General features: G+C 39.6%; 1 protein-coding gene across 13 annotated transcripts; it reads right to left on the bottom strand.

Annotated features, from left to right (window-relative positions):
* Positions 1–29,834: 29,834 nt before the first annotated feature.
* On the bottom strand, positions 29,835–114,064 carry mical2a (microtubule associated monooxygenase, calponin and LIM domain containing 2a). 13 transcript variants are annotated; one of them, XM_056265811.1, is made up of 30 exons: positions 113,918–114,064; positions 94,191–94,554; positions 83,847–84,054; positions 82,358–82,474; positions 76,436–76,537; positions 72,127–72,282; positions 71,576–71,676; positions 69,026–69,283; positions 68,800–68,915; positions 67,469–67,595; positions 66,058–66,148; positions 63,513–63,660; positions 62,104–62,303; positions 60,596–60,699; positions 59,527–59,595; positions 59,292–59,429; positions 58,332–58,445; positions 57,395–57,598; positions 54,957–55,064; positions 45,465–45,542; positions 45,177–45,269; positions 43,198–43,313; positions 43,009–43,078; positions 42,068–42,098; positions 40,342–40,400; positions 39,066–39,167; positions 37,107–37,287; positions 33,270–33,346; positions 33,105–33,183; positions 29,835–30,054 (listed from the first exon to the last, which is right to left on the bottom strand). In XM_056265811.1, exons 2-30 carry the CDS (start codon positions 94,449–94,451, stop codon positions 29,978–29,980), a joined length of 3,585 nt encoding a protein of 1,194 aa, XP_056121786.1. In that variant the 5' UTR covers positions 94,452–94,554; positions 113,918–114,064; the 3' UTR covers positions 29,835–29,977. The 13 variants fall into 13 exon arrangements, 12 of the variants coding, with proteins under 12 accessions (XP_056121786.1, XP_056121783.1, XP_056121784.1 ...); XM_056265808.1 differs by lacking the exon at positions 29,835–30,054 and having other exon boundaries at positions 32,777–33,183; XM_056265809.1 differs by lacking the exons at positions 29,835–30,054; positions 45,465–45,542 and having other exon boundaries at positions 32,777–33,183.
* Between the last annotated feature and the right edge of the window lie 568 nt (positions 114,065–114,632).

Raw genomic sequence — 114,632 nt, forward strand, 5'->3', positions numbered from 1 at the left:
TGAAGCTGGAGGTTCGGGAGCGGTATCCTGTTGAGCCTGGGAACTCGTAGCGGTGATAGGGAGCTGAGATGGAGCCTGGCTGATGAAGGAGTCGTCATCGGAAGGGTAGAGTTCGATCTCTGACATTGTGGCAAAAGGGCGGGACCAAATGCTGAAACTGTCAAGGAATGTTAGGTGAGTTGACAGTGGATATTTATATATGCTTCCTCTCGTGCTGATAGGGTAGACATGTAATAGTTTGGTGACGAGTTGATTGGAATGATTTATTTGAACGTGCTCCTCCCGAACCTTGTTTATAAAACATCATATAATGTTATCTTTTTTTGTGTGTTATGAAACTTTACATGAAGATTTGATGTAATTTCATTCCTGTAGAGGTTCTATCAGTCCTGTCTTTTCTATCTGTTTATTGTTTAATGCATTATAATAATAATAAAAAGCTATTAGCAGTAAATTTGATCAATTCTGTGATTCAAGTTATACTTAATAAAGCTAAAGATTTACCTATACAGATATACTTCCTTAAAATATCTAAATTACAGCTATTTAATTTATTTAAATATTTCTCTACCAGACTTATTCTTACTCTTATTCTGTTTGCTTCTGTGACATTTGTCGAAAAGATGTTTTCAGCAACTTGTCCAAGTTGCCTCCTCAAGACATCTAATAATTAATTTACACTTTATTCTGTTTATTTACATCTTTGCTGTCTCTGAAGTGCTACATGTGTTGTCATTTTGTGTTAGACCATGTTTCTTTATAAGTGTGGTTGTGTACCACCTTAGCGGAAGTAATCATTATGCTTTTCGCTCATCATTTAGCCATGACTGGCTACTTACTCCTCTAAAACTCATTTAGTACAATGAGAAGCTTGGCCTAACAAAGACCCCATTCAGTTTGTAAGCTTTTTCTCCCTCCCTCTGATACAATTATCTCCACAAAGCCATGTAAACAAGAAGCACAATAGACACAGCCTTGCCCTGGGCTGTCATTACAGCAGATTTTCCATGCAGTTATGCTCTAAAATCTTATGCACGGCCCTTTCGGAGACTGGGAGGAGCCCATGTTGGGTATAACTCTTTCATTGCAAAACAAGGCCACCGCTCTGCCTTGACACATGGCCTGACCTTTTTTCCTAGGACACAGCTTTTATCACAGAGACGAGATGAGTCACACACACAGACATGAATTTGAATGGATAATGAAGTCTAATATGAATGCACAATAAAATAATTGTGTAGATTTGTGTTATGTTTACCAATGATTTCTGGGGATGAGAGAATGTAACGTTCTTATTATTTTAATTAGGTTTTTCTGTGCCCGCCTTTGCAAAAATAAACTGTGGTGCAGCTTTAAAGATTAACTGATGTTAAATGGACCTATATGCTTTTTGTATTACAAAGGAAGTTATTCTCTTTATCAGTCTTAAGTTTTCTTCCAGGAATGCAAACGCCACAATATTCCTAAATAATTCCCGCCCAAGGCATACGTAAAATTAGTTAGTTGTGTGTTGAAATTTGCGGTTATGCTAGGGGAGTGACATTTCCCAAACATGCTTGAAAAGGTTGACCAATCACAACACACGGACCCAGCCGGCCAATCAGAGCCCATTGCGCTTTTTGGAAGGAGGGGCTTCATAGAGACAGGAACTAAACAGAGCGTTACTGACAGACTGGGAAGAGAGAGGAGCTGCAACAATGTCAAATATGTGGAAAAATAATGTGTTTTTTGAACATTCAAGCATGAAAACCTATTCTAGAAGAGACTAGAAAAATCAAGACTTTGAAAAAGGGCACAATAGGTCCTCTTTAAATTATGATTGTGTGTTTCTTTCTGCCCCAACTTGATGTCCGCCTCATCATACGATGCAATTTCAACTTCATTTCATTTTTTAAATGCAAATAGTTGTGCTGTGCATGTCGTATATATATTTTCACCTAGGACTATTCAAGTGAAAACATGAAAATCTCCCCGGATCCATCTTCAGATGTAATGTACTATACAAGAGAGGACAAAAGCAAGGAAACAACCAGGACTATTGACCTCTGGAGCAGCTTCTACTTACGCTACACAACAAGCTTCCCTCGCTATTTTCAGTGCGGCGAATGACAGCATGAGGTCAGACTGTGTGCTCTTGACACCTTCACTGTGAGGTCAATACTTCACTCTTCCACATGCCATTTTCTGCCACAGTGAAGAGGATGAAAGAGGCCGCATGGACCCTGTTTCATATATATACTCCATATGTCATGAGTCACACTTGTCTCTGGGGATATGATGAAGATATTGTTGCACAGACAAACTTGTGGAGGATGAAATAACTGTACATAGTGAATCCACACCTGGACAAACACAACACAGCTGTCAGGATTTTGTTTATAACCCTTCATTCTCATTGAACACTAATTCCATGCAAGCAGGTCTTAACGCTGCTTTATCCTCCAACTGGAGTTGGGATATCATGAAATAAGGCGAAGAGATGATACAGGAAACAAATGGCTGATTGGACAGACTCCTGTATTTTTAAAGTCGACATGTTGCAATAGTCGTGATAGTCTTTTCTATCTTCTCTATTGTGACATATATCTGGGTGAAATGGCTTCTTGAACAAGAAAAAAAGACTTGATTTTGTCCAATGGGAATTGATTGGATGGTTGTGGTTTGCTATTGGTCGATCTCGTGTGAGTGACAGGTTGCCCCGCCCTCACGCCAGTAAACACATCATCAGAGAAGAGAAAGGAGGGGAAGTTATTTTGATTAAAGATTATGAGGGCAAAAAAAAAAAAATTATTAAAAAATACTACAATATTTCATAAAAAAAAACAAGAATTGTTTGATCAGAAATTATTTTGATTTCACGGTGACTTTAATTCTTCTGTTTATGGAGTTGTCATTTTTGTTTATAGCTACACATATGGCTTCCTAACCAAAGGTGCTTTGAAGCAATATTTTGTGATGCCCTTTAATAATAAATAAGTAAGTTTGAGCTTCCACTAACCATTTTTGATGTGCTCTGTGTGTGCGTTGATCGATGTTTATATGTGAATAAAAGCCTAATTAAATATGTTCACCACCAGTTTACAAACATCAATTACAACGAACAATAAAATTTATTACACTTTTTATAATTTGTGTTTATTAATTAGAGCCTTTTTATTAACCTACTTTAACCTAGATTAATAAATGCTGTGAAGAAAAGACACGCTGCTGTGAGTAAGTAAGACATGCTGCTGCTGCTTTACAATATACATGAATTACCCGTAGCAGATCTAAACAGGTGGAGCTGGGGAAGGTGGAGGGTTTCTGAAAGTGATGGACACCCTGCTGCGTTGTCGTGGGAACATCCAAGGTGAAAATAATGAGGAAATTTTGTCTTTCGTTGCTCCCTTCAGCAAGTGCGTTCCAAACGGCTACATGATAATAATAATAATAATAAAAATGATTTAAAAATGAAATAAATAATCATTATTATTATTATTAAGTGTGTTCCAAACGGCTACATGATGGCACACAAGTGCCCTGCTCACTCCAAAGTCCCACTTCAAGGGTTCTGCCGTCTGCCCTTCGAAGGGAGTAGGACATAGGGATGCCCACGAGCAATAAGCATGTCCCAGCCGAGTTCGTCACTTATTGGGGTCACCTGGAAACGTTTCCGTTGTGGTCTGTGCTATTTGCCCCACCTCCACTCTCTCTCAATTTATCGATTTCAAACCGCGTTTTTGAGACTGCAGGAGAAAATAATCAGCAATGGTGTTGACTTATGAATTTGCACATGGTTTGTCTTAAAGCACATTAAACACCAAACACATTAAACACCACATAGACATAATATTATTTAAACAACATAAAAATGGATTGATTTTCACTAGAGGGGGACTTTAAATGTAAACTTTGAGAGAAGACTGTCAGAATGTTAAGAACATTAAAGCAGCACTGAGTAGGAATTCCGTTTTTGTCAAACAGCGACCCCTAGAGTCGCTGTGGAGTACTTGTACTGTCGTGAATAGCACTCACGCAGAGATGGCTCGCACTCACGGCCGGATCCCCTCCCCCTGTACACCGGTACCTGTTCAGTAGGATGGATGCTGTAACGAGTGGAAATAAGGTATGGCCCCTTTAAGAGCTGCGCGCGCCCTGTTTAACTGTCGGCAGTCTGTATTGTATGTGCGCCTCGAACACCACATGTATACGGCGCCGGGTTATTTCTGTTTGATGCTCATTTTATCAGAATTTTATCAGATCTGTTTTTTACCGTAAAGCTATTCGTTACCTCGCGAGACCTGATATCACACGATACTTCCTAACACTGAGGCCGGCGGCCCGCCCGCCCAAAGTTGCAAGGGTGGTTTTGCGGCTCACAGGCACCAGGGGGGTGCGAGACGAACACCATTCAACACGAAATCAGTAATATAAACATTACAATGACTCCAAAGCTGTTCGGTTAAGGTAAAAAAGTTACTTAGTTCACCTTTAATATCAAATGTCAGGTGGGTATGGAAGCTTTGCATGGACAAACACATAATCTTCAGAATAGTTAAAACCAACATGTTTGATCAAATGTTTTAGCATTATACATTTACATATAAATGTATTATTTGTAAGAATAACAGTTTTTCGCCAACACCTTTCGCACCTTTAAAGGAGGAGGTTAGCCCATTGAAGAGTCCAGTCTTTGAGAGTGCTGCAGGATATGATTGGTATGTTTGAAACACTGTATTTTTGGTCCTCCAGAGGCCTTTGTAGATGTGTTTGATCTGCTATTTTCTCCCTCCACTTCAGTGGGATCCTGCAGAGCCGCGCAGTCAGAGCAGCTCACCAGAGAGAGGAGGGTTAGTGCTTTCACTCACATCCCGGATTAGGGCTTCCGGCCGCCCATGAGCCTCTCACTGCATCCCCGCTGAGGTCACTCTGGCCCAGGTCAGGAACAGAAAAACACCTCCTGACACTACAGTCTCTCTCTCTCCCTTTCTGGGTCTGTGCCATCTACGCCTGCTGTGGAAAAGCAGTGTACGGACCTCAATATCAACTCCAGCGTTCCCAGACAAAGTCCCTGAACGCTGCGCTCTAGCTGAGCCAGTCTGAACTAACAGCATGTCCCTGTGTGGAGCATGAAATGAGAGTAAAGTGTTCCGATTTTTGACAACCTATTTTAAGAAAGAATTCACTCAAAAGGAACATTTCAGTCATCTTTTATAGATTCGCCATCAGGTCCTTCTGAACCCATTCTTCTGTGGAACACAATAGGAGATATTAGGCAGAATGTTCATGCTGCTTTTTTTTTTCATGCAATGAAAACGAAAGAGAATGAATAAATGCTGTTGAGTTCCAACGCTGCAGAAAAGTATAGTCGATAAATATAGACTCGTACACAAAACTTATTTCAAAATGTCTCATTTTCGTTTAGTTTATCTTGATTTACTAAAATAACTAAAACTGAAATAAAATGAATAAAAACTGTGGACTTGTTTAAAAACAAAACAAAAAAAGACTAAAATTAAAATGAAAACAGATTTTTGTCATTCTTAAAGTGATCCAGCATCCATACACATTTGCTTTCACTGTGCAGAAAAGACAGTGATAGACAGTATTTTCTATCAAAAAAAAGTATTGTGTTTCACTGAAGAAAGAACGTTTGAATCTGGATGTGAAGGACAGCTGTAAAACACACTCAAAAACACACACGCACATCATTCACAAATATCCACGCACAGTCATAAAAGTTCCCAGAGCTTGTATAATTGTATATCGTTGACCTTTTTTCTCTCCAGTCTCCAGGCATGTAACGCTGCACGACTCACACACCACTTACCCAAAGCAAAAGAGATCATCTGCCCAACATTATTGGGCTAAATGCTTTTCGACTGGATATCTATTTTCAGGAATTGCGTAAGCAAAGAGTGTTCTGTTTTAAATGCTTCTGTAACGTATGCCCTCGTATCGCATAATTGAATTGAACAGCACATGTTGGTGGAAGGACATGAAACCAATCCTCAGCGTACGCAATCTGCTGTAGAGAACTGAGCCCAGGCAAGATTACATAAGACATGGAGGCGTGGAAACTAGGTAAAGAAAGAAAGCATGAATTAGATGAGTAGATAAACAAAGAAGTGGAAGAGGGAAATAGTAAGAAAAGCTCAACCAAAACAACATTTCAGTTTTGACCTTTTGACATCTATATTATGTTGACATCAGTAGTGAGATGTTCATAACCTTTTGATTGTGTGGATGACATAAAGAGATAACCTTCTGCTTTGGAACGTCTGCTTCTTCTCCGTCTTATCTGCGGAGTTCAGAAAGGGCTGTAGATAAAGATTCAGGCCTTCACTTTTATTTGCTTCACTTTTCCGAAGGGATACTGGAACACACTTTGCTTGGAATATGGATAAATGCTTTACACTTTGATGTTCGGTTTGTACAAAAAAAGATTTCTAATTTACATCAATTCTTATTTGCAAAAATGTAACAGGTAATCTTGTGTGTGTGTGTGTGTGTGTGTGTGTGTGTGTGTGTGTGTGTGTGTGTGTGTGTGTGTGTGTGTGTGTGTGTGTGTGTGTGTGTGTGTGTGTGTGTGTGTGTGTGTGTGTGTGTGTGTGTGTGTGTGTGTGTGTGTGTGTGTGTGTGTTTGAAAAGGCTAATGCAGAAACCAGCCTCACAATAAAGATTGTAAAGATATCATGGCATAAAAAAGCTGAGCAGCAGCAACAAAAACAAACAAGTAAAGACCTGAAATACAGTTTAAATCAAGCAAGCAAACACAACAGGTTTATCTTTGACTTGCTAAACAGCCGTACACATTAATATCAGTCATATTTTGTGGTTTATGGTGGTCAAAATCGCCCTCTGGTGGTCAGAACTGTCTACAGACACTCTCGGTACACTGAGAAATGTTTATAAATGCTGAACGTCTTTTGACGTTTTTATCGAAATATCGAAATAATAAACAAACAAAAGCATTTGATTCAAATAAATAACATTTGTAAAATAAACAGAATTTGATTGAATAAAAGGGTACATATTACTACAGAAAATAGAGAAAAACACAATGTAACGTAATCAACTGTATCGACTCATCCACTGTATTAATTGGGTCTTTATACTTGAAATATATAACTGTCTTTTGCATTTTCGGATGAGGGTCCCTCGACCATGTTAAAGATTGAAAACCCCTGACCCAGATTACTGTAATTCATACTAGCTAAACATATTTAAGATTGACAGGACAATTAGCATTTGATTATTATTATAAATAATTATTATTTAAGCCATGTAGATTTACAAATACAGAATGTAGGCTACAAGAACAATGGCAGCAAGAAAAAATGGCAGTCCAAGTTTTAAGGCAATGTGATATGTGTGTACTGAAAATCTTCGGCTGCTAGCCTATTCTTTGCTGAAACAAGCAATAAACTATGAGCAATTAACTATAAACTATCTAATCTCCTATAGGCCAGAAAGCAATAGCATTTAGATCAAACCTGTTTGAGGACACAGTGCAATCATATACATAATGAACACAATACGATACGGTGATGCAGTTTGATATCACTTTCTAGGTCAAAACGTGGAAGCGAGTTAGTATTATAGCACTTCCCATCGTCCCGAAGTTAATGCGTTTTTTGAATGGTTTCGGTTAAATGTCTGAAACAAAAGTCTGTGGTGAACACAAGCTCAAGACACGTTCACGTTTTATTCTATGATATACAATTCATCAATATTACCACACTGTTACGTGTCTTGAAAAAGGCGGCCGCTAACAAGTAGCCTAGCTAAATGTGACAACAGACGCTGTCGAGGAGATTAAACATCATCACGCTGAACAGGTAAACTCAGTCCACTTTTACAGCATTATTATGCTTATAATCGTGCTTATACACTATTCTAACTCAAACTTGCAGGGAAAATGTTTTTAGATAAAAACAGAGATAGTTGTCGGAAGCTTAGTGATGGTGACCTGTGTTGGGGAAAGTTACTTCGAAAAGTAATGCATTACAATTAGTGCTGTCAAACGATTAAAATATTTAATCGCGATTAATCGCATTAATGTCATAGTTAACTCGCGATTAATCGCAATTAATCGCACATTTTTATCTATTCTAAATGTCTCTTGATTTCTTTTTGTCCCATTATTTTTTTCTCATTTTAATGCTCTTATCAACATGGAAAAGTGGATCGGCTTGCTTTGTGCAAATGTTTTTTATTGAAAACAACATTGGCATACTGTGTTCAATTTCACACTAACATTCTCACGTGGAGCAAATAATCTCTCACACAATGTAACACTGTCCATCAATAAAAGGGTGAAAGAAATACTGACGAGGTCCTGATATTTACGAGGGGGCGGAGAATTCGCATCAGCTGTGTGTATGCTTGACCATCAGTATTTCAGACTGGACGTGCTAGCCTGCGATGATGATAGCTCAGTTCACAAAGACAAAACACACAGATCACTTTGGTCTTGTCAATGGGACCATTTGGCAACTTTTTAAAAGTAAACTATCAATTCAGAATCGTCATCCACTCAAAACGTAACGTACCTACTATTGGCCGGCCGCAAGCCCAAACAAGTGTGTGCAGCGTGCCTGTTGTTTTGTTTCCGGTCTAGCTAGATCCGCTTGCGCTTTGGTCGACGAAGCAACAAAACGTCCTCGCGCAGCGCAAGCCATTGAAATGAATGGGTTTCATAGCGCAGCGCCTGCTGCAAAAGCATCAAACTACAAAGTTCGCTAGGCCAAAAAGACTGTTAATCACGCAATAAAAAAATTCATGCCGTTAAAATGGGTTTGCGTTAACGCCGTTTATAACGTGTTTAACTGACAGCCCTAATTACAATATTGCGTTACTCCCTTAAAAAGTAGCTAATTGCGTTACTTAGTTACTTTTTTTAGAAAAGGAATGCGCTGCGTTACTTTTGTGTTGTTATTTTTTTCCACCAGGGCTGGGCTTGTTTTTTAATAACAAAAAGTTATATTTTTGGGCAAATGTAAAGACCCATTCACACCAAAAGTGGAATAATAATAATCAAACTGAAGGAAATGCAGATTCACTCCTGCTGTTATTCTGGATAACAGAAGAAGAGGATGCAGGAGAGAAAAGTTTTACCACTTTACCAACAAAAAGAAAAAAATCTATAGCCATTTCTGCTTATGGTTTAACGGAATCATCGGTCAGAAGCAACATTAGTCAATGAAGTGAGAAAACACATATTTAGTTATTGGAGGTTTGCGTAGTATTCTGAGTCTGCATTTCACTGATTTTATTCATTTTGAGGAATATTGAATCTTTTTTTTTTTGTGCAAGTGAGATGAGTAAATGTGTGTGACAACAGATGCCCGACTCTGCACTTCCATTTGTCTCAACATTGGGGACAAGAGAGCTGTCAGTCAATAAATGGGAAAACAAAGTAACTTCCATTACTTATTTGAAAAAGTAACTCAGATATTTTGTTCTAAATGTTAAAAGTAATGTGTTACTTTACTAGTTACTTGAACAAGTAATCAGATTACGTAACTCGAGTTACTAATACCCCCAACACTGATGGTGACGCTGAAGTCACGTGACCGTGGTGTAGTTCGTTAATAGCCTACCTTTAGCTTTTTACTTCTGGCGACTGCATTAAGGCTTCCAAAATTCATAAAAGTTGTGTTCATCTGTGAAACATTATCTTTATGGACAAAACGTGTAAGTATCATAAACTTTTGTTGATCACAGAGCTTGTTTTTTTTGCGACTTGGAAAAATCCTATTGAGCTTTTATCGAAGGAACCAGTGAGGTGCTAACTGCTGATTGGCCTAAAAAGTGACATCATACCATACAATGGCATACAAACATGCACACAAACAAGACCAAGAAGAGAAGAAACACTGGGGATTAAATACACAAGGGCAGAACAGGTGTGAGTGATTGATTAGTTGCTAAGATAACAAATGAGGGTAACTATAGTAACTAACAAAGCAGGCAAAGGAAACAGGAACTAAACACAGGAAGTCAAACAACAGGAACAATAATACACTTCAAAATAGGAGTCCAAAACACAAGATAGGAATCATGAGAATATAAAAGGATGGGATGTTCAGGTGCTGGACTAAAGCAGTGATGTCTGAGATACCAAGTTCCAATTACCATCTATCACACCAAATTTGAAGACAGGTAGAGGTGGATGTCTCTATCAGTTTATCACACGCCACATGAGAGGATGCCAGGGTCGACCTAAGGGACTTTAAAGGGATACTCTACTGGTGTGATAGAGTGCGATGCTCTGAAGGGATAATACTGGTCTGACAGTTTCTTTTGACAGGGCTCCGGTCAAGGAGAAGGGCACGGAGAAATTATTCCAGCAAACTTTTTAATTATTGAAGTTTGAGTACAGGCATCAGTGTACAAACAGTAATATGTATTTGTGTGGTCTATAAAGAAACAAAGAATAAAATAATATTAATCATAATGTACAAAAGTATAAAATATGTACAAAATGTATACAGTGATATCCAATATAATAGTAAACATTGAATCAGAATACTAAAAGATATTAATTTGGTCAAATAAGTCGGAAAGAGCCACAAATAACTAATATACAAGCATACGAAGGGATTAATGGGCAAAGTATACACTCACCGGCCACTTTATTAGGTACCCCATGCTAGTAACGGGTTGGACCCCCTTTTGCCTTCAGAACTGCCTCAATTCTTCGTGGCATAGATTCAACAAGGTGCTGGAAGCATTCCTCAGGGAGTTTGGTCCATATTGACATGATGGCATCACACAGTTGCCGCAGATTTGTCGGCTGCACATCCATGATGCGAATCTCCCGTTCCACCACATCCCAAAGATGCTCTATTGGGTTGAGATCTGGTGACTGTGGAGGCCATTTTAGTACAGTGAACTCATTGTCATGTTCAAGAAACCAATTTGAAATGATTAGAGCTTTGTGACATGGTGGAAGTAGCCATCAGAGGATGGGTACATGGTGGCCATAAAGGGATGGACATGGTCAGAAACAATGCTCAGGTAGGCCGTGGCATTTAAACGATGCCCAATTGGCACTAAGGGGCCTAAAGTGTGCCAGGAAAACATCCCCCACACCATTACACCACCACCATCAGCCTGCACAGTGGTAACAAGGCATGATGGTTCCATGTTCTCATTCTGTTTACGCCAAATTCTGACTCTAACATCTGACTGTCTCAACAGAAATCGAGACTCATCAGACCAGGCAACATTTTTCCAGTCTTCAACTGTTCAATTTTGGTGAGCTCTTGCAAATTGTAGCCTCTTTTTCCTATTTGTAGTGGAGATGAGTGGTACCCGGTGGAGTCTTCTGCTGTTGTAGCCCATCCGCCTCAAGGTTGTGCGTGTTGTGGCTTCACAAATGCTTTGCTGCATACCTCGGTTGTAACGAGTGGTTATTTCAGTCACTGTTGCCCTTCTATCAGCTCGAACCAGTCTGGCCATTCTCCTCTGACCTCTGGCATCAACAAGGCATTTCCGCCCACAGAACTGCCGCTCACTGGATGTTTTTTCTTTTTCGGACCATTCTCTGTAAACCCTAGAGATGGTTGTGCGTGAAAATCCCAGTAGATTAGCAGTTTCTGAAATACTCAGACCAGCCCTTCTGGCACCAACAATCATGCCACGTTCAAAGTCACTCAAATCAACTTTCTTCCCCATACTGATGCTCGGTTTGAACTGCAGGAGATTGTCTTGACCATGTCTACATGCCTAAATGCACTGAGTTGCCGCCATGTGATTGGCTGCTTAGAAATTAAGTGTTAACGAGCAGTTGGACAGGTGTACCTAATAAAGTGGCCGGTGAGTGTATATTCTAAATGGATTTGGTGTTCTTTACTTCCCTCTAGTGGAAGCGAACGCAACTGCACCCCATGCGCTCAACACGTGAGGGGCTTATAGCGGGAGTGCCGAACTACACTCTAAGCGCGCCTAAAGACGACACAGAGGCTAAACACGATTTAACTGTAGGACTAAAGGACATAACTGAAATATAGCACTCGAGAATACAGCTAAAGCTGAAATAGTGTAAAGGAAACAATCTCCAGTCTAATATGTCTTATAACAGTCCCATAATACCTATTAACTAACAAAATACATACAAAAGTATGCATGTAAGAGACTTAACAGAAAAACAGATAAAAGTAAACAATATCTAAACAAGTCCGATGGCAATATTTGTATCTTATTACTGAATGAAACTTACTTTCGCTTAGATTACGCACACGAGGGCTACCATCCCACAGAATGCAGAGTCGGTAATAAGGAAATGACGCACTCAGAAAGGAAATGATATCACTACAGTTTCAAAATAAAACGACAGGAAATAAAAGACTTTCTGACATAGCCGCCCCCAAATTTAGCAATAAATTTGAATCCCCAAAGAAAGTCTACTTAGTTGGAGTCGTCTTCATCCTCCCAGGCTGGCAACCGCACAAGGCGCACAACTGGCCGTAGGTAAGTCTGTCCCTTGATCTTGATTTCAGCTGCCCTGACTCGTCCATCCATGCCGGAACGGGTATTCACCACTCTCCCGATGGGCCACTGGGCTCTGGGTAGCTGTGAATCCACCACCATCACCACCTGGCCAACAGTCAGATTATCTGTGTCCTTGTGCCACTTCGACCGCTTCTGAAGATCCGGGAGATGGCGACGGATGAAGTTGGACCAGAAGTGGTCTGCCAGGATCTGGCTGTGGCGCCATCTTCTTCTGCCGAGAAGGTCGCTAGATGCATAGACAGCCTGTGGGAGTGATGCATCACGGCGTCCCATCAACAGCAGATTTGGTGTAACGGGATTCGGGTCCGCAGCATCGGATGAGATATACCCTAGCGGTTTAGCGTTGAGCATTCCCTCCACTTCAATCAGGACAGTTTGCAGCACAGGTTCGGCAACGGTGTGGTCCTGAAGGATGACTTGGAGAGCTGACTTAATCGACTTGATCTCTCGTTCCCACGTTCCTCCAAAGTGTGGAGACCCAGGGGGATTGAAACGGAACTCGATTTGCTGCTTGGCCAGCTGCTCTTGGAGAGGACCTTCTAAAGCGGCGAAGCTAGCTTGCAGCTCCGCAGCTCCACCTCGGAAATTGGTTCCTCTGTCAGACAGGATCTCAAATGGCTTGCCTCGGCGGGCGATGAACCGGCGGAGAGCCATCAAGAAAGCATCAGTGTCTATGCTCTCCAGTAGGTCAAGATGTACACAACTTGTCGTCATACACTTGAAAATCAGACCCCACCGCTTCTCGGTACGCCGGCCTATCTTGACGTTGTAGGGCCCGAAACAATCGACCCCAGTCGACCAGAAAGGTGGCTTGTATAAGCGGAGCCTGGCAGGGGGTAGGTCTGCCATCTGAGGTACCAACGGAGTAGCACGCCATTTCTGACATTCAACACAGCTGTGTTGATGACGCTTAATAGACTCTCTTCCTCGGAGGATCCAATATCTTCTCCTCATCTCGGCGAAAACCCGCTCGGGACCAGGGTGTAGCAGTTCACAGTCATACTTCTTAATAAGCAGCTTTGTGACATGAGATTTGGGATCAAGGATGATAGGATGTATTGCATCTGGGTCAAGATCTTCTGCCCTGCGTAGTCTACCTCCCACCCTCACTAGGCCAACAGCTTCATCATACTCGGGAGCAAGCATGAGCAGGCGACTCAGTCTCGAGATGGGCTTACCAGCAGCCAGAGCTTCCACCTCTTCAGGGAAGGACTCACTCTGAGCTTGTCTGAGGACATGTAGTTCTACCGTTTGGACGTCAGCTGCTGTCATGGTAGGGCTACTCTGGTCATCAGCCGCCCGTGAAGGCTCTCATGGGTAGCCTTGAGAAGACTGTCCCAATTGTCTATATCAGACATAAGTGTCGTGGTCGGAGAGCAAGTGGTGACTCCACAGAACAATGTCTTCCGAAGTTCATCCTCGTCAGCTTCTTGGGCTTCTGTTACCTGAAGCACTGGCCAGGAGTCTGGATGTTGTCGGAGAAATGGTGGACCTTGGCTCCACCGGTTCGGCTGGCTGAGCTCGAGCAAGGGTTTACCACGAGTAAGGTCATCTGCTGGATTGTCAGTGGTGTTGACGTACCGCCAGGTCGAGTTTTCAGTGTGTTCCTGAATTTCTGCGACTCTAGTTCCTACAAAGACCTTGTAGCGACACGAGTCGGAATTGAGCCACGTCAAAACTGTCATCGCATCAGTCCAGAGAGTAACTTGCTGTGAAGGGAGTGACAGTTCTGTCATAATGACTTTAGCCAGCTGGGCTCCGGCTAAAGCAGCACACAGTTCAAGGCGTGGTATAGATAGTTGTTTGCGAGGGCTCACTCGTGACCGAGCCATCACAAAGGCAATGTGCACTTCACCTTGATTGTCTTGGGTGCGGAGGTAAGCGACGGCCCCGTAGGCTCTTTCAGAGGCATCGCAGAAGATGTGTGCCTCTCGTCTGGGTGACCCTATGCCTGCTACTGATGGGACATAACATCGAGGAATTTCCACTTGTGGAAGATGGACTAGTTCACTCTCCCATTTTGTCCAGATATCCAGCAGAGCCTCTGGTCTGATCGGTTCATCCCAACCAACTCCCACTCTCCACAGGTCTTGAATCAGGATCTTCGCTCTTGTGGTGAATGGAATCAAGTATCCTAGGGGATCATATTGTGTTGCCATCACCTTGTAGACGTTCCTCAGAGTGGGCTGTGAATAGTCTACTGGTCTGTGGCGGTACCCAAGACGATCGGTAAGGCAGTTCCAGCGAAGGCCTAAAGCTGGCTCTTCGGGATCCTGTCGAGGTTGAGATAGCCACAACTCAGTGCTAGCTGCTCTCGCTTCCAAGGGAAGATGCTCAACAACTGTGGGGATGTTACTGGCCCACTGCCTGATGTCAAAGCCTCCAGCTGAGAGCAGTTTACGCATCCGGTTAACAATGTTCTTGGCTTCATCAGCGTTAGTGACACTGGTCAAACAGTTGTCGACGTAAAAGGCAGTCTCCACAAGGTGTAAGATGTCCTCATAACCGCTGCTGTTATCCTTCACATGTCGCTGAAGGGCATACATGGCACAGCAGGGGCTGCATGTCGTCCCGAATGGCAAAACCTGCCACTCATATACCGTTGGTTCCTCCTCCCTCTTCATACCTCTCCAGAGAAAACGGAGAAGGGGCTTATCTTCTGGTAACAGTCGAACTTGATGAAACATCGCTTTGATGTCACCACTGATAGCCACACTGTGTTCTCGGAACCGGAGAAGTACACCGAGGAGAGTGGGACCTAAGGTCGGACCGGGCAACAGTTGACTATTGAGACTCTGGCCGTTGTGCTGATAGGACCAGTTGTAGACAATCCTAGCCTTGCCATTATGGTGGACAACGTGGTGTGGCAGATACCAGGACTCTGTGGAGCTGTCTACTGTGTCAGGAGGTAGAGGTTCGGCATAACCCAACTGTTCAAGCTTCTGTATTTCTTGACAGTAGGTGTTAGTTAAAGCAGTGTCTTTGGCTAGACGACGTTCTATGCTCCGTAGCTGTGGGAGCAATGTATGCTTTGGAGCCCAGAGTTTAGGTCTAGCTTTGCGCCTCAGCAGTGGAGCAGCATACCTTGTTACTCCATCCACTTCTACCTTGACGGTGCCCTGTTCTAGCAGTTCTAGGGCCTGCTGATCTTCTTTGGAGCGAATCACAGTCTTGGCGTTGGCATACGGGTTTATGTCAACTTCCCACAGTCGTTCAAGGTGCCGCTGCAGCTCTGAATTAGGAGACATGGTGAAGTAACAGTGTGAATGCTCACCAGTGAGGTTGAAGTTAGCGGGGCCTTGCAATGTCCAACCAAGAGCAGTACGCACAGCCACAGGGCTCCCAGGAGGACCTGCTCGGATCGGTTGTTTGGGAAGCAGCAGATGTGGGAAGTCAGAGCCTATCAGCAGAAGCGGTTGGACCTTGTCAACATTCGGCAGAGGAAGACCTTGCAGGTGGGAGTATCTACGCATGAGCGACTTGACAGGATAGCTGTGCTCAGACAAGCTCAGCTCACCAGCAGTGAAGGCATGAAAGATGTTGTACCTTTGTTTGGGAGAATGAGCTGGGGAGATGTCGAACGAGACAGCTGCTCCTTGTAGATGGATCACCTCATGGCGGACAGTACGCAAAGGCAAGCTCTCAGGCTCTTTGTCTAAATGGAGATGCCGGACTGCTGAGGGAAGGATGAGGGATCTCTCTGATCCGTCGTCCAGGATAGCAAAACCTTCCAGAGAGTGCTCGGCATTGTACAGACGCACCTTAACTAGCTTCAACATGACTTTATGCGGACGACTAGGACGGTCAACGAATATAGTGTTGGGAGCAGCACTGACCATTAACACTTTCTTAGCCTCTTGGGAACACACTTCGTGGAGCACGGTCAGGTGTTGCTGTTTGCACACTTGGCAAGGCTTCTTGAGAGTACATGCCTCAGGTTTATGGTTTCTGCCACACCTCCAACAGCCTCTATCTTTAATCCAGGTGGAAATCTCTGATGGAGTGAGCGTTTTAAATTTGGGGCATAAGCTGAGGTAATGCTCACGGGCGTCGCAGTACGGGCAGTAAGGCTTCATACTAGGTTTACCTTTGGGTGACTTTGTGCTACGAACAGGATCTGGAAGAGCTACCTTAGCTTGGCTCTCAGTGTTGTAAAACACATTCGATGAAGGACCCTGGGATTTCCTTTGGCCCTTAACTGACTTAGGCTGGTCTTGGAACATCAGAGCTGCTCGAGATGAAATGCGCTTGGCTTGTGACTTTAACTGAAGCCAAACAGAGAAGTCTTCAAGCGTATAGGTCTGATCAGTGCCAGTCCTCAGGATGCCGCGGTTTATGCTGTACTCCACAAACCCATCTCGATAGTTAGTAGGCAATTTGCTGAGCAGCCTGTCGACATGGGAGCCGCATCGTAGTTCATAGCCATTTTCACCCTCAAGGGAGCGGAGCATGCCAACGAGACCTTGTACTGATAGGGCAAAATTATCAAACGCCTCTGGATCTCCAGATCTTACGGGAGGTGAGTTTAAGATAGTACCAAGCTCACTCTGCACAAGCTGACGCGGTTGCCCATATTTGTCTTGGAGAGCCTGGAGGGCTGAGGTGTATGGCTTGGGATCGTGCATGTAGGCTTGGGCTAGCTTATGGGCGCTTGGCAATTTCAAATGGTCGAGGAGGACTTGATATTTGAACTGCTCTGTAAGGTGAGCATGTGTATTGAGCAGATTATCCAAAGCCATCTTGAGCAGGGCAAAGTCTGACTCTTTACCTGAGGTGAAGTAAGGTAGAGTAGGTCTAGGAAGGCCATAAGAGGTAGCAACTCGGAGCTCCATGAGGTCTGTGCCTGGTGCTGCCCTGTAGTTTAAAGGTGCTGTGCCCGGTCGTGCCAAAGGTGTAACATCAGGGTAAGGATAGGACAGCGTGTTGGCAACTGATAGCACTGGTTGTAAAGGTGTAACAGGTGGAGGCACATGTTGGGTCTGGGCTTGGTTATAGACCCTCTGTGGCTGGCGAAATAGACCCATACTCTGTTCTACTGACAGTGGCGGAGCACGTGAGGTAACAGCACTTACGGCTGGTCTAGGAGCCAACTGCGAAGCTGGATTGATGATTGCAGGAGGAGGAGGAAGCATGGTAATATACGTAGGCTGCGGCTGGGCGAGTATACTAGTAGTAGTATAAGCACTCACTTGTGGAGCGGGCTGGACTGATGGAGGACTGGTCGAGTCAGGTGGACTAATGACTGCACTGGAGACTGGTGTCAGAATATGAATAGACGGAGTAGAATGGAGTGGTCCATATGCACCTGATGAGTCGAGTAGGGGAAGCTGAGCTTCTGATGATGACCTTAGGTTGTACTCACATTCACTGAGGGGCCTGGAGGAACGGGAACTCTCACTTCCTTCTTCCTTCAGGAAAGACGTGATCAGAGCTGCTTGCGCCAATTCCATCTCTTTCTCTTTCAGTCGCCGTCGCAGCATCTGATGCCTGGTGATAGCCTCTCTATTCTTGTATGCCATCTCTGCTTTCTCCTCCAGTCGACGTCTATGCCGTTCTTGTTCTCTGAGAAGTTCCTCCTTCTCATCGATGGCATCTCTGGCTTCTTTGTCCAAAAGAGTACACTGCTCGTCCACTAGAGTCTGCTCCATAATCTGCCGCTGTGCTTCTGCTAATTCCATCCGCTTGACCTGTTCCTCCAGCATGGCACTCTGTAGCGCGGATAGCCCTTCTGCAACAGACCTCTTAGCTGATAAGGCCTCACTGACTTGAGATCTCGGTCTGCTACGATGAGAAGATACCAAGGATCGACATGACTCTGCTCTTACAAATGGCAGTGAAGGTGGATCAAGGATCGGGATGTTGTGAGCTGGGGCTGCTGCTCCGAGTTCCTCAGCTTCGGTGGAAGGAAGTACTCTGACTCTCGGTCTGTACCCAACTTCATAGTTTGCAAGGGATGCTGGTAACTGTATCTCCCGCTGGGGTCGAGAACGCACTGCTGGATCTGCAGATGGTTGTCCTGGCTCCATATTGTCTCCGGAAAGCTGTCAGATCCGGCTCGAAGGACCATGTGATAGAGTGTGATGCTCTGAAGGGATAATACTGGTCTGACAGTTTCTTTTGACAGGGCTCCGGTCAAGGAGAAGGGCACGGAGAAATTATTCCAGCAAACTTTTTAATTATTGAAGTTTGAGTACAGGCATCAGTGTACAAACAGTAATATATGTATTTGTGTGGTCTATAAAGAAACAAAGAATAAAATAATATTAATCATAATGTACAAAAGTATAAAATATGTACAAAATGTATACAGTGATATCCAATATAATAGTAAACATTGAATCAGAATACTAAAAGATATTAATTTGGTCAAATAAGTCGGAAAGAGCCATAAATAACTAATATACAAGCATACGAAGGGATTAATGGGCAAAGTATATATTCTAAATGGATTTGGTGTTCTTTACTTCCCTCTAGTGGAAGCGAACGCAACTGCACCCCATGCGCTCAACATGTGAGGGGCTTATAGCGGGAGTGCCGAACTACACTCTAAGCGCGCCTAAAGACGACACAGAGGCTAAACACGATTTAACTGTAGGACTAAAGGACATAACTGAAATATAGCACTCGAGAATACAGCTAAAGCTGAAATAGTGTAAAGGAAACAATCTCCAGTCTAATACGTCTTATAACAGTCCCATAATACCTATTAACTAACAAAATACATACAAAAGTATGCATGTTAGAGACTTAACAGGAAAACAGATAAAAGTAAACAATATCTAAACAAGTCCGATGGTAATATTTGTATCTTATTACTGAATGAAACTTACTTTCGCTTAGATTACGCACACGAGGGCTACCATCCCACAGAATGCAGAGTCGGTAATAAGGAAATGACGCACTCAGAAAGGAAATGATATCACTACAGTTTCAAAATAAAACGACAGGAAATAAAAGACTTTCTGACAACTGGTTTTTCATATTAAACTATGTTATTCCCTTAACGAAGACGAGTTGATACCTCTCTCGTCTCAGTGCGTGCACTACATCCGACTACATCGCTGTCTTGCGGCGAAACTTCGACTCGGCGCAGTAATACCATCACTCGTGAAAAGTCCTCTCCCCCCCTCTCCTCCTCCCTCTCATTTCAACGGGAGCGGACTTTTCACGAGAGATGATATTACTGCGCCGAGTCGAAGTGCTCCCAAGCACTTGCTATGGTATTCTGCCATACAATATAGTTATCCATTTTACACGCTTAGAAAAGCGCAACGTTTTATTTTGTGTCACCGTCCTAGGTCGAGTTACACTACTCGTGTAACTGTATTTAAATAGGGAAAACGCGGAGGTGTTTGGTCGCTTCTCTTCTGGGCACGTATTGAATGAACAGGGCTGAGATAAGATCTAACAAAGTTTCGCCGCAAGACAGCGATGTAGTGCACGCACTGAGACGAGAGAGGTATGTATCAACTCGTCTTAGTTAAGGGAATAACATAGTTTAATATGAAGAACCAGTAGAGTATCCCTTTAAGCACAAAGCTCTTCTATGCACACAGTCGGTTCAGCAATCAAGTTGGATGTATACATCGCATATTGATCACATCTACTCATTCCTATAGAGAAGGAAAATAATATAAAGAACAAAAAGAGAGCAAGCAACACAACATCCACACATCTAACTTTTCCAGGTCAGCATTACATTAGCACCAGAAGGCACATTCATTCTGCAACCTGTAAGAGAGTAGACTTTTTATGAAGCCATCCTGTAAAGAAAATGAGGTCATTAGTTACAAAGCAACATTTCATGTCATTTTAGCTTATTATCTTACCTTAGCAGTGAGTATTTTTGGAGTTAGTAGAGCAAGAAGGAAAAAGTGTAGTTTGTGTGAGATGCATCCATCGAGACAAGTCTGGCTCGATTTCAGCAGGTACTGAGGTTGAGGCTGTCAGTTGCGCTGAAGTCTATACCTTATGTTGCATTATGTGACAGATCTTTTGTGTTCTGAGGGCAGAGTCATGTACTAATCTAGCCTGGTTAAAACCAGACCATTCTCAGTTGTAACTGAGTTAGGGTCTGGCAAAGCTTCATAGACAAATCATTTCCAAAGGGGCGTCACCAACGGACGTAGCTCAAATGCATCTGGGCGCAATTGGATAGACCTACAACCAATCAGAGCGATGAAGAAGATGACGTATGCAGAGCGACGTTGGTTCGTCTGTTATAGAACAACTTGCTGACACTGATTAGCTACTTGCTCTACGTTTATTTAAAATGAACAGCAAGACAACTGGAAGTGAATGTGCTTTCCATTAAATAAATCACACACCGTAAACAAAACCTTAATAAAAAAAACTTTGCAATTTAGACGCGCAAACTGGTTGCCGGTGCTGTGAGACGTACGGCTCGGGCACATTCGGCTTGAAGTCGTTCATCCTCGGATGCTGCGCCGCGCGCGCTGTTACAAAAAACCTGTGCACACAGGCAAGCGAAATGGGGTCTTGCCGGTCTTGCGCATCGAACGCGTCATTTTTGCCCCGCGCACCTTCGCGCTCGTGCGGACGAGTCGAGTTAAACAAGGCTTTACTCCATGTCAGCGCGCGCTCTGACCGGTAAAGGGGGACAGACCTCTCCCGAATCATCTCCAGCAGTAGCAGTCTCCGATCGCACCACTAACTCCGCCTCCGTTTCCCTTGTAAGCCGATATTAGTATTTAAACATTCTCTATGATAAATGTTTGTGAAAAATATATTTTAATAACATGGTTTTGGCGGTTATAGAGTTCTAATGACGGTGTTCAACTATAACCGTCACACATAGTTTCGCGGCGGCATCCATCTTTGTAAATGTACAAAATCTGCTTCACCGTCGCTGTGCTATCGTCATCGTGTAAAGCCCGCCCCAACGTTTCTGATTGGTGCCGTGATTTCTGCGGACTGGAAATGGGTTTCAATGAGCTCTTTGCCAGACTAACTTTCAGAGCAAATCTAAATTTGCCGGAAGTTGTCTGGGTTTATCCCAAGGGGGTAATCCATCGACCGGAAGTTGAAGCCGGCCGGGTGCCGCCATGTTGTTGCAGAACTTCACTTGCGTTAGCATTTCCATTGACTCCCATTCATTTTGGCGTCACTTTGACAGCGAATAACTTTACATCTGAGGCGTTTAAAGACTCCATTTGTCCATTATTTATTTCTAAAGAAACACGACAATGTATAAAGGGCTCCATTACCGTCTATGTTACATTATGGCCCCGTAGAAACCGATTTAGTAAAAATAGGCTAACGATTGTGTCATAACCACTCGAATCTCTGTCGCGCTGTACAGAAATTACCGTACAGACAGGAGGAGAAGCTCGCAGGCAATCGGGGGGACGTCCCGTCAAGAGAGAAGCCCATAGATAATGAGTCCATAAAAGCAACGGAATACTTACTCCTGCTCACTCACGCCAAAGAACTCTTTGCTCAAGTTCCCCGTCTCTGCAAGATTAACGTTGGCAATTTTCACGCACAGCTACTAGAAGATTAACGTCTGTCAGACAGGTTGCTCACGTCATCAAGCTTAGGTTGAGTCGGTTTGAGTCTGCGCGTCAGGAACGGAAGTGCTCAAAAATCGCTAAAAATGGGCTTCAACTGTCTCAACTGAGTTCCAATGAGATGGCTCTATCCACTTCTTATACTGTCTATGGTTTTCCCAGGCTAGTACTAATCTAGGTGAAGGATTGAATTACTCATAAAGTGAGTCACTTGTCGCCACCTACTGGTCTAACGATGTAACATGTAGGAAGACTCACTAAAAACCCCACCACTGATGCAGACATTCACAGCATTAGTTGAGGGATTTTTTTTTTCCTTGAGAAAAACTGACGTACTGTTCCTTATTATATCTCAGCAAATGAATCAATATCGAATGCAAAGTTGTGAGTCCGAATCAAATCGTGACATTTGTGTGTGAATACCCAACAGACCTCCACGGTCAGCCACAAACTCTGGCTTTTGCGAAACACTCAGTAAAGCAACAAAAGAGTCGTTTGCATGCTGTTTTATTGTTGTTTTTGCACACCAGACCCTAATGCGCTGAACTGAGTTAGTGTATTGATTGTCATTTCATTCGCATTCGCCGGGTGCGTTGGTTGGTTGAATAGAAATTTACCAGAATAGTTAGGCGGGCATATTCACACACACACAGTGTAAACCTCTTAATGGTCAACCAATTTGCTTACAGCTATCAATAAACAATTCCAGACATCAGAATTTGGATCATTTGATTTCATTGTAGGGAAAGTTGTTATAGGCTATATTATGCATATTTCCTCACAGGCATCGCTTTGGAAACAATCGGTTGTCCTGTAGCCAATAGAACATCAAGATCCAATATTCATTTAGTCATCATGTTTGGCTGTCATATTTTCCTTTTAATAGACCTACTCGTTAATCATATTTATTCATGATATGTTTTTATAATTTTAGGCTGGCATAGGCTACTCGTGTATTTTCTTATCTAGGTCGTTTTTGGTCTAAAAAACTTTTTCCCAAATTTGTTTAAACTTTCTATATATATCAATGCATAATTAAAATGTAAGTACTCTGATAAAAAGAGTATAAAAATCGAGTGACTCTAGACCGTTTAATCTGCACTAAACACAGCTCATTATTTCCTTCCGGGACGAAACAATGGATTGGCTTAGGCGACTGTCACTCTCTCGCAACCATGGCGACACCCCCGCTGCTACATGCGCTGCCCACATGCGCGCACTCGTTTGACTCGAGGAGGGTAAGAGACTAGTAAGAGACACAATTACATGCAAAACACGGCGTATATGTTATGAATCTTACACGAAATTCACCTTCATCACAGTGTAACTGATTGTAATGGGAAAACGTGTATCAATGCAACCTGTTTTTAGCTTTGCTTTATGTTACTAGCTCGTTAACGAATCAAACTCAATATATTTTAAACTTTACCAGTATCGATATGCTAGCTTGATAGTGAGTACTAACAGCCATGTTAGTTGTTTATATTCATAATGATAAAGTTAGGTATTTTATTACATGTGAGTCTGACATGATGTCACTACCCAGCAAACATTTGGACGTGTAATGACCGTTGAAAAGACGTCCGTCCGACACGTCCCGTCATGGTTGAAAAATAGTTCCAAAATGAAAGTTGAACCGACGTCTTTGACGTCATCTGGCCGTGAATTCCACGTCTCTTCTGGCCGTGAATTCCACGTCTCTTCAGCGCGTCCCTGGACGTCTAAATGCGTCGTCATTTGTGTGTTTAAATGTGTTGCTGCATAATTAAGTGTATATAAGCCTGCATTTAAAATAATCACACACATATTGTGTAACATCGTGAAAGGCAATCAAGTCTTGAAGTTTACACATCTTGACAAAGGTTCTAAAAAGGTCCAAAATTGGTCTAGTCAGACCTGACCGTCAATAAAACGTTTTAATCACGTGTACATCACAAACAAGAACACATTATTTGTGGACATAAGAAAAAAAGAAGCATGTTCTGATTTAGCACATTTTATTGATCTTGAACAGTAAAAATGTCTCTTAATATTTTTTCAATGTTTAACATTTGTTAACCAAACTAAAATACCAATTACAAAATACTGAATTATTATATAAAGGGATAGTTCACCCAAAAATGAAAATTCAATGAAGAAAGGTATACAGGTTTGAAACATGAGGTTGAGTAAATGATGACAATTTTCATTTTTGGGGAAACTATCCGTTTAAAAACACATTGTTTGGCTCAGTTTTTGTATCCACCAGCTGTTCCTGGAGCGTGTTTCAGGTGTTCTGCCATTGCTGCATCAATTTCTGTAGTCTGTAGCATTTGGGCTCCACCTCTTCACAGCATCTAAGGGAAGAGAATATATATATATTTAAATAAATACAATTATTATTAAATTAAAATTTTAGGTAAATGAAATGCACTTATTTTCAAAATATTTTTATGGTCTACAGGTAAATTAAAAAAAAACATGGAACAACATGAATGAATCATGAATGACACATTAGAAAAAGGTAATCAACATGCATTACATTTTATTTTATTGTATAAAATATGTTCTGCTTTTATTTTTAAAGCAGTTACTGAAAACATACATGTTAAAATCCAGCTAAACATTTCATTCCATTTCAGATAATTTACTTTCTGAAAGAAACTCTCAAAAGGCTACATTAATAAGTTACAGTAATGACTGTATCATTAAACAATATACTTGGTATAACGTTACCGTTGTTGTATACGTTCAAAGTTACTTTTAGCCTACTGGCTAATTTTAGCCAAACTCAGTAAATTTCAGTTGACAATGTGGGCATAATTTCTTTCGGTTCATTCATGTCACACAAGTAAAACTCAAGCACGTTAATCTAATACAAAATGTAGGCCTACTTACCCAACAGTAGATTTTTAATAATATCGACACAACTCCCTCCTCTCCTCGTGTTTGTTCACAGTTCCAGAATCTATGGGGAGAACGCGTTAACATCTCGCGAGATAATCCCATCGCATGATTTTGTAATATCGCGAGATCTTTTGTTACTACATCTTGGCAGCACAGTTTACCCAGCAAACATTGGTCCGACGGCAACGTCGTGTCCATGGCCAAAAATAGTTGCGGCCAGGACGTCATAAATCGGTAAAAAATGTAACACAGAACATTTCCTAAAAACGCATTCAGATACATTTGTACATGTCTACAGTTGCATGTATAATTGTTATTTTAACTTTTAGCTCGTGTAGTTATGTTTAGTGTATCGGGTGAGAGGACGTCACCTGGCGACGTCTTTTACACGTGCATTTATAGTCCATCATGACCCTCTATGAAATCCTTGTTAAATATGCAAAAGCTGCGCTTAATCCTCGCATGGTTAATACTGCAATAATTAATGTAGTTGCCCATGAAGTTTTTAAGAGGTTGTGAAGAAGACGTCCACTGGCGTCCTTTACACGTCTAGTCAGGCTGTGAATAATAACGTCCACTGACGTCTTTTGCACGTCTAGTCTAGCAAGACAGAAAAAAATTATCAGGATTTATAATTCTTTATAAAATACACGATTTATATACAAATAAATATATATTTACTTTATCTTGTTTTTATAAATTATAATCACAAAATGCACAGTATAGTCAAGTGATTGCAAATGCAAAGCCACTGCATTTTAGTCATTATTTTAACCTGTTGTACTTGATGTATTCGTTGTTATTTTTTTATGGAATGTATATACATGTAAAACAGAAATATACCCGGTCACCATTTATGTCTGAGTTGGATGTAATTACCCAAACCCTCTGCCCAAACCATAAACTGTGCTGCTAAGATGTAGTAACAAAAGGTCTCGCGATATTACAAAATCATGCGATGGGATTATCTCGCGAGATGTTAACGCGTTCTCCCCATAGATTTTGGAACTTTGAACAAACACGAGGAGAGGACGGAGTTGTGTCGATATTATTATTAAAAATCTACTGTTGGGTAAGTACATTTTGTATTAGATTAACGTGCTTGAGTTTTACTTGTGTGACATGAATGAACCGAAAGAAATTATGCCCACATTGTCAACTGAAATTTACTGAGTTTGGCTAAAATTAGCCAGTAGGCTAAAAGTAACTTTGAACGTATACAACAACGGTAACGTTATACCAAGTATATTGTTTAATGATACAGTCATTACTGTAACTTATTAATGAAGCCTTTTGAGAGTTTCTTTCAGACAGTAAATTATCTGAAATGGAATGAAATGTTTAGCTGGATTTTAACATGTATGTTTTCAGTAACTGCTTTAAAAATAAAAGCAGAACATATTTTATACAATAAAATAAAATGTAATGCATGTTGATTACCTTTTTCTAATGTGTCATTCATGATTCATTCATCTTGTTCCATGTTTTTTTTTAATTTAGCTGTAGACCATAAAAATATTTTGAAAATAAGTGCATATCATTTACCTCAAATTTTAATTTAATAATAATTTTATTTATTTAAATATATATATCTATATTATCTTCCCTTAGATGCTGTGAAGAGGTGGAGCCCAAATGCTACAGACTCTGAAATTGATGCAGCAATGGCAGAACAGAACACCTGAAACAAGCTCCAGGAACAGCTGGTGGATACAAAAACTGAGCCAAACAATGTGTTTTTAAACGGATAGTTTCCCCAAAAATGAAAATTGTCATCATTTACTCAACCTCATGTTTCAAACCTGTATACCTTTCTTCATTGAATTTTCATTTTTGGGTGAACTATCCCTTTATATAATAATTCAGTATTTTGTAATTGGTATTTTAGTTTGGTTAACAAATGTTAAACATTGAAAAAATATTAAGATACATTTTGGCTGTTCAAGATCAATAAAATGTGCTAAATCAGAACATGCTTCTTTTTTTCTTATGTCCACAAATAATGTGTTCTTGTTTGTGATGTACACGTGATTAAAACGTTTTATTGACGGTCAGGTCTGACTAGACCAATTTTGGACCTTTTTAGAACCTTTGTCAAGATGTGTAAACTTCAAGACTTGATTGCCTTTCACGATGTTACACAATATGTGTGTGATTATTTTAAATGCAGGCTTATATACACTTAAATTATGCAGCAACACATTTAAACACACAAATGACGACGCATTTAGACGTCCAGGGACGCGCTGAAGAGACGTGGAATTCACGGCCAGAAGAGACGTGGAATTCACGGCCAGATGACGTCAAAGACGTCGGTTCAACTTTCATTTTGGAACTATTTTTCAACCATGACGGGACGTGTCGGACGGACGTCTTTTCAACGGTCATTACACGTCCAAATGTTTGCTGGGTATGGTTTGGGCAGAGGGTTTGGGTAATTACATCCAACTCAGACATAAATGGTGACCGGGTATATTTCTGTTTTACATGCACATACATTCCATAAAAAAATAACAACGAATACATCAGGTACAACAGGTTAAAATAATGATTAAAAGGCAGTGGCTTTGCAATCACTTGACTATACTGGGCATTGTGATTATAATTTATAAAAACAAGATAAAGTAAATATATATTCATTTGTATATAAATCGTGTATTTTATAAAGAATTATAAATCCTGATAATTTTTTTCTGTCTTGCTAGACTAGACGTGCAAAAGACGCCAGTGGACGTATAGTATTCACAGACTAGACGTGTAAAGGACGCCAGTGGACGTCTTCTTCACAACCTCTTAAAAACTTAATGGGCAACTACATTAATTATTGCAGTATTAACCATGCGAGGATTAAGCGTAGCTTTTGCATATTTAACAAGGATTTCATAGAGGGTCATGATGGACTATAAATGCACGTGGAAAAGACGTCGCCAGGTGACGTCCTCTCACCCGATACACTAAACATAACTACACGAGCTAAAAGTTAAAATAACAATTATACATGCAACTGTAGACATGTACAAATGTATCTGAATGCAATTTTAGGAAATGTTTTGTGTTACATTTTTTACCGATTTATGACGTCCTGGCCGCAACTATTTTTGGCCAGGGACACGACGTTGCCGTCGGACCAATGTTTGCTGGGTACATGCACTGCTCCTCTCCGCTGGGCGCTGGTAAGCGCGTCCTCCAGCTGTGAGCTGTCGGCATCGCGCGTTCATGTGTTTTGGGGGCGTGGTTTTGGAAGGAGCCCAGAATGGAGGGGGTGGAAGTGAATGGAGATAAGTAGCTGTGTTTATTACAGCCCTGAGAGGACTACAGACACTCGATTTTTATACTCTCTTTTCCAGAGTACTTATATTTTAATTATGCATTGATATATATAGAAAGTTTAAACAAATTTGGCAAAAAGTTTTTAAAAAAATTCCTACCTACAATACCTTTAAGGACGGGTGTTCCTCCTGTTCCCGGTTGTGTAACAGGTTGTCCTGCTCTTGTTAAACCACTCGAGGGCGTAAATGGACCATTATTTACTCTCTCCTGTTTTTGGCTGAAAGCTCTAAAACACTAAACACGAGGCTTCAGTGAATATGGTTTTTATTTATTAATTGTTTTTTATTAATAAATGTGTCATTCATTTATGTAATCAAATTGTTCAGCCATGGACATGACAATCAGCTAATAGGCTAACACATCCGGATAAATAAACAGAAAAATGTTTTAATTCTGAACTGAATGATCATGCAAGCATATTTTTTTTGTGTATGTTGATTTTACTGAAAAACTGGAATGTGCACTCTAGTGTTATTTGCAGTCATTACATTTAAAAACAGATTTTAACAACAAACACACAGTCACCAAAAATATGAAGTAGCCTATTTATGTTTTGTGTGATGATGGTGTTCATATGCACCACAAGACTGTAACTATGGAGTCAGATAATGCACTGATGAAGAGCACACATTAAGGCTTATTAAAGTGTGTGTGACGCAGCATGTCGGCCTTGACCTCACCCACAACACCCTTATCTGTGTAACGTCCAGCTAGACAGAAGGTCTCACTCTGAACACTTATCAGCTCTCACAGGTCAGGGTCTCGAAAGCTTTTTTCTCACCCACTTGAATCTAGTTATGGAAAGAATTTTAGAGTTCAATCTAGAGCAATCAGGAATATGTATGTTTTACCATACTAAGAAGAGTTCTGTGATTATGTAAAACAATGTGTGAATTTATTCATGATCATTAATCAGTAGCCTAGTAGAAAAAAGAAATATGGAAGCCAATGGGTGCCGTCAACTGTCTGGTTACCAACATTATTTAAAATATCTTCTTTTGTGTTCAACAGGAGAAAGAAACCCATGCAGGTTTGGAGCAACATGAGGGTGAGTAAATGATGACAGAATTTTCATTTTTAGGTGAACTAACCCTTTAAGGCAAAACCATTGGTTTTTCATTCACTGAGCTATTATGCTTCCATTACATGCTTCTTTTTATTACGCTTTGTAACGGATAAAAACATACATGAAAATTCCCCTCTGAAATCAACTCTATCTCTGAATAAATCAAGAACTTTGAACCTGGTTTTATCCCATGTTCAGATTTCTGTTCTGAGCATTTATTCAAATTACTGCATATTAATTATAATGCCTCCTTTGAATATTTTAACCTAACATTTTAGAAAACTTATAATACATACAAATTGTCTTATTATACTGTGATTCACACAAAAATTGCCATGTACTGTACCTGATATATCTTGCGAGTCCGAATCAAATGGTGAAATTTGTGTGAATACCCATGCAGCCCTAACCACTAATGAGAATATGTTTAGGATATCATATGCATGTATGTAACCACTAATGAGAATATGTTTAGGATATCATATGCATGTATGTAACAGATGGCTATGCAAAAATGACACAACCTTTTATCTTTTTTTATTGCAAGAGTGTGGCTTAAGATAAATAAGGCAACAAATGTTTCAAATGGAAAACATACAGCAAGAAACTCTTTAAACAGTTTTACAACATGTCCAATAAAGGTGCAACTTTAACTAAAGGCCATTTAGGGAACTAGTGACCTGCTTTCATTGGCACAAGGGCGCCCGGCCCGCGTGTGGGTTTCTGAAACGTAAGCCACCTCTGAAACAAAGAAATGAAGAAAAGACAGAGACAGCATAAGCAAATAATTAGCAGGCCTTGAAGAAAGACAGAAAAGAGAAACATGTCAGACGTGACGTGCAGATGAAAGAATCAGACGCAGGCGGTTAGTGTCATGCGTTTCCACAGCTGTGAAACACGTGGCTTTCCACAGCCATAACAGAAGCTGAAAGACACTACAAGTCAAGAAGAGACCTTGCATCAGTCCACAGACGCAGTGAAAAAGACTACAAGTGAATGAAACAAAGGAGAAATATACATGAGAAGTGAATCACAACGCAGCCTGTAAACAGTGTCCTGAAACAAGCGGCTAATGCACAAAAATGGATTCAACTTTAATATATCCATGCACGTCATTTGATGATCAATCTGCAATCGCCATCCATACCAATAAACATCACACTCTAACAATCACCTTCCAGTGTCAACAAAAAAAGTCTTTTTCAAATTATTAATACTCCTGACTGGGGAAAAACTGTAACTGTAGATGTGTTACTGTAAAATATAGAAGTACAGTATTACCCTGCACTCACACATTACATTATAGGTAGCAAATGACATCCAAAGAAACCACAGTAATAGTCCAGTGAATCAGATGAAGGGGTAAAAGTAGTGTTTCTGTGTTTTGCATGATTCATAATCTTTCATTTGAATATGGCTGGTTTTCCATAGTGTAAATTTGATCACTAACAAACATCCTGGTAAACAGAGGCACTTATACATGTGCATTTGGAACTGTTCAGTGGCTCTCCATGAGAACTATACAACTAAGCCTGAGAACAAAGTATAATGCATGCATATTTGCTCTTGTTGCATACAGGGATGCACAATACATCAGTGGTCATGTTGAAAATGTAAATGTGACTTTTTAATGTGATCTGTATCAGTCTACGTAAAATAAACAGATATATTTAAATGATAAATTTAGCCAAATGATATGGAGGCGTGGTTCCGCCACGGAATACAACAATTTAAAAGATCCTTTCTACTTTTTATCTCACTTTTCTTCTCAGATGTGTGAGATATAAAGTTGCAATTGCGTGTTATAAAGTCAGAATTGCGAAATTCTGACTTTATAACTCGCAACTGTGAGAAAAATAGTCCGAATTGTGAGATAAAAAGTAGCAATTATCTTTTTTATTTTATAAAATTATCATAGGACCCCTAATTAAAAATAAAATAATCAATATATATATATTTTTATTTCTTATTATTTTTAGGGCTGTCAAATGATTAATCATGATTAATCACATCCAAAATAAAAGTTTTTTTTACATAATATATGTGGGTGCACTGTGTATAATTATTTTGTATATATATAAATACACACACATGCATGTGTATTTAAGAAAAAAATATTATTTATATATAAAATATTTATATTTATATATAATATAAATTATATATAAATCTATATACAGTATATACATGAAAATATTTCTTAAATATATACAAGCATGTGTGTGTATTTATATATATAAAATAATTATACACAGTGCACCCACATATATTATGTAAAAAAAACTTTTATTTTGGGTGTGATTAATCACGATTAATCATTTGACAGCCCTAATTATTTTGTTATATATATATATATATATTGTATAATGTATTTATTCCAATGGATCATAGTAGGTCAATTTGTTAAAAGATTGTAAAAAAAAAAACAATAATCATTGTTTTGAAAAAAAAAAAGTGTTCTGTTGTTGCACTTGTTTTAAATCTGGATTTTTAAGGTGGCCATTTTTTTGTAATCAATCTCACAAAATGTAGTTTGATATGTAATATCAGCCAATATGTATATTTTGCTTCAAAATGTCCATATCGACGCATCCCTAGTTACATATACACAACACGTGTAAGAGCAAAGACAGTCTTTAAAGCTTAAAGTTAAACTTTAAGTTAATCTCTATGGGCAACATCTGTGAAATACTGTTTAACAGAGATAATAATTGCAAAAACCAAACAAATATTATATTTACAGTAATGCACTTTCAATGGAACTATATAGAACAAGATATTAAATTGTTTTGAATGTACAACCCATTATGTTAACTAGTGTGCTAAAACCGCATAAAATGTTTGATAGCTGGTTTGTTTTAAAGAATTACTATAAGCGGTTTGATAAAAACATACTGTATAAGTATGTACAGTATAAGTAATATCTTGTCCCCTAGACTTCCACTGTAATACAGATACTATTATCTGAAGGAAGAGTCGCAGTCATTTTCTGTGGTAATGGACATTTCACAGATGATGTCAATAGATTAGCTTGTGTTGAACCCGGCATTCCTTCACAGCTATGCAGTATGATTGATTTTCATAAGAAGTGTAAACATACGAGAAGAATGTGACTTCAACGTTTATGAATGGTTAACCGAGTGAACGAGACGGTGTTTGCAGCTTGATCAGTCAGGTTTTGTAAACTTGCAGTCAAGACAAAGAAAGTCCATTAATAATTAAAAGCAGAACGTCTCCTTTAATCGTGCTCATGAAGGCAGCTCACTCATTAAAGTGCTTAAAGTTCACTCCGTGTTTGACACTTTTTTCTCTTTTTACTCAATTTGCACACACTCCAAACCAAGCCGTTTAATTTCCACCCTCTGAATAAGTCGATGTGCCAACATCTCAAGTTCAGACCGTTTTGTTCATGAAAACGTCTCAAGGTTGTGTTTTTCAGTTCTGAACGAATGTCCACTTAAAGGGACGCGACGTTGCCTGATGACGTTTCTCTCACGCCGAGACCCAGTGGCCCACGTGTTCTTCCAGCCAGTGCTGTAGAGGCTGTAGATCGAGCGGTTCGGTCTCTGCGTACATCTGGACAAGCTGTTCGTGGAGAACGGCGAGCAGAGGCAGACTCACGCTGAGCAGCTCGTACAGAAAAGCGTAATCCCCAGCGTTATCCATCAGGTGAACACCTGCCGCCCACACTTTACCATGCAGCCAGTTAAACACACCACGGGGCACAGAACACACACACTGGCTCACGTGCAGCGGCCAACGCAGGCTTCTCCTCAGAGAGGACATGATACCTGGAGACTCGGCCTGAAGATGAGTCTCGCGTTCCTCTGGACTCCAGCTAGAGCGGTCGGGGGATCCGTTAGTACATGTCTGAGGGAGAAATATTAAGAGGGATGTACTGTAAGACAACTATTGAGGAATTACGAAACATATGACTGGCTGAAGTGTGTTTTTACCGTGTGGAGATTTTGTGATCTTCCATTCGTCACTAAGGATTTCCGTTGAGCAAAGTGGAGTTTGCAGTACAACTTTCCTATAGGAGGAGAAGAAACCGTTAGTGTAAACGTGTGGTCACATCCGACACTGCTCGGAGAAATTGTGCGGGTAAAATCGAGTCGGAATCTGCGTGTTCTGGAGTTTCGAAAAAGTTCAAATCCTAAAATAAATCTGTTCATCATATAAAGCGATCGAGTCTCTTCAGGAGATCTGGATTAAACCGCTCAATTAGGGCTGGACGATTAATCGAAAAATAATCGAAACCGAAATTCAGAGCCTATAACCGACGTAATTTTACCATGCCGGTTATTTCGTTTTTTTAATCCTATTAATATTTCCGCCCACTGTGTGTTAATGTACTTTCCCCTTAAAACATATTACCGCATCACGTAACTCCACCCCGTCCAGTCTCCGATATTGAAGCAACATGAGCCCCTTTCACACAGCGCGTTGATCCCCGGAAATTGCCAGAACAAAAACACCTTCAGTGTGAACGCAAACACGACCCGGGACTGATGCCAGGTTGGGGACATAGTAACATTGCCGTGTTCAGTCCCGGAACGCGCGCTGTGTGAACAAAAGCCGTAATCAATGCCGTGTCGTAATGATGGTGCTTAAGCCGGGATCGTTCGCCAGCATGAAACGGTACGTAATGCGCTAGTTTATGATCGAATCAGAGAAAAAAAAATGCACAAGCGTGGAGAGAGAGAGAAATCGCAGCTCACAAGCAAACTATAGACGCCGCTGAGATATGACACGTGTCTTTGCGGGTTGTGTGTGAACGCACTCTCTGATTCCGGAAAATCACTGGCAGTGTGAATGAACCAAAGTCAAATGAACCCGGGTCACTTTATCCGTGTATTTTCCGGAATCTCTGTGTGAAAGGGAACTCAAACACTGAGTCAACTCAGCAACAGGAGCCACTTGTACCAAAGAAACACGCGAAAAAAAGAGAGAGATTGACAAACACCCAGCAACAAGTGCCTCCACACTCCACAAAGCAGGTTTCGATAAGCATTTACAAATGCTACACATTATGAAAAGTAGGGATGGCCCGATACCGATACTGGCATCGGGGATCGGGTCGATACTGTCCTAATATACTCGTACTCGTACTCATAAAAATTCGCCGATACCACGCACCGATACCACATACATTTTGCAAAACGAAACTGGCCGCCGCGAGTGCTTTGTCGAGGTGAACTGAGGCATAGGAAAGTATAATGTCGGCGGTTTGGGCTCATTTCAAGATAAGGGGTGATGACAACAGCAAGGCAGACTGTGAGTTATGTTCAGCTAAGGTGTCGAGAGGAGGGAAAGAAAGTACATCGTTTAACACCAGCAATCTAATTAAACATCTGAAGACGCATCATCTGATGGCCGAGCGCGCGCGCGGGCGGTAATGCACTCACTCTGTGTGTGCGGTTTACGGGAGAATAAAACGATTCGCGGGACTCCCGCAAACTAGAAATATCTATGAATAAAACATAAAAACTAAAAGATTTTTATTCATCTCTTGCAGAAAAGCAACAACAAAATAGAAACGATTTACAGGACAGAGTTTCTATTCATAACATGGTTACAGCGTTGAGCGATGTAGCCAATCACAGACATATGTGTTGATTTCTTGAACGCAATGGCCAATCAGAAGCATTTAAGATAGACTACCCTCACCGCTCAAAACGGACTTTTTTGTTCAGTGCTGAATTCTGTATGCTGGCAAATCCTCTAATTATAACAAACAAAGTGTGGATATTATGAAAGATTGATTGTGCAGTCAGCTTCATTGATAATAACAGAGATGTGTGAGATCGCGAGGAACTGTCAGCTTTTAGGATTTATTAAGGGAGCGCACTTTGCGCGCATTCAGTCATGCCAGACCATGAACGCAGTAGCCTGCTTGCTTTTATGTTAAATTAACAGTGGTTTGTGTGTTAATACATTTATTATTTTACTCATTTTTATTTATTTTTAGACTTGTTAAAACAAGCAGAGAAGAAAAGAACCTTGTCTTCTAACCTGTGTTCTAAAATAGTCGTCTTCTTTTCTGGGAGCCTATTACTTTTGCGGTAGAAATATCGGTATCGGTCCTCGGTATCGGCAAGTACACAAATGTAAATACTCGTACTCGTATCGGTTTGAAAAAAAATGGTATCGGGCCATCCCTAATGAAAAGGATTGTTTTTTTGGTTTTATACAAGTTATATTTTACTTTTAAGTTGGCAATATTTACAATAATTTATTTTGTCTACAAAAAGAACTATTTTCTAAAAATTTTGGAAACTTTAAAGAAAAAAATATTAAAATAATCGTTCAATAATCGTAATCGAGGTAACTTGTTCGATTAATCGCGATTATGATTTTAGCCAAAATCGTCCAGCCCTACGCTCAATTCATATGGATTCGTTTTACGATTTTCCACTTTTTGAGGCGTCAAAGTGGTAGTTGCGTAGCTGTCAATGGAGGGACAGAAAACTCTCAGATTTCATCAAAAAGATTCCGAAGATGAACTTAAGTCTTACGGGAATGACATGAGAGTGAGTAATTAATGACAGAATTTTCCTTTTTACGTGAACTATCCCTTTAATAAACTTAGATGCCAACTAGCGTTTCTGATGTGGATCTCGTTGTGATTCTCCGTGTGATTATCACAAAGACCTGACCTATTTTTGCAACGTAAGAGACAAATGCTTGAATTTAAATGGATACAGTAAAGAGAGATTTTTTTTTTTTAATAATAAAAAATAAAATAAAGGGATACAGTAGTTCACCCCAAAATTAAATGGTTTTCACATCATCTGATGTCTGTTTGTTACACAAAGCTATCAAATGGTTTTAGAAGACTTGGAATATAGTACAGCTTCATGATTTTTTGTTTAAGAGAGAGATCACGACTCTCCCATGATTATGAATAGACTAAACAAAATAACATGTCTTACAAGAGGTTCTGACAAAATGTTAATTGTTGGAGTCTATTTAAAATATTTAACGAATATGAATTCCTTATTATTATCATTTTAACAATCGGTTTGAATGAATGATTCAATAGCCATGTTTCCATCCACTTGTCAATCGAATTATCTGAAGTTCGGTAAAAAACCTCATGTGAATAAAGCTGGTGAAAGTGTGTTTCCATCCAACGGCTTTAAAGCTTTAAAAACCTGTGCGTAATGACGTCACATGCTGTTTTGCGATCGAATTGGTATATCGAATTGATTTGAGACATGTTAAGGTGTTTCCATTCATTTTCTCACCGAATTTCACAACATTCAAGCCAACATTTGCGAACAAAGTTTTACTAGGCAAAATGGATCGCGCCATAATAACGTTTCCATCCGCGTTTATCGCATAAGCCGTATATCGATCAAGATAAAATCCGATGAGACCGATCGTATTTCATTTGAGTCGATATTCATGAAATTCAATCGAATTTTACTGTTTCCATAAGGCATTTTTCATTCGATATCACTTAATGCGGATAAAAACGTGTGGATGAAACATAGCTAATGACTCACTTATAAAGACTTCACTTGTTTCATCGCTGGATGAATCAGCATTTTTGAACAAATCTCTTGAACGAATGATACATTTGTAACAGTCACTTGACGCCACCTACTGGTGTAACTAATTGATAGTCTTTAATTGAAGCGTCAAGTCACTTTCAAAAGGTGATTTACTCGATTTTGATCACTACAGTAGACATCAGTGTTTATATCCGAACTATAAAGTTTCATCTCAGTACTCGGGTTTGAGCGACATGACAGTGAGTAAATGATGATTTCATGTTCATTCAGTACCTTCCACCGAATCGAAGGAATGTCCTCCCTGGCGCAGCGGAGCTCTGCATGTGTCGCAGCGGAAGCATTCCCTGTGGAAGTGGAATCCCTCAGCGCTGAGCCTCTCCACTACAAACACACGCTTCTTACACGCGTGACACACATCACCCAGACTCTGAGGAAATTCTCTTTTTAAGGAAGGCTAGGGGATACAAAAAAAAAAGACAAAATCTGGTCAAGATAGTGTGAATTAAAGTATGCTGAAAATAACCCTGAGACTAAACATCCAGACTGTGGAAGGGGTCATACTTAGGCTATGTTTACACGTAAACGATCTGAAGAGAAAACGCAAAAGTGGCGTTGCGTTATCACTTTTTATTCTGCGTTTATACGAGCGTTATGGGTGGGAAATCCGCGTGCATATGGTGACGCAAAAGTGTGTGAAATTCGATGTAGTATGCACTCCAGGCGGCTAGGTGGCAATGTGAAGCACTGCCACACAACACCACCACCGTGAGCAGATTTGCGTTTTTACCGTTTAGACGGGAACGCGACGGTGGAGCTTTTTTAAGATTTCCACTCTGGAGGGTGGCTTCACTTTTTTGCGTTTTTAAGCCACCAAAACGCAGTTGCCGTGTAAACGAAAGGCACATCCGATAAAATATTTTTACGTTTTCACCCGGAATCGTTCTTGTGTAAACGGGCCCTTAAAGTATATAAATAAATAAAAACATAATGTGATGAAAGCATTGACAAGTGCAGATTCATTCACAAAACATTGCCTTCTTTTATGACCAATCACTATGATAAATACCAGGAAAATAGTATGTTTTTTTTTGCAGCATACATTGTGCATCGAAGGATGAACAACTGCAATCGCCAACATTTAAATAACATTTATTTCTGAAATTATAATAGATGCTAAATGTACATGACATTTGATGTGGGGTTGCATTTCTTCACCATTACCATTTTCATAAAGTAGTAGGCAGTATACGGTATATACTGTGTAGTATGCAAATCTGTATGACATTTTTGGTTGCACTTTATTTGACATTTTGTGCACTTACAGCATCTTACCTAAGAAAATACTGGTAATATAAGGTAACTACATGGGTTAAGGTGAGGTTTAGGGGTAGATTCAGTACCTAGTTTAGCCTGGTTAAAACCAGATCATTCTCAGTTGTAACTGAGTTATGGTCTGGCAAAGCGTCATAGACAAATCATTTCCAGAGGGGCGTCACCAACGGACGTCGCGGATAGACCTAAACCCAATCAGAGCGATGAAGGAGATGACGTATGCAGAGCGGCGGAGAAACATCTCCGAGTGTTGTTCTTTACTCGGTTTTTAACAAAAAGGAAACGTTCAAATCGCTTAAAACAGACGCAATAGCTGATTGGAACGAGTGATGTTCGACGGCGGCATCCATCTTTGTAATGTAGGCTACAAAATCTGCTTCAAAATCCCAGCGCTGTCGTCATCGTGTAAAGCCCGCCCCAACGTTTCTGATTGGTGCCTCGATTACGACGGATTGGAAATGGGCTTGAATGAGCTCTTTGCCAGACTAACTTTCAGAGCAAATCTAAATTTGCCGGAAGTTGTCTGGGTTTTCCCAGGCTATACCTAGTTATTACCCAGTTATTGCAATAATATGTTCATGTGGAACAGGACTGTAAAAATAAAATGCTGCCAAATTTTACATCTAATTGCTCAATTTCGATGAGTAAACATTGTAACATTTTTGGAGCTTGATAGTACCAGTCCCCATTCACTTTCATTGCATAGAAAAAAGCAGCTTGGACATGTCTCCTAACATCTCCTGTGTTCCAGGAAAGTAAGAATATCATACAAATGAGGGTGAGTAAATGATGACAGAATTATTAACGTGAACTGAAATGCACGAGATGACCACATGATTTCATAAAAATCCCTTTTGTTCTGGTTTAAACAATTATCTGAACAGTTGATCTGAGGCTTACCGGAGTGCCTGAGCTGCTTGGCTGAGGCCTGTGATCATTCTCGCAGAGCGTAACCAGAGCGTCACCTCTAGCGCCCACTAGAGACACTCTGCCTACTGTGCGCTAACAGCCAATGGGACAGAAAGTGGAGGAAAGAGAATGAAACAGAAGGACAAAGCAATTATAAGGCGAAGCATGAGAAGACATGCTGGGGAAAATCTGAGAGAAAAGAATCCAGAACACCTCATTTTAGGCAAATTTGAACGCAGTATTTTTGCCTAATCTTATTGCATTGCTTGTCCATGGCAGTTTCAAAGTGACGTCCTATGACTGGCGTGTTAAACAGTTAAAAACATGACTTTTGCAACATTTTATGTTGTTTAATGCATGTATCACGCATTAAACTGTTAAAATTGCGTTTGAAACTTACTCCCCCTTTTACTAAACTCTACCATAATCCTAACTGATAATGTGAGCAAAAACAAATCAGATGAAAATGCATTTGCTGAAGCAACCATGCCATTTTAGCTTCCTTCTGCGAAGCTTTGAGCTCTTTTGTGGAGTGTCCAGACTTGTGTTGGACCCAAGCGGCCCGGATCACATGTGCAATGCTGTACCAGGTGAGCTACCGAGCAAGTTTACTGCGTCAGAAAAGCCATACATATGGAGCTGGTTATGTGATGCAAATGTCAAAATGTATTAGTTTACAAAGCATGCACTGTGGTAAGACATAACATTGGTGTTTTACTGCCTTTACTGTTCATTTCTGCTGGAAACTGCAGTAAAATATATGTATAGGTACGTTTTTGGAGTTCTGCAGCAATGTAGAGTCACATATTTTTCACTTACGCCTGGGTTGGGTTTATAGTATGTAGGTGCCTCCCCATGTTTTGGAACAGAACCCGTGTCTTTTAGCTCAAAATGAGGGTTGTCAGTCAATCTTGAGAAGCTAAAACTCCACAAACTCCTATGATCCAGTAACTCCGAACCGTTCAGTTAGAGTTTCAGGTCAAGCATCTGGCAATGGAAGAGAGGAATGCTCTCTCTCCCTGTGGTCAGCTGGAATGTGAGGATGCTTACAGCCAAGTGTGTGTGTGTTGTATTGGCACGTTCTCATTACAAAACCAACCATGTGAAGAGAGACAGTCCATCAAGGAGAGCTGGGGCACTGATCAGTGCTCTCCAGTCCTGCCTACAACATGCCAACAATCTCACGCAAGACTCTCGATCCAGCCAGAACGCATATCATGCAAGTCCTGGGAGATTGTGGATAAGCCTCATTCCACTGGTCATGTACCTGTTTGGGAGCATATGGGTCTCCATTTGATTGAAGAATGTCTGTTTGTTTTCTTACAGTAAAGCCTCGCTCACACTACAGGAGTTTTAAAATCCTAACCGATTTTGAAATCTGGTTGCAGCTCACACTTTAGGAGAATCTTTGCAGATTTTCTTACCTCAAATCTTAAACATGCTCACACTACAAGATTTGAAAATCGTGGCGCATCACACACTACACAATGTTATTAAGATTCGTGCCAGAGAAAGCGCCTCACGTGATCTCACGCAACAGATCGGAAGCGGAAAGGTGGATGTAAACAAAATATCTGTCCTTCATATCAATTCATATTCGTGAAAAGGTTGCCGTGTGACCAAGGAAAGCGAAATCTTAAAAAAAAAATCATCCTTTTAATAAGGATATTTCTAATGAATGGCGTCAGCTCTGTTCAATACAAGGAATCAATGCCATAGATCTCTATAAGGTAAAGCATCAGCAGCGTTGCTCAATGCCCATTGCTGCTCAGCTGAGCATTGTAAAGTGGAGCTCAAAGTTCAAATTAAAATAATTAACAGCTTGTTTCATTTAACCTATCTTTGAATGAATATAACTTTATAATGAATATAAATATTTTATAATGAAAATATTTTTGTGTAGGCCTAGGCCTAATTCTGTGAATTACACTGTGCAAACCAAAGTAATAGCCTACAGTAGATACTACCCACCGGATGAAGAAAGGGCTCTCAGTCTCCACAGAACATAAAATATTCATATTATTTTATTTTTCGTGTTGGCATTTGAGGAAAAAACAATGTTACGGACATGACCGCTCTAATCGACTTTAAAATATGCTTTAAAACTTTCACAAAGACATCAAACAGAAAGCACAAAACCTTTCTTTAAATCGAATTTCGTTTTGTATTAATTGTATCTTAATTTTAAACAATGTTTCATCAACCAATTGCCTGGATTTTTATAAATAAGAAGTAAATATAGCAGACGATAGATAATCACGAAACGGAGGCGTCGGCGATACTTCATAAATGAACCGAAACTCAGCGTATAAGATAGCCTACTTGCCTCACAGACATGTCTACTTTTAAACAGAACAATTCAAAACGAAAGAAAACAGACAACAGACTGCTCTCTGCTTATGTAATCCGTATGAAATGTGCATTTCTCTCTGGCGCGTTCACTACTGAAGATCGCGTGCATCCTGCGGAAGACGGAAGAGTTGCAGATGGTTCAGGGTCGATTTCGAAAAATCTATATTTTTTACAACACTAGATTGTAGGCTACTTAGTTTATTATTTCAGATGCCTTTATTATGCATTTAGTATTTTATTATTATTTATTATACTGTATTGTGCTTATTTATTTAGCAATAAATGGATAAATGGAGATAATGCGCGCATCGCGCTGATGAGTCACTCAAAATTACCTCAATGGAAATTCCTTCACCATGACAGCCCTACTACTTATTGGCTATTGTGACAGTACTGACGTAATCACAATCTTGCTCATCCCGATAAATATCAAACATGTTTGATATGATCGGGGCGAGCCCGATTTGTGTAAGAGCAGATCGGGAGGTGCAAGATTCGATCTGTGAATGCCTCACATTACCTGATAATCTGTGCCGAACATCGGAACCGATCGAGGTCCTCGACAAGATTTTTTCTCCGATTCTCGGGAGGGGAAAATCGGGCATAAATCGGCCTAAAACTCCTGTAGTGTGAGCCAGGCTTAAAGGATGTTGTGCTACTGCTGGTGTCAGACTGAAAATCATGTAGATTTGAGAGTTTATTGAAGCAAATGTTGTGATCCTCTTTGGCTAAGTTAAAGGAAAAGTTGACCCAAAAATGTAAATTATATCATAATTCACTCATCCTAATTCTGCTCCAAACTTGTGTGACTTTCTTTTTGCCAAGGATCCCAAAAGGAAAAAGTCAGCAGAATGCCCAAGCTGCTCTTTTCCAAGAAAGCATTCTTGTTTAATTTGGGCTTTCAAGCTCCAAAAATGATAATACCAAAAATACCTAAATTTGTGAATAAAACAAAGATAATTGGAGTATGTTAAATTCTACTTTAGTCTTTCTACTTCAAAATTGCCTTGGTAACACTTTTTAAACTCTAGTTTAGGGTCCAATTCTCACTATTAACTAGTTGCTTATTAGCATGCATATTACTAGGATATTGGCTGTTTATTAGTACTTATAAAGCACAAATGAATGCCTTATTCTGCAAGACCTTGCTCTCCATTTCTAATCCTACCCAATACCTAAACTTAACAACTACCTTATTAACTATTAATAAGCAGTAATTAGAAGTTTACTGAGGCAGAAGTCATAGTTAATAGTGAGAATTGGACTCTAAACTAAAGTGTGACTATTACGTGTAATGCAATGGGTTACTTGACGTTTCTTTGTTATTATTTGTGTTACCAGCGATTTCTGATGAAAATTGTAAAGTACACCAGATTTACTTCAGTGTATAAACTAAGGTCATTCTTCACTGAAAATCTCAAATCTCATTTGAACATCCACATATTAAACTAGACATGTGGCATTCAATTATTAAGACGTGAGATATTTCTTCTATGGAAGAAAGAAGTTACAAAGGTTTGAATCAACAATATGAGTAAATAATGATAGCATTTTCATTTTTGGGTGAATGACAAACACTCACCATTTGTGAGATATTCTTTGCTTCTCCTTGCATGTTTATGCCATAAATAATTTCTGGTTTTGATTTACAGCTTTAAAAGGCACATGGGAAGAGTGAAACGAAATAGTACGTTAAAAAGAAACGACTCTGAAAGGCATAAGAACCATTGAGGACATAGGAAGTATGTTGAAGGTGAAATCACGTCTTTACCTTAATGAGAAAGCAGAGGAGAAGGTAAAGGAAAGATGGAGAGGAGCAGAGCATTCTGGGATGGGGTGAAATATTATGGAGTTAGAACGATGAGGATTGACAGCGGAAGAACTGGTCTGTTAAGAGCAGAGATAGAGAGATCAGACAAGAGCTGATGCCTTTGATGGTGTGTTATACAGAACAGCATTAAACTGCATTTTAAAGCTGGGGATTTTTCAAAGCGCTCTAAAATTATTAAAGGATCAATAAGTAATTTTTGCTCACTGGGCTTGGACTTTATACTGACACTTACTGACACTTGGTGGATGCAGTCATTGATGCCATTGTAAATTAATTTCCTATTCACAGGCACATTTTTGTTACTAACGGCATTACTTTTTCCAGTAACGAGTAATCTAATTGATTACTCTTCTCATCTTAATAACGCCGTTACCGTTACTGCCAAAAAATGCGGCGCGTTACTATAACTGATGAAGCTGGGGTTTTTTTATCAGACCAACTAGATTTGCGAGAGGCAAATACTTGTTTTACTGTTCTTCCTTGGTTAGTGGGCAGAGCACGAGACAAGTGTATAAATGCGGACGATTGGCTAAGGTAGAGTAAAATGTCATTGTAAGCCAATCAGAGGTAGAGTTGGGCGGGTGTTCGAAAGCACGCATAGTAGTGATGGGCATTCGGCTCTTTTGACTCAGCTCACTGAGCCGGCTCTTTTGGCTCACAAACGGCTCTTTAAATGACTTTGACTATAATATTTCAATTTTTATTACATAATTATTTAATTTCTATAGGCTAAATTTGTAAAAATAGAGTCGGCTTTTCAGATATGCGAGCCAGCTCCCAGCGTTCACCTAAAAGAGCCGGCTCTTAGAGTCGTCTCATTCGCGAACGACCCATCAAAAGCTCATTCGCGAACGAGTCGATCCATCATCACTAACGGCTAACGCTCATGAATTGCGAACGACCCATCATAACGCATAGTCGGACAGGGTAGAGGTGGGGTCACATTTGAGCATTTAAAATGTAATTTTACTTGAAAGTAACGCAATAGTTACTTTCTTAAGTAACTAGTTACTTTTAAAATTTGTAACTGAGTAACTAATTTAGTTACTTTTTGGAAGGAGTAACTAGTAACTGTAACTAATTACTTTTTAAAAGTAACTTGCCCAACACTGTTGTTTATCAAGATTCATTTACTTGGGATCTGACAAGTTAGGAGTAACTGATGACAGACTGTAGAATTATTGGACATTAATGCTTACACAAAATGGTAATGCCACTATACCTCAAGTGTGTATTGGTTTTCAATAATTTAATCGTCTGGAGTCAATTATTACCCTGGCTGACACGCGTACATATATCTATCTCAAGACATTTTTGACAACATTTGTTCAAGACAAGTGTTTGGCATGGTAACGGATATGACTATGTTGGTATGTTTGGTCTTAGTGAAATATATCTGCTACGCTGCTGCTGCAGAGCAAGTAAGATATGCGGCTGCAATAGCGTAAATTAATTATAGATTGCAGATCTATACAGGTGGAGCTGGGGAAGGTGGAGGGTTTCTGAAAGCGTGCAGCAACAACTACAGCAAATGCTGGCCAACTATTTGAAGTTTGAGCTGCGAGCTCATTGGCTACTGATACAGCAGGAACCAATCAGCTGTGGCCTATAACAATGTGATTGCAAGGAGATTGAGTTAAGTTAAGTTATCAGCCTGCGCTATCTAGAGTTTCATGACAGTACTTTGTATGTCTAGAATTCACTAATGTGTAGAACTTCCCTATACCACCAATTAAGTAATTTAAACTGCATATTTTTCAAAAGTAAAACTTTTTACAGTGGAAAAATATACTTGCCATACCTTGAAATAAGAGCCTGTCTATATAACACTTTCTATATAACATGCAAACATGTTGGTTTAGCTATCTAAATGGGTTTCATTTGTACAGAACAGGACGTTTTAGATGGTGCCATAATACCTTATCATGGACTTTAAAATTTCTGTTTTCCTTTGACTGGGGGATCTCTGTTTCGTCTCGATGGCTAAAATGAGACGTTCTGCCACTGCTTAACTGTAACCACAAATTAAAGCCCATTAAATATGTCATAAAGCTGCACTCCAAACATACAATAATGATATCTAACCTACAATTAATCAGATTGACTAAGCTGGTTACCTCCAGCATGCCAGATGTCAAAACACTTGTAAATCTCCCTCTACTGTAATTATGTTTCCTAACTTAGCTGAGCGATGAGGAAACACTCACCAGATGGGACAGACTCCCTGTTTCTCCCTGTATCTCCTGTTTAAAATCCTGCATGTGTAACGGTTTGGGTCTAGACATCTTAACCAAATGGATGTCGATGGAAGAGGAGAAAAGGATAGAATTAGACTCAGCGGACTGGGACAGTGCGAAAAAAAGTTTGCATGCACAATTACCTGCTGAGAGGGACAGGAGGAAGTGAGGGGACGAGGACAGGAAGTAGCAGTGCATTGTGGGAGACACAATTCATGAAGAGAGAGAGAGAGAGAGAGAGAGCAATTTGGATTAGTAGCAGAATGGATGGGTTGAGGAAGATCACTCTCTAGAGTTTGGTTTCCTTTCGTAGAGGACTCAACTAAACTGCTTTGACAACTAAAATCATAAAACAAAGGTTCATGTTGGATCAATGATCAGTGTCACACTTGCAACCTGATCTTGTCATTTGGTTGTCAATAAAGCTCATTAATGGAACTGTCACTTATTGTCTGGTTATTTTTATTATTATTGTTGTATTATTATTATAATTGTTATCTTTGCATATTAGGGGTGTGACGAGATCTCGTGCCACGAGATCCCGCGAGACTAAAATGTGACGAGATTTCTCGCAGAGTAAAAATATCGCCATGACGGAGCGTGAGGGTGAAATTAACATAGAATATGCCACCGCTACATTACGGTGCCCACCGCGTCACCACCTCCACTGTCGTTTCGCTGTTTTTATAAAAATAAAAACCATTGTAAACTACTGTAAACGTCTGCTCTGCTCACCGTCGCACACAGTGCAGCAGAAATCACAGTTCACTGATCGCGTGATGATGGCAGATGATTCGTTGCGCAACAGAGATAAACGTCTGATAAATGCCTTATCTTGTAGAATGCGCGTGTTTAGCACTTCCGCTCCCTATACACGGAGTGCGCACGATCACGAATTTGAAAGTAAAAGTAAAAAACGAGCTCCCTTATGCGCGCAAATTAGACGGCATACAATACAATAGTATGTGTGATGATGCAGCAAGGAAGAAGCGGAGAGAGAATCCAAATACAAGCACTTTAATCAAATAAACAGGTAATCCAAAGGAACTCAGGACAGGGACAAGAACAGCAAACAACTTCACCAACCGACAGCCAACAACTGAAACACAGGGGTTTAAATACACAGACAAACAAGCTAAACAAGATAACAAGGGGGCGTGGTAAATTAGAAACACATGGGGAGACTAATCAAAACGGGGAACAGCTGAACATGAAACAAGACACATGGCAGGATAACATGACAAACAGGGAATCACATGACAGACAAGAACAAGGAACAAAACACAAAACCCACACCGTGACATAGCCCCTCCCCTATGGGCGGCTCCCGACGCCCCTTAGTACAAAAAAAACAAAACAAAAAAACCCAAAATAAAATAGTTCAGGAGGGTGGTGAAGCGGAGGTGGTCTTGGGGGAGGGAAGGAGGGTCAAGTCTGTGCAGGGGGCAAGGCAGTTCAGGCGGCCAGGGCGGTGACAGTCCATCGGGCGGCCAGGGCGGAGACGACTCCTCGGGCGGCCAGGGCGGTGAAGACCCTTCGGGCGGCCAGGGCGGTGAAGACCCCTCGGGCGGCCACGGCGGTGAAGACCCCTTGGGCGGCCACGGCGGAGAAGACCCCTCGGGCGGCCACGGCGGAGAAGACCCCTCGGGCGGCCACGGCGGAGAAGACCCCTCGGGCGGCCACGGCGGTGAAGACCCCTCGGGCGGCCACGACGGTGAAGACCCTTCGGACGGCCACGGCGGTGAAGACCTCTCAGGCGGCCACGGCGGTGAAGACCCCTCGGGTGACCACGGCAACTCGGGAACAGATAACACACACACTTGCTCGGGAACAGACAAAACACTCACTGGCTCGGGAACAGACCACACACTCACTGGCTCGGGAACAGACATCACACACACTGGTTCGGGGACAGACAACACACACACTGGCTCGGGAACAGACAACACAGACTCTGGCTCGGGAACCGACAACACAGACTCTGGCTCGGGAACCGGAACAGACAACACACTCACTGGCTCGGGAACAGACATCACACACACTGGTTCGAGTGTGTGCGCAGCCCACTCACACCACATGGCTGTGGCCATAATGGCCAGTGTTGCGGTCACTGAGGGCTCAGGCATAGCAGTGGCCATATCTGCTGAGGGCTCAAGCGGCGCACATGTGGCATGAACAGTCTCTGGCTGAGCTGACGTGACGAGAACAGTCTCTGGCTGGGCAGACGTGACGAGAACAGTCTTTGGCTGGGCAGACGTGACGTGAACAGTCTCTGGCTGGGCAGACGTGACGAGAACAGTCTTTGGCTGGGCAGACGTGACGTGAACAGTCTCTGGCTGGGCAGACGTGACGTGAACAGTCTCTGGCTGCGCAGACGTGACGTGAACAGTCTCTGGCTGGGCAGACGTGACGTGAACAGTCTCTGGCTGGGCAGACGTGACGTGAACGGTCTCTGGCTGGGCGGTCTCTGGCTGGACGGTCTCTGGCTGGACGGTCTCTGGCTGGACGGTCTCTGGCTGGACGGTCTCTGGCTGGACGGTCTCTGGCTGGACGGTCTCTGGCTGGACGGTCTCTGGCTGGACGGTCTCTGGCTGGACGGTCTCTGGCTGGACGGTCTCTGGCTGGACGGTCTCTGGCTGGACGGTCTCTGGCTGGACGGTCTCTGGCTGGACGGTCTCTGGCTGGACGGTCTCTGGCTGGACGGTCTCTGGCTGGACGGTCTCTGGCTGGACGGTCTCTGGCTGGACGGTCTCTGGCTGGACGGTCCCTGGCTGGACGGTCCCTGGCTGGACGGTCCCTGGCTGGACGGTCTCTGGCTGGACGTGGCTGACGTGAAGCTCTGGCTGGACGTGGCTGACGTGAAGCTCTGGCTGGACGTGGCTGACGTGAAGCTCTGGCTGGACGTGAAAATCCAGCTGGGCGTGGAGGTCAGATGATGACCTGGCGTACCGTGGGAGGAAGCTCTCCAGACATCGGGAGAGTGCCTCTCTCCAGTCCAGACCAGAGATATTGGGAAGCTCCCTCGGGTTGACCTCCTTAGCCCCCAGCCGGTAACACAATTTAATTGCCTCGTCTCCGAGGGAGCAGGAAGAAGCAATAGGAATAAATCCCCACGTAAACTGAAATAAATCGGTGCTATCCAGGGCCAAGGCTGCGATCTGACCCGCGAATTCCCGGCTCATGCTGGGGAGATCAGACGAGGTCCGTGCTGCTGGATTCATCTTTGGTCGGTTGTTCTGTGATGATGCAGCAAGGAAGAAGCGGAGAGAGAATCCAAATACAAGCACTTTAATCAAATAAACAGGTAATCCAAAGGAACTCAGGACAGGGACAAGAACAGCAAACAACTTCACCAACCGACAGCCAACAACTGAAACACAGGGGTTTAAATACACAGACAAACAAGCTAAACAAGATAACAAGGGGGCGTGGTAAATTAGAAACACATGGGGAGACTAATCAAAACGGGGAACAGCTGAACATGAAACAAGACACATGGCAGGATAACATGACAAACAGGGAATCACATGACAGACAAGAACAAGGAACAAAACACAAAACCCACACCGTGACAGTATGTCTCCCAATATCAAGCCTATCTCTGGACTGTGTAGTTGCGGCTCTGGTGACTGGTCTCTGTTTGCACTTTGAATATGCTGTAACATCTGAAGAACGTTAATAAAAATACAATAAAACAACAACAATTTCACAACAATTATTAAGAGTTTGTGCACTACAGTAGGCCTACTTTGATTATGGTTGCACTTGAACTTATTATTTTTTGTTATTTATACTGTTTTTATTTCTATGTTCAATTTGTGGAAAGGAGTTCCATTAGGAGGTAACACACAGCCTCAATCAGAAGTTCTGGAAGCTCATAATTCATGTACAGTTAGGTCTGAAGAGACTCATGTTAAATCATACAGGAGAGAAGCCAGTCAGTTGAGTTTGTGGCAAAACCTTTTACAGTGCTTGTATATTATTGTCTTTCAATACATTTGATAATTCATACTCGAGTAGAAATGACATTCATTACAAGATGATTAGTTCAAACATTTCAAAATGCACCTGCAGCCTATTTTTCCAGTCATGAATTTTGTCATTGAGGATTTCTATAGAATATTGTGCAAAAATCTCATCTCGTTCTCGTGAACCCAATCTCGTGTCTCGTCTCGTGAGATAAGCGTCTCGTCACACCCCTACTGCATATATGTATATTTTTGTAGATAGCAATAATGTCTATTGCATTCATTCTCTGAGAAGAATCAAAGTAATATTTTTAGTTTTTAAAGTAGATATTTTGCAATAAACTTAAAATATATTGCTTCTATAAATAGAATAAACAACTGTAAATAAATAGTTTTATATTTCTTGTATATGATTCATAATGCTTAATGGGATTGCAAGCCATTAATCACACAATCTTGTACCATTGAATTTTTTCTGCATTTTTCAAACACTTCTTTGCTTCAAAACAAAGTTTGTAATGTTATGATGCACTTCATAGCTGGTCGGCTTGGTTCATGGGTTATAAAGCTTTAACAAGGACTATTTTAAAAACCCATGTGGGAAAAAATTAAATGGAAAAAAAATCTTTCGGAAACTTCCAGAACAAACTGAAAAAGTGGGCATGTCTCAGGAACAAATGTCACTCAGCACCTGTGAGCTTTTCGCTGATTCTCTCTTCTCTTCACAAAGCTGCATGTCTAGCTGCCCAGTCGGAGATCTATCCGTCTTATTAGGAATGGGGGAAAAAAGAGCAGGAGAAGGGCATGAGATGATAATGATTCATTAAAGACAAATGGGAAAGCAGTATTAGAAGTGTTAAACTGTATTAGAGATGGACAGAAGTGGATGTATAAGTAATGGCAAGCACTGTCAGAGGACAGGAGACAAGATTAGGAAAGGACATGGGAGGACGTATACTGTGGAAAGCAGCAATGCATTCTGGGATTGGGTGTGGTGGGGTTAATGTGGATATGGACTGGAAGGCCAGACAGCAGAGGAGTCAGTCTGTCCAGAACAGAGATAACTTGAACATTCAATATGAACTGAGAAACATAGATTACAGGGTATTGCACAGAGGTTGCTCTTTAATAGCGCAGGAGGCGTAATGGAGTTCTTAGTTATGTTTAACTGAAAGTAAAGAATTATCTCGGATATATATCCTGAAATTCTATCCTAAAAAACACACAAAAAGACATAGTATAGAGCTATAATTAATATGGATAGCAGCTTAGTTGAAAAATAACATCTTATCATTCCTCTTCATATAACAACTTTGCATTTGTGGGAAGCAAGCCATTCTGCAATATTCTCCTGTATTCCGGAGCATTAAATGACTTTTCACAGGTAAGTAGCTCACCAATACCAGCAGCTAAACAGGCTCTCCACACTATAGCCCCTTTCACACAGTGCGTTGATCTCGGGAAATTGCCGTAAAATTGCTAGAGTGCCTTCTGTGCGAACGCAAAATCATCCCGGGATTGATGCCGGGACCTAGTAACATCAGTCCTGGAACGTGTCCTGTGTGAACAAAAGCCAGGACCAATGCCTTAAGGGGTGTGTCGCACGGGTGAACGTGATTTCATTAAGTACCACATGTTCCTGGATCAACATCTTTGTTGATCCTGGAATACCTTTCCAATCAACCAATCAGATTTGAGGGACAAGTTTACAGTTTATGTCAAGTTTAGGCTTAGAACCAGGGTGAAGTACTTAAACATCAGTGTTATTCACCTATCATTACCCTCTGATTTTAGGGAAAAGTTATGGGTAGGGATTGGGTAAGGACTACATTTGGGGACAGGAATGTTGATCCAGGAAAATGTCTTACGGCCTGTTCACACAGGGACGAATTTCGCGTGCGATATTCGCCGTCGTTTAACGCCTCCTGACTAAGCAATGGGCGCCAATGTGAGTGTGCACACCGACGCGTAAAAGCGTCATTTTTTAATAAACGCCTCGGGTTCGTTTTTTTGGTTTGACGCGCCGCGTCAAAAACTATCCGACCAATGAGATTGGCGCTTTTGCTCACGTGTCTGGAGCTTCTGAAGTTACAGTAAAACACAACTTGGGGGCGCTCAAACACAAAACGGTCTTGCCGAGCACACATACGTAACGGCGAAGAAGATATACAGCGTCTACACTCTGCCGGGAAGAAATAAGAAGAGGAAGATGCAAGGCAAGATGAATGTAGAGCTGCTGGTCTTGTTGGTGTCTTTATAAAGAGACACCAACGACAATAAAGAACTATATGACAAACGCGACAAACTTGCTCTCTTCTTCTGAGTGACAAGCGAGTGTCAGAAGCGTAGTTGCGCAGCGCCACAGTGGACCGGGGTATTTCTGTTTTACATTAAGCGCCATCTAATGTCAGGGAATGAATTTGCATGTTCACTCGGCTCATCGTCAGCGAAAATCGCTTGGGTGTGAACACAAAAAACGCGTTGAAAAACGCTGACGAATAACGCGAGTTATTACTTGGCAGAATCACGGTGACCGTGTCGCACGTGCCATCGCACCGGCCTTTTTATCCACCTTATTCCTACGCCCCATGACGCTTTGCGCGAATTATGGGTGTAACTTCCGTTAAGCTGTAAACAATCAGTGAAAGGCTCGCTCTATGAACGCAATACGTTAAAAAAGTGTCACAATGAGATGACATTAATTGACTCACCCTTCAACCATCGAACATTAAAATGACATTTAAAAGTTTAAAAGAATCAAAGTTAGCCTACTTTCAACAGACCAAAAATAGCCCCAAAAGCGCGAGTCTTTGGTTAAATATCACTGTAGTAGGCAAATATATCTCTGTATTGTATAACAAGCCTTAATCAAAAATGTTCATTAACTTCAGCATTACGTGACACTATATCAAAGTGATTTCCGTCATTTTGACAGATATAAATTGCATTTACCTGTGAAAACAAACCTGGAAAGAGACGTGAGGATTTGAGGAGAATAACGAGAGATTCTTCGTGCATTCCAGTGAATTATTAATGGAATATCGTAAAATACGGGACAACAGACCACAAATGTGCCGTATTTGTTGTCCTTTTCCATGCTTTTACAGCGGATTGCAAAGGAAAAAATAAAAATCATCATCAGGAAAAGAAAGCAGCGACTGAAAAGAGCTCTTGCCATAGATATTCTTGTTATAACATTACGTCACTTGTCACGTTAAAATACCAAGTATAACGTTATTCTCATGATGTCTGAAAATAAATCATGAAGGAAAACTGACGGATCAGCTTTATTTGTAGGGCAACCTTATGATTTGAAATAATTCGTTTTAGCCTTTTTGAATGGAAGTTCCCCAAACCGGAAGTGCCACCCATAATTCAAAACGCAGTAAGGTCGTCAGGAATAAGGTGCGCTACAGCATAAGGGGAACGAGCCACTCGGCAAACCCAGTGGCGCTACTGGGGAGTATGGACTCGTCTTCGTGTAGAAATGACGAAGAGGAGTTATCAGCAGAACTGACATCTGACAGGAGTTATCACATCCTGACGTCACGTGTCTTTACGGGATGTGTGAGAACGCACTCACAGATTCCAGAAAATCACTGGCAGTGTGAATGAACCATAATCAAACGATCCCGGGACACATTATCCGTGTATTTTCCGGAATCTCTGTGTGAAAGGGGCTTATGACACTCTTCCTTCATGCTTCAATGTGGTAGAAATGCATTAATTATTATATTTCTCAGCAGATGTTCGAAGTCACTGCTCTGGAGCATCACCATGCAACCCGTGCTTCATTGTGATTCATCACTGCACACACAACTCATTTTCTGACCAATAACTTGTGGTTAAGACAATTAAAAGCTTAGTGTTTAGCCATTTTGGGCACGGCCCAGGAGTGTATACTCCGATGGGTTGTAGAAATTACAAGGAGGAGCATCTGGCCTACACTTTAATGACAGATGTCAAAACCCAGAACAAGCGTGTTACATATGAAGCCAGAGAGATGCACGCATTCACACACACACACACGCTGAGAGACGTGCTAGCATTATTTCTTGCAGATGCTGCTAAGTTCTATTTTGATTTTCATATTTACATTTGATAGGCAAAATTAAAGGTAATAGGTAATAAAATTGATTCAAATTATATTTATATTTAAAACAGGAAAAATATCTGTCAGTGGGGTCACTTTATTAAAGTGCCGCCATTATGCTTTTTCGAGTATTACCATTCATGCAATGTGTAATATAGCTGTCTGCGAAGTTGTTAAAGACCCACTCCAATGAAAATAATGTTTTTCTAGGTGTTAACATGTTCTTGTGGCATTTTTCTGATGTTAGAGGACATATCTTGAGAAAAATCAGCTCAAAGTTGTATTTCTGAGTATTTCTACATTCAAATGGCTGTGAATCAGTAGCAGACGCTAAAATGCCGGCTAAAATCGACTGGAGTTGTGACGTAGTAACTCCACTGGGCGTCTCCACACGCGACGTCTTGGAGTGAAATAATGATCGGTGATCGGTGATAACTTTGATTAACTTCGGATAATAATAATTAGCGTGTATATAATACTGTTGCCCCACCGGTATTGGGGATGTAAGCTAGCGGGAGAGACAGAGCTCTCAGCAACGGGCAGGGGGAGGGTCGTCTCCGTGCCAACGGCTCCGCCCACAACACAGAGGCGAATTGCTAATGAGCTACTGCCGCTCTGCTGAAGCGAAGTCTCAGAAAACGGCACAGGTTTTGTGATTTTGGCTAAAAATGGCATAATCATAATTTAAAGACCACTGGGAATGTTTAAAAATAGCTCAAAATATGATCGGAGTGGGACTTTAAGTCGAAAGTGCCCGATAAATAAAGTCATTGTCTCCCAAAAGAAAGGAAATATAATAAATGCACAGAGAATGAGAATGTCTGAATCATCTGTGGACACCTGGACTGATTGTTTCTCCTGATGTGAGCAGTAAAAAAGCACAAAAAAAATTCTCTTCCAGTCCGAGAGATCAATTTACATGCTTACAGGAGCCCTGAGCAGCCCAAGACCCCTTTATAGAACCAAGAGAGTCATGCGAGAGTCAGCAAGCCCCTCTTGGTTCTTCTCACATGCTTATATAAGCTCATAAAAGAATAGAGAGAAAACATTTATTCCAACTATTCTTTCAAATCCCACCTAATATGTTTTTACTGGCATATATGCTTTGAGAGTTATGATGTCCACTGGCATTCATTGACTTTATTAACTCTTTTGAAAGTCGTTTGAATGTACCGAGCACTAGTGTGTCCTCAACCGACCCACATCTGCTCTGCTAGAGATTATTAACCAATTATGGCGGAGCGGGTGTGCGGGGAATTCATTACTCAGAAAGCGATGATATCTGCAAAGACTGCAGGTGCATGAAATGATGCTCAGTCACTCAGTGATCAGAGGCCAGAACCGCAGGGCATGCAACAGCAGCGGAGTGAGGAAAGCCGACACACGCAGGAATATAGTCACCTGATGCGGAGAGGAGGCCTCGCCAGAGAACAGAGCGCTCAAATGCACAGCCTTCTCCTTTATGCTTTTTTTATGAAACTCCCTGGCCTTTTGAGTCTGGGCTTTCCTCTGAGTGAGGCCGGCAGAAAGAAAACAGCAAGAAAAAGGGGGGGAAGAGATTAAAGATTGAGCCGGCGGTGAACAGGAAAATCAGTTGTTAGATCGTTTTCCAGTAGAATGACATTTTTTTACTTATAATTAGGGCTATCAATTACGAAAGCCCTAAACCGCAACGTAAAAAAAAAAAAAAAAAAGCGGTAAAAAAAATAAATCAAATCTAGCATTTCGAGATTAAAGTCGAAACATTTCAAGATTAAAGTCAAAACATTTTGAGAATGAAGTCGAAACATTACGATAATACAGTCTTCCATAGAAGTGTGTGCATTCATAAAAGTGCGCGTCCACTGGCTCAGAGCGTGTGTGTGTGTGCGTGCGTGCGTGCGTGCGTGCGTGCGTGCGTGCGTGCGTGCGTGCGTGCGTGCGTGCGTGCGTGTGTGTGTGTGTGTGTAAAGAAATGCACTTGTGAAGTCGAACTGCCATGGATCAACACAAAATAGTAGCTTTTTACTTTTATCTGGGCTTTCAACAAAATTCTACACAGGTGCTTATCTACCAACAAGAATTACACAGACTCCACCGGAGTAGGAATCACAATCTGGTCCAAACTTTATGTGACAGTGTTTTTGAGGTGTTTTCGTGCTCGTCCAGGCAACACTATCTGGGTCGAGAACACAACAGTAACCGTTCTGTCTCCCTCTTCACCGTAAATACGTTCTGGATACATTTTAAGTGCATCATTCTGTATCCAATCATTTGGCCGGATCCCGAGATTTCCTCAGATTTAATAACCACTAATGGTGGTTTAGGAGAGATTCTCTGATATGATTGTGAAGCGCTTTGAGTGTAGGCCTAGTAGACATATGAAAGCGCTATATAAATGCCACATTCATTCATTCATTCATTCATAAAGCTGGATATCTCCATCCAGTCTGAAAAGTGTTTTCCGGGTTGGTTTTCCTATAGGCTAAAGTCTATTCCGGCGCAGTATATTTTATAACGTCCTATAATGGTAGCCTAATGCTGGTAGATTGGCACCTGTTGAATTTCCTTTTGTTGAAACAAAACACACACACACACACACAGAGTGTGAAACACTCGCTATGCACCAGAATGCCTGTGTGTCCGGCAATGTGAAACAATGGCAAGCACACACGCAACTTCTACGGAAGACTGTATTCTCGTACTCTCGAAATGTTTCGACTTTAATCTCGAAATGCTAGATTTTTTTTTTTTTACGTTGCGGTTCAGGGCTTCCCGTAATCAATAGATATTGTTTGATATTGTTTGATATTGTTTTTTTTAATGCCGTTAACCTGATTAATCTGTTTGAGTGGGTTGAAATTTTTATTCAAACATACATATTTGTTTATACATTAATACGTTTAACCTGAACCTGATTGGTTCCTGATACAGCAGGAACCAATCAGCTGTGGCCTAGATAATGATGTGATTGCAAGCAAATTGAGTTAATGACCTATCAGCCTGTGTCATCTAGAGTTTCATGACAGAACTTTGTATTTAATTTTTTTTATTTTTGTTAAAGGTCCCACCTGGAATTTATTTATAAATACATTTTCTATTAAGAAGACTTTAAGAACATTCGTTCATAGCTCTTTACAAAGAGGACAGAACAATTTTGAATGCCAAAATGGTGCATGTTCTACTTCGAAAAGATTATTTAAATACATTAAACATTCTATATAGACATTCTAAAAGTGCTAATAAATTGCATTGTGCTATTTTAGCCAAAAAGTATATATAACAAAAACTTAATATAGGTTGGAAAATGACTATTCCTTTTGAAAAGAGCAGAGTTAATTGTAACAGGGTTGACTTTTTTACACTTTTTTCATTTATAGCCTTGTGATCATATTCATGACACAGCAAGGTGCTTATTAAAATAGAATTTAATTTCTATAAATATCCCTTTTTCAATAATCAATTCTTGACTGTAAAAAATCATGGTAATAGGGTGGATATTTTAACACACTTTTGTGTTTAAAAGGAGATATTTACTACTGTATAAGACAATAATGTCATTATGAACAGCTTGTTATTTTAATAAGAGATGGTAAGATCGAAATCCGTGAAAACAACTTAAGTATTTTAAATAATATATTGTTAATTAAAATAGACACAAGTACTAGCTTTTATGTCCATGTTAATGAGGGACAAACGTGGCACCCATTTTGGAGAATGACCCAACTGCATTACATTAATGTACAGATTAAATATAATATCTGAGCATGTTTAATTTATATAAAAAGTTGGCACTTTAACTATAGGAGCCCTGCTTATAATACAGATATTAGAGCAGAGAGAAGATGTTGGTGGGTCACCTGGCTAATCTCATCCTCCACCCTCTGGAGGCGCTGGAGCATTGCTGTCATGGCCAGCACTGCCGAGTGACCCGAGCCTGAGCCGGCTGTGTTCTCTGCCTCTGAGTGTGTGTGAGTGTGTGTGTGAGTCGGGTGAAGTGGTTTCCTCTGTGGATTCAGAGGACTGGAATGAAGCGAGGGGAAGAGAGGAGCCGAGGGTGGAAACTGTGAACACACGGCACATGTGGGCAGCGCTGGATATAGACTGTTGTACTGATAATACACAAACTTATTGGGGACATTTTTAAGTTTTTAAAGAGGACCTATTCTGCTTTTTTACATGTTCAACTTTCTTTAGTGTGTAATGTTTCTGTAAAATGTCTGCAAAGTTACAAAGCGCAAAGTCAAAGGGAGTTATTCTCTATATTAGTGTCACTGTTTCTGAACTCCCTGAAACGCCTCCATTGTAGTCTGGAGTTTTCTTCCGGGAACGAACACATCACAATATTCCTCATTTTAAATAATTCCCTCCCATGGCATACGCCAAAATTAAAGGGGCGTGGCCTGGTTGATTGTGCTAGTGTGTTGTTGCCATGTTATGGTAAGGGGCGTGACATTTCCCAAACATGCTTGAAGCGGTTGACCAATTGCAACTGGTCGAGCTGACCAATCAGAGCACATTGCTCTTTCCAGAAGGAGGGGCTTCATAGAGACAGGAACTAAACAGAGCGTTACTGACAGACTGGGAAAAGAGGAGCTGCAACAATGGAGAATATGGGAAAAAGCATGAAAGCCTATTTCAGTGGACCCCAAAAAACCCAAAGACTTTGTAAAAGGGCATAAAAGGTCCTCTTTAAAAGGTATAAAAAGTCAAATATCACCAATATATATAACAGCTAATACGAGGTACTGAATGGTACTTTTTGGGGGGGGTGTAGACTAACTTTGGAGGTTCTACCTGTTTTTTAGGGGGTGGGGGTGGAGGAACTTTCTTCCTGATAATGTTAAAGAGGGGGCTATCAGTCATATCGAGCGATGGGGGTCTTGGAGGCCTCTCGCCATTACAGTCAGACTGAGATCATTATACCAGGAGCAGTTTCAGAGAAAGGAAGCCAGGGTCAGAAGCACAGGAAGAAGAAAAGAGAAAGAAGAGATTAACTCGACACAGAAATACTCAGATCAGCCCTAGTAAAGTGATTCTGCAGAGCCAAAGTTTGAGATCATTGTTTAAAAGAATAGTTAACCCCAACATCTTTTATGTCGTTTAAAAAACTAGGGTTGCACAATATTGGATTTTTTTGGATTAATATTGCGATATGAAAACAACTTCACCGGATGACTTGAGAAACGATTAACTTGCGTTAAATATCAAGAAGTAACATTTCAATGTTTGTGAAAAAGAGCAAATAAAATGTAATTCTGTTACAAAAACAAATTGTATGGCTTCAGACAGCTTGGAATATATAGAAATCATTATCCTTATAATATCTTCCCACCTTATAGTCGCATTTAGCAGATTAGAGCTGGATGATAATACAGTTTATTTTTGTAACAGAATTCAATTTGATTTGCTCTAAAATCTTTGCTCTTTTTCACAAACATTGAAATGTTACGTCATGATATTTAGCGCAAGTTAATAGTTATTCAAGTCATCCGGTGAAGTTGTTTTCATATCGCAATATTAATAGCAGGAAAAAAAAAAAGAGCAAAGATTTTAGAGCAAATAAAATTTAATTCTGTTACAAAAATAAATTGTATGGCTTCACACAGCTTGGAATATATAGAAATCATTATGCTTAGAGCTGGATTATAATACAGTTTTCATTTTGCAACAATATAAGCAATCATGCATCAGAGATTTGCGCTATTGTATATACCGCTTTATGTGAGTATAATGCGTATCTTCAGCGGTCTTTACCTGCCGGCGAATAGAACAGCTTGCTGTGCTGTCCTCAAATTTTGCTAGAAGTTGAGTGGCCATAAACTTGACCTTGTTTTCCTTCAGTTCCCGTCCCTCACTGGATACAGAAGAACTCTGATTGAAGGATTTGGCTGTCTGGAAGAGAAATTGACCAATCAGAAATCAGCTACAGTTTCCCATGCCCGTAACCTCAGTTTAACATTACTATAAACTATCATACTGTAATACTGACCTCTTCTAAGTAACTGATTTTCCTTCTTCTCTTGTAAATTGCATCATCGTCTTCAGACTTTTGTTCATTCTAAGAAGCACAGGAATTGATTATTCACATTTCATATCACATTTTGTTATGCCTGATTAATTATAATTAAAAAATATATATATGTAAGTTTTGAAACAATAAGTTACATTTATATTTCAAACTTGTGGACTTTTTTTTGTTTTTTTGTTAAAGGTCCCAAATGGAATTAATTTATAAATCCATAAAAATATTCATTTATTATAAAACTATTTGGTAACACTTTACTTGAAGGGGTGTGCATAAGACTGACATGACACCTTCATAATCATGACATGACACATGTCATGAATATGAAGAAGGTTTTATGCATGTTTATGACAACTGTCATTGAGTGTCATTCGCTCAATTATCACATTTTTGATGCAAATATGACATTGTTTGAGATGTCCTTGTTATGACACCTTGACATTACTAAGACAACACAACCTATCATAAATATGTCATAAACATGACATAGCAGATTAATTATCAAACTTAAGATACCACTTAGCTTTATGTTGTCATATGTCATGAATATGAAGGAGGTTTTATGCATGTTTATGACAACTGTCATTGAGTGTCATTCGCTCAATTATGACATTTTTGATGCAAATATGACATTGTTTGAGATGTCTTTGTTATGACACCTTGACATAAACCAATACATCATAACCTGTCAGTGTCTTTGTCATGACAACTTGACATTACTAAGACAACAAAACCTATCATAAATATGTCATAAACATGACATAGCAGATTAATTATCAAACTAAAGAAACCACTTAGCTTTATCTTGTCATATGTCGTGAATATGAAGGAGGTTTTATGCATGTTTGTGTCATGTCATGATTATAAAGGTGTCATGTCAGTCTTATGCACACCCCTTCAAGTAAAGTGTTGCCAAATTTTTTAATCTGCTTTAGATCTGCAAATTTTAAACTTGATGGCATGAACAAAAATAAAGTCCACCAAACACAAACCGTAAAAGCGCTTGTAATAGATCAAACCCATTGTATACTACCTTGGGTATGCGTTTACGAGGCTGATGTAAACTCAGGGATCTGTAAACAGGTCTGGAAGCTGTAGGACATTTTTCCTTATTTGCATCACCATCTCGCTTTGAATCTACAATAAACCACATGATAGAAATTTGCATGACATTTAACACTAAACAACTACAACAAGCATTGCAACCAAACTCGCATCTCTTTGTAAAATAAAAGCCTCATATTGCAGCTTGATTGAGCCATCTGAATCAAACATGCTTCTGCTGTATCGCAGGTATGACATTTAACTTTATATAATGTGGCATATTTCTGGCCTCCTCCAGTGCGGTGATGTGCAGATCTGTAGGGCGGAAACCTGGTCTCAGACAGACATGCATTCCTGGCATGACTGAAGGAATTGTGTAACACAAATGTACTAGTGCGAAAGGCCAGATAAAATTCTCCTCTTTAGGGACTTTCCATGAAAGCACTGTATGTTTCCTTAATGGACACACCTTATGCAAACTCAAACTAGATGAAAGACACGCTCAAAGTGGTCTTGTGTCGATGTGACGATGACTTGACAATGTTTGAAGTGGAATACACGCCTACTGTATACAACACAGTATACACTGCATATACTAGTATGCTAGATTGTTGTCAAGTGCCATCCAATTAATTCCCACTATTAACTAGTTGCTTATTAGCATGCATATTACTAGGATATTGGTTGTTTATTAGTACTTATAAAGCACATATTAATGCCTTATTCTGTATGACCATATTCTACATCCCTAATCCTAGCCAATACCTAAACTTAGCAACTACCTCATTACTTATTAATAAGCAGTAATTAGGAGTTTATTGAGGCAAAGTCATAGTTAATAGTTAGTGAATGGGGAAAATCGGACCCTAAACTAAAGTTTTTGTATAGTAAGATGTAGTTTGCCTTTTTTCCAAATAATTTTGTCAGAGAAATACCTCAAACAAGCAATAATAATAATAATAATAATGAGAAATCACCATATTAGAATGATTTCTGAAGGATAATGCGACAATGAAGACTGGAGTAATGATGCAGAAAATTCTGTTTTGAACACAGGAATAAATTACTGTGTGTTCTGTGTTCTAGGACTTTTATTTTGAAGTGTATTCTCTGTTCACTTCCTGTGGTTTGTTCCCGTTTTCCTTTCTTTCTATAGTTAGCCTTGTTTGCATGACAATTCATTACCCACACCTGTGCCTTGTCAAGCCTCTTGTTCTCCAGTGTATATAGTATACCCCTGTGTTTCAGTAGTCTGTCATTGTTTTTGGTAAAGCTGTTGCGTTTCCGTTCACCAATGGATTATTATCTTGTTGTTTCTAGTTTGGATTATTGTCTTCCCTGTTTGAATGATCATTCATTTAAAAAGAAAAAATCAATGAGATCAAATAAATGCAGACTTTAAAAAAAATCTTTTGTGATTCTGATGATTGCAAGTATGCTATTCCAAACAATGTCAGTGATCCTTAATGAACTGTAATGAAAGAGTTCACGATGTACCTGAAGGAGGTAGAGGCGTTCCCCGGAAAAGCTCATAGAATTTGGAGAGGTATGTGCTCATGCTGGTCTTGTCCGGCTCCGGTCCTGACGCCAGCTCTTTCCCTGTCATGAACGGCTTGATGCCAAACTCCTTCTCGGACACATCAAATGCCAGCTGAAGATTTTTGGCACAGTCTTGCTCATTCAGAGAGTCGTAATCGCTACAGGAAACAATACGATAACAGCAGAGAGCATGAATTAAACAAGCTGACCTCTTGACATGTGTGCTGTGAAAGGACAATCGCAAGTTATGAAAGTTCTCTGGTTTCCTTCAGCTACTTTTGACAATCTCAGATGACAGACTTGAAAAATGGCTCCTGATAAAGTGTGTGAAACGTTGCAACATGGTTCAAACTCTTTCTCGGCCAAGAACGCTCAAGTTTAAGTCACAGTTTTGATGAATAAGTAAGAAGCTGTAAGACGGGAAAATGGTTTCTCAAGAGGTCAAAGTGCATTTCACATGTCCGGCTCATGTTTAGGCTTACACAGTAACTAACTGTGCGGAGGAAAACGCTAATAAACACACGAGAGTTGACTGGATGTGTTGCCAACACAGAACAGGATTTGTAGGCATGTCAGGAAGCAGACCAAATATTTATGAAATGTGCTTATGACGTAATTCCATTGCTTATGTTTTACTCATCAGATGAACATTATCAAAGTGTCACGTAATCTACTGTTTTACTAGAGACTGCCATATTCATTCTTTATAATGGGCAATATTAACATGTATTATGAGTTTCATTTTTTTAGTTATGTATTTTTTCTGGATATGGTAATACCATTGTTTTCAGACATGTGCTATGCTTTTTTTTTTTTTTTTTTTTTTTGATATAGTACCATGGTAATACTATGGGTTTTCTTAGACTTGGTACCATGTTAATGCCATGTACCATATTTACTTGTACATGACACCTAGGCAGTGGCGTAGGTTTGATTTTTAAATTGGTGGGGACGGGGACATCAATATTTAATATATTTAATGTTTTGATCGAAAATATTGCTAGGGATATATCAGTGTCACTGGATATTGGTAGGGACACGTCCCTAGCGTCCCTACTAAATTCTACGCCCCTGCTGACCTAGGTAAGACTATGTATGTATTTTTAGTAACACTTTATTTCACAGTGCCCTTGTTTAGCATTTTACACGTAGTTACTATAGTAATAAGTATACATTATGCATAATTACATGCACCTAACCCTAAACCAAACCCTAACCCTATAGTAAGTACATGTTAATCATTATTACTCAGTACTTAAATGTATAATTACACTGCCGGTGATTCTACCGATCAGGATATTAGATACAGATTTTTAATTGTAAAAGATAAAGACAATGCGGATGAGAGACGATGTAAAGAATCTCACATGATCTGCGGTCTGAAGTGATGAATGAGAGCACAGAGAGCCAGGCCACTGCTCCAACAGGAAGTGAGGTCAGTCACATTCACACCCCTGTAGCCCTGCGTCTGCTTCTGACACCACGTCAGTAACCGACTCGGCCTGATCTCAGACTCTGTTAAACACACAAACACAAGCAGAGGGAAATGTTATTTTGAAACTGATCAACACGAACAAATATACAAGGGTTGATCGGGACTGAAAGTCGAGGTGACGTCTCTGTCAGGTATCTGAACTTGACTCATTAATCCTCTTACGCAACACACTATTTATTAATGTTTCACAGTAGTGTTTCACCCTGACAGCTAACAACTGTTTTTAGGAGCACTAAAGCCATGTGTCAACAAGCACAGTTGACCAGCAAGAGCTGAAAGGATTTATTGTGATTGATTTGAGGAAACAGCAGCATGAACAGAGACTAAAGAAATGTGATATTGCTGTTTTTGCCTCTTGTTCCATTTCCTCTTAAAGAGGCAAATTTAGCCAAGGAAAGAGGAAGTTGTGCAGAAAACTCCATGCACAGCACATTTTTAATTGATGTACAGAACCACTTAAATGTTTGGAATAATTCAGATTTTATTCAGTCTCTTTTGTATGGAAGCTTGTTTCCGCCACTGAATTAAAAAAAATATATATAATAATTGCGACTTTTTATCTCACAATTGCGAGATATGAAGTCAGAATTGTGAGAAAGTTGCAATTGCGAGATATAAAGTCGCAATTCTGAGAAATAAAGTCGCAATTGCAAGAAAAAAAGACAGAATTTTGAATTTTTATCTCACAATTCGGACTTTTTCTCACAATTGCGAGTTTACATCTCGCAATTCTGACTTTATAACACCTAATTGCGAGTTAATATCTCAAAATTCTGACATCTTTTGCGAGCAATTGCGAGTTATCAGGCCAATTCTAAGGAAAAATAAAAGACTAACTTTTTTCCTCTCAGAATAGATTATATCTCACAATTCTGACTTTATAACACGCAATTTAGACTTTATATCATGCATTTTTGACTTTATAACACGCAATTGCGACTTTATATCAATCAATTCTGACTTTATATCTCGCAATTCTGACTTTATATCTCGCAATTCTGACTTTATAACACGCAATTGCGACTGATATCACGCAATTCTGACTTTATATCTCGCAATTCTGAGAAATAAAGTCAGAATTGCGAGATGTAAACTCGCAATTGTAAAAAAAAAAAATTCAGAATTGTGAGATAAAAAGTCGCAATTACCTTTTTTATTTTTCATTCTGTGGCGGAAACAAGCTTCCATACTTTTGCTCACCAATTAAGGCTGCATTTATTTGATCGAAAATAAAATAAAAACAGTAATATTGTGAAATATTACGATTTAAAATGACAGTTTTATGTTTTAATATATTTTAAACTAATTTATTCCTGTGATGGCTAATCTGTATTTTCAGCATCGTTACTACAGTCTTCAGTGTCACATGATCCTTCAGAAATCTTGATGATATGCTGATTTGCTGCTCAAGAAACATTTCTGATTATTATCAATGTTGAAAACAGCTTTTGCTGTTTAAAGGAATAGTTCACCCAAAAATTTAAATTATCCTATTATTTACTCACCCTCAAGCCATCCTAGGTGTATATGACTTTCTTCTTCCAGCCAAACACAATCTGATTTATATATATATATATATATATATATATATATACCGGTTTATATATATAAATATCCTGGCTCTTCCCAGCTTTATAATGGGAGTGAGTAGAGCCTGAGATTTTGAAAACCAAAAAAGTGCATCATAAAAGTAATCCATATGGCCATAAAGTGGATTAATAAATGCCTTGCGTAGTGAAGTGATGGGTTTTTGTAAGAAAAATATCCATATTAAAACTTTATAAACTATAATCACTGGCTTCCGGTAGAGTTGAAGGATGAACTCTGACCCGACGTACGTATGAAGTAGTAATAATGCATTAAATTGATAAAAGTGATGAATGAATGAAAGGAACAGCATGAACATTCTTCAAAATGTCTAGTTTTAAGTTTCACGGAATATTTCACAAGTTTGAAACAACATGAGGTAAATAATGAATTTCCATTTTTTCGGGTGAACTACTCCTTTGGCAGCATGGCGTTCCTGACGGCAGATTTGTTTAGGGTAACAGTCTTCTCACTTTGGCTCTGCTGGTAATAACAAATCTCAGTCTGGATCGAATTCCCTCGGCAGAAATAAATTCTGCTTCCCCCTGAACCTGCCACATGTTGGGAGGAGTGCAGTCGCTCTGCTGTTTTGAGATCGTTCCTAAAACAGGAGCTGGCTGTTACTGTATCTGCTGGATGCAGGAATGCTGTAAACACATCTGAGCTGCTCGCCTTTTCTCAGTGTCTGTGGTTATCATATGCAAGTCTCAGCCCTCATATACAGTACTAGCCTGGCGGCAACTCTTGGGGAACTGGACGCTCCACTCAAAAGTAAAAGAGCAGAGGATAATTATAGACACGTGTTAGACTGATTAGCAGGATCTTCTGACCTCGCCTGGCCAAGTTGACAGGACGGCGTATCGTGGCGGCCCGTTCCAGAGAGCACGGCTTCATCTCTCCACAGATATAGTTGTTCCGGACCTGCAAAGGAGAAAAATAAACAGAGATCATTTCAATGAGAGTAAATGATTCTCATTAGATGAGCCATGTTAAACAAAAAATGGCACATGGTAAAATCGCTATAACACAGCTTCAATGAGGTTATTGCTTTCAAAAAACAGTGACAGCATAAATACTGGAAAATGTGTGTTCAACAAATGGTTTAATTTATTAATAATAATAGTTTAAATGTTTGTAATAAATATATAGTTCAGTAGTCTGTAGGCATTTGTGGTTGCAAAGCAACTTTGTCTATTACTGTACTATGAGCTTGGCAACTATATGTTGGGCTACTTTATTATATTATTTATTTGTTGTGTTTATATACGCTACTGATTAAAAGTTTGGAATAATAATAATAAAATGTTTTTGAAAGATGTCTGCATTCATTGAATCAAAAATAGGCTACGGTAAAACATTCATAAATACTAATATAATGTGAAAGGTTTTCTATTTTGATATATTTACATAAGAAATGTATTCCTGTGATCAAAGCTAAATTTTCAGCATCATTACTCCAGTTTTCAGTGTCACATGATCCTTCAGAAATCATTCTACTATAATGATTTGCTGCTCAGTTATGATCAATTATTATTGGTGCTCAATTATTAATATCGACTCTTCTTCTTATAATTGCTGATTAATATATTTGTGGAAACCTTGAAATAGGTTTTTCAGGATTCCTTGATGAACAGAAAATTAAAAAGAACAGCAATTATTTGAAATATAAATATTTGTAACACAAATGTATTTACTGTCACTTTTGATCAAATGAATGCATCTTTGCTGAATTAAAGTATTTATTTTCTTCTTTTTTTACTCCGGTTTCCACAAAAATATTATTTATATTTAATCATTATGCAGCAAAAACAGTTTTCAACATTGATAATAATCAGAAATGTTTCTTGAGCAGCAGATCAGCATATCATCAAGATTTCTGAAGGATCATGTGACACTGAAGACTGGAGTAATGATGCTGAAAATGTAGCTTTACATCAAAGGAATAAATTACATTTTAAAAATATATTAAAAGAGAAAACAGTTCTTTTAAATTGTAATAATATTTCACAATATTACTGTTTTTACTGTATTTTTAATCAATTAAATACAGCCTTGGTGAGCATAAGTGAGCACATTTTTAAAAATCTTAATTATTACAAACTTTTAACAGGTATAGTGTATTAGTTTATTTATGGTGATTGTCATAGGTGTTTTATAAAAGCAATAAGTCGCTTGAGCTTGTGAATTGCAGTGATTTTTGTAGTGATAGTTTATTGTGCACAAATAGAAATGCCATCTCACCTGGTGTGGCCTCACACAGTTTGAATTAAGGTTTGGATAGCGTGTTCCTGGATCTATGGTGTACAAATCAAAGTTTTTGCCAATGTTTTCAGGTTTTGTCTGAGGTAGCAATCGGTACAGACTCTCCCTAGAAAAACAACAACGAAGCAACTACATAAACAAGCTATTAATGGTTTTATAAGTGCCTATTAAAGGTGCTCTATGTAGCTTTTCTTCTAAAATGAATCCTTTTTTTATTGCCTGTTTGTGAAGGGGTTGTAATCACACATTACAATGATCCACTTGTCTGGTTTTGCTATTACCTCTGAAGGCCAATATTCATATTTTTATGTGAAGTCTCCGGGTCGGATTTACCGCGAAATCCAACGGATGTGACGTGCATGCGCGCTCCCGAGCCTCTCTCCTTTTTATATACAGTCTATGCGTCGGCACTGCAGCTGACGACATGGAGTCTGATAACACCCAAAAACGACCTGCCTCCAGCACAACACAAACTCCACAAATATATAAAAAACAAAAAAAAAGTTTTATCTGCTGAAGCTCGTCAGGCCAAACGTGATTCTGATCGACTCAGGACGAAAACACGGATCAACATCGGCAGAGCTTTTGAATTATTAGTAAACTCAAATGAAATAGCAAGGTAAACTAAAGGAGACATGAAATTAATACAAAAGACTGTTCCAGGATAAGAAAAAGTAGGTGCTTTAGGATGTATACTTGTTTTATGTACTAGATCTACTGTCTAACGTCACTCATCCCACTACTATCATATTGTTTATAATAAACATTTCCAGCACGTTCAGTACAGTAATGTTACTTCCTACTGTCTTACTGTTACACTGACATTGTTCAGTCTAGTTCACCGTTTTCGTTATCATATTATACATTCACCTATGTTGACATTGCTGATTGTGAAAGATACACGAATAGTTAGTGAAATGCCTTATGCTAGATAACACCACATTGTCGGCTAAATGCAGTCAATGTAACGTTATCATGGTACGAGCATGGAGCATTAGTTCAACGTCAAGCTGATAAAAGTAGCCTATTATTGTAACGTTGCAGTGGGCGTTTACATGAGTTTCCAGCATGTTGTGTGATGCTTTCGCCGTTGCATTGAAAGTCTCTGTGTGGCCGGTAGTGAATGCTCGCTCTTGAGATCGCACACGCACACGAGCACGAGCACGAGCGCTCTTGTTGCAATCTGAAACATCACCACTAGAGGCCGCTAAAAAATACATAGAGCACCTTTAAGGCTTTCACTTCAGTATTCATCTAGAGCTGTATGTGGCATTCATTGTTTGTGCATGTGAATTGTGACCTTCACTGACCTCTCTGCCAGCACCTCGAGTGGATTTCTACCCTGCGCCCAACTTTTTACCATCCAAGCCGTGTCAAAGGCTGCCAGGAACCCGCGGGCACAGCCTGTCCCCATAGGCCAGAAGGGCTACAGTTACACAGACAACCATCAAAATCTAACATAATAATCATACATATCAAGCTCAAAAAAGATGATGATGATTTAGTCATAACTGCACAGTAGTGTAATCTCCTCACCTCTAGAAGGCTGTCTCCCACTAGTGCCACCAGTACACTATGACCAAACCTCTCCCTGACCAGAGCAGCGTTCTCTGAGGCGTACATGCTGGTGAAGTCAAACATGGCCACATCAGGCTGCCCGCAGTGGTTGATGGCGTAGTCCAGCGTGGGCAGCTGGTAGTGTGTGGCGTAGTCGGCTGCCTCTCGAGCATACGCCAGCAAAGCCTCTTGATTCACATTCTCGCTGTTCAGCAGCGCCTCAGTGTCGATATAATCCTGGCGAATACACAAAATGAGGTTACTACACCAAACACAATGTGTAAGCGAGCTGTGATAACTCATTCTTTAACTGCTATAAAGTCAACATGAAACGACATTTACTTCTGACATGTGCAATAGTGAAATACAGTATTCTGAGAAAAAAATACATTATGAAATATGAAGAATTAAATCCTGAAAAGTGATTCTTTCATACAACAATATTAAAACAATAGAGCCAGCCCTGAAAGAGTTTACAGTTTACTCCTGAAGCACACGTGTAACATGATAGTCATTTTTTTCCATTGATCTATTTTTCCAAATTAAATTCAAATGTATGCAAGATTTAAGCCTCGATACAAGGATTACATTCGTGTGTCATAATCTTCTTATTATGTATTTTTTAAAGAAAAATTAAGCATTGAAGCAGTTTTGTTAAAATATTAAAAAATGTTGAGTCTCATAGTGTGACCAACATGCATTTACATTTATTGTCAAAGTCGGTGAGTCTTACAATATTAAATAAAGGTTCAGGTTGTAAAATTACTAATTTCAGTTCAGGCTGTAAAATGTCCAATTAAATTTGATAAATTTAATTGTAAAATTGAGGTACAAAACCCTCAAAAAGTATAGTGTTGATGTATTATATATATATAATATATATATATATAAAATGATGATGTACTCTGTTGCCAGATATCGATTACAGAAAACCATCTAAATGCAGTTCATGCCAAACTAACCAACTAAATCCAATCAAATTAACAAACATTGAACCACAACATATATTTTCATGGTTTTCCTCAAACAAAAGAATTTGTCAAAAATCTGGGAGAATATTTTTTCTATACATTTTTTTACTGAGTAAAGGCTACATTATCTGGCAACATGCTTTAACAACGTTGCTAACGTAAACATTACGAACAAGATTCGGGGAATGAATTTCATCTACAAATGAATTACAGGAAGATGGGCATACATTTAAATATATACCCGCCGTGGTGTTTCGTGTTTGTCATCCCTAGTTTGGAAAAAATGCAAAAATGCCTTAAAAAATGCCTTTAAAAAATGAATCCATGCACGTTGGGTTGGGGTAAGAAGTGATTGGGGTAGATTCGGGTCGAGTACGGATCTCAGGACCAGAGACACACTCAGTTCTAGCACTGTTGACTCACTGTATTAAAGGTGCTCTAAGCGATGTCACGCGTTTTTTAGGCCAAAACATTTTTTGTCACATACAGCAAACATCTCCTCACTATCCGCTGGCTGCCTGTCCCCTGAACACACTGTAAAGAAACGCGATCTCTGTAGACAGCCCAGGCTCCACAAACAGCAACAAAAACAAACTGCGGCGACCCGCTCCCCGAAACATAACAAACAGTTCCAGCCAATCACCGACAAGAAGGGTTTGGGGGTGTGGTTTGGGGGGTTAGTGTGTGGATGAGGAGGAGGGAGGGTCTAGCTAGCCTCCGTTTTGTTTGACAATAGTTCGAACGTCAACAAGAAGTGACGTCACCCAGAATCGCTTAGAGAACCTTTAATAAATCAGATCAGCACGGACTGTGCCAACACTAATGTACGTCAATGATGATGAGGCATAAGTACTGAGACTGACACAGAGCGCTTGTGACTGTGCTTCTTTCCCAGATGAATGTGTTACTTAAAGTTGTTTATAAGCCTCTGGACTCATTAGCTATGTTTCCATTCAAAGCTGCTAATTTAACTTATGTGGAAAATTGGAACATCGAATAAAACATTCGCAAATAAAAAACTGCTTCACTTCGAGGGAAACTAGCAGCAAAATATATCTAATAAAAATGGAAGTTGCTGCAATTGGGGAAGAAACTCTGGCTCTTTTTTTCATACATCATAAACAACTTGAGCAACCGATGAGACGCAATAAACGCTGTCATATTATCTTGCGTTCGGAAGCACAATTCTGCGTGGTCATTATACCCAACAATTTTGATGACAGACATTGGCTCAGGCCTTTCAGAAAGACCTAACCAATATTAGAGACGTTGTGCAATGAAACTGGTCCGCCAGTTAGTCCAGTTATCCAATCACATCCTCTGTTGAGGCAAAGTTTTTTGTTGCACATTAAGGGATTTATTCAGTAAATGTGTTTCCATATTCTTATCGGATAAATATGATCCGCCTCAATTGAGCGCATACGTTTTTTATGCACATCTTTGTGTTTCTATCCAGCGTTTTTTATGCGATATCCCAATATTTGCATAAAAATAGGTGGATGGAAACATAGCTTTTGATGTATTTTTAAAGAGTTCACTCAACACGTGCCAAACTCACATGAACGATGACACCCTTGTCCAGCAGGCTCTGCTTCTTAGCTGTCATGACAAAGTAGTGTGTGTTGTCTTTGTAGTAAACGATGTTCTCAAGATCAATCCCTGCGAAAGAGACAAAATCGTGGTCTTACTGTACATGAATCTGTCTCATAGACTCACCTGTAACATTTTCTTGCCTGTAATATGACAGTCTTTTGAGGTCAGTGTGAGTTTAAGACAGGATTTTAAAGGAATTCAGTTTCAAAGGGGTGCGAGTCACGACAGGTACACAAAGCATACGTATGTTTTTGGAGGGAGGAAGCCCATAATCCCCTGGAGGATAAACATTTACGTGACAAATCAGAGCAAGAGGATGATAACTGATACATGGGCGCTCCTCACAGCAGATAACACTGACACGCTAACGGAAAACATTGCGGGAAATACCGGGATGAGGTGAAAGTTCATAGCTGAGATGGTTGGGAGATATTTCTTTATTATCCATGGAGCTGGATGCCTAGTTCAGAGTAAAATGGTGTATTTTTAGTGCTTAATGTGTCATATTTTGCTCACCGGTTTCCTGTTTGAGATCTTGAAAGAATTTCTGGTTGAAGATGAAGGCAACTCCACTTATCTCCTCAACCTTTGCCTCAGCTGTGGTGTTTCTGTTGATGAAGTTTGCCGTTATGGCGATGGCCAGTTTGCCACGAAATTCCTTCCTCCTGAACCCTGAGAATGAGAGGAAGGAAAAAAAGTGATGTTCTGGTCCCTACATAATGTCCCTCCTACAATGTTGCAAAATTTCTAAAGCAATAATGTTCCTGTTTGACAGAGGTCCACTAATGAAGCGAAAATATGCCACTCTGTCCATTATTTTAGGCTCAAAGACACTCAATCTAACCAACGTTTCCAGGGACAAACAGTTTGCGTGTCCATGCCAAATACTGCCCAGATATTTTAGGGTTTAAAAGACCATTTATATTCTGTAATATTATTGATTTTACTGCACTGACACTAACTGAACTGAATCGAATCAACACTGAAAACTGACTTGAGCTGAAAAATTACACTATTGTCTTCTGTAGACCTGCTTTTATTGCTGAAATCCAATTTGTTGTATAATTGATCAATGTTATTTTCCTGTTATTACTAATGTAAAGCTGCTTTGAAAGTTCTACTGTATATAAATAAATGTGATTTGACTTGACCAGGGTTATTATCATTTCCTAAACCAAAAACTAAAACCATACTGTAAAAAAAAAACATTACTTTCATTAAGTTAAATAAACATTAACTGAAAATAAAATACAAAAAACCTAAAACTCGACATTTCTTATTTTTTAGTTTAAGTTAAAGTACTAAAAGAACTAAAGCTAAATAAAAACTATTAGTTAATAAAAATGACATATCAACAATGAAATTACTCAACATTTTAACTAAAATTAAAACAGAAAATTTGACACTGAAATCTAATTCAACATATTAACCAAAAATGTAACAGTATATCAATGACACTAAAATAACACTGGATTTGACTTGAAGATATTTGATGTTTAATGAACAGCAGAATTTTGGACCATTGAGATTTCACAGTGGCCGTAGCCCTGCCCACACGAATACAATGTTTTCTCAACATTTTGACCTCCCTCCACACGTTAGCAGCGTTTTAGGTTTTTGAAAACACCTTCCAAAGTGAGGGCAGCATTTTCTCTAATGCATATGGACAGGTGGAATAAAGATTTGGTGACATCATGAACAATTTAAATTTTTGGGGTGAACTATCCTTTTAATCATTACACCGCTATATGGCAGAGTCTGGGAAGTAAATCTCTCCGTCTGCAAATCCCTATAATATTCATCTGTGGCTTTTAAAGCACGTTGGCATTTTTGTATCAATGGTGTGATTTCTTAAAGGGATACTCCATCCAAAAATGAAAATTCTGTCATCATTTACTCGCCCTCAAGTTGTTGCAAACCTGTATGAGTTTCTTTCTTCTGCTGAACACAAAGGAAGATATTTTGAAGAACGATTGGAACTTTGGCACCATTGACTTCCATAGTATTTTTTTTTTTTTCTACTATGGAAGTCAATGGGGTCCAACAACTGTTTGGTTCCAATCGTTCTTCAAAATATCTTCCTTTGTGTTCAGCAAAAGAAAGAAACTCATACAGGTTTGCAACAACTTGAGGGTGAGTAAATGATGACAGAATTTTCATTTTTGGGTGGAGTATCCCTTTAAGACACTGTTGGCGTGCAGAAACAAAATGGAAGGCAAAAACTGCACATGAGGACAATCCCACAAGATCAACAAACTCATCTCATCGTTTTGTTACTCATCACTCGGAAGAGATAGCTTTCAATAAAAGTGCCTTGTTAGGAAGTGTTGTGCCTGCTTGCGATTTCGTCAATCCTATAAGATCATTACAAATCACACTGTACGACATGGATCTTATAAACTTGGGTACGACATGAATGTAGACTGTACGATGATGACACCTATTGAATCGTAGGCTACGACGCAAGAATAAAATGTCATCAGCATGCGCTGGTGGTAAACAAATAGAGCAAGATGAATAGCACTTTGGCAGTTGTGGATTTTATGTGCACTGAAAAAAAGAGGAGGAAGCGAAAGAGGAGAATATGGATGCGGTCTTGGCTAGAGAAAAGAGGCCAAGTCGGCATGCCAATTTTGTAAATGGATCTTGAGGAAAGTAGGTTTAAGTTTTAGCGCCATGTCGCGTTGATCAATACGCTTTGGCTAGACAGTAGACGTAGGTCGTAGCAGCAAACACACTGTGAGATGATCATGCTAAATTTCTGACACTGACAATTCGCCTTTGGCTAAGCCACACCCTAGAATGTAGATTGACCAATCACAGCGCAGCCAAGAACGAGCTCCCACAGAGGTCCGACACTTTTTAACAGCGCTCCATTGACTTAAACACAGGCGTCTCATATTTTTGGTCTCGGCCGGCTATTACCGTCGTAGTTTTATCAAAAATATGCTAAACGTTGTGCCTGGGGCATTTGTAACACAGATACGCGTTTCCCAGAGAGGTTGGAGGGGGGTGTGCGTTTTTTTCCCTTCCCAAAACCGAAGTCAAATCCTGACAAGTTATACTCGCGTAGTCCGTTTGCTTTGTAATAACGATTATAGAAGTGAATAGAGACCTACCCAGCTTTGCATGAACAGTGTTGCTCCTTGATATTGTTAGTCCCAGCCTCCGTCTCGATTAGTAGGATATGCGGTGGTTCATTTTTTGACTGTGACCGGTATGCTTTTGCCTCTATTTGGATCCCTTGTTGTTCCTTGCGTTTCACATGTATGTCGTGAATATAGCCTTCGAACGTATATTGCAGCCCTTTTGCCTACTTCTATCGGACACTTTATTTGCTGCTTTATAAAAGTTTGATAAAATTCCAGCAGGAAGAGCTGTCACAGCATAAGCCATGTTGATACCAGAGCCCAGATGAAGTTTGTTTGTCGGACGTAGCAACAGTAACTAAGGGGGGCGGAGCTTAGCCAAAGGCGAATTATTGCAGGCTATCATTGGTCGCAAGACCGAGACGAAGGCCGCATTTGAACCTCTCACTGAATGACGTAGGACCCCCGTTTAAGAGCCACAACCACAGAAATCGTCACGATTGGGCATTCGATGCTCAGTTATGAAAGTAGAAGGAACTTAAAGTGGCTTTTAATTAGAACTAAACACTAATGGCAAATAAGTCCATCCTTTCCTGGCAAACTTGACAAAAATGGCACAAGCTATTAATTTTCATAGATGTTGAGTGGGTTGGCTTGGCTGTAGTTTCTCAATCCTGCAAAATGAGAGTCTACAGAGCTCCTCTACGAACAGACACACATTTGATTAAGAGCCAGAACTGTTCCATTACTGCCATGTTGTTAACTTGCTAAGACATCAACTCTCCTCTTCATCATCTGCGTTACTCTCACCAAATGTAGCTGTTTTCGTCTGACCGCTGCTCTGCCTCAGATTGGGATAAATTTAACATTCCCTAGATGTCCTGAACTAGCTCACGTAAATGTCCAAAACAAGCTTGGGTTCTTTTTCCCTAAGGTTACTCATAATTGGGCAATGAGCTAACATCTCATAGTTTGGAGGGCCCCACAAATGCCCTTTTTTGGAAAAAGCATCTGATTAGGGATAAGCGCAAAGACGACGAACCTGGAAAACAGAGTCCAACGGACACACATCATCAACTGAAACGTGTTCAAAAACCCTGAGAGCTCCTCAAGAGCACATGCTGATTCGCTGAACTCATTTGTAACCGGTGGGCGGCTGGTGACATCATGCGGTATCGCTTTTCACAGCACAACTCGATTTTATGGCTTAATAACCTTCTTGGATGAAACAAATCATTCTCGGGACTTCAGCCAAGAGCTCAGGACAAATTTTAAGAGTGGCTGAGATAGGAGAAGCGTAACAACGAGAGGTTTTGGGTTATATCTGAAGAAGTTTTATTAATGCTGTTTAAGGCTAAGGCTAGCACCAGTTTTGCTTGTATTTAGCATTAGAGATTTGAGAAAAAGTTCAACTTCGGTATGTAATCCATCCTGCACCATTTGTGCTGCAGATGTGAAGGATACCTCAAATTGAGTGTGCTATTAGACCATATGACATGCTATTTTAATGTACATGCTCTCATATTTTAGGTAGGTACAAATTTAGTTACAGCTAGAACAGTTTGTAATCATAGAGCAAAGATTATTATAGCCTCTTAGTTACTGTGCAAACAGAGAGGGCTGCATGTGTGTTTATTTTAGTGGACATAATATGTAATTCAGCATTTCAAATCTGAACCGTTTTTTAATGGCATCTAAGCAGCAATTCCATCATCCTCAGTCATCCGAGTTCATACCTTCTAAAGAGTTTCGTCTCCCATCGGCTCCCACCACCACATCAAAGTCGAAGTCGGCCACGGGATGATCCGCGGGCCGGATCTCTGCCCTCCAGCCCGGCCCTGCAGAAACACACAAATTCATTCAGCCTGAGAAATACAAATGACAAATCACAAATGAAGCCGTCCTTAAAGGAGTAGTTCACTTAAAAAGAAAAATTAGCCCATGATTTACTCACCTCAAGCCATCCTAGGTGTATATGACTTTCTTCTTTCAGACGAATACAAAAAAACTTTACAAAGTAAAATAACAAGCTTACATTCAAGCGAACATACGGATTCCACTAAAGTATAAGCGCAACTTATGTGAGTAATGCGACTGCTGATATTTACGCTACGCCATGACGCACTACGCTACTTCTGACGTCATAAGTTGCGCTTTAAACTGCGTATGGCCGTTTGGCCGAAAGCTAGAATTTGACTTTGTAGCGTGTTAAATGTGAATATTTTTCTTACACAAACTCATCGCTTCGCTTCAGAAGGCCTTTATTAAACCCCCGGAGCCATGAGGAGCGCTTTTATGATGGATAGATTCACTTTTTTGAGCTTCAATCTGATGGTGCAATCCACTGTCATTATAAAGCTTGGAAGCGTCAGGGTGTTTATTAATATAACTCAGATTGTATTCGTCTGAAGGAAGATCGTCATATACACCTAGGATGGCTTGAGGGTGAGTAAATCATGGGCTAATTTTCATTTTAATCTCCCCTTAATAATTCCTATAGTGCAATGAGGTCAAATGAAGAGCAACGTGTCACGCTTTTCAGATGTTTTCACTGAGAAAACAAACCTATATAATCTCCACGTGTTTCAGAAGAGATCTCAACAATGTCATTCAGCAAAAGTCTGAATCTTAAAGGGGTCATATAATGGTACATGCACTTTTACAAGTTGATTGTACTGAAATGTGTGTTGGCAGTGCCTGTACACAACCATCATAAAATGATAAAAATCCATCCAGTGTTTTTGTTTTAATCTCCTTATATGTTTTCCCCTGCCTCAAATCAAGCCGTTCGACCGTGTGACGTCACACGGTCGGAAGCCCCTCCCACGATTGTTGATTGACAGCATCGTTTCAACACAGACCCGCCCTCACTCGTGAGCGAGCTGTCAATCATAGTCTGCGCGGACCGGCGCGGTCATTGTTGATATGCTGGAGCACTGTCTATGAGCAGAATGGCGTCTAAGCGATTGTGGTGTTCTGTTCTTGGGTGTAATAACGAACACAGTCATTTTAGTGTTCCTAAATCCGAACCGCTGAAGACGCAGTGGCTGAGTTTGTTTTCGAAGGGAATATTCCCCACGAGCAACGTCAATGCTCTCATGTTTGCGCGAATCATTTCTCACCAGACTGCTTTATAGACGAGGATCAGTATAAAGCTGGTTTTGCTAAGAAGCTACTCATGAAAAAAGGATCGGTACCAGATATTCGTGTTCCTGCTGAACCTCCAGAAGAACTGAAGTGAGTGTAACGTTTTATTAAACTTTATATTAATATATTAATCTTTGCAAATCGCTAGCTGCACGCTTCACAATGTTTAACGTCTAAGGTTTACACTCAGGGTTCATTACGGCATGTTATCTATGTATGACGTTCTCAATATAATTCATAATCCCACGTTTATACTGAACAACGCGTTATGGTTATTGTGTTATTGAGTTACAAATGGTGTACGCACAGAACAGAGAGGCAGAGTCAGCAAAGCTCATTATCATTTAAAGTCATATACACTGAAACGGCGTGCTGAAAACAGAGCTGTTTTTGACCAGGTAAAATAAGTGTTTTCTTACAATACTAATGAGAATTTTTAATTAAAGTATATTACAAACTTTTAATTTAGACCCTAAAGAATCATATTAGCTTGTACAAAAATGGCATTATATGACCCCTTTAAACATGAACTCAAACATTTCTCATTATCTATATACACTCTTACCGCATACCAACAATTTATTTATTTGTTTCTATTTTTATTTCACCCAAAGAACTTTAGAAGAAGCATCTGAGAGTTGATACAAAACTGGGAAGTCTCCCAAGCTGTGAAAGAGAAACATCTGAGCAATATTTTTTTTCCTCAGGGGAGGACAGGAGCTGGGTGGAGCAACAGTACAATAAATACAAATATGAAAATATTTCAAAACGCTTTATCCAAGTTCACATCTGAGGGACCGTTCCTCGCTGTAAGTGAACCGTAGGTTGTTTTAAATAAAAATAATCTGCTAAATGGAAACAGATTTTTTGGAAACAGCTACATATTTCAACAAGACTAGCTAATGTTATTCATGTAAGCATTATGCAATCTTGCCTAGAACACTATGCATTCCAAAAACATATAGTCACAGCCAGCCATTCAGCTATTATTAATAAAAGCCAACCATCAATGTCACATGTTCAGAGTACAACTTAAGGGCAAATAAACCAGGACTGTCTAACGAATACAAGATCCAACTGAACTGTATCCAGGATCATGAGTAGCACTTCAAGGCCACAGTACAGGGTCACACCAAGCACTCATTCTTAATTTAGAAAGCTCTTTTGTTTTTATCAGCGTGCTGTCATTGCTTCTGAAGGGAGAGAGATGGATCGCTAATGGTCTAGAAGTTTAGAGGTCCAATCACAAGCTTGTTGACCGAAGCGCCCACATATGGAAACACGCTACCTCACAAAAGCCCTGGACCGATGAGATCTGTTTCTAATTACCACGATCAACTAATTGTTTCTTCATTTCTCTGATCTCTGTGTCGTTAAATGAGATTATGTTATGAGTGAACGCCATCCAAGCCCTGGAGTCATAAAATGACTACTTGGATGCGGGAGAGGAGAGTGATGTGGATTTGAACACTTTTCCATGGGCATTAAAATTGCATTAACAGCTCTGCAGGTGTTGTTTGGTTGTCATGGAAGCAGTTATTATATTGAGGCAGGAAGAACTCAATTCGTTCATCTTCCTGGTAATGACAGATTGGCCCTAAAAACCTTAAACCGCTCTGAAGAAAATGCTGTAACGCAGAGACAACAAAATCAAAAGAGCCAGAATACATCAACATTTCAATATGAAGCTTCAGGGACTTAATTTGTTACAATGTTGCATTTTCTTCTTGGTCCCATTCGCTTTCACAAGGCAACATTTCAAAGCGTACCAAATTGTGGTTATGCGAGTCACATGTGAGGAAAAACTGTCCTCTTATTTGTCAGAGTTTCCTCTGCATCATCCATCAAGACAGATTGACAAATCTGCCGAAGAGCTTATAGACTTTATCTGTAGTCTTATATGAATGTAGCCGTCATTCATGCTCTAACTGATAAATTATATATATTTATTATTTAAAATTATATATTGATAGTGGCTCCTTGACGCCCACAAGCTATATACAAGATAAATTACCCAACTATATAAAAGCATTCAAATATATTGTATATACTTCCATCTCATACTTTTTTCCATCACCATGTCCCTTTAGGGGCTCCGTAGAATGCTTAATTTCCTTTCTGAATATAGTATTCGGCTTTGGGCACATTCCTAATATATATATACTGTATACATATACACTCACCGGCCACTTTATTAGGTACACCTGTCCAACTGCTCGTTAACACTTAATTTCTAAGCAGCCAATCACATGGCGGCAACTCAGTGCATTTAGGCATGTAGACATGGTCAAGACAATCTCCTGCAGTTCAAACCGAGCATCAGTATGGGGAAGAAAGGTGATTTGAGTGACTTTGAACGTGGCATGATTGTTGGTGCCAGAAGGGCTGGTCTGAGTATTTCAGAAACTGCTAATCTACTGGGATTTTCACGCACAACCATCTCTAGGGTTTACAGAGAATGGTCCGAAAAAGAAAAAACATCCAGTGAGCGGCAGTTCTGTGGGCGGAAATGCCTTGTTGATGCCAGAGGTCAGAGGAGAATGGCCAGACTGGTTCGAGCTGATAGAAGGGCAACAGTGACTGAAATAACCACTCGTTACAACCGAGGTATGCAGCAAAGCATTTGTGAAGCCACAACACGCACAACCTTGAGGCGGATGGGCTACAACAGCAGAAGACTCCACCGGGTACCACTCATCTCCACTACAAATAGGAAAAAGAGGCTACAATTTGCAAGAGCTCACCAAAATTGAACAGTTGAAGACTGGAAAAATGTTGCCTGGTCTGATGAGTCTCGATTTCTGTTGAGACATTCAGATGTTAGAGTCAGAATTTGGCGTAAACAGAATGAGAACATGGAACCATCATGCCTTGTTACCACTGTGCAGGCTGGTGGTGGTGGTGTAATGGTGTGGGGGATGTTTTCCTGGCACACTTTAGGCCCCTTAGTGCCAATTGGGCATCGTTTAAATGCCACGGCCTACCTGAGCATTGTTTCTGACCATGTCCATCCCTTTATGGCCACCATGTACCCATCCTCTGATGGCTACTTCCACCATGTCACAAAGCTCTAATCATTTCAAATTGGTTTCTTGAACATGACAATGAGTTCACTGTACTAAAATGGCCTCCACAGTCACCAGATCTCAACCCAATAGAGCATCTTTGGGATGTGGTGGAACGGGAGATTCGCATCATGGATGTGCAGCCGACAAATCTGCGGCAACTGTGTGATGCCATCATGTCAATATGGACCAAACTCCCTGAGGAATGCTTCCAGCACCTTGTTGAATCTATGCCACGAAGAATTGAGGCAGTTCTGAAGGCAAAAGGGGGTCCAACCCGTTACTAGCATGGGGTACCTAATAAAGTGGCCGGTGAGTGTATATATATATATATATATTAGTGCTGTCAAACGATTAAAATATTTAATCGCATTAATGTCATAGTTAACTCGCGATTAATCGCAATTAATCGCAAATTTTTATCTATTCTAAATGTCTCTTGATTTCTTTTTGTCCCATTATTTTTTCTCATTTTAATGCTCTTATCAACATGGAAAAGTGGATCGGCTTGCTTTGTGCAAATGTTTTTTATTGAAAACAACATCGACATATTCTGTGTTCAATTTCACACAAACATTCTCACTTGGAGCAAATAATCTCTCACACAATGTAACACTGTCCATCAATAAAAGGCTGAAAGAAATACTGACGAGTTCCTGATATTGACGAGGGGGCGGAGAATTCGCATCAGCTGTGTGTGTGTGTGCTTGGCCATCATCAAGTGTTATTTCAGACTGGACGTGCTGCGATGATGATAGCTCAGTTCACAACGACAAAACACAGAGATCACTTTGGTCTTGTCAATGGAACCATTTTCTTATTGGCATCCATTTCGGCGTCTCGTGCTCGTCTTCCACTCAAAACGTAACGTTAACCAGCCTGTTGTTTTGTTTCCGGTCTAGCTAGATCCACTTGCCCTTTGGTCGACGAAGCAACAAAACGTCCTCGCGCGGCGCAAAGCCATTGAAATGAATGGGTTTCATAGCGCAGCGCCGCACATGCCGCGTCCTGTTGCAAAAGCATGTGAAAAAACTACAAAGTTTGCTAGGCCAAAAAGACCGTTAATCGTGCGATAAAAAAATTATACGTTGTTAATAACGCGTTTAACTGACAACCCTAATATATATATATATATTAGTGCTGTCAAAATTAACACGTTAACGCGTGCGTTTAATTTTTTTCGTTTAACGTGTTAATATATGTGTCATACTGTATGTATGTATATATACACTGAAGAAGCTAAAACATTAAATAGTTTTGTTAAAACATTTCTTGATCGCTGCATAATTCCCATACTTCCATTCATGTTATTTTATAGTTTTAATGACTTCTCTAGAATGTGTGAATAAACAATGAGAAGGGTGTGTCCAAACTTTCGACTGGCTCTAAACGACTGACTGCTAGTCGTGAGAACGATTGGTCTGGATCTGGGGTCCTCAGTCTCACCCTCATTCTCCTGGTCCTCTGGAGGCTCCACCAGCTTGACGAACTCCACATTAACGTGAAACTCCACACCGAGGAGCAGAGCAATCTTCAGGAGCATGAGCTGGAGCTGCCGAATGCCTGCCAAACCCAGCCAGAGCAAGAACCATTAGCCTCACAGTCACGCTAACACGGCATCGCTTACAAAAACACCAACCAGTAAAACTAACAGATGTGAGAACAGAAATATCATCATCGGAGTGGCAGGAGAGTCTTTTCACTTAGAGATTCATCCAAAAATGAACTTTCTATCATCGTCTCTGTTCCATACAGTGAAAATGGATTATGACTGGGGCTGTCAAAGTCTTAAAAGGACAAAAAGCAACATAAAAGTATTCCATATATGACTTATGTGCTATATTCTGAATCCTGAAAAGCCATTCGATAGCTTTGCGTGAGGAACAAAACTGAAATGTAAGACTTGACGACCACTGGTCATCATCCACTTTCACTGTATGGAAAGAGCAGCCTGGACATTCTTCTCTTCTTTTGTATTTCAGAAAAAGAAAAAGATATATTTTGCATTTGAGTGACAGTGAGAATGAGTACAACTATTTTGTTCATTGATGAAATATATGTTATAGCTTACCTCAAGGGCATCCAAGATGTAGGTGTCTTTGTTTCCGCAGTAGTTTCAATTTTGATATTTTTAGGTCAAACCGTTCTTGTCTGTCAGTCATATAATGCAGGTCTATGGTCACCACCTCAAAGAGCATGCACAGAGAAGTCCAAATTAAACATGATTTAATGACTCGTAAATGTAAGTACACATTGATGGCCTAAGACACAAAACGAGCGGTTTGTGTGAGAAAACGAACAGTATTTATATCGTTTTTACCTCTTGTAACCACAGCCACGTCCAAGTGATCTGAGGGCGCGGGCGCTTCGGTCTGTGCGTTACAAGAGGTAAAAACGATATAAATACTGTTCGTTTTCTCACACAAACCGCTCGTTTTGTGTCGTAGGCCATCAATGTGTACTTACATTTACGAGTCATTAAATCATGTTTAATTTGGACTTCTCTGTGCATGCTCTTTGAGGTGGTGACCATAGACCTGCATTATATGACTGACAGACAAGAACGGTTTGACCTAAAAATATCAAAATTGAAACTACTGTGGAAACAAAGACACCTACATCTTGGATGCCCTTGAGGTAAGCTAAAACATATCAAAAATTAATTTCAAAGTGAACTATCCCTTTAACTACAATAACCTTGCTGAGTTGTTCTTCAAATCATCAACCTATTAGGATTAAACAGTATAGATGTTATTTCTCTGTAAAAAACTTCGCACAATAGTCACATATCCTTCATGTGTAGATAAAGGAAGGGCTGTCAAAAAATGAAAAGGAGAACTAAGGAGGACTTCTGCTTTACACAAGGAAGTTTTGATAGGTTGCTTATAATTTGTTTAAATGAGCATAGAGAATGAGAAGCTGGTTCAGAACTCACTGATGTGGTCTATCGCTCCAGCACAGAACTTTCCATAGAATTTCTTGGCTCCTAAGCCCCTGAGGTCATGAATGGTGTAGGGCCAAAGATGCAGGACGTTGTTCCTGGAGAATGTATCTCTCTTCTCGATCACCACCACTTTGGCTCCGAGGAGAGCTAACTCGATGGCAGTCCGCACGCCACACGGGCCCCCGCCAATTATCAAGCACTGAAAGTTACATTTAGAGATTGAGAGAATTAGCAGGGCAAGAATTTAACCAAGTCACTATTTTCTTTCTTTTTTGAACATGAACATCAGTCAGGGAAAAAAAAGAAATTTGTAACAGTGACATATTTTGGTTTTTACCCCTTACCCCAACTTAATCAATCAGCCCTTTAAAAATTAAAGTAATAATAATAATTATAAATAATTTTTTTAAATATATATATATATATATATATATATATAAGTGCATGAATAATAATTAAAAAATAAATTAATTGCACAATGTAGAATAAAATGTATAAAACAGCACAGATAAAAGGAAAAATGACATAAATACATAGAATAAAGAGTTGAAAAAGAAAAGAAAAATTGAAATTTTCAGAAATAGCAGGTAACAACAACACAGAGATATAGGACATATTTGAGTTTTTTCCTCTTTTACACTCTCAGTCAGGGAGAGACAGGGACTCTAAACACATTATGACGACCTGAGGCTCTAAATATTACACGTTCATAACTAGCAATATTTGACTGAATGAGAATGAGATCCATTCAAGGTCACTATTTTCATTTAAAAACGGGGCGAGGTACGGGACAAAGGGGAGAAGATTTTGTTTTCACTGCATGCCTTTCAAATTCCACACAAGAAGGGAATAAAGATGTCTAAGACATTTCTTCCTCTATTAGACCTTTGTGCACTTTTTAATACCGTGAGTATTATTCTTAAACTCAAGGAGCCTATTTTACTCTACAGTGAGCAAACACTCTTTCAGGAAGTATCCTTGAAAGAGAAAATCTTAGCAAACAAGCTCAAAGAAAATGAAGCGCTAATGCAAATGTTTATCCAAACAACAGTGCCAATAACTGGAGGCGCGTGTGTGATTTCATCAACATTAAATCATAATTACAGTTCCGTCATATCAAAGGCATGATTCATGCATCAGGCTTGTACAGATGCGAGAAGTCAAGACGTCAGCTTCCAGGACGTGTCTGGGAATGCCTGCTGTGGGTATGACTTCATCCCCTCTGGTTTGGTGATGAAAGATCACTTTTTATGTGGAGAGATGATCTTCACACAAGACTAGTCACAGAAGAGAGCCACGTCTTAGACTTGCACTCGTGCAAAGCTTTACCTCATTTTTAATCCAGATGGTACAATGTGACCTTTTTTCTTCTAGATCTTTTCATTTCCCACGCACAGAGTCAAACACGACTTCAGGATGGTTAGTTGACCTCAAAATAAGGAAGCAATAGTGAATGCTTCCTGTCACAGTGTGTGTACAGTAAAGACTCTCAGCATGTGCTGTGATCAATATTGTGATACACTCGGGTTTCAGCCCCTCCTGATCCAGGAGCTTATCATGTTTTTATAGACCTCGATGTCTGTGTGTCCGTGGTGGCTATTTATAGATCCCAGCTTGCTAGAAGCACAGAAAATGTCATTAAAAGGCCTTCAGCTTACATTAATACAAAGTAAGACCGCTTTTGTTTGTTTGTTTGTGTGTGTGTGTACTTGTACAACTATCTTTGTGAGGACCAGTTTGAGTTTTAGACCATTGGAGTGAGGACAAAGAGAGTAAAGTGAGGACATTTTGGCCGGTCATCACTTTCTGAGACCCCTTTAAAGGCCTGTTTGAGGGTCAAGACTTGGTTTTAGGGATAAGGTTATAATTAGGATAAGGGTAGGTTTAGGGTAAGGGTTCGGGTTAAGCACTTAGTTGTGATGAGTAAGGTTAGGGTAAGCGGCTTGAGATTGAATTGTGTCAATGAATGTCCTCATAAAGATAGATGTACAAGAGTGTGTGTGTGTGTGTGTGTCCACCAAATGTCCCCACAAGGATAGTAATACCAGTACATTTTGATCTCACCGGAACATTTTCAGGTCCCCAATGAGGAAAACAGCTTATAAAACACACTAAATGAAGTGCAGAAGTCTTAATCTGACATCCCCCTGGGGACAGCAAAAAAGATGCAATGATTCATAGACTAATTTTTATTCTAAAAGTGCAAACAAATGTTAATCAGCTTTAACTAATACAATAAAAGGGCATCTATCTCATTCATATAGCTATGTATTAATGTGTATTTGTGTCTTTGTAAATAACATGGTTGAAAGTATCAATAGCAGTATGTGTCTTTTAGTTTAGACATGTAAATTTAGGTATGTCCTCAAGATGGAAAGTGTACTGTGAGTTACAGAATTGAAAGCATTAATGTGTGTGTTGAGAGTATCATCAGGAGTCTACAGTATGTATATTTGTAGATAACAGGACAAAATGTACCAATAGCACTGTGTAACAGAGTTGAAAGTATCAATAGAAATTGTGTATTTTTAATAAACCATATTAGCTGAGCAGTGGGTCTCACACTGCTCAGACTGAGGAACGGCTCCAAGTATTTACCACAGAATCCGGTAGTGAAACCACTACACAACCCCTGAAAACAGCCCAAAAATGTATAAGGAGGTATTTAAAACGAACTTTTCGTGTCAACTTTTATTTAACTGCTGCCCAATGTGAGACTCCATTTACTCTGAGAGTCATTCTGTGAAGCGGAATGCAAATTTAAAGCAAATTTTACAGATTTGATTTATTTTCGAAGACAATTAATAGATTTCAGTGTTAAAAAAATTGCACTGTGAATGGAAATATGTTATTTATCAGTGCTTCAGGTATGAGGTTAATATCTGTTACTCAAAAGTACACACAGTCCTATTGATGATTTCAACCATGTTACTCACAAATATACAGACACACTCCTATGATACCTGCCATTTGGCTGCTTAAAAATACACAATTTCTATTGATACTTTCAACTCTGTTACTCACAGTCCTACTGTATATTGATGCTTTCATCTGTTCTACTGGATGGACCAGTTACCACCAGCACAGACTGACAGGCCAGGTGCACTGTCTCTGTTTGACTTTACCTTAACTAAAAAGCCACAGAGACTGAACAAAGGCAGCCTATTCAGAACAGACACAGAGGCACGCAAGCACTGCGGAGAGAGGATTTACCATCCCCACAGACCAATGAAACGCTCCATCAGTCAGAGCAGATATGAACACAATGATCAGCCTTTTGTTTCTGCTCATTCACACCCTGAAACTGAGCAGAGCAATAGTCCAGAGGTGAAGTTTGCTGGTGAGTCAGCATGGCGTGTTTCCCGTCCATCAGTGGGTGCTCAAAATCAGAAACTAACTTTTTTTAGGTGTTTCTTTTCTTCTTTTCTTTTTCACAATAATTGCCCATAATTAGGAAAAATAACAGATGACAGCTTTTTCCCCCCGAATGAAATCAAATTGAGTGAAATAATCGTCCTTCAAATAGTAAAAACATCTGAGACAAATGTAATACTAAAATGAATTATAACTGAGAACCGAGTGGTGAAAAAACATCCTTTGAGCAATAAAAATCCTATTTTTCTAAATCCAGCCAATTACTGTACAAGGCCAGCTGCAAAATCCCTTCACACCGCTGCCACTTCAGGATGGTTCAGCCTCTTTTAAATCATGGAAAAGTCTGCAGGATAGGAATTGACGGCATGACCTGCCAGATGAAACTTCCTGGTGAAAGCCACGGTATGTGTTGAACCAACAGTCACTTTACACAAAGCCCAGAGGAACAGAGACCACCTCATGGCAGGACCCATAACTTGAACCCAGACACACTTCTTCTAACACACAATGTGATCACAGTTTGCTCAATTAGACATCACACCACTTAGAGAAAGCTGCTCGATAGACTGAAGCAGACCACCAGGAGAGAAGCCTGGACTCACAAGCATTCAGGCCTGTATGAGAATAAAATCATCTAAGGATGGCGAAACGGACTATAACTCTAGTCTAGCGGAACAGAAGTCCTGGTAATGCCACTGTATGATTTGTTTACATTGCCCAAGCAATCATAAGTCATAAAGTCACAGCTGTAAGCAGACTGCACACATGCTCAAACACACACGAAGAGAAGAACTTGACTTTCCCAATGTGAAAAACAGTGCCTCTTTGCGTGGGCTCGCGGAGTCTGGGTCTGGGTCTCACACTGCTCAGACTGAGGAACGGCTCCAAGTATTTACCACAGAATCCGGTAGTGAAACCACTACACCACCCCTGAAAACAGCCCAAAAATGTATAAGGAGGTATTTAAAACGAACTTTTTGTGTCAACTTTTATTTAACTGCTGCCCAATGTGAGACTCCATTTACTGAGTCATTCTGTGAAACGGAATGCAAATTTTATAGATTTGATTTATTTTCTACGACAATTAATAGATTTAAGTGTCAAAAAAATTGCACTGTGCCATCTCAAACGAAAATGAATAAATACTAATAATATACATTTTGACACTATACCGTTCAAAACTTTGGGGTTAGTAAAAATGTTTACAGAAACTTTTATTCAGTAAGAATGCATTAAAATGATAAAATGTGACAGTAAAGACTTTTACATTATTACAAAATTGTTATATTTCAAAGGCTGTTCTTTTAAATTTTATTTTCAAAGAATCCTAAAAAAAAAAAAAAATGTCATGCTTTCCACAAAAATATTAAGCTATATTAAACTGTTCTTAAAAATTAAATATATATATTAAATATATTAAAACAATATTATACTGTTTTTACTATATTTTTGATCAAATAAAATGCAGCATTGTTGAGCATAAGATACCATACAGCAATAATAAAAGAAAACTAGCACATCTAGAATTACTCATAATCAATTCTAATCAAAACTATTCCAAAAAGTTTTGTAATAATCACTGATCCTAATTTACATATATGTTAATAAAAATGAGACCGGAAACAAAAATACCACGGAATGAAAATACAAAAATCACTCACTGCCCGGAATCTACAGAGTTAAAACTATTTTCACATGTCTAGCCTGAATGTCTAACGTTTCAGATAAAGGCTCTGATTGAGTCTCAGCAATGGTAATAAAGCCAGAATAAAACAATAAAACAGGCAGCGGCGGGCTGTCCCGCTGGTTGATAAAGAGAGAATGAGCTCATATCCTGGACAGACTGTGAATCTGGCAGACAGTTGGAGGCTGGTGAGCAGTGATATCATGTCACTCTTCCTAAAACACACCTTTTTTTTCAACTCAAGTCAAGTCACAACAGGATGAAGGGGCAGATGGTCCATTATTCATCAGGATGTTAAAACACATTTGCGATGCCAGTTTAATGTGCAGAATTTCCTAAGTAAGCCATTTGTATGTTGGCTTTCCAGAAGAGTAAAGACACTTTGTGTCACTTTTAAAACATTGCATTGTGTGTCTGTTTCAGCAATTCAGCATGTCAACTTACTCAACCAATGGTGTGAGTTTGAGGCAGGACAAGCTGTTTGTCTGATCAATGGCAAATGATCCAGTAATACACTAAAAAATGCTGGGTTCAGCATGTTGGGTCATTTTATTGGGCTATTTTTTATATTTCTGTGTAGTTTTTCTGTAACAGCTGCTGGGTCCTCCTAACATACCTACCCAGCGTTGGGTCAATGTAACCCAATGTCTGTGCCAAACTGGTTAAAACTGGATACATTGTCTATGGTCATTTTGTGTTGTGTTCTGAGAGAAAACTTCCTGAATGGATTCCTGTAAAAATGTTACTGTAGTCTCACATTTTACCTTTTTTGTTTACATGTACATCGCAGCTAACCTCTGCTTGGAACGCTAGCCTTCTACAATACACTCAAAGTGAACAATGCGCCGGCGCCACTATGAAAGTTTCACCTCCCGTCAAACGAATGTACAACCAGCTGAAACACAACGCGACACCGGTTTCATGTGTAACAAAGTTGACGTGCGTTCCACTGACTACAATAGGAGCGCTATCGATCTAGTGCGCTAGCATCAGCTGTGGTCGCGCTATTCGCGCTATGCGTTTGACGGATTGAAACTTAAATGTTCGAAAGGTAAAGCTGTTTTTGACGTAACTTTGCAAACATAATGAATATATAAGATTGTCATTTAATTAACTGGAAAAGCCTACTACTGATACTAGATTTCTTCCCACATTTTCCCGTAGGATGTTCCTATCACGTCCTAAAACGCTAGTATTTTATGTCTGTGAAAGACTGACTTGCCAATGAATAAAAAAAATTGGTATATGAACTGTTCTTGTCCTATAACAGAGATTTTAGAGTCCATTTTTATTATTTAAAATGAAAAATCTTCAATATCAAGGTTGACTGACCTAGCACTATGTCAAAAAACAACCCAGCATGTGTTCTGTCCAATATTTACCCAGTGCTGGGTTGCCAAATAACCTAGAAATGGTTTGTAAGCCAGCATTTTTTAGAATGAGAAGTCATGCGAGTCTCATTTCAATAAAAATGTACCTTGCATGCAAAGTTGTGTTAAAATACCTAAAAAATGATGTACCATTAAGGATGGATGGATGGATAGATTTAAAAAAAAAAACTAGCAAGGGTCAAATGCTTATTTAAATACTCCTGTGATCCGTTATGCAGTTACAGCATACCTGGCTTGTCTGAAACAGTGCCATTAGGCAACGCACCGCTGGCTTTGATTAAAGTGTGCAGAACAGCCTTTAGTCAGGACTACTGTACATAATTACCACCTTTATTACAAAGAGGTAAATTGCACTCTAAAAAGAGCTGCATAATTACACTGCTTCACATCAGAAACATTAGTGGGCTGTTTATTGCCCGTATGAAGTGAACTTGTTAAATTATGCTCTCTTTGAAATACTTCAAACACTCGCTAACAATAAGCTAGGCCTGACTCATGCAGCCTTTCAAAGTGTGTGTGTGTGTGATGGGGAAGTTATCATAATGAACCGGCCAGTTTGATCTTCTAAAATAATCATATCTGCTGAGTGATGCTGTCTTGATGAGCGTAACTCACAAGCACGCTGATCCCAAGTCAAACATTGAAGGCCCTAAGAGACAGATAGTGGAAACTTAAAGGTTAAACTTAAAGCAGACTCTCCAGAAAAACGCGATTATGCGATCGCATGCATAATCAGCCAAAGTCCGCATATTTATGCCGGGGCCGAATTTTTCAAATACACCGCACTTTCGCCGCATAAATTGCCAGTTTCCGTGCAAAATATGCGGGGCTTGCATGAGTTCATAATCCTCGCATTTTTGTTGCAAAAAAGTCACTTATATCTTAGCAGAAAGTTGAAAAATGTTGCGTTTGCTTCACACAAGAGCAGCCGTTTCCCCCTGTTGCCATGGGAACGTTACGAAGTGACGTAATTACGCGACATGAACATCATCGAAAAGCTGTAGCTAACAGGAGCACACTTTATTTTATTCATTTTTACAGAAGTTGTAGCATATTCCTTTTGTAAAGCTACAGAACTTGTTTGACTCAATGTTTTGTAAGTTTGATGTTTTTATTAAGGTCTGAAATAAAACAAGATGAGAAATTAAATATTCCCAGCACTTTCTGTGATGTATATGCTTGCTTATCATAGGAAGTAATAAGAAATGACTCTTTACATTAAGGTAGTAGCCTAGTGAGAACAGGGTGTTGGGGAATCACTTTTTTCTCTCTTTTTCATCAAACCGCAGTTTTTGCAAGTTCCCGCAATTTCATTGCATAAAAATCCCGCATATTCCATCGCATTTTTTAAGAAAACGGGCCGCATAATCAAGGATTTTTGCCCGCAACAATCACCAAAAAACTCCGCGTTTTTCTGGAAGGACTGTTAAAGTCATTTTTTGACTGTACTAAAGCATAAAAAATACCATTATATGTTTGGAGATATTTAGGAAACATGCTAAGGTCACACACTTGTTTCTCCGAAAAAACACTTCTACAGCCAGTTATTTTACTTTGAAATGTGCGTTCCGTGTCGCAATGTCTGTTTTTGTTTTGGTCCGTGTGATTCGCCCACTGCCAATTTACTCAATAGTATTTCCACACGCCGGGTTGCCAGTTAGTGGAAAACACAGCGTATTGCAGCAATAGAAGCCAGCAAACAAACTGGGTCAGTGATTGCAGATCCAAAAAGCCTCGTCATCCATCTAAAAATCTCTACAAACAGGAGCATATTAAAACACGGATGAATCAACTCATCAATTTTAATCACCTTTTATTGTCAATTGCGCTCCCTCCTGTTGCGTGTCCTAAAGTCTTGAGTCTGAGGAGGAGGGGCGGGAGAAACAACTCTCTCCAATATTTTGAATTTGGACCACAGCAAATTCCACACAGTTCAACCGCTAACTGTCAATATTACATACTGCACCTTTAATGAGGTACTATTTTTTACGACTTTTACGATACATAAGCTAAGTGGCAGGTACATTTTGTGTGTGAAATGCAGGAAAAATAATGAAGGGATGTTATAAGTGATGTTAAAGCGTTTCAATTAAAAAATGAAAATCGTATCATCATTTACTCATCCTCATGTCATTCCAAAGCCACAAGACTTCGGTTCATATTCGGAACACAAACGATAAATATTCTCTCATCATTTTTGTCCATCCATTCAAAGTCCACGCAACCACAATTTCCAAGATTCAAAAACTACACAAAGACACTTTAACAGTAATCCATGTGAATCCAGGTCTTCTGATGAGACATGATCACCTTGGTAACACTTTACTTGAAGGGGTGTGCATAAGACTAACATGACACCTTCATAATCATGACATGACACATGTTATGAATATGAAGGAAGTTGTATGCATGTTTATGACAACTGTCATTAAGTGTCATTCGCTCAGTTATGACATTTTTAATGCAAATATGACATTGTTTGAAATGTCTTTGTTATGACACCTTGACATAAGCAAATAGATCATAACCTGTCAGAGTCGTTGTCATGACAACTTGACATTACTAAGACAACACAACCTGTCATAAACATGACCTAGCAGATTAATTATCAAACTTAAGAAAACACTTAGCTTTATTGGTTAACATTACATTAAACTGTCAGGTGGTTGGTTTTGACATTGGCTGTCATGAAGCCATTATAACTTTTTAATGACAAATTCAATTTGTACCACTGTAGTTGAGGTCACGAAAAATATTCATGACACATGACAGCCAGTGTCAAATCCAACCACATGACAGTTTAACTTAATTTAATGTCAAGTTGTCATGACAAAGACACTGACAGGTTATGATGTTATGGTTTATGTCAAGATGTCATAACAAAGACATCTTAAACAATGTCATATTTGCATTCAAAATGTCATTATTGAGCGAAAGACACTTAATGACAGTTGTCATAAACATGCATAAACCCTACTTCATATTCATGACATATGTCATGTCATGGTTATGAAGATGTCATGTCAGTCTTATGCACACTCCTTCAAGTAAAGTGTTACCATCACCTTATATGACGAACAACAGATTTAATTTAGGCATTGATTAATGCACACAGAGTACATCAAATTTGGTAAACTGAAGCTCAAACATGCGTTCCTGACATGAAAGAGCCAATGATGTTTGTTCTCAAGTGTAAAACTTGCATATTTGAGCTTGAATGACATGAGAGTGAGTAAATGATGACATATTTTTGGGTAAACTAGCTCTTTATGACGCTACAATGCTTGTTGATGATGTGTATTGTGTGAATGGGTGTGGTATGAATCTAAACCAGACATTCTACATCCGCCATGTTGGAATTGTCATGTGACCTACATTGTCAACCACATCAATGTTCAACAGCATTTTGCCGTAATCAGTAGGTCAGCTATTAGGACATTCTTCTTTTCACATAGTAGAGGATTAAACTAGATTGGTCTATGTGATTGCATCATCTATGGCAGGCAAAACAATTTGTCAGATGAAAAGCCTCACTTCAACATGAATATTTAATCCATAGCATCATTCATATCATATCCTTAGCGAAAATGGCGACTTGTGTGTCATATAATGAGCAATAGCAGTGATGTTAGCCTGACTGCAGTGCACACACACCAGTAATCAATAAAAGAGCTTGATGAGGTCGCCACTAAAACCAGAGAGCACTCGTCTAACGAACAACATGTGTCTATGATATCATATATATATAATGATGTCATAGCATACAAAAATCAAAGCCCAAAATCAGGGAAAATCTGAGAGGGAATCTAAAAATGTTTGCCAGCTCATTTGAACATCATAACATATTCCAGTATTGTTATTGTCTTGGCATTCTGCAAGCTTTACCTTAATGCCCTCACAGGCTTTGCCTTTCTTGTACTCTTTTTGGCTGGCTCTTTTGTCCAGTTTACTCCACAGGGCTTTGGCCTTCCAGCACGTCATCATGCTCTTCAAACAGCTGTAGAAGGTGCTGTGCTCCAGAGGGTCCAGCTCCAGGTAACTGCACATTATATTGAAGGCCTGTAGGGTACTTTTACAGTCAGCGGCCTGAACAAAGTTCTCAAACAGACGTCCTGCCTGGTTCTTCTCATCTTCAGCTTCGCCCATCGTCTCCTTTGTGGGAGTGTGGACGCTGTCGCTTGTGATATCTTGCTTCTTGCTCCAGTGAACAGCTACACCCACACTACGGTCTCCTCACTCATGGCGAAATCTGAAGAAAAAAGGAGAAGAATGAAATGTGTATTAGTTCAAATACTTTCTGAATAAATGAATTGGGCCTGGCTATTCAGAACTCGTCGCCACTGCTAAAGTGGTTGGGTCAATGACATGACTGTTTTTTGTTTTGTCTTTTTTAAATATATTTTCTATGACAAACATGTGTTTAATCTCTACATCAAAACTCATTTGATCTTTGGGAGAGCACAATAAAAAAACATCTCAGGGGGGTTGTGATTTTATATTGAAGTGTTATATAACATTTTTTAGAAATAGTTTTAATCGTGATCTAAAATAAAAGTTGAAATACAGTATATAAATATATATATATATATATATATATATATACACACAATATTATATATTTACAAACTTTTATGATAGGCTATATATACTGTGTGTGTGTGTGTGTGTGTGTGTGTGTGTGTGTGTGTGTGTGTGTGTATACACATATATATATATATATATATATATAATATTATATTTTACAAACATTAATGTTAGATGCGATTAATCGATTTGACAACACTGATATATATTTAAATATAATAATTTTTTCTCCCAAATTAAAGTCATATGATGTGACCAAAATGAAGGGGGGGAACAAAACACATTTTGTGCCAAGGTCAGCTTAAAATATCAGATATTTTGACCTTTTTATGAAAAGTCAAGACTACATAAGGGTGTAAAATGTCATAAAAAATAATAATGATATTTATAAAATAATAATTATTAAACTTGTAATATATAAACTATAAATAAAATATATAAAAGGTTACACAACAGAAAATGTTTATGATTGTTTTATCATTAAATTGAAAATTATATAAAAAAAACTCAAAAAAAACAATATAAAACCAACATGAATACAAAGGTTACATTTTTAAGTTTTTTTTTAAATCTCTCTTTTTTTTTTATCTGCTGCAATTTAGGTTGCCATACTATAGCCTAGGGCAGGAGGCCAAACACTGAGAAACCTACTCCTTTAAATGTCCGTAATCTGATACATTCAAAAGTACATCAACAACAACAGAAGATTTTGACAGGCCAAGCCTGTATCGGTTACATCTCGACCGCGTTTGACGTCAGATCCATGGGTTCATCCATCCGCAGAATCTTGCTGTTGACTGGAGAGATAACAGCTGATGTAACCAGACTGCCAGTCATGCACTTTTTGCAGAGCGCATAGAAAGAAAAACAAAAACTGTTTGTCTTGCGGCTTTGCCCTGCTGAACCGTGAACAGGACAGAGGTGCGCTTTTGCAGGCAGTTGGGGACACGTCGCTGCCCTGGCAAGAAACTCCGGTGGTGTGTATTTTTAGTGAACTCCCCTATAAGATTTCAAAGCCCCTCCACTTCCTCAAGATAATAAGCACACTTTAAAGACACCACAAAACATAAGCACACTTTCAAGAATAAACCTAACACCACATAGAAAGCGAGACCTTTACTGTAATCATACACATGCAGTCTGTAAATATTTCATTAGATACAAAATGTCTAAATGTTCATAATATGTAAAGTGCTGAAAACGGGATCATGTCCTTTCTGTTTGGAAATGAACACGAGAGATGCCTTGAAAGCAGACGTAGTAGGTTTGCTTTGGTAACACTAGACTCATTTTTCTCCAGAACACTTTTTTCTTTGGGATAGGACATCCTCTTGATTTTGTGGTGAGCTAGAGTCAATGCCCAGAGGTATAAAGGAGATGACAGAGCATATTTATTATCTTGCTCTTTTCATAGCCCTCTCTTTTAAAGCTATAGTTACTGTATGACTTTCTTTCTTCTGTGGAACACAAAAGGAGATATTTAGCAGAATGTCCAAGCTCCTCTAAACAAAAATAGATACTAACCAAAGGCTGTCAAATAGAGGTGTGAGATACTAACAAAAAACAAAACAATACTTTCTGTGATTTTGTAAATAACTAGATAATATTTTGCATAGTTATAGTTGGTGCCTTAAGATTTTTTTAGGGAATATAGACTTACATTTCTGTCTGTTCCTCACACAATGCTCTATGATTTGTAATTTTTTGCACAAGTCACAAGTTTTTATGGTGCTTTGTTGTCTTTTGAGAGCTTGAAAGGGGTGTGTGATTTGTATTGTCAACATAAAATCGGAATTGCTGTTTTAACTAGGGATGCACCAATGTTATCAGCCGATAAAATCTATTATTTTTACTATCGACCATCAGCCGATTATTTAAAAACTATGGAAGCTTGTTTCCGCCACTGAATAATGTTTTTTTTTTTTTTAAATTCGACTTTTTTTCTCACAATAGCGAGATATGAAGTCAGAATTGTGAGAAATAAAGTCGCAATTCTGAGAAATAAAGTGGCAATTGCGAGATATAAAGTCGCAATTATGAGAAATAAAGTCGCAATTGCGAGAAAAAAAGACTTTTTATCTCACAATTGCGAGTTTACATCTCGCAATTCTGACTTTATAACACATAATTGCGAGTTTATATCTCGAAATTCTGACATCTTTTCTCAGAATTGTGAGATATAAACTCGCAATTGCGAGTTATCAGGCCAATTCTAAGGGGGAAAAATACTTTTTTCCCCTCAGAATAGTTTATATCTCACAATTCTGACTTTACAACACGCAATTTTGACTTTATATCAATCAATTCTGACTTTATAACACGCAATTGCCACTTTATATCACGCAATTCTGACTTTATTACACGCAATTGCGACTTTATATCAATCAATTCTGACTTTATAACACGCAATTGCCACTTTATATCACGCAATTCTGACTTTATAACACGCAATTGCCACTTTATATCACGCAATTCTGACTTTATTACACGCAATTGCCACTTTATATCTCGCAATTCTGACTTTATAACACGCAATTGCCACTTTATATCACGCAATTCTGACTTTATTACACGCAATTGCGACTTTATATCAATCAATTCTGACTTTATATCTCGCAATTCTGACTTTATAACACGCAATTGCCACTTTATATCACGCAATTCTGACTTTATAACACGCAATTGCCACTTTATATCACGCAATTCTGACTTTATTACACGCAATTGCCACTTTATATCAATCAATTCTGACTTTATATCTCGCAATTCTGACTTTATAACACGCAATTGCCACTTTATATCACGCAATTCTGACTTTATTACACGCAATTGCGACTTTATATCAATCAATTCTGACTTTATATCTCGCAATTCTGACTTTATAACACGCAATTGCGACTTTATTTCACGCAATTCTGACTGTACAACACGCAATTGCGACTTTATATCACGCAATTCTGACTTTATAACACGCAATTGCGATTTTATATCACGCAATTCTGACTTTATATCTCGCAATCCTGAGAAATAAAGTCAGAATTGCGAGATGTAAACTCGCAATTGTGAGAAAAAAAGTCGCAATTACCTTTTTTATTTTTCATTCTGTGGCGGAAACAAGCTTCCATAAAAAACAGCCAATGATAAGGGCCAATTATATCCTGTCAATCAAACGAAACGTGTAACTCATGCTGTGTGTGAAGAAAATGTCTCTTGTGTTGAAGTTAAGGCGGCAATAACTAAAAATAGCGAAGTTAAAGCAGGCTCTATTCACTCTTAGTTTAAAGGTACAAACCAGTCAAGGTACTAGCACAAAAATACATGTTTTGAACAACATGAGGATGAGTAAATGAAAACCAAACTGTAATTCTCAGGTGAACTACTGCTTTAAAAATAGACATGGAGCTGAAATATGGGCAGGAGTGAATGTATCTCTGCAATTACCTGAATATTTCAGTGCTTCCATAAAGTCCTTCCCTCTCTCTCTCTCTCTCTCTCTCTCGCTCCTTGTATATAAATATCATTAATACTATTATAAACTTGCAGTCAAATATCCACTTCTACAGTGAGGCACAATTCAGTCAGCATTATGGGGAACGGTGGCAGTTCTAGGCAGGCCAGATCTCAGTGCCGGTGTGTTTTTAGGACTCTGTTTTGCTAACGGTGGACTAAGAGAGGGGATGTGTCAGCTCTTGTCATGTGGGTGTTAGACGAACTCCCTCTGGAGACAGACGCGCTAATGCTCGCGTTCACTGCATTCCAGACGCCGAACATAGCTGTCCATCAGACCACACCTCTACACTCTTATTTACATGATACGAGAACAGGCTCTGCAGAGACTCCACACTGGACGGCAACCGAAAAATACGAGGCTGCAAACAACTTAAACTTACTGGTTTGTCTTATGAAACCTACTGGATTAAGATGTAATGCTCTCACTGCATTACAAAGTTATCAAAGCATGTGATCTACAGACAGCCAAAAAGATTTTAAGTTCTATCCTTCTGAATATGAATTCTGAAGAATGGTAAATCATTCAAACTGTGTTATGTTGCATGTTTAATTGAATAGGTTGCATCCAGTTCATCTTGGAAATAAAATACTTTTGATTTCTGTGTAAAAGCTCAACGACAATCAGTGTATACGATAATGAAAAATAAAGGTTTTAAAAATCGAATTTGTGCCAAGTTATTCTTTGTACTTTTTGCATTCATGTAGTTTTTATTCAATTTTGAAAAACTTCTCAAAAAAAGTTTACATCTAATGAGTCTAAAAATGTCATGTGGTGTAACCCTTGAGTAAAGAATAACATATTGCTGGTTGGACCATCCTGAATTTTTTACTTCTCCCAAAATCAAAATGTATTGTTGTATCTCTGTTGTAATGTACAGGTAATCCAGGTGTTCAATGCAAAATGTGCACAGTACGCATACTGCAGAAATAGTAAAAATACTAATGGTGGTATGCTAATCTGACATAGCCTGAGACGTTCAGCTGAATTATTTAATTACAGAAAAGCTTGTGTTAAAGCATCATAAACATGCAACCGCTTCACCTCAATAGCATCTACAGCATCCAAACCCAAGGCAACTATACGTGGCCTTTTTAGTATGTCCGCTTGGAAAGCTAAATTAAAATGTGTCAATAACTATAACTGAGCGACTGTCAGGCTTCATGGATGGAGGAAAATGGCTATTAGATCCATCTGTTGAGGCATTCCTCTTGGGCAGTGAATACTGTCCCCTCCGTTTGCTCTTTCAGCTGAATCCTCATTGTGCTGACTTACATACCATGACTTCACGATCTGACCGAATGGAAAGGGCCAGTGCGGGCAGACGGCACTAGCCCACAGAACTCCAGTTAAATGTGCGCACATGGTCTGCACACGGGGAAAAAACATTACTGGGAATAATTGTGGCAGTGCACTTTTTAAAATACTGTTAAGTCTGCCCTTTAATGTTAAATATATCCCACAATAATAACACCAAAAGCAAGAGCCTCAGACGGCATCCATTTCTATGCACTAATACATTTTAAGTTGTGTATTATGAACCAACTACAATGAGCATTATATATCAGTAAAAATTCGATTTTTAAATGTTTTTGAAAGAAGTCTCTTATCCTCACCGTGAGGTTTTCGTTTTGTACCGTACAAGTGCATTAATTCGCCTTTGGCTAAGCCCCGCCCCCCTTAGTTACTGTTGCTACGTCCGACAAACAAACTTCATCTGGGCTCTGGTATCAACATGGCTTATGCTGTGACAGCTCTTCCTGCTGGAATTTTATCAAACTTTTATAAAGCAGCAAATAAAGTGTTCAATAGAAGTAGGCAAAAGGGCTGCAATATACGTTCGAAGGCTATATTCACGACATACAGGTGAAACGCAAGGAACAACAAGGGATCCAAATAGAGGCAAAAGCATACCGGTCACAGTCAAAAAATGAACCACCGCATATCCTACTAATCGAGACGGAGGCTGGGACTAACAATATCAAGGAGCAACACTGTTCATTCAAAGCTGGAGGTCTCTATTCACTTCTATAATCGTTATTACACAGCAAACAGACTACGCGAGTATAACGTTGTATTTATTAGCAGCGTGTGCTAGACGACACTTGTCAGGATTTGACTTCGGTTTTGGGAAGGGAAAAAAACGCACACCCCTTCAACCTCTCTGGGAAACGCGTATCTGTGTTACAAATGCCCCAGGCACAACGTTTAACCATATTTTTGATAAAACTACGACGGTATAATAGCCTGCCGAGACCAAAAATATGAGACGCCTGTGTTAAAGTCAATGGAGCGCTGTGAAAAAGTGTCGGACCTCTGTGGGAGCTCGTTCTTGGCTGCGCTGTGATTGGTCAATCTACATTCTAGGGTGTGGCTTAGCCAAAGGCGAATTGCGCTTAACTTGAAATATTGAGTAAGTTAAGTCAATTTGATTGCACTACATGGTTTAGGGTGTGGGGCTCAGTTCCCATCATGCATCATCAAAAGGATAACGAGAATGATTGAATTACCGCTATTATGTTATTGCAATGGTGGTGTCTATCAACAAATAGTCTAATTTGTATTATTGTGTTTTTAACTGCTAAATACAATTAATTACTTAGCATTAGGGTTTACCATTGACTACCATCACTTCCTTACACTGCAGAAAATTAAAGCCAAAATATCCCAGAAACGGTCGTTGCCGATTGAGTCATTTGGGTCTCCACAGTAGTGATCGTGAGGTGGAGCCGTGGTATCAAGGTCCTGCTCACACTCCCGTTACATCGTTACACACAAACGAAGTATTACACCCAATCTTAATGGCAAAACGAACATTTAAACATACATCAGCGTGAAAAGAACTACCTAAACTGACAATAACCATCTTTGGAATTTTTAGGGGGATTTTTTGTTGTTGAAGTCTTGGTGTAATTGGATTTTTTTTTGTTTAGCTTGCACCCCATAGAGTGGTGCAGGTATGATATCACTTCGTAGGTCAAAACGTGGAAGCGAGTTAGCATTTTAGCACTTACGGTTCCATCGTCCTGAAGTCAATGGGTATTTTGAATGGGGTTTTGGTTAAATGGCTGATATAAGGTCTGTGGTGAACACAAGCTCAAAACTTTTACCTTTTATTCTACGACATATTACCCCACTCGTGATTTTTTGAAGCCGTTACGTGTCTTGAAAAAGGCGGTTGCTAATAAGTGGCTAAATGTGACTACAGACGCTGTCGAGGAGATACAGCATTATTATGCTTATAACGTGCTTATACACTATTCTAACTCAAACTTTCTGGGAAAATGTTTTTAGATAAAAACTGAAAGAGTTGTCGGAAGCTCAGTGATGGTGACCCTGAAGTCATGTGACCGTTGTGTAGTTCGTTTATAGCCTACCTTTAGCTTTTTGCTTCTGGCGACTGCATTTAGGCTTCAAACTTTATAAAAGTTGTGTTCATCTGTTATAATTATCTTGATGGACATAACGTGCAAGTTTAATAAACTTTTGTTAATCACAGAGCTTGTTTTTAGCGATAATCCAAAAGCCTATGGGAAAATCCTATTGGGTTTTTGCCGAGGGAACCAGCGTGATGCTAACTGCCGGTTGGCCTACAAAGTGGCGTCATACCTGCTGAACCACTTTATTTTAGACATGGAGAGGGTGGGGTTTATTACCTATACTGCAGCCAGCCACCAGGGGGCGATTGAAATGCTTTGGCATCACTAAATCGCTTTTCTATTATTCATATATGAGACACTAATTTAGTTTTCACGTTTGGAGCCAATTTGATTAAGTTGTTTCCACACCCCTTTATTATCATGAAAGCCTTATATGTTTTTATAGGGGACAGAGTCCAATAAGACACAGTCCAGCAGCGAAAAGCAAATGGCTGCTAGAAAAACAGATCCCAGGCATGAAGCGTGCAGCCTGCTGTTGTTGCGAGAGAGTGGAGAGCTTCCCGCTATCAGACCAAACAAAAGGAAGCTGATGTCAGTGAGGAAACAGAGGGAAAGCTGGGAGCTAAATGTAATTGTTAATTGCCACCCTATACAAAGAAAACCAGGAAGGAACCCCCATCCGATACGCAGACATTGCGCCTGCTAACTGCATGGCAATCTCAGAAAACAATGTTTCCCAGCATCCCTCACGGGCTTAACCTTTCCCCAGTGCAGCAAACACACTCCCAGTGTCTCATACTCACAGTAAAGGCATTGCTTCACGAACGACTGCCAAAACAAAAGGAAGCCGTCTTGGACAGAAGTACAAACAGCGTGTTATCTAAGTGGCCTCGGTGAACGTCTCATGAGAAAGTCATTAATTCACACAGAAGTGAGAGTGCGAGACGGAGCAGCTGCGGGCCGTCTTAGAGGTCGCCTGGCTCTTTAAAATAGGAAATTTATCTTAGGACACTCATGTAAGTTTGGCAAAGCACTCTGGAGAATAACCATTTGCACAGATGATTATACAAATAGTTTTATAAGCCTCATTCCTTCACGGTGTGGTTTCGAATTAGTGAATATGATGAATGTACCATTACAGTAATGATAATTTGGACAAAAATGTGCTTAATAATATTAAAAGTGAAAAAACTAATGGTTTTTATTAAAAAACGTATTTGTTTATTACACAAACTGCTTGGAATCACATCATACTCTATAGGGCACAGCTGATTGGTTCCTGCTGTATCAGTAGCCAATGAGCTCGCTGCTCTACATTCAAATACCTTCAGAAACCCTCCACCTTCCCCAGCTCCACCTGTATAGATCTGCTACGGGTAATTCATCATGTACACTATATTGTAGAGCAGCAGCATGTCTTACTTGCTCACAGCAGTGTGTGGTGTGTGTATTATTGGCAGTAGCAAGTCCCGTACTTGCTCTACAGCAGCAGCAACAAATGCATTTTTATCTCTCACTTGATTTTGTTAACACTATCGGTTAGGTTTAGGGTCGGGTTTAGTGTAGGAATAGGCCTATGTTATTTTCAAATGCGATAGAGCATTAACCTTTTATCGCCACTCACTGGATATTTAATTTCCAAACTGCCATTATACGTACAACATTCAACGTAATAAAATGTTGGCGGATTCACTTTCGTCTGTTTTGGATAAAACTGAACTTGCTTTTAGCGCCACTCACTGGACATTTCACTTTGAATGAGTCGCAACGTAATATTTTGCAGTATTTCCAACAAGGCAGCACTTGATTCTGACACGTAATAATAAGTGCTCTGATCAACCGCATGTCCCCAGTCAGGACAAGCATTGACATAAAATTACATAAGCGTCCTATGATGGGCTCTGAGGATCAACTTGCATTACAGCAGGGCAGAAATAGTAAGGCAAAAGAATTGGGGCTCAGAATAGACAGCTCTCGTGTTCCAGGAGAAAAGAAAAACACATGGCCATGCAGAACAACCGCTACCTGTTACAGGCCGCCTGAAGCCCACTGTGGCTCCTCACTGTGGCCCCGGAGACCAGTACATGTCAGCATACCTTTGATGCCGTCCCAATCATATAGATGTCCCAATCACATTCTTGTAAATGAGGGATCATGTACATTCACAGTCTTAGGACAGGGGTTTCCAAACTTTTTTACTTGTTTAAAGGTCCCGTTCTTCGTGATCCCATGTTTCAAACTTTAGTTAGTGTGTAATGTTGTTGTTAGAGTATAAATAATATCTGTAAAATTATAAAGCTCAAAGTTCAATGCCAAGCGAGATATTTTATTTAACAGAAGTCGCCTACATCGAACGGCCCGTTTGGACTACATCCCTCTACTTCCTTCTTTAATGACGTCAGTAGAACAGTTTTTTGACTAACGTCCGCCCACAGGAATGCTCCCTCAACTTGCGCACTTCTTATAAACTCAGCTCTTACGGTGATTTTCGGAAGTAAAACTGACGCTTCATCTTTTGTGTGATGTACAATAAACTTTATTAAACTCATCAGTATATGTTTGATCATCATTCGGACCTGGTCCGAAACAGCAGACTTGTAGGCTATTAATAAATAATGGATACATACAAGCAGATGACAAATACGTTATAATAACCGTAATTAAACTACTAAACTGTACCTGTTCCATCTCTATACAGCACTCTGACTCTGTAGGCATTATTGTCCGACTCGAAATGAACACCGTTACTGAGAGTTTCTGATATTATCATCATTCCGTGAGATGAAATTGTCCTGAGAGACTGAGCGCGAGCTCATGAAGCTCCGCCCCCTGTGCCGGCAGCAGCAGCTTATTTGCATTTAAAGGGCACACACTAAAACAGCGCGTTTTTCTGAGCCCCAAAAAATGACAATTTAAACATGCTGTAAAAAATGATCTGTTGGGTATTTTGAGCTGAAACTTCACATACACACTCTGGGGACATCAGAGACTTATTTTACATCTTGTGAAAAGGGGCATAATACGGGACCTTTAAAGATGAACTAAGTAACTTTTTTACCTTAACCGAACAGCTTTGGAGTCATTGTAATGTTTATATTACTGATTTCGTGTTGAATGGTGGTCGTCTCGCACCCCCCTGGTGCCTGTGAGCCGCAAAACCACCCTTGCAACTTTGGGCCGGCGGGCAAATCTGATAAAATTCTGCTAAAATGAGCATCAGACAGAAATAACCCGGCGCCGTATACATGTGGTGTTCGAGGCGCACATACAATACAGACTGCCGACAGTTAAACAGGGCGCGGGCAGCTCTTAAAGGGGCCATACCTTATTTCCACTCGGTACAGCGTCCATCCTACTGAACAGGTACCGGTGTACAGGGGGAGGGGATCCGGCCGTGAGTGCGAGCCATCTCTGCGTGAGTGATATTCACGACTGTACAAGTACAACACAGCGACTCTAGGGGTCGCTGTTTGACAAAAACGGAATTCCTACTTAGTGCTGCTTTAAAGCTGCCGTCGGCAACATTTTTTTGATCATATTCAGTGAAATCGACACTATAATCTGACAGAACAACATAAATAAAGTGGTTTTAGAAAAAAACCCGAGCTTCTAACTCCACCTGGAGCGTGTTATTTGTTTTGCAAAAATCCACAGCTCTCGGATCATCGGGTCCAATCAGCGCAGGGGGGTGTGAGATATGACTGTCAATCACAGATCGGGCACACGCCACCCCTCGCGCACGTTACAATCACACATGCACACGCCTGAAGTTCGCGGAAGTTCGCGCAGTAACGAAGAGTGATGGCGGAAAATCAAGTACGCTCATTTAGAGTATAAATGACGTTAGCAATTGCAATCTATCGGTAGATTAGCCAGGACAGCATACCTCCAAATACTCCATGGTGTTGATGGATGCTGATGAGACGGGCGCGTTCCAGGGCTCTCAAGTTTTGAAGACAGGTAAGAGTGACACCCAGCCGACGGGGGGTTGGATACATTTTTGTCATTGGTTGTTGCGTTAAATCTTACCCAGATACAATAGTGCTATTTTCTGATTGGCTATTGTGTAGCTCGACGAACAACACCAGAGGAAACGCGCTTGATTCATGCCGGTTCCACAGTGAGAGCGGTGCGGCCAGAGTTTTGGGCGCTGCGGCATATTAAATATATTTCAAATAGTTTTTCAGCGTGAGAAATACAATGTGTGGCGGGAGAGCGTGACAAAAGACCGAAATGAGTGACTGTCACGCTCAATGCGTGACACTTGAGAGTCCTGGCGTTCACTGAAAATCTGGTGCACACGCACTGACGAGCATGAACTGGGTGGGAGGGTATCCGTTGATAGTGGGGGAGGGGCATGAGAGTTGTAAACATTCAAAATTTTCCTAAATCCACTCAATCTGCCAGACTTGCCGACTGGAGCTTTAAGTGCTTGAAGTACCCCTGAGATTTTAAGTTCATATCTCAATATTTTAACAACACGTTTGTATATACAGTCCCTCCAGGATTTCACGATTTTTTTGTGTGATTTTTGCGATCAAAATGACTGATTTTGTGGTGGTAATTTCCAGAAATTTGTGAAAAAATTTGCGATTTTTATATTTTATAATTAGGACATCACATTTACCATAATAGTATTATGTCAGATGCACAATAGTCATACATGACACAAATGACAAACAAATTGCATAAAGCTTGTTTATTTGGTCTAATCAAATTCTTTTTTTAAAATTGTGCTGTAGCCTATTGTTGTTGCTTGCTTGAATAATATTAACAACACTGACAACAGCAGGTAAATTAGGTTACTGTCACTTTAAGACCTACTACAGTAATGACAAACGTCCCAATCAGTTATTACTGATTGTTTTACATAAATACTTGCCAAGATTAATATTTTGAAGTAATTGTAGCTATGTGTATTTGTTCAAGCGCTATAAAGAGAATTCAATTTTCTAACTAGGCCGACAGGCGGTGACACGCAGTCAGTCAGTCAGTCACACACACACACACACACACACACACACGCTTGCAGTCAGAGACAGACTGTCACTCGACTGGCTGAAATTAGTTCTCTTTCACGGTATGCTGCGCTTTTAAGAATTCTTTTTAGTACCATCGAGCATATCATACTTTTTGTTATGTCATTCAATCATGTTAAATGCGTTAATAAGTTTGCCGTATCCCAATGGAAACCTGGGCGGTTATGTGAGAGGGCAGGAGAGACGCATTTTCTTTCGCCATGTTTCTGACAGACCGCTCACAGACATCACGCGTGCGCAACATCTGTATCCACGTAAAAATGCATTGAAACTTTAACTAGATACATTTCAATTGAGTGATTATAATTTAATGTTTTATGAGGTCATTTTTTTAATTTTTGTGATTATTTTGCGGTTAAATTAGGAATTATGCAGGATCGCAAAAAAAATGCGACATTTTGTTGATTTTGCGTTGTATTCAGCGATCGCAGAATCGCGAAAAACTGGAGGGACTGTATATATATTCACGGTTGTCTTACGTTGGTTAATGGTCACATGACATGCAGGTCTCTTTTTTTTTTCAGTAAATGTTATATTTTGATTTTTTTTGTTTTTATTTAAAGGGTTAGTTCACCAAAAAATGAAAATTCGGTCACATTTGTATCACATAACCAGCTCCATTTTCAGATGTAGTAAACTTGTTCGGTAGCTCACCTTGTAGAGCACTGCACAATGTGGAGCTCTTGGGTACGAGTTCTACACGAATCACTATAAAATAGCGCTGATTTCATTAAATATATCTTTCATTTGTGTTCTTACGGGTTTGGAACGACATGGGGGTAAATAATAACAGAATTTTCATTTTTGGGTGAACTATCCCTTAAAATACAGGGCTGCACAACACAAAAAAATTATATTGCGATTGTATTGTCGGACTCGGATATGGCAATTTTAATACGACATTTCATCTCGCTGCTGCTGAAACTAACTCTAGACCTCTTTCAGGGTATTTCTTATTAGTAACTCTAATTAAAAAAGACATAAATAAAGACAAATATATTACTGTTGTAAATTATAGTTGTACTATAAAATAAAAAAAATGATAAATTCTTCACTTTGAAATGTTCAAAAACCCTCAAGCTATTAACATTTCAAATCCCCAAGTTTTTATTTTGGAGGAATACTGGTGAAATTCTGTAAACTTCTGTCCACAGAAATGTTTATGCAAAATTATGTATAAATAAAGCACATATTGCATTTAAAAAAATGCACATTATACTCACAGCACATATAGAGATGGAGTTTTTAAAAAGCACCATTTAATGTGAACCGTGCAGTTTAATCACACTAAGCTATATTGCAAATTCTATTTTATTTTGATAAATTGTGCAGCCTCATGATTTTACATTCAGTTTAATTAATTATTAGCTTGTCATCAACTGGCGAACCCCCCGCAGTTCCCTTACAATGTTTAGGTGACAGGTGACAGTAGTGGAGAACAAAAAACTTGGGATAAACCATACTGGCCTATTTAAATGAGCACAATACATGATATTTAATCAAATATATTCCAAATTTGAATACTAAAATGGAATTCTGTAGAAAACATTGAAGTGATTAAGACTAGGAACATGTAAGTAAATAGGCAGATAACATTCGTGTTGATGGTTTTGTGTATCGTTCACGTTGAATCAAAAGCTTTTGTTTTTTTACCAAAGTAATTGTCAGTTCCTCAACATGCCATCTGAACATATGCTTATTAATGAGACTTCATTATATTTTTGAATAGAGTCATGCACATATTCACCCACCTGGAAGACGCTGAACAGGAAACATGGACTCATGGAAAGGTGCTTTTACAGTGGAAAAGGAAAGTTCACAGGTCTAATCTAAAACACGGCTCCAGCTTGACGTGCTACGTCATGTTTTTTGATCCAGTTGCCACGGAGACCCTAAATATTTTGTTGAGCATGATTGTATTAAAACAATTTACTGTGCTAGTTGATGATGAGTTCATAGAGAAGCACTGTTTTTATTTTAGTATATGGCTTATATAGTGTAACCGACTGCAGTTTAGAAACCGTTTACAAACTCCCTGAGCAGCAAACTCATGTTTAAATCAAGCTTTGTTGAAAACCACTAATTACAAACTGAGACAGAGCTACCAGTAAATGCACTTTCAATCCAACACTGAGAGGACTTGCAACAGAACACTTTCAATGGCTCATGAAACACCAAAAACCAAATACATGCCAACAGTTTTAACTTTTTTTTTTTTTTCAGTTTTAATGTTACTAGATGGATGCTAAGGTGGTTATTAGGACTTTGCCAGGTGATTGCTTACTGACTCTTTTCTGGTCCCTAGATATGCCTCACATCCCTCCTTCAATGTGGGATTCGAAATTGTAACTGATTGCTTAGAAAAGAAATCCCACAACTCTCTCAACAAGCCGTATTATTCAAGCTTTATACTACAGGGCTGTTGAAAGCTTGATTCTGATTGGCTGACGAGCATTTAAAGGTGAACTAAGTAACTTTTTAACCTTAACAGGACAGCTTTGGAGTCATTGTAATGTTTATATTACTGATTTCGTGTTGAATGGTGGTCGTCTCGCACCCCCCTGGTGCCTGTGAGCCGCAAAACCACCCTTGCAACTTTGGGCGGGCGAGCCGCCGGCCTCAGTGTTAGGAAGTATCGTGTGATATCAGGTCTCGCGAGGTAACGAATTGCTTTACGGCAAAAAACAGATCTGATAAAATTCTGATAAAATGAGCATCAAACAGAAATAACCCGGCGCCGTATACATGTGGTGTTCGAGGCGCACATACAATACAGACTGCCGACAGTTAAACAGGGCGCGCGCAGCTCTTAAAGGGGCCATACCTTATTTCCACTCGTTACAGCGTCCATCCTACTGAACAGGTACCGGTGTACAGGGGGAGGGATCCGGCCGTGAGTGCGAGCCATCTCTGCGTGAGTGATATTCACGACAGTACAAGTACTCCACAGCGACTCTAGGGGTCGCTGTTTGACAAAAACGGAATTCCTACTTAGTGCTGCTTTGATGTGTGCAATTGTTTTTTAGGAAATGCACAACTGAAGTAGTTCCAGGCAGGTTTTGACCGCATTACAGTTCCATATCACTTCGCCAATTGATTTCAGGTAGTGTCTCAAGGCCTTCCTTACTAGCTCTAAAACGATGTTTTGGGATTGGCGACGGAGGCTTGGGATGAGATGCGTAAGAAATAAGTCCGACACACAACATTTTAAGGACAAAAATCTGACAAAGAACTAGTGCAAGTGCAAGCAGAGGCCTGTTCTGTTGCATGTCCTGTTTTAAGTGAAACGGGCAAAACATAACAAAGGCCGCTACTGGATAATGTAGTAGAAGCGAACAAACAGTAGTATTAGTCAATTATTCCTTACATCCTAATCAATTATTCCTTCCATTATCCATGTCACAGGACAAACACACTAAAGTGTAATATGTAGTTTTAGGGGTTTGTTTAAATCACTAGGTATTAAAAATATAATAGGTAGAAAGTGCAAAACAAGGTTCACCAACTGCCTTTTTTTTAACACACCAAATAAGGGGACATCATTGGCCAGCGTATTTACACAGAGTATAAAAACAAATTTCTAAGTATAACAGATTCCCAATATCAATATATATATATATATATATATATATGTACAACATGATTGGCTTCATGTCTTGCCAAAAAAGCATTCTTTCCACACTATTTTTGTGCTTATATCAACATGGCAAAGCTCCTCAGTAAAAATTCCTTATTTAACAGTAACACATGGACTAACTTCTGACAAATGAGGGTGTTGGAGTACATAGTGTCCAGGACACACAACTGGCAGAGTGAGCTTGTCAGTGTCTGATCTAGACGGATTCAGCACTGCTGCTCTACAGTGGCCAAATGCACTGACCGTTATTGAGGAAATTCCACCCAACCAGACAGAAAAGGTGGTTTAAATAAAAATGCAATGAACGTTTATCTGTCTCACTGTCTGTTGAATGCTATGTGGACTGTAATAGGAATGCACCTCAATGCGTTTGTAATAGGGCTGTATGTAATCATATCATTTATACAATATGCTGGTTCATTTTGTGGGCGTGCAAAAACATGAATCTGGTACTTACAGATTGAATTCCTCTGACGGAATAACTTTTTTATGGCATGATTAATAGCATTGTTTTTACTTTTCATAATTAGATTCCAAAAAAAAAAAATCTGCTTTTTTATTAACAAGTGTGAATCATCTTATGAGGTAAGACATGCATTTATTGGTCATCCGCAGAGGAAGTTGAATCACAAAACCCACAGGCCTTTACCAGAGTTAAACTGCATGAACCCTTTACTTGAAGTCTATTTATAAAGCATCATAAAGATAATCTTAAATAATAGACATTGTGATTATGCATTATGTTGTTTCATAAATAACTGTAACTACAGTGCCACAGTTAAAATCCATCATAATACTATTTATGGTTAAATCTTTAAACAGTATGTCAAATTATAAATGTCAAATCTTAAAACTAAAGGTTCTTCAATGGTCTTTTGTTACTGAGATGACTACATTGATCAGAAGAACGTCAATATTTAGCTTGATTGTCATCTCCAAAAAGCAAACTTCAGGTTGAGCGTAAACAATTCTGTGTTTAAAGTCCAAAAGGTGAAAATGTGTCGAATATCCAAAGGGTGAATTTACCGCTTTCCAATATTCACTGTCTGGATTATATTTCTAAAAGTCTCACTGAGATCTTGACAAAGAAAACTGTGAAAATCAAGTGGTGTAAAATCTACTAAACTTCACACAAGTTCATGTGCAGGTTACTGAACGAGCCACTGATTCATTGAAGAAAAAAAGGAGTATTATCTTTCTCACACTGAGAACAACCAATCATTCATCTCTCTACCTCCTCCTTCTCACTCCCTCTCTCTCTCTCTCTCTCTCTCTAACTCTCTCTCATCAAAAGATACGAGTCTCAAAGGGGTGGTATAATGCCCCTTTTTACAATATGTAAAATAAGTCTCTGATGTCCCCAGAGTGCGTGTGTGAAGTTTTAGCTCAAAATAATATTCAGATAATTTTTTACAGCATGTTAAAATTGTCTCTTTTCGAGTCATTTTTGGTGTGTCCCTTTAAATGCAAATGAGCTGCTGCTCCCGGTACAGAGGGCGGAGCTTCAAGAGCTTGTGTGTGTGTGTGTGTGTGTGTGTGTGTGTGTGTGTGTGTGTGTGTGTGTGTGTGTGTGTGTTAGCAGCTCCAATTACCTCACGCAGACATGCTCTAAAATGTCAGAAACGGTTCTGCCTTTTATGTTTAAACTGGAGTCGGACAAAGATGGAGAGACTCACGAAGAAGCGACAACACGTAGAATGCAACAGGACGTTTCTGAATGGTTAGTTGATGAATTTATGTTGCTGATGTGGAGTTAAGTATCTTCAATTCGCATATTCTGTCATGATAATCTATAAAATCGCTCGTGTGGGAACTGTTGTAAGTCGAATACAGAGTGACACTCTATTTCATGTGAAAAGACGGATGCTACAGTTTGAGCAGACTCTTCTACAACAGCTCTTCCTCTTCTCAACATGGACTGTGTGTTTCTGGGGGCGGGGTTTATGTAAATTCTAGGGTTGGTGAGGTCACTAACCCGTGAGGAATGTCGTGTAGTCCCTACCAGCCGTTTGTTGTAGTCCTTAAAAAAAATTATTTCTTTAACAGCAAATATCTCCCTTAGCTTTGAACTTTGAGCGTTGTAACTTTGGAGAAGTTGTTTAAGCTAACACAGCAACATTACACACTAACTAAAGTTTAAAAAGTGAAATCATAATCAACCACCCCTTTAAAAGGATTAGAAGGTCCAAAACAAAAGATGAAATGGATATATATATAAATTGACAAAAGCATAATGCTTTTTTAGATTTCATACCGGATGTGATTCTATTAAGAGAAGTAGCCTATAGGTGCAAAACTAATATTTCATACTTTTATACACAGTGACCCCGAAAAGTTTGGATACTTAAGTCACACTTGTCTCGTTGTCTTTGCATCTGCAAACAAATGATGCTAGAGATCATTTCCATTCTTCACTTTTTAATTTTGTAATTAAAACCAACTGGCTCCAATTTTAGTGGATGCCTTAAGAAACTGACATGTTCCACTAACATTTGACAAAAAGTATGTTGTAATTTATAAACAATATTGTTTAGACAATGTTATTTTAGAATTTAAACAAAAGTTGTTATAATGCTAAGATATTAAGACATTTTAAGTGTGGCTTAAGTGTGTGAATACCTTTGGTGTCACTGTACTTCATCTCTCTCTCTCTCTCTCTCTCTCTCTCTCTCTCTCTCTCTCTCTCTCTCTCTCTCCCTCTCTCTCTCTGTTGAACTTGTGCCTGGTGTGTCTGTGTCCAATAACTGACATACACACTTAAAAATAAAGATTTCAAATGGTGTTTTTGCAGAGATTTCAAAGAAAAACCATGTTGGCTTCCCCAAAGATTAAAACAACCACTGTTTTTCTTAGTGTGAACAACATATAGGCTAAGATATAACCTTTTTTCAATGTAAAGAAAGTGTTGTGCTATAAAAAGGTTGCCAATAAACAACCTTTGTTTTTAAGTAACTAGAACTGCGCCCTTAATAACAATTCGTTTGATTATTAAATAACAATGAAACTCATTTAAAAAAAAAACGTCAGACAGACGTTTAAAAAATAAAAAAGAGAAGCAGCTTCCTCTCTATATGGAGATGCCCTACTAAACTATTTTACTTAAGCTTACTGACATTGAATAAACTAAAAATATGTATCAGATCACGACAGCTAATCTTTCATGTTTGCTTCGTCAACTTAGCCTAACTAATCAATAAATGAACCAGACGTAGGCTATATTGACACCGATTTGTTGTGGCGGCACTGTTTCAAAATATTTGTAGACTAAAAACGTTTTACAGCAACGATGTAATATAGGCTAAAATCGCTTTCTGCAGGTGAAATTGAACCGAAACAACCTGTCATTAGAACTCAATGGATAGTTATGATTCTACTCAGAGGAAGAGCGATTCAATAGGCTGTTCACAAAATACAGGCTTATAAATACTAAAAATAAGTATTTAAAATAAGTAAAAGGCACCTACTTTTCATTATAAGTCCGTGAGGGATTGAAGGCACGGGTACAGTACAGCGGTTCCGTGTGTGTGTGTGTGTGTGTGTGTGTGTGTGTCTGACAGTCAGTCAGAAGTGAGAGCCAGTGAAGCGCGCGCGTGTTGATCTGTTGAGTGACTCTAGCTGGAGGCGTGTGTGTGTGTGTGTGTGTGTGTGTGTGTGTGTGTGTGTGTGTGTGTGTGTGTGTGTGATCCGCAATCAGACCTTCTCTTTCACAAGACACAAAATATACTGGCTATCATCCAGTTAAATGCGAGGAAGGTTTTCCTATTGGCTGTGTGTAGGCTATTTTATAGTGGAGGGAGGCAGAATAATGTCCAAATGAACTGTTACCCGTGTTCGTTCAATTTGAAATCACTTCAACTCTAAATCACTTGCTGACATAAACCAGCGATGACGAATGAGAGGACAGGTATTTCACTCGTCATAGCTTCCGGAATAGGCTAATGCAACAGGTGATCTAAGTTCATGCATGCTTTTTTCATACATTCATTTAAGGACTGAACCATGAATGAGAATCACTGATATAATCTATCGTTACCTGTAAACTGAACACTTTAAATATTTCAAATGATTACAATGCAGTGATATTAGCTGAAGTTTCATGGACACTGGTCAAATCAAATTAAACAATGGCGCCACCACGTGGATCAAACATGCAATTAATGTGTCATTCAAGAGTAACCG

The sequence above is a fragment of the Rhinichthys klamathensis genome, unplaced genomic scaffold (assembly GCF_029890125.1).
Source record: "Rhinichthys klamathensis goyatoka isolate OS25496 unplaced genomic scaffold, OSU_Roscu_1.1 h1tg000240l_1, whole genome shotgun sequence".
In the NCBI taxonomy this organism is placed as follows: domain Eukaryota; kingdom Metazoa; phylum Chordata; class Actinopteri; order Cypriniformes; family Leuciscidae; genus Rhinichthys; species Rhinichthys klamathensis.

What these genes read in the sequence shown, in the direction of transcription:
- mical2a (XM_056265808.1), bottom strand. Translation starts at nt 94,451, where the DNA reads ATGGGCGAAGCTGAAGATGAGAAGAACCAGGCAGGACGTCTGTTTGAG. An exon ending in TGGAGCGATAGACCACATCA is followed by an intron (nt 82,475 to 83,846) that starts GTGAGTTCTGAA and finishes TGGGTTTGGCAG; the next exon opens with GCATTCGGCAGCTCCAGCTC. An exon ending in GCTGTTCTATTCGCCGGCAG is followed by an intron (nt 58,446 to 59,291) that starts GTAAAGACCGCT and finishes TAATGATCTCAG; the next exon opens with TCTGACTGTAATGGCGAGAG.